The 144,179-nt window shown below is 43.4% G+C and overlaps 2 protein-coding genes and 1 long non-coding RNA gene across 27 annotated transcripts; 2 read left to right on the top strand and 1 right to left on the bottom strand.

The window, feature by feature from the left end:
* Positions 1-65,464: 65,464 nt before the first annotated feature.
* LOC118397537 (serine/threonine-protein kinase ULK2-like) lies at positions 65,465-126,885 on the top strand. 10 transcript variants are annotated; one of them, XM_035792416.2, is made up of 26 exons: positions 65,467-65,833; positions 75,262-75,354; positions 75,563-75,604; positions 87,628-87,660; positions 92,441-92,477; positions 94,006-94,179; positions 94,614-94,687; positions 94,830-94,931; positions 96,327-96,385; positions 96,486-96,568; positions 96,684-96,734; positions 98,132-98,220; positions 98,610-98,778; positions 99,070-99,124; positions 105,363-105,506; positions 107,279-107,427; positions 107,526-107,609; positions 108,428-108,675; positions 108,792-108,973; positions 109,059-109,168; positions 109,500-109,643; positions 110,073-110,287; positions 122,802-122,980; positions 123,207-123,325; positions 123,492-123,785; positions 124,222-126,885. In XM_035792416.2, exons 1-26 carry the CDS (start codon positions 65,828-65,830, stop codon positions 124,284-124,286), a joined length of 3,000 nt encoding a protein of 999 aa, XP_035648309.1. In that variant the 5' UTR covers positions 65,467-65,827; the 3' UTR covers positions 124,287-126,885. The 10 variants fall into 10 exon arrangements, with proteins under 10 accessions (XP_052323739.1, XP_052323738.1, XP_052323736.1 ...); XM_035792414.2 differs by having other exon boundaries at positions 65,467-66,746; XM_035792417.2 differs by lacking the exon at positions 109,500-109,643 and having other exon boundaries at positions 65,466-66,746.
* On the bottom strand, positions 110,256-122,793 carry LOC127908699 (uncharacterized). Of its 14 annotated transcripts, XR_008068099.1 has the most exons (15): positions 122,646-122,793; positions 122,117-122,511; positions 120,659-121,653; positions 119,865-119,931; positions 118,734-119,197; positions 118,070-118,200; positions 117,539-118,002; positions 116,994-117,471; positions 115,134-115,581; positions 114,872-115,002; positions 113,413-113,477; positions 112,882-113,013; positions 112,284-112,348; positions 110,953-111,881; positions 110,256-110,363 (listed from the first exon to the last, which is right to left on the bottom strand). It is a non-coding gene; the product is annotated as an uncharacterized LOC127908699 (long non-coding RNA). The 14 variants fall into 14 exon arrangements; XR_008068096.1 differs by lacking the exons at positions 112,882-113,013; positions 113,413-113,477 and adding an exon at positions 120,332-120,596 and having other exon boundaries at positions 114,406-115,002; positions 121,058-121,653; XR_008068100.1 differs by lacking the exons at positions 112,882-113,013; positions 113,413-113,477 and adding an exon at positions 120,332-120,395 and having other exon boundaries at positions 114,406-115,002; positions 121,058-121,653.
* A 2,223-nt stretch (positions 126,886-129,108) lies between the features above and the next one.
* On the top strand, positions 129,109-139,010 carry LOC118397536 (tsukushi-like). 3 transcript variants are annotated; one of them, XM_035792412.2, is made up of 2 exons: positions 129,109-129,422; positions 136,093-139,010. In XM_035792412.2, exons 1-2 carry the CDS (start codon positions 129,414-129,416, stop codon positions 137,146-137,148), a joined length of 1,065 nt encoding a protein of 354 aa, XP_035648305.1. In that variant the 5' UTR covers positions 129,109-129,413; the 3' UTR covers positions 137,149-139,010. The 3 variants fall into 3 exon arrangements, with proteins under 3 accessions (XP_035648305.1, XP_035648304.1, XP_035648306.1); XM_035792411.2 differs by lacking the exon at positions 129,109-129,422 and adding an exon at positions 129,663-129,816; XM_035792413.2 differs by lacking the exon at positions 129,109-129,422 and adding an exon at positions 134,838-134,996.
* The last annotated feature ends 5,169 nt before the right edge of the window (positions 139,011-144,179 follow it).

The raw sequence follows: 144,179 nt of genomic DNA, 5'->3' as shown, positions 1-144,179 counted from the left end.
TATTATGATTTTGAATGGGCATTTTCTTCACTGAGCTCTCCCCGCCCCGGACCTTTGCCTGTTCTCAGACCGATGCCCACTACATGCCCGCTGTGTCCCTACCCACTGCTGCCTCTCTGCTCTGCAGCCCCCTGCAGCCCCCTGCACAGCCACCACCATCTGCTCCCTGCCACTACACTGGCACTGCCCTCCGCTCTCCTCTCTCATGCAGGGCACTAGCGACTACGCTGACACCCTCTCACCATGCTACCTCTCACTAGACAGGAAGCACACACACACACACACACACACACACACACACACACACACACACACACACACACACACACACACACACACACACACACACACACACACACACACACACACACACACACACTGCACGCTGGGAGCTGTGGGCCATCCGGCCCAAACATGAACCTTCTAATGTCACTGTGGAGATGACACAAAGGAAACAAATAATGCAGTGTGTGTGTGCATGTGCATGTGCAGAAGTGTGAGCATCGCATGAAGGATGGTACCGGGGCCACTGAACTCATTTTCGCTTCTCCCACTACACCCCTGACCTCTGACCCTTATGTCTCATTTACCCCACTTCCCATCATGCCTTTCACCCCAGAAGACGAGGGAGGGAGGAGGAGGGAAAGGGGGCGGTGTCACTGTCTTACCGTCTCACCCTCTTTTGTTTTAACCTCTACACCCATCATTTCTGTTTATTTATGGCCACCATGGATTCTGGCGCCGGCCGTGCACCTAAAGCTGTCAAACCGACCCAGGACCCCAGGCAGGCAGCACGGTAACCTTGGACTGGAGACGCACAGCACTGCACACACGCAGTGGCCCAGGACACAATGCACACCCACAGACACACACACTACTCTCCTTTTGGCTCCCCAGCACCACTCCGCCAGAGGTGGGTTAATATTCCACAGGGGGTCGTATAAAGATTATAGTCTTCTCTTTTTCTTCTCTTCCACTGCACCCCCTCTCCTTTTTTATTTTCTCTTTCTATTTGCTCTGGTAATTAGGTGATAATCAGGTGGTAATCAGGTGGTAATCAGGTGGTAATCCAGTTGTAATCAGGTTGTTATCAGGTGGTAATCAGGTGGTAATCAGGTGGTAATCGGGTGGTATTCAGGTGGTATTCAGGTGGTAATCAGGTTCTAATCAGGTGGCCAGCAGCTCAGATGACTGACCCTGTTGTTAATTAAGTGCATGCTTCCCTGGCTGGGGGAGGTAGGGGTAAGATTGTGGGTGATGCCGTCTTGCTGTGGACACCCCTGTAAACTGTCAGCAAAGCAGGGCAGGGTTGGGATGGCGGGGTACCCCCTTCTCAGTCTGGTCTGGCCCCCTGCTCTGAGGCAGCTGTGAGGGGGTGCGCTCCTACAGGGGTGTAAAGTACTTAAGTAAAAATACTTTAAAGTACTACTCAAGTAATTTTGGGGGTTATTTGTATTCTACTTTACTATTTATATTTTTGACTGTTACTTTTACTTCACTACATTCCTAAAGAAAATTATGTACTTTTTACTCCATACATTTACCCTGACACCCAAAAGTACTATTTTGAATGTTCAGCGGGACAGTAAAATGGTCTGATTCACACACATATCAAGACAACATCCCTGATTGTCCCTACTGCCTCTGATCTAGTGGACTCACTAAGCACATACTTAGTTTGAAAATTATGTCTGACTGTTGGAAGCGTGCTGCGGCTATCCTGGCTATCCACCCCAAAACTTTAAACTAGAAAATGGTTCCGTTTGCTTTGCTTAATATAAGGAATTTGAAATTATTTATACTTTTACTTTTGATACTTAAGTATATTAAAAAGAAAAACGTTTAGAATTTTACTCAAGTAGTATTTTACTGGGTGACCTTCACTTTTACTTGAGTCATTTTCTATTAAGGTGTCTGTCACGGCTGATGAAAGGAGCGGACCAAGGTGCAGCATGTTAAGTTTACATGTTCTTTAATAAAGAAAAAGATGCCGAGCAAAACAATACACACTACAAAACAAAACCGTGAAGCTTAAGGCTAAGTGCCATAAAGAAAGTCAACTTCCCAAAAGGTACCTAAGTATGGTTCCCGATCAGAGACAACGATAGACAACTGTCCCTGATTGAGAACCATACCCAGCCAAAACATAGCAAAACATAGCAAATCATAGAAACACAACACATAGAAATGCCCACCCCAAATCAAATCAAATCAAATCAAATCAAATTGTATTTGTCACATACACATGGTTAGCAGATGTTAATGCGAGTGTAGCGAAATGCTTGTGCTTCTAGTTCTGACAATGCAGTAATAACCAACGAGTAATCTAACCTAACAATTCCACAGCTACTACCTTATACACACAAATGTAAAGGGATAAATAATATGTACATAAAGATATATGGATGAGTGATGGTACAGAATGGCATAGGCAAGATGCAGTAGATTGTATAGAGTACAGTATATAGATATGAGATGAGTAATGTAGGGTATATAAACATAAGTGGCATAGTTTAAAGTGGCTAGTGATACATGTATTACATAAAAGTGGCACGATGCAGTAGATGATATAGAGTACAGTATATACATATGCATATGAGAAGAGTAATGTAGGGTATGTAAAGTGGCATTGTTTAAAGTGGCTAGTGATACATTTTTACATCAATTCCATACATTTACATTATTAAAGTGGTTGGAGTTGAGTCAGTATGTTGGCAGCGGCCACTCAATGTTAGTGGTGGCTGTTTAACAGTCTGATGGTCTTGAGATAGAAGCAGTTTTTCAGTCTCTCGGTCCCTGCTTTGATGCACCTGTACTGACCTCGCCTTCTGGATGACAGCGGGGTGAACAGGCAGTGGCTCGGGTGGTTGTTGTCCTTGATGATCTTTTTGGCATTCCTGTGACATCGGGTGGTGTAGGTGTCCTGGAGGGCAGGTAGTTTGCCCTCCAGGACACCTACACAACGCTTTCTGTGTGGGTGGACCAATTCAATTAGTCCGTGATGTGTATGCCGAGGGACTTAAAACTTACTACCCTCTCCAAAACTGTCCTGTCGATGTGGATAGGGGGGGTGCTCCCTCTGCTGTTTCCTGAAGTCCACAATCATGACCTTTGTTTTGTTGACTCCGAGGGCCCTCACCTCCTCCCTGTCTCATTGTTGTTTGTAATCAAGCCTACAACTGTAGTGTCGTCCGCAAACTTGATGACTCACCATGCTGGGGAGACATACAGGAGGCTTCTTCCTTGTCCGAGGCACCGGATACACTGGGATGTGGGGGAGCACTGGAGATCTGGTTCGTAGCCTCGGCACCACTCTACCAGGCTGAATGCCCACTCTAGCCCTGCACCTCCAGAGCACATGCACAGGTCGAACCGGGCTCTGGGGGAGCATTGGAGCTCTGGTGCTTAGGACTTGCACAGCTCCTATTGGCTGCATGCCCACCTTAGCCCAGAACGTGTGGGGAGCTGGAACAGGCCGCACTGGGTTCTCCTGGCGAACTGGGGAAACCGTGCCTAGAGCCGGCGCAGGACTCACCTTAGCTGTGGAAGCGCACTGGAGGTCTGGAGCGCCAAGCTGGCACAAGACGTGCAGGACTGGGGAGGTGCACAGGAGGCCTGGTGCGTGGGCCTGGCACAGTCTTCACCAGACGGCTAGCATGCACCTCAGGACGAGTATGGAGAGCTGACTCAGGTGACATCAACTCGAGGACACGCTCCGTAGGGCGAATGTCGTGCCTCATGCACAAACACAGCAGCTCTCTGATAGCTCTGTCCTCCAATCTCCCCATCAACTCCTTCACTGTCTCTGCTTCGCTCCCCTCGCTCACCAGCAACTTCACCCCAATTGGCTCTGGTTCCATCCTCGGCTCCGCCGACCGTCCCGTGTGCCCTCCCCCCAAATGTTTTTTCATGGGGCTGCCTCTCCTGGCCACGCTGCTTGGTCCTTTGGTGGTTGGAAGTTCTGTCACGGTTGATGAAAGGAGTGGACCAAGGTGCAGCGTGGTGAGCGTACATGTTCTTTAATAAAGAAAAAGACGCCGAGCAAAACAATACACACTATAAAACAAATCTGTGAAGATTGAGGCTAAGTGCCATAACAAAAGTCAACTTCCCACCAAGACAGGTGGGAAAAAAGGCACCTAAGTATGGTTCCCAATCAGAGACAATGATAGACAGCTGTCCCTGATTGAGAACCCTACACGGCCAAAACATAGAACTAAGAATACCCACCCCAACTCACGCCCGACCAAACCAAAATCAAGACATTAAATGGATCTCTAAGGTCAGGGTGTGACAGTACCCCCCTCCCCCCCAAAGGTGTGGACTCCGACAGAAAAACCTAAACCTATAGGGGAGGGTCTTTTGGGGCATCTATCCGCGGTGGCGGCTCAGATGCGGGACGCAGACCCCACTCCACCACTGGCTCACCCCACTTAGGTGGCACCTCTAGTGCGGGGAACCTCATCGTCGACCCCAGACTGGGGACCCTCGTAGCGGGCCCCGGACTGGGCACCATCGCTGCGGGCCCCGGATTGGGCACCCTCGCTGGGGGCCCCGGACTGGAGGCCGTCGCTGGAGGCTCCGGACTGGATGCTGTCACTGGAGGCTCCGGACTGGAGATAGTCGCTGGAGGCTCCGGACTGCAGAACGTCGCTGGAGGCTCCGGACTGGAGACCGTCGCTGGAGGCTCCGGACTGGAGACCGTCTCTGGAGGCTCCGGACTGGAGACCATCACTGGAAGCTTCCTGCCATGGATCCTCACTGGAGGCTTCTTGCCATGGATCATCACTGGAGGCTTCTTGCCATGGATCATCACTGGAGGCTTCGTGCCATGGATCATCGCTGGAGGCTTCTTGCCATGGATCATCACTGGAGGCTTCAGGCCATGGATCATCACTGGAGGCTTCAGGCCATGGATCATCACTGGAGTGGAGAGACACACAAGAGGCCTGGCTCTGGGAGCAGGCACAGGACTCACCAGGCTGGGGAGACATACAAGCGGCTTAGTTCTAAGCGCAGGCACAGGACTCACCAGGCTGGGGAGACATACAGGAGGCTTCTTCCTTGGCCGAGGCACCAGATACACTGGGCCGTGGAGGCGCGCTAGCGGTCTCGAGCGCCGAGCTAGCACAACCCGTTCTGGCTGGATGCCCGCTTCCACCCGGCAGATGCGGGACGCTTGTACAGAGCACACCGGCCTGTGAATACTGAACCGAGACACCATGCGCATCACAACAATAGCACGGTGCCTGACCAGTTACATGCTCGCCACGGTAAGCACGGGGAGTTGGCTCAGGTCTGAATCCTGACTCTTGCCACACTCCCCGTGTGCCCCCCCACCATTTGTTTTTGGAGTGGCCTCCCGGTCTTTAGTGTCAGCCGTGACCCTGTGTAAACCTGGGCCCGCTTTCTCGCTGCCTCCACCTTCCTCTCTGCTTCCAGCTGCTCCCACCGCAGACAGGCCTTTACCGCCAGGATCTCCTCCCATCTCCAGGATTCCAGGATCCTTTGCCATTTAGGATGTCCTCCCATGTCCAGTCCTCCTGAACACGCTGGTCCTCCTTACCACGCTGCTTGGTCCGTTTGTGGTGGGAAGTTCTGTCACGGCCGTTGAATGAACTGGAACAAGGTGCAGCGTGGTGAGAGTACATATTCTTTCATTTAGAAAAGACGCCGAACAAAACAATAAACACTACAAAACTAACTGTGAAGCTAAAGGCTATGTGCCATAAACAAAGTCAACTTCCCACAACCACAGGTGGGAAAAAGGGCAGCCTAAGTATGGTTCTCAATCAGAGACAATGACAGACAGCTGTCTCTGATTGAGAACCCTACCCGGCCAAAACATAGAACTACACAACATAGAACATAGAATACCCACCCTAACTCACGCCCTGACCAACCAAAATAGAGACATTAAAAGGATCTCTAAGGTCAGGGCGTGACAAAAGGTATCTTTACTTTTACTCAAGTATGACAATTGGGTACTTTTCCACCACCGCTCTCCTATTGTATGAGGAGCTGCAGCCCAATATGGTGCACGGAATATGGGTGAGTGGGTGTATGGAAAGGAGTGGGTGTATGGAAAGGAGTGGGTGTATGGAAAGGAGTGGGTGTATGGAAAGGAGTGAGTGTATGGAAAGGAGTGGGTGTATGGAAAGGAGTGAGTGTATGGAAAGGAGTGGGTGTATGGAAAGGAGTGGGTGTATGGAAAGTGTGTATGGAAAAGGAGTGTATGGAAAGGAGTGAGTGTATGGAAAGGAGTGGGTGTATGGAAAGGAGTGGGTGTATGGAAAGGAGTGGGTGTATGGAAAGGAGTGGGTGTATGGAAAGGAGTGAGTGTATGGAAAGGAGTGGGTGTATGGAAAGGAGTGGGTGTATGGAAAGGACTGGGTGTATGGAAAGGAGTGAGTGTATGGAAAGGAGTGGGTGTATGGAAAAATGGAGTGGGTGTATGGAAAGGAGTGAGTGTATGGAAAGGAGTGGGTGTATGGAAAGGAGTGGGTGTATGGAAAGGAGTGGGTGTATGGAAAGGAGTGGGTGTATGGAAAGGAGTGGGTGTATGGAAAGGAGTGAGTGTATGGAAAGGAGTGGGTGTATGGAAAGGAGTGGGTGTATGGAAAGGAGTGGGTGTATGGAAAGGAGTGGGTGTATGGAAAGGAGTGGGTGTATGGAAAGGAGTGGGTGTATGGAAAGGAGTGGGTGTATGGAAAGGAGTGGGTGTATGGAAAGGAGTGAGTGTATGGAAAGGAGTGGGTGTATGGAAAGGAGTGGGTGTATGGAAAGGACTGGGTGTATGGAAAGGAGTGGGTGTATGGAAAGGAGTGGGTGTATGGAAAGGAGTGGGTGTATGGAAAGGAGTGGGTGTATGGAAAGGACTGGGTGTATGGAAAGGACTGGGTGTATGGAAAGGACTGGGTGTATGGAAAGGACTGGGTGTATGGAAAGGACTGGGTGTATGGAAAGCGAATCAGCTAATTGGGCAGATTTATTGCCGCTCAATGTTTTGGTGGTGTTTTTTTCCTCCCATTATTTTGATTCAACTATGATAGCAGCCTACGCAATAAACTAATATTGATAACCATGTAGATGTGACCTTGATACATACATACACTCAATGGGGACGGCATGATCGGCAACAACACAGGGACACAGTGCCCTTCGCTCCTGCTTGACAAGCACTACTGTCCAGCAACGGCATTGGAAGTAGATACCTAGTAGCCAATATCAAGGTGACAGTCACTATAAGAACACGCATTCAACACTGGAAGCAACAGTACACCCATCATCAGTACAAAATGAACTATCTTCAGTTTTATAACTGAAAATGTATAATTGTTTGTGGAAAACTAAGAGTGAAATACAACTCAGGCTCATCCTCCGGCTTCAAAACACAAGTCCATAATCTCGCGGTATGATAGCTCAATGTATCGATGTTGCGTGGTAAGAAAAGGAAGACAAACGTATAGCAGAGCGCTTTCGACACACCCACTCATTTTTATGGATCACCTTTCCTTTTCTCGTTCCCATTGTGCCGTCAGTGTGTGTGTGTGTGTGTGTGTGTGTGTGTGTGTGTGTGTGTGTGTGTGTGTGTGTGTGTGTGTGTGTGTGTGTGTGTGTGTGTGTGTGTGGTAGCAGGGAGCAGGGCTGGATAGCATCAGTGGGCTCTGTCTGTGCCAGCGGGTCAGAGACGTAGAGCTGACATATTCCCTGGCGCTGCGCCACACGCCCTGTCCAACTACATCAGCAGTGCGGGAACTCAAACACCCAGCACCAACCCAGCACCAGCCCAGTATCAACCAGGTGCCATCCATCCCCTCCCCGCACCACGCCATGCAGTGCCAAGCAGCCCAGTGGTGAAAGTCACACCAACCCGACCAAGGGCAGCCGAATAGGAAGGAAGAGAGGGGGGAGTGGAGGGATAGTGTTAGTGCTGCAGTGTGTTTATTCATATTGTGAATGCAATACATGTGAATATGTGTCAAGTCTGACTGGCCCTGACTGTGGCTGTGTCAGAGACACACTATGAACCGGTATCAGTGCTACAGAAACATCTATTTCCAACAGCACACATCCACACCGGCCTCTATAAAAAAAGTCAATTGAAATGTACATGTTAGTGAGAGGTGGTGGTTCACGCAGCGATTTGAGATGTCATCTAATTTCAAATCGAGCCACACTAATTCACAGAGAGGGAAACGAGAGTATGGGGAGGGGTGGAGACTAGAAGGAGAGATGTGGGTGGAGGAGGAAGGGGAGGAGGGATGAAGGGTTGAGGAGGAGAGGGAGAGAGGGAAAAAATCTCTGTCTCAGCAAAAGTTTCCATTAAAATTTGAGACAAATGATCTCTGTGTCCTTCTCCCATGCTGCCTGGGGCATCATGCTATTTCTATGCAAATAACAACCTCACGCCTTCACTCCTATTATATCTACTAGAGCTAATACAACATGACCCGAGAGGGAGAAAAGGAGAGAGAGAGCAACAGAGAGAGAGAGAGAGGGAGAAAGGGAGAGAGAGAGCAACAGAGAGAGAGAGAGGGAGAAAAAATAACAGAGGGAGAGAGGGAGAAAAGGAGAGAGTGAGCAAGAGAGAGAGAGAGAGAGGGAGAACAAATAACAGAGGGAGAGAGGGAGAGCACCAAGCACGTACCAGTGAGTGAGGAGAGACAGAGGAAGAGAGAGAGTGTGTGGGGTGGATTCACTGAGCTGTGAAAATATATAATGCCAAGAGTGTGAGAGAGAGACAAGAACAACACAAAGACATGGCCATAATTTGTCTCTGGCTGCCTCCCATTTAATATATGACACCCCTCCTCTGACGCTTCGCTGGTTCACGGTGCACTGCTGTTTAACTGTACACTTACAACCACATCAAACCCTCTGCATCGATATCACAGTCACACACCTTCACAATTACACACTGTGCCATGCCAAAGCCTAATACAAATAACACACTTTAAAGCAGTATCATATGCAAATAAATAGTCATGGGAATGATTGCAAATGCATATGAAATTCTGAGCAAATATTTCACTCAACATAATGTATTTGTAGTGGGCTTTTGTGCAATGCAGGACCATGCTTTCTTTATTATCCTATGTAGACAGACATTTAAATATCTGCAAATGTTTATATGCAACTCCAAGCACACATCTCACCCAAATTCAAATATGCCACTATTTACCTAATTTGGGGTCTCATCAAGCAGTGTCATATATTGAATATTAATACATGGCGCAATGGGCTGTATTATAATAATGTAAGCAGGTGGGAATTGTGCCTGTTTGAGAAGACATATCTCAATCTTTTCCAAGCAAACACTATGAATGGACATGGAAATGGAAATGTTTAGAGGTCCTCTACACGTCCAGTCTCAGGTGGCATTTACAAACATAGAGCTATATTGTTCTGAGGAGGCCATGGCATTTTCCTATATATAAATATATATAAATATATATATATATATATATATATATATATATATATATATATATATATATATATATATATATATATCCGGCTGACAAAAAGATACAATGCTGCTGGCTGACTATCCTATCCATAACCCACTCACAATACATAGACAACCTCCCCTCATTTCTAGCTTTTTCTATTTCTCCATTCCCTCTTTCCCTCTCTATTTCTCCATTCCCTCTTTCCCTCTCTATTTCTCCATCCCTCTTTCCCACTCTATTTCTCCATCCCTCTTTCCCTCTCTATTTCTCCATCCCTCTTTCCCTCTCTATTTCTCCATCCCTCTTTCCCTCTCTATTTCTCTATCCCTCTTTCCCTCTCTATTTCTCCATCCCTCTTTCCCTCTCTATTTCTCCATTCCCTCTTTCCCTCTCTATTTCTCCATCCCTCTTTCCCTCTCTATTTCTCCATTCCCTCTTTCCCTCTCTACATCTCCATCCCTCTTTCCCTCTCTATTTCTCCATCCCTCTTTCCCTCTCTTTCTCCATCCCTCTTTCCCTCTCTATTTCTCCATCCCTCTTTCCCTCTCTTTCTCCATCCCTCTTTCCCTCTCTTTCTCCGTCCCTCTTTCCCTCTCTTTCTCCATCCCTCTTTCCCTCTATTTCTCCATCCCTCTTTCCCTCTATTTCTCCATCCCTCTTTCCCTCTCTTTCTCCATCCCTCTTTCCCTCTCTATTTCTCCATCCCTCTTTCCCTCTCTATTTCTCCATCCCTCTTTCCCTCTCTATTTCTCTATCCCTCTTTCCCTCTCTATTTCTCCATCCCTCTTTCCCTCTCTATTTCTCCATTCCCTCTTTCCCTCTCTATTTCTCCATCCCTCTTTCCCTCTCTATTTCTCCATTCCCTCTTTCCCTCTCTACATCTCCATCCCTCTTTCCCTCTATTTCTCCATTTCTCCATCCCTCTATTTTCCATCCCTCTTTCCCTCTCTTTCTCCATCCCTCTTTCCCTCTCTTTTCTCCATCCCTCTTTCCCCTCTCTTTCTCCATCCCTCTTTCCCTATTTCTCCTCTTTCTCCGTCCCTCTTTCCCTCTCTTTCTCCATCCCTCTTTCCCTCTATTTCTCCATCCCTCTTTCCCTCTCCATTTCTCCATCCCTCTTTCCCTCTCTTTCTCCGTCCCTCTTTCCCTCTCTTTCTCCATCCCTCTTTCCCTCTATTTCTCCATCCCTCTTTCCCTCTATTTCTCCATCCCTCTTTCCCTCTTTCTCCATCCCTCTTTCCCTCTCTATTTCTCCATTCCTCTTTCCCACTCTATATCTCCATCTCTCTCTCTCTCTCTCTCTCTCTCTCTCTACACACACACACAGCCAGTGCTCTGAATGACAGGCACATACCCACTCAGTTGGCAGAACCGATCGATTTGCTCCAGTGTCTGTATCGGGCTGGCGAGATGGACAAGAAGAGAGGGTTTATGGGGTAGGAGGAGTGACTTCGCAGCCGCATGTCCACCTGCACAGACGGGCTCTGAGTCCAGACAGAGGCACCCTGTAGGGGGGCAGCTAGCTACCCAACTGGAACTGAACTGTAACACAACTGCAGTCAAAACAACATGCTGGTTAGCGACTAATTGCGCCTGCCTCCATATGGCGCGGGCTGACCCCGATATGTCCTTAAAGTAAGTGTGTGTGTGTCTGTGTGAGAGAGAGCCCACTCAGACTCGTGTGATGGCAAAACAAAAAGCCCGACATCAGCGATGATAAATCTAGCCATTATTACATGTGAGTTGGGAAAACAGAAACAACCTGCGAATGACTTCTCACACAAACCCAATCCCATACCCCTCCATTCCACCCCTGTCCCCCCATAGTATCCCCCACTGTCACCCCAAAGGCTGCACCCCCCTCCCCTTCCTCTCTTTAAGAAGGCACCTCAATCCATCTGCTACACATTCCCATTTGCATTTCATGCCTCCCGGCTTTTTTTTGAAGTGGCAATATTTTGATGCAGTCAGAAGGACACATTATCATTATTTCAATTTCCTTTGCGAGGGAAAGAGAGAGATGAGAGAGGATGGGAGGGAGGGAGGGAGAGAAGGAGGGAAGGAAGGAGAGAGAGAGAGAGAGAGAGAGAGAGAGAGAGAGAGAGAGAGAGAGAGAGAGAGAGAGAGAGAGAGAGAGAGAGAGAGAGAGAGAGAGAGAGAGAGAGAGAGAGAGAGAGAGAGAGAGAGCTCTCAGTTTGTGAGTACAGACGTGCCTGGTAGCAAGGCTGTCCACCTATCCCTGCCATGTTCTGTATGTGCATTTGAAATAGGTGGAAGGAGAAAAAGAAAGCAGAGAGAGAGAGGAAGGGACACACAGAGAGAGAGGAGGGGACACAGAGAGAGAGGAGGGGACACACAGAGAGAGAGAGGAGAGAAAGGCAGAACGAGAAGAGAGAGAGTGGTGAAGAGAGAAAGATGAGAGAAAAGAGTACTGTGAATTTTGTGATGCTGTCTGCAAGCCTCTCCTACAGTAATATGCTTTGTGCTTCGTGATGTGCCTCTCTCTCTCTCTCTCTCTCTCTCCACCCTAGCTCCCTCTATTCCTGAACAATGACACTACCAGGCTAGCTCTGCAGAGAGACACTTATAGCACAACATCCTAAATCTCCCTCGCTACTGGACTTTACGTTTTAGGAAAAACGGCGATATTAGAGCAGCTCTTCTTCAACCCGGGAAAGAATCATGAGCCTACTTAATTCTAGGTGTCTGTCTGCTATTTTGAATGTGATTTGAATGTTGGCTCTATAATGTGGATTTTCATGCAATAGTAACAGACAGCTATCATAGAAAAAGGCATAAAAAGGAGTGATTGAAGGCAATTAGAAAATTGTCGAACTGGAGAGATGTAGAGAGAGAAAGAGAATAGCAGAGGAAGGGGAAGAGAAACAATCTCCAGCTAACATGAGAGAGTATAGGACACATAGTCTGATTCTGCCAAAGCCACACTGGAAGCCATTCTCTGTGGCAGTGTTCCACATAACCCCCCTCCCCTCCCTCCATAAATCCACTGTGGAGAAATGAGAATGCACAACCCTTCACCCTGCAACCAGCCCTCTCTTCTTCCCCTGTCCTGTCTATCCTGGTTCCATGGACCAGGTGGGCATGGTGACTGGGACTGCCTGGTTGGGCCTCCCTCCCTGTCTGTCTGTGAGCATAATTTAAAAACGATCCGGCAGTGGGGAGTAGAGGAGAACAGCCCTATACAGGCTGTAACTCTCTCTTTCTCAGTCCCAGGCAGCTTCCCAATGAGCTGGGTGCCCTTACTCATGTCTCAGTCTATAATACTGCATCAGGGGGGAGTCGCCAGTGAGCTCTTATCATGGAAGGGGTCTGTGGGATGATGGGGAACCCGCATGGCATCCTTTCAGCCAGGCCAATATAATGTACTGTAGTGCACTGCATGTCACGATACTGGAGATGAAGCTGTAATACAGTAGAACAGGAGTGGCCAACCCTCCTCCAGGAGTGGATATGCAGGCTTTTGTTTCAGCCCTGCTCTAACACACCTGATTCAGCTCATCGTGGTCTTAAAGAGTAGTAGATGCAGGTGTATTAGAGAGGGGCTGGAGCAAAAGCCTGCCTACCCTGTCACTCTACAGGAGGAGGGTGGGCCACCACTGAAGTAAATACTTAATGGGACAGAAATAGAGCAGAGTCTAGATTGAACAGTGCTCCCCTATCCAGCACGTACAGTGTCAACATATGACAAAATCATGACAATGACAGTCATTGCCCAGGGGTAGAGTGAGATTGGTTCTGTATTGCTTTCTGCCAGGCTAACAAGCTGACCTATCGTTAACATATTTACAATGCATTATATAGCATACAGCGACAGTGGACTTCACATACGAAACCATACATGCATAACAAAGCTATCTCAATACCCTGGTCTGTGTGCATTGTTTCAGGCAAACCATTTTCACAGCTATATTGTTTTGGATTTGGTATTTCCCAATGGACTGGCCCAAGATAGGCTGTTATTTACTGGGAATGCTGGGATCCATTAAAGAGCATGGGATTAACCCTCCGCCTTCAACTCTCGCTTTCTGGGGTTAATGTTAATGACGGTCATAAAACGGCAGCGCGCTCAATCTCACATTACTTCCCTGTGGGTCAAAGCCATCCGTATGGAATACATTACAATAAATACCACTCTGTGTGGCTGTCTAGAGGTGGCCAGACAGGGGTTGGAGCAATCACCATCAGAGAGAGAATACACACACACTTTCTCACATCAACATACAGCTCAAGTCCCTTCCAAAATCTCCATGTTACACACCAACACTATAATACTCCTGTGCTCTCGGCCTGGCTGGCAATTTCCAAGGAAATGAGAAGCCCTTGCATCAGTGGGTAGATTTAAACAAAAGCACATGAGATTGTCCTAGCACACCAGAAAGTTAGTCATGTGCAGATCAAAATACAACCCCCAAATCATCCCGTTTGAATTGAGGGGCCAGGATATGGAAAGACTGAGGGGACTAGCTTGGAGTTCGGAGTTAGCTACGGACACACACACACACACACACACACACACACACACACACACACACACACACACACACACACACACACACACACACACACACACACACACACACACACACACACACACACACACACACACACACACACACACACACACACACACACACACACACACACACACACACACACACACACACACACACACACACACACACACACACACACACACACACACACACACACACACACACACACACACACACACACACACACACACACACACACAAAACTGTTTTGCTATGGATTTCTGAAGAAAAAGAGGGACACCTGTTGGTCAAAATGAGGAACTGCACACTGTAAATGAGCCACTTCCATCAAGTTGTAATTTTTGCTTCAGTTGAGATGTGCTCACAGTCAAAAGAGGCTAGCTGGATGTGGGCAGGCAAACAATGTAAAGGAAATTAGAAGGAATCACTTTGTTTTGAATGAAATGTGTTTTGAATGTGTTGTCGAAGAAATGAATCTCTCTCTCCATTCAACATTCCCAGTATTCTCTAGCAAGCTACACATATTAAACATGATTGAATGACTGTGTCTTTCAGCCACAGCACAGGGGTTTGTGTTTGCTTCATCACTGTTTCTCTCTCACACACACACACACACACACACACACACACACACACACACACACACACACACACACACACACACACACACACACACACACACACACACACACACACACACACACACACACACACACACACACATGTATTATATATACAGTGCCTTGCGAAAGTATTCGGCCCCCTTGAACTTTGCGACCTTTTGCCACATTTCAGGCTTCAAACATAAAGATATAAAACTGTATTTTTTTGTGAAGAATTAACAACAAGTGGGACACAATCATGAAGTGGAACGACATTTATTGGATATTTCAAACTTTTGTAACAAATCAAAAACTGAAAAATTGGGCGTGCAAAATTATTCAGCCCCCTTAAGTTAATACTTTGTAGCGCCACCTTTTGCTGCGATTACAGCTGTAAGTCGCTTGGGGTATGTCTCTATCAGTTTTGCACATCGAGAGACTGACATTTTTTCCCATTCCTCCTTGCAAAACAGCTCGAGCTCAGTGAGGTTGGACGGAGATCATTTGTGAACAGCAGTTTTCAGTTCTTTCCACAGATTCTCGATTGGATTCAGGTCTGGACTTTGACTTGGCCATTCTAACACCTGGATATGTTTATTTTTGAACCATTCCATTGTAGATTTTGCTTTATGTTTTGGATCATTGTCTTGTTGGAAGACAAATCTCCGTCCCAGTCTCAGGTCTTTTGCAGACTCCATCATGTTTTCTTCCAGAATGGTCCTGTATTTGGCTCCATCCATCTTCCCATCAATTTTAACCATCTTCCCTGTCCCTGCTGAAGAAAAGCAGGCCCAAACCATGATGCTGCCACCACCATGTTTGACAGTGGGGATGGTGTGTTCAGGGTGATGCGCTGTGTTGCTTTTACGCCAAACATAACGTTTTGCATTGTTGCCAAAAAGTTCAATTTTGGTTTCATCTGACCAAAGCACCTTCTTCCACATGTTTGGTGTGTCTCCCAGGTGGCTTGTGGCAAACTTTAAACAACACTTTTCATGGATATCTTTAAGAAATGGCTTTCTTCTTGCCACTCTTCCATAAAGGCCAGATTTGTGCAATATACGACTGATTGTTGTCCTATGGACAGAGTCTCCCACCTCAGCTGTAGATCTCTGCAGTGATCATGGGCCTCTTGGCTGCATCTCTGATCAGTCTTCTCCTTGTATGAGCTGAAAGTTTAGAGGGACGGCCAGGTCTTGGTAGATTTGCAGTGGTCTGATACTCCTTCCATTTCAATATTATCGCTTGCACAGTGCTCCTTGGGATGTTTAAAGCTTGGGAAATCTTTTTGTATCCAAATCCGGCTTTAAACTTCTTCACAACAGTATCTCGGACCTGCCTGGTGTGTTCCTTGTTCTTCATGATGCTCTCTGCGCTTTTAACGGACCTCTGAGACTATCACAGTGCAGGTGCATTTATACGGAGACTTGATTACACACAGGTGGATTGTATTTATCATCATTAGTCATTTAGGTCAACATTGGATCATTCAGAGATCCTCACTGAACTTCTGGAGAGAGTTTGCTGCACTGAAAGTAAAGGGGCTGAATAATTTTGCACGCCCAATTTTTCAGTTTTTGTTTTGTTAAAAACATTTGAAATATCCAATAAATGTCGTTCCACTTCATGATTGTGTCCCACTTGTTGTTGATTCTTCACAAAACAATACAGTTTTATATCTTTATGTTTGAAGCCTGAAATGTGGCAAAAGGTCGCAAAGTTCAAGGGGGCCGAATACTTTCGCAAGGCACTGTATATATATATAAGTATATATATATATTTTTATGTATATATTTATTTTCACACTACTGCAACAATGCAGACAAAACCTCCCCTCCCTCTCATGCTCCCAGCTCTAGGTTTCAGGGGCAAAAACAGCAGCCTTCCAAATATCACCTGTCTTTGAATTAAAAACAGGCATTGTTGTCCACAAACCCAACCACTGAAAATGCTCCCCATTATTCGGAGGCAAGAACGAGCTTGCCTCACATCTACACTGGTATAAGTGTTAATTAAGGAGAGTGAATACAATGTGCTTTCAACTGGATCCCTGTTTAATGCTGTCTGGCAACTCTAAATAGAGAAGGAATGAAATCCTCCCCATATGTCTCTATTCACTACTAAGGCTACTTGCCAGGTTGTGTGAAATAATTATAAAACATGTTTAAAAAAGAAGTAGATGTCATTTTAATTCTCCATCCCTGTGTATGAGTTTATGGTTGTAATCTCAATCGTCTATGGGTTGGGACTACTTCTTGTTCATGGCTACTAATGATTATGGAAATAAGCCAATAAGGCAAGTTATAAAATACTAATTTAGAGTTTGTAAAAGCAATTACAAAAAGTAATTTACAAGCCGTTTCATTTATATGCATTATTACAGAGCAGTGACTATAACTGTGTTTAATAGAGAACAAACAAGCCCTATAATAACTATGTACAATTAAATATGAATATTAAGGTAACAAAACTATATATTAGCAATGTAATGAAACACTTATGCATTAATGGATTCGAAATTACATTGTTAAGTTTTAAATACCAGTGGGTTTATAAAAATAAGGAGCAGATTGAAAATAACTTTTATTAATTTTGATACAAGTTACTTTTATACCATTTGAAATTTGTTTGCGGCAATTACAAATAAATGCAAGTCAGTTACATTTGCAAATAGTCCACGACAATCCAAATAGGCCAGCCAGCGAGTAATATCTCCAGCCTAGAACTTAAAGACGGTCATAGGCCCAATATTCAGTCCAACTCCCTTCGTCGGACAACTACTTTAGCTGTGTGTGAATGTGAAGAAAAAGGGAACGCGATCAACTGCTTGAAAGATACAGAGTTTATTGAGATGGAAAATGGCTGCCGGTTAGTGGCCTGGGCTAAGTAAATGATATAAAAGGCAATTACATCCTCTTAATGGCTGCCGGTTAGTGGCCTGGGCTAAGTAAATGATATAAAAGGAAATTACATCCTCTTAATGGCTGCCGGTTAGTGGCCTGGGCTAAGTAAATGATATAAAAGGCAATTACATCCTCTTAATGGCTGCCGGTTAGTGGCCTGGGCTAAGTAAATGATATAAAAGGCAATTACATCCTCTTAATGGGTGCCGGTAAGTGGCCTGGGCTAAGTAAATGATATAAAAGGCAATTACATCCTCTTAATGGCTGCCGGTTAGTGGCCTGGGCTAAGTAAATGATATAAAAGGCAATTACATCCTCTTAATGGCTGCCGGTTAGTGGCCTGGGCTAAGTAAATGATATAAAAGGCAATTACATCCTCTTAATGGCTGCCGGTTAGTGGCCTGGGCTAAGTAAATCATATAAAAGGCAATTACATCCTCTTAATGGCTGCCGGTTAGTGGCCTGGGCTAAGTAAATGATATAAAAGGCAATTACATCCTCTTAATGGCTGCCGGTTAGTGGCCTGGGCTAAGTAAATCATATAAAAGGCAATTACATCCTCTTAATGGGTGCCGGTTAGTGGCCTGGACTAAGTAAATGATATAAAAGGCAATTACATCCTCTTAATGGCTGCCGGTTAGTGGCCTGGGCTAAGTAAATGATATAAAAGGCAATTACATCCTCTTAATGGCTGCCGGTTAGTGGCCTGGGCTAAGTAAATGATATAAAAGGCAATTACATCCTCTTAATGGGTGCCGGTTAGTGGCCTGGGCTAAGTAAATGATATAAAAGGCAATTACATCCTCTTAATGGCTGCCGGTTAGTGGCCTGGGCTAAGTAAATGATATAAAAGGCAATTACATCCTCTTAATGGCTGCCGGTTAGTGGCCTGGGCTAAGTAAATGATATAAAAGGCAATTACATCCTCTTAATGGGTGCCGGTTAGTGGCCTGGGCTAAGTAAATGATATAAAAGGCAATTACATCCTCTTAATGGCTGCCGGTTAGTGGCCTGGGCTAAGTAAATGATATAAAAGGCAATTACATCCTCTTAATGGCTGCCGGTTAGTGGCCTGGGCTAAGTAAATGATATAAAAGGCAATTACATCCTCTTAATGGCTGCCGGTTAGTGGCCTGGGCTAAGTAAATGATATAAAAGGCAATTACATCCTCTTAATGGGTGCCGGTTAGTGGCCTGGGCTAAGTAAATGATATAAAAGGCAATTACATCCTCTTAATGGGTGCCGGTTAGTGGCCTGGGCTAAGTAAATGATATAAAAGGCAATTACATCCTCTTAATGGCTGCCGGTAAATGATATAAAAGGCAATTACATCCTCTTTAGTGGCCTGGGCTAAGTAAATGATATAAAAGGCAATTACATCCTCTTAATGGCTGCCGGTTAGTGGCCTGGGCTAAGTAAATGATATAAAGGCAATTACATCCTCTTAATGGCTGCCGGTTAGTGGCCTGGGCTAAGTAAATGATATAAAAGGCAATTACATCCTCTTAATGGGTGCCGGTTAGTGGCCTGGGCTAAGTAAATCATATAAAAGGCAATTACATCCTCTTAATGGGTGCCGGTTAGTGGCCTGGGCTAAGTAAATGATATAAAAGGCAATTACATCCTCTTAATGGCTGCCGGTTAGTGGCCTGGGCTAAGTAAATGATATAAAGGCAATTACATCCTCTTAATGGCTGCCGGTTAGTGGCCTGGGCTAAGTAAATGATATTAAAGGCAATTACATCCTCTTAATGGGTGCCGGTTAGTGGCCTGGGCTAAGTAAATGATATAAAAGGCAATTACATCCTCTTAATGGCTGCCGGTTAGTGGCCTGGGCTAAGTAAATGATATAAAAGGCAATTACATCCTCTTAATGGCTGCCGGTTAGTGGCCTGGGCTAAGTAAATGATATAAAAGGCAATTACATCCTCTTAATGGCTGCCGGTTAGTGGCCTGGGCTAAGTAAATGATATAAAAGGCAATTACATCCTCTTAATGGGCTGCCGGTTAGTGGCCTGGGCTAAGTAAATGATATAAAAGGCAATTACATCCTCTTAATGGCTGCCGGTTAGTGGCCTGGGCTAAGTAAATGATATAAAAGGCAATTACATCCTCTTAATGGGTGCCGGTTAGTGGCCTGGGCTAAGTAAATGATATAAAAGGCAATTACATCCTCTTAATGGGTGCCGGTTAGTGGCCTGGGCTAAGTAAATGATATAAAAGGCAATTACATCCTCTTAATGGGTGCCGGTTAGTGGCCTGGGCTAAGTAAATGATATAAAAGGCAATTACATCCTCTTAATGGCTGCCGGTTAGTGGCCTGGGCTAAGTAAATTATATAAAAGGCAATTACATCCTCTTAATGGCTGCCGGTTAGTGGCCTGGGCTAAGTAAATGATATAAAAGGCAATTACATCCTCTTAATGGCTGCCGGTTAGTGGCCTGGGCTAAAGTAAATGATATAAAAGGCAATTACATCCTCTTAATGGGTGCCGGTTAGTGGCCTGGGCTAAGTAAATGATATAAAAGGCAATTACATCCTCTTAATGGGTGCCGGTTAGTGGCCTGGGCTAAGTAAATGATATAAAAGGCAATTACATCCTCTTAATGGGTGCCGGTTAGTGGCCTGGGCTAAGTAAATGATATAAAAGGCAATTACATCCTCTTAATGGGTGCCGGTTAGTGGCCTGGGCTAAGTAAATGATATAAAAGGCAATTACATCCTCTTAATGGCTGCCGGTTAGTGGCCTGGGCTAAGTAAATGATATAAAAGGCAATTACATCCTCTTAATGGGTGCCGGTTAGTGGCCTGGGCTAAGTAAATGATATAAAAGGCAATTACATCCTCTTAATGGGTGCCGGTTAGTGGCCTGGGCTAAGTAAATGATATAAAAGGCAATTACATCCTCTTAATGGCTGCCGTTTTTTCTCAGAGTGGGTGAAAGTAATTAAAAAGTTCATTACGGTAATGAGGCAGGCAGCTTTGGAGGAGCCATGGCTCGGCCTGGCCTGGCTAGAACAGACATGAGAACACTCACAACATGCCGCAGGGACAGACGGGGGACAGACAGGGGACAACATGTGATGATGTCATCTAGAGTGGACGCTGAAGTCTCTCTACACACCTAAGACCTCAACCCACCGCAAATATAACATCTTAAATACCCTGCATGCGTCAATTGACTATGCACAAGATTATATGAGACACTTCAATGCATTTTTGACATTTTACATTTTGACATCTGATTTGCTTTTTGCTGAAGATTATGTTTTAAGAACATATGAAATGGCACATTGGATTCTCCATGCAAGGGATACTGTATAAAACCATGTCATGGCTCTCCAGTGTACTCATCCTCACTGTTTTTTCTGCACAGACCTAAATGATGGTTGTGCATTGAGTTTCTTGAGTACTCTGGACACGTAGAGAGACTGGTCTATACAAACACGCCACACCACTGTTATTTCGGCCAGATGCCTCTCGTGTGTGATGGAGAGAACAGAGAATCGATCCAAAGTTGTTTCAGATGCAAATCAGCACTCTGAAGGAGACAGCAGACATACAGCATGGAGGAGAACGAGAAGGGGGAGAGAAGGAGGGGTGAGAATAGAGAGGCAGCAAGAGGAAGGTAGAGAGGGAGAAATAGAGGGGTGAAATTCAGCATTGATGTCAGTCAGAGACTTTTGTGTCTGTTCTTCAAAAAACAACTTGCAAATATGCTCATTTCAAGTTAACTTTGCTTGTCAAAGTGTAGGGGCGAGGTGGAGGGACAGGTTGGAGGGGGTCTATTTTAGCCCTGTGTGCCTGAGCAAGAGGCTCCCACTGAGCACTAATCTGATCAATGTTGTGAAAACAATCCTGATGATGCCCTGGAATTATCCCGACGAGGCTCCCCGCTAGGCAGGAGATTGGAGAACGATCTGGGAGAGACCTAGCCTAATGACACTGCTAACTATCCAGCAAGCCTGGGAAATTGGGTGCCTGGTACTTGGTGAGCCCTTAATGGTGAATGCATTGTGAGTCAATTAGCAACTGTAAATACTGTACAGTGTGCACCTTAGAGACTATTTGCACTGATTCTCCACACATCCAACCCTTACACACAATCACACATGCACACAATCATCCATAAACAAACACACACAAGCACACATATACACACAAACACACAGTCCACGCTGCTGTTCTATGCTATTTATTTAACTGCGCAACCAATACAGGACTGATATTGAATCCTACTACACCGGCTCTGACGCTCGTGAGATGTGGCAGGACTTGCAAACTATTACAAAGGGAAACCCAGGCTCGAGCTGCCCAGTGACGTAACCTACCAGATGAGCTAAATGACTTCTATGCTCGCTTCGAGGCAAGTAACACTGAACCGTGAATGAGAGCAACAGCTGTTCCGGGCGACTGTGTGATCATGCTCTCCGTAGCCGATGTGAGTAAGACCTATAAGCAAATCAACATTCACAAGGCCGTAGGGCCAGACGGATTACCAGGACACGTACTCAGAGAATGCGTCAACCAACTGGCAAGTGTCTTCACTGACATTTTCAACCTCTCCCTGACCGAGTCTGTAATAACGACATGTTTCAAGCAGACCACCATAGTCTATGTGCCCAAGAAAGTCAAAGTAACCTGACTACTGCCCCGTAGCACTGAGGTCTGTAGCCATGAAGTGCTTTAAAAGGCTGGTCATGGCTCACATCAACACCATCATCCCAGAAACCCTAGACCCACTATAATTTGTATACCACCCCAACAGTTCCACAGATGACGCAATCTCCATTGCACTCTATACTGCCCTTTCCCACCTGGACAAAAGCATTACCTATGTCAGAATGGTGTTTGTTGAGTAGAAGCTCAGAATGGTGTTTGTTGACTACAGCATAACACCATAGTGTCCTCAAAGCGTATCACTAAGCTAAGGACCCTGCGACTAAACACTTCCCTCTGCAACTGGATCCTGGACTTCCTGATGGGCCACCCAAGGTGGTGATGGTAGGCAAAAACACATCTGCCGTGCTGATCCTCATCACAGGGCCCCTCAGGGATACATGCTTAGACCCTCCTGTTCTCCATGTTCACCCACAACTGCAACACCATCATTAAGTCTGCCGACGACACAAACGGTGGTATGCCTGATCCCCGACAATGATGAGACCTGACAGTGTGGTACCAGGACAACAACCTTTCCCTCAATGTGAGCAAGACAAAATAGCTGATTGTGGACTACAGGAAAAGGGGGGGCCGAGCACGCCCCCATTCACAATAACGGGCTGTAGTGGAGCGGGTTGAGAGCTTCAAGTTCCTTGGCGTCCACATCACTAGCAAACTATCATGGTCCAAACACACCAAGACAGTCGTGAAGAGGACACGACAACGCCCGCTCCCCCTCAGGAGACTGAAAAGATTTGGCATGGGTCCTCAGATCCTCAAAAAGTTCTACAGCTGCACTATTGAGAGCATCCTGACTGGTTGCATCACCGCTTGGTATGGCAACTGCTCGGCATCCGACGGCAAGGTGCTACAGAGGATAATGCGTATGGTCCAGTACATCACTGGGGCCAAGCTTCCTGCGCTCCAGGACATTTATAGCAGGCGGTGTCAGAGGAAGGCCCTAAAAATTGTCAAAGACTCCAGCCACCCTAGTCATAGATTGTTCTCTCTGCTACCGCGCGGCCAGTGGTACCAGAGCACCAAGTCTAGCTCCAAAAGGCTCCAAAACAGCTTCTATCCTCAAGCCATTAGACTGCTAAACAGTTAATTGAACGGTTACCGGGACTATTTGTATTGGCACCCTTTTTACGCTGCTGCTACTCGCTGTTTATTATTTATTATCTATGCATAGTCACTTCATCCCTACCTACATGTACATAATACCTCAATTTACCTTGACTAACCTTTACCTCCGCACATTGATTCTGTACCGGTACCCCCTGTAAATAGCCTTGTTTTTTTTAAATGCTTATTTTAGTTTACTATTATTTATTTTTTAATTGGTACTTTTAAAAAAAACTGCATTGTTGGTTAAAGGCTTGTAAAGTAAGCGTTTGGCGGTAATGTCTACTACACCTGTTGTATTCGGTGCATGTGACAAATAATATTTGATTTGATTTGAATATACTACCCACAATGTATTTGTAAATACAGTCATTCTTGACATAGCACATTCATTATCTATGCTGTATATCCTACTGTGTATATACCAGGATACTACTATACTACCTCTTCTACTACTTATTATTATTATTTTTTTAAATCTTAATATTGATTATTGTACTAGAATGTTGCTATCACACAACCATTTCGCTGCACCTTTTATACCTGCTGTAAACTGTGTATGTGACGAATAACATTTGATTTGATTTGCAGACCGGTGGCTTGGAAGTAGTCTCTGAGAAAGGATTAGGATTGATTAGGATTCATCTGCCTCTGGGACTGGCCTCATAGTGTTTAGAGTAAATTACAGTAAATAGAAGCTGGTAATCAGCCACTGACCACCTAGAGGAGAAATCACCTGTTGGATGAATAAAACATGTGTACAAAAGGAGGGAGTATGGCTGCTGTCTGTTAAAGGTCATTGGGGGGCCTAGTCCCTAGACAATGGAACTGTATGTTAGGTACAGAGACATGCTGATTGGGCTAGTTCAATGATTGTGCATCATATCAGTAAAGCTGCAGTTGAGCTCCCATAGACATACAAACCTACACCAGGCCAACCAGGCACTATTGGCAGCATCACTTGTAGCGTTCTGATTTGGTAGAGCCATAGCCAACGGCTACACTGCAATTTTCATTACTGGAGGGCCGGCTGTAGTTTTACGGCATTGCACCCAGCAATTTGTATTTACAATTCGTCCAAGTGTGCCTGTGTGTGTATGTGGGTGTGTGTGTGTGTGTGTGTGTGTGTGTGTGTGTGTGTGTGTGTGTGTGTGTGTGTGTGTGTGTGTGTGTGTGTGTGCGCGTGCGTGACTATTTGTGTGTCTCTATACAAGCATGTGTTTTTTGTGTGTATTTATGTGTGCTTATGCATATGTGCATGCATACATTTGTGATTAGGTTTGTGCGTAGAAATGAACGTGTGTTGGTGGTGCCATGCCATGCATCAGTGCCTCACGCAAACACCCATCCCCACTCTCTCTCCTCCCTCCTACCCCCTACTCCCCCTGTTTGGCAGTGAGTGACTCATAATCCACTTTCCTCTCCTCCTCTCTTCTCCTCAGCACCACACACAGCCAGGGTCTCTTTAAACAGAAAAACAAAGCAACTATGAGAGAGTGAAGGATCATTTAATAGGATTTCATTCAGCAGTGATGGGGGAGGGAGACAGGGAGCCAAGCCAATGGAAGACTGGGCCAAGGCACATTCTCCTGCGTGAGACAGGAACACCTGAAAAATACAGTAGGAGGAGGAGGAGGAGACACATAACGGGCTGATTACCTCCTAGGGCCAGGAAACAAATAGGACTGGGTGCAATCAAGGCCATGCCTTGTCTAATCAAATGATGCTGGAGGCACTAATCCCAGCATTTAAGGAAAACATGAAGCCTTGTTGTCTTCAAGCCACATTCAGGGATGTGAGAGGAGTGGAAAGGTGGGTGAAGGGTTCATACACACATACACCTTGTACATAGACTTATGAATGCCATTTAGAAAGAATATTGGAAGTGCCCTGCAGTACTGTTATGAATAAAGTGGCTCACTGCATATGTATTCACATCAACAGCATTGTGCTTACTGAATATGTATTCTCATCAACAGCATTGTACTTACTGAATATGTATTCACATCAACAGCATTGTGCTTACTGAATAGGTATTCACATCAACAGCATTGTGCTTACTGAATATGTATTCACATCAACAGCATTGTGCTTACTGAATATGTATTCACATCAACAGCATTGTACTTACTGAATATGTATTGTCATCAACAGCATTGTACTTACTGAATATGTATTCACATCAACAGCATTGTGCTTACTGAATATGTATTCACATCAACAGCATTGTGCTTACTGAATATGTATTCACATCAACAGCATTGTGCTTACTGAATAGGTATTCACATCAACAGCATTGTACTTACTGAATATGTATTCACATCAACAGCATTGTACCTACTGAATATGTATTCACATCAACAGCATTCTACTTACTGCATATGTATTCACATCAACAGCATTGTACTTACTGAATATGTATTCACATCAACAGCATTGTACTTACTGAATATGTGTTCACATCAACAGCATTGTACTTACTGAATATGTATTCACATCAACAGCATGGTACTTACTGCATATGTATTCACATCAACAGCATTGTACTTACTGAATATGTATTCACATCAACAGCATTGTGCTTACTGAATATGTATTCACATCAACAGCATTGTACTTACTGAATATGTATTCACATCAACAGCATTGTGCTTACTGAATATGTATTCACATCAACAGCATTGTGCTTACTGAATATGTATTCACATCAACAGCATTGTACTTACTGAATATGTATTCTCATCAACAGCATTGTACTTACTGAATATGTATTCACATCAACAGCATTGTGCTTACTGAATATTTATTCACATCAACAGCATTGTGCTTACTGAATATGTATTCACATCAACAGCATTGTGCTTACTGAATAGGTATTCACATCAACAGCATTGTACTTACTGAATATGTATTCACATCAACAGCATTGTACCTACTGAATATGTATTCACATCAACAGCATTCTACTTACTGCATATGTATTCACATCAACAGCATTGTACTTACTGAATATGTATTCACATCAACAGCATGGTACTTACTGCATATGTATTCACATCAACAGCATTGTACTTACTGAATATGTATTCACATCAACAGCATGGTACTTACTGCATATGTATTCACATCAACAGCATTGTACGTACTGAATATGTATTCACATCAACAGCATGGTACTTACTGCATATGTATTCACATCAACAGCATTGTACTTACTGAATATGTATTCACATCTACAGCATTGTACTTACTGCATATGTATTCACAACAGCATTGTACTTACTGAATATGTATTCACATCAACAGCATTGTACTTACTGAATATGTATTCACATCAACAGCATTGTACTTACTGAATATGTATTCACATCAACAGCATTGTACCTACTGAATATGTATTCACATCAACAGCATTGTACTTACTGCATATGTAGTCACAACAGCATTGTACTTACTGAATATGTATTCACATCAACAGCATTGTGCTTACTGAATATGTATTCACATCAACAGCATTGTGCTTACTGAATATGTCTTCACATCAACAGCATTGTACTTACTGAATATGTATTCACATCAACAGCATTGTGCTTACTGAATATGTATTCACATCAACAGCATTGTGCTTACTGAATATGTATTCACATCAACAGCATTGTGCTTACTGAATATGTATTCACATCAACAGCATTGTGCTTACTGAATATGTATTCACATCAACAGCATTGTGCTTACTGAATATGTATTCACATCAACAGCATTGTACTTACTGAATATGTATTCACATCAACAGCATTGTGCTTACTGAATATGTATTCACATCAACAGCATCGTACTTACTGCATATGTATTCACATCAACAGCATTGTACTTACTGAATATGTAGTCACATCAACAGCATTGTACTGAATATGTATTCACACTGAATATGTATTCACATCAACAGCATTGTACTTACTGAATATGTATTCACATCAACAGCATTGTACTTACTGAATATGTATTCACATCAACAGCATTGTACTGAATATGTATTCACATCAACAGAATATGTATTCACATCAACAGCATTGTACTTACTGAATATGTATTCACATCAACAGCATTGTACTTACTGCATATGTATTCACATCAACAGCATTGTACTTACTGAATATGTATTCACATCAACAGCATTGTACTTACTGAATATGTATTCACATCAACAGCATTGTACTGCATATGTATTCACATACTGAATATGTATTCACATCAACAGCATTGTACTTACTGAATATGTATTCACATCAACAGCACTTACTGAATATGTGTACTTAATATGTATTCACATCAACAGCATTGTACTTACTGAATATGTATTGTACTTACTGAATATGTATTCAACAGCATTGTACTTACTGCATATGTATTCACATCAACAGCATTGTATTCACATCAACAGCATTGTACTTACTGAATATGTATTCACATCAACAGCATTGTACTTACTGAATATGTATTCACATCACACAGCTTACATTGTATTCACATCAACAGCCTTACTGAATATGTATTCACATCAACAGCATTGTACTTACTGAATATGTATTCACATCACATCAACAGCATTGTACTTACTGAATATGTATTCACATCAACAGCATTGTACTTACTGAATATGTATTCACATCAACAGCTTACTGAATATTCAACAGTGCTTACTGAATATGTATTCACATCAACAGCATTGTGCTTACTGAATATGTATTCACATCAACAGCATTGTGCTTACTGAATATATGTATTCACATCAACAGCATTGTGCTTACTGAATATGTATTCACATCAACAGCATTGTACTTACTGAATATGTATTCACATCAACAGCACTTACTGAATATGTATTCACATCAACAGCATTGTACTTACTGAATATGTATTCACATCAACAGCATTGTACTGAATATGTATTACTGCAATATGTATTCACATCAACAGCATTGTACTTACTGAATATGTATTCACATCAACAGCATTGTGCTTACTGAATATGTATTCACATATTTACTTACTGAATATGTATCATTGTACTTACTGCATATGTATTCACATCAACAGCATTGTACTTACTGAATATGTATTCACATCAACAGCATTGTACTTACTGAATATGTATTCACATCAACAGCATTGTCAACAGCACTTACTGAATATGTATTCACATCAACAGCATTGTACTTACTGAATATGTATTCACATCAACAGCATTGTACTTACTGAATATGTATTCACATCAACAGCATTGTACCTACTGAATATGTATTCACATCAACAGCATTGTACTTACTGATATGTATTTCAACAGCATTGTACTTACTGAATATGTATTCACATCAACAGCATTGTACTTACTGAATATGTATTCACATCAACAGCATTGTGCTTACTGAATATGTATTCACATCAACAGCATTGTGCTTACTGAATTGTATTCACATCAACAGCATTTACTGAATATGTATTCACATCAACAGCATTGTACTTACTGAATATGTATTCACATCAACAGCATTGTACTTACTGAATATGTATTCACATCAACAGCATTGTACTTACTGAATATGTATTCACATCAACAGCATTGTACTTACTGAATATGTATTCACATCAACAGTATTACTGAATATGTATTCACATTGTACTTACTGAATATGTAGTACTTAGCATTGTACTTACTGTGTATTCACATCAACAGCTTACTTGTACTTACTGAATATGTATTCACATCAACAGCATTGTACTTACTGAATATGTGTATGTACTTACTGATATGTATTCACATCAACAGCATTGTACTTACTGAATATGTATTCACATCAACAGCATTGTACTTACTGAATATGTATTCACATCAACAGCATTGTACTTACTGAATATGTATTCACATCAACACTGCATTGTATTCACATACAGCATTGTACTTACTGAATATGTATTCACATCAACAGCATTGTGCTTACTGAATATGTATTCACATCAACAGCATTGTACTTACTGAATATGTATTCACATCAACAGCATTGTACTTACTGAATATGTATTCACATCAACAGCATCTTACTGAATATGTGTACTTACTGAATATGTATTCACATCAGCACTTACTGCATTGTATTCACATGCTTACTGATTGTATTCACATCAATCAACAGCATTGTGCTTACATATGTATTCACATCAACAGCATTGTGCTTACTGAATATGTATTCACATCAACAGCATTGTGCTTACTGAATATGTATTCACATCAACAGCATTGTGCTTACTGAATATGTATTCACATCAACAGCATTGTACTTACTGAATATGTATTCACATCAACAGCATTGTACTTACTGAATATGTATTCACATCAACAGCATTGTACTTACTGAATATGTATTCACATCAACAGCATTGTACTTACTGCATATGTATTCACATCAACAGCATTGTACTTACTGAATATGTATTCACATCAACAGCATTGTACTTACTGAATATGTATTCACATCAACAGCATTGTACTTACTGAATATGTATTCACATCAACAGCATTGTACTTACTGAATATGTATTCACATCAACAGCATTGTACTTACTGAATATGTATTCACATCAACAGCATTGTACTTACTGCATATGTATTCACATCACTTACTGAATATGTATTCACATTGTACTTACTGAATATGTATTCACATCAACAGCATTGTACTTACTGAATATGTATTCACATCAACAGCATTGTACCTACTGAATATGTATTCACATCAACAGCATTGTACTTACTGCATATGTATTCACAACAGCATTGTACTTACTGAATATGTATTCACATCAACAGCATTGTGCTTACTGAATATGTATTCACATCAACAGCATTGTGCTTACTGAATATGTATTCACATCAACAGCAGCTTATTGTATTCACATACAGCATTGTACTTACTGAATATGTATTCACATCAACAGCATTGTGCTTACTGAATATGTATTCACATCAACAACTATGTATTCACATCAACAGCATTGTGCTTACTGAATATGTATTCACATCAACAGCATTGTGCTTACTGAATATGTATTCACATCAACAGCATTGTGCTTACTGAATATGTATTTACTACTTACTGAATATGTATTCACATCAACAGCATTGTACTTACTGAATATGTATTCACATCAACAGCATTGTACTTACTGAATATGTATTCACATCAACAGCATTGTACTTACTGCATATGTATTCACATCAACAGCATTGTACTTACTGAATATGTATTCACATCAACAGCATTGTACTTACTGAATATGTATTCACATCAACAGCATTGTACTTACTGAATATGTATTCACATCAACAGCATTGTACCTTACTGAATATGTATTCACATCAACAGCATTGTACTTACTGCATATGTATTCACATCAACAGCATTGTATTACATTAGCATTGTGCTTACTATGTATTCACATCAACAGCATTGTACTTACTGCATATGTATTCACATCAACTGAATATGTATTCACATCAACAGCATTGTACTTACTGAATATGTATTCACATCAACAGCATTGTACTTACTGCATATGTATTCACAACAGCATTGTACTTACTGAATATGTATTCACATCAACAGCATTGTGCTTACTGAATATGTATTCACATCAACAGCATTGTACTTACTGAATATGTATTCACATCAACAGCATTGTACTTACTGAATATGTATTCACATCAACAGCATTGTACTTACTGAATATGTATTCACATCAACAGCATTGTACTTACTGAATATGTATTCACATCAACAGCATTGTACTTACTGAATATGTATTCACATCAACAGCATTGTACTTACTGCATATGTAGTCACAACAGCATTGTACTTACTGAATATGTATTCACATCAACAGCATTGTGCTTACTGAATATGTATTCACATCAACAGCATTGTGCTTACTGAATATGTATTCACATCAACAGCATTGTGCTTACTGAATATGTATTCACATCAACAGCATTGTGCTTACATTGTATTCACATCAACAGCATTGTACTTACTGAATATGTATTCACATCAACAGCATTGTACTTACTGAATATGTATTCACATCAACAGCATTGTACTTACTGAATATGTATTCACATCAACAGCATTGTACTTACTGAATATGTATTCACATCAACAGCATTGTACTTACTGCATATGTATTCACATCAACAGCATTGTACTTACTGAATATGTATTCACATCAACAGCATTGTATATGTATTACTGCATTGTACTTATGTATTCATCAACAGCATTGTACTTACTGAATATGTATTCACATCAACAGCATTGTGCTTACTGAATATGTATTCACATCAACACAGCATTGTATTCACATCAACAGCATTGTACTGGATTTACTGAATATGTATTCACATCAACAGCATTGTACTTACTGAATATGTATTCACATCAACAGCATTGTACTTACTGCATATGTATTCACATATTCACATCAACAGCATTGTACTTACTGAATATGTATTCACATCAACAGCATTGTACTTACTGAATATGTATTCACATCAACAGCATTGTACTTACTGAATATGTATTCACATCAACAGCATTCTACTTACTGCATATGTATTCACATCAACAGCATTGTACTTACTGAATATGTATTCACATCAACAGCATTGTACATTGTTACTGAATATGTGTTCACATCAACAGCATTGTACTTACTGAATATGTATTCACATCAACAGCATATGTACTTACTGAATATGTATTCACATCAACAGCTGAATTGTACTTACTGAATATGTATTCACATCAACAGCATTGTACTTACTGTACTTACTGAATATGTATTCACATTCTTACATCAACAGCATTGTACTTACTGAATATGTATTCACATCAACAGCATTGTGCTTACTGAATATGTATTCACATCAACAGCATTGTACTTACTGAATATGTATTCACATCAACAGCATTGTACTTACTGAATATGTATTCACATCAACAGCATTGTACTTACTGAATATGTATTCACATCAACAGCATTGTACTTACTGAATATGTATTCACATCAACAGCATTGTACTTACTGAATATGTATTCACATCAACAGCATTGTGCTTACTGAATATGTATTCACATCAACAGCATTGTGCTTACTGAATATGTATTCACATCAACAGCATTGTACTTACTGAATATGTATTCACATCAACAGCATTGTACTTACTGAATATGTATTCACATCAACAGCATTGTACTTACTGAATATGTATTCACATCAACAGCATTGTACTTACTGAATATGTATTCACATCAACAGCATTGGCTTACTGAATATGTATTCACATCAACAGCATTGTACTTACTGAATATGTATTCACATATGTATTCACATCAACAGCATTGTACTTACTGAATATGTATTCACATCACAGCATTGTACTTACATATGTACTTACTGCTTATATGTATTCACATCAACAGCATTGTACTTACTGAATATGTATTCACATCAAGCAGCATATGTACACATACTGCATATGTATTCACATCAACAGCATTGTACTTACTGAATATGTATTCACATCAACAGCATTGTACTTACTGCATATGTATTCACATCAACAGCATTGTACTTACTGAATATGTATTCACATCAACAGCATTGTACTTACTGAATATGTATTCACATCAACAGCATTGTACTTACTGAATATGTATTCACATCAACAGCATTGTACTTACTGAATATGTATTCACATCAACAGCATTGTACTTACTGTACTTAATATGTATTCACATCAACAGCATTGTACTTACTGAATATGTATTCACATCAACAGCATTGTACTTACTGAATATGTATTCACATCAACAGCATTGTACTTACTGAATATGTATTCACATCAACAGCATTGTACTTACTGAATATGTATTCACATCAACAGCATTGTGCTTACTGAATATGTATTCACATCAACAGCATTGTACTTACTGAATATGTATTCACATCAACAGCAGCATTGTGCTTACTTACTGAATATGTATTCACATCAACAGCATTGTGCTTACTGAATATGTATTCACATCAACAGCATTGTGCTTACTGAATATGTATTCACATCAACAGCATTGTGCTTACTGAATATGTATTCACATCAACAGCATTGTGCTTACTGAATATGTATTCACATCAACAGCATTGTACTTACTGAATATGTATTCACATCAACAGCATTGTGCTTACTGAATATGTATTCACATCAACAGCATTGTACTTACTGAATATGTATTCACATCAACAGCATTGTACTTACTGAATATGTAGTCACATCAACAGCATTGTACTTACTGAATATGTATTCACATCAACAGCATTGTACTTACTGAATATGTATTACAGCATTGTACTACTGAATATGTATTCACATCAACACATTGAATACTGTATTCACATCAACAGCATTGTACTGAATATGTTACTGAATATGTATTCACATCAACAGCATTGTACTTACTGAATATGTATTCACATCAACAGCATTGTACTGAATATGTATTACATTGTACTTACTGAATATGTATTCACATCAACAGCATTGTACTTACTGAATATGTATTCACATCAACAGCATTTGTACTGAATATGTACTCAACAGAATATGTATTCACATCAACAGCATTGTACTTACTGAATATGTATTCACATCAACAGCATTGTACTTACTGAATATGTATTCACATCAACAGCATTGTACTTACTGAATATGTATTCACATCAACAGCATTGTACTTACTGAATATGTATTCACATCAACAGCATTGTACTTACTGAATATGTATTCAACAGCATTGTACTTACTGCATATGTATTCACATCAACAGCATTGTACTTACTGAATATGTATTCACATCAACAGCACTTACTGAATATGTATTCACATCACAGCAGCTTACTGAATATGTATTCACATCAACAGCACTTACTGAATATGTATTCACATCAACAGCATTGTACTTACTGAATATGTATTCACATCAACAGCATTGTACTTACTGAATATGTATTCACATCAACAGCATTGTACTTACTGAATATGTATTCACATCAACAGCATTGTACTTACTGCATATGTCAACAGCATTGTACTTACTGAATATGTATTCACATATTCACATCAACAGCATTGTGCTTACTGAATATGTATTCACATCAACAGCATTGTGCTTACTGAATATGTATTCACATCAACAGCATTGTGCTTACTGAATATGTATTCACATCAACAGCATTGTACTTACTGAATATGTATTCACATCAACAGCATTGTACTTACTGAATATGTATTCACATCAACAGCATTGTACTTACTGAATATGTATTCACATCAACAGCATTGTACTTACTGAATATGTATTCACATCAACAGCATTGTACTTACTGAATATGTATTCACATCAACAGCATTGTACTTACTGAATATGTATTCACATCAACAGCATTGTACTTACTGAATATGTATTCACATCAACAGCATTGTACTTACTGCATATGTATTCACATCAACAGCATTGTACTTACTGAATATGTATTCACATCAACAGCATTGTACTTACTGAATATGTATTCACATCAACAGCATTGTGCTTACTGAATATGTATTCACATCAACAGCATTGTACTTACTGAATATGTATTCACATCAACAGCATTGTACTTACTGAATATGTATTCACATCAACAGCATTGTACTTACTGCATATGTATTCACATCAACAGCATTGTACTTACTGAATATGTATTCACATCAACTGAATATGTAGCATTGTACTTACTGAATATGTATTCACATCACAGCATTGTACACAGCATTGTACCTACTGCATATGTATTCACATCAACAGCATTGTACTTACTGAATATGTATTCACATCAACAGCATGTACTTACTGAATATGTATTCACATCAACAGCATTGTACTTACTGAATATGTATTCACATCAACAGCATTGTACTTACTGAATATGTATTCACATCAACAGCATTGTGCTTACTGAATATGTATTCACATCAACAGCATTGTGCTTACTGAATATGTATTCACATCAACAGCATCAACAGCATTGTACTTACTGAATATGTATTCACATCAACAGCATTGTGCTTACTGAATATGTATTCACATCAACAGCATTGTGCTTACTGAATATGTATTCACATCAACAGCATTGTACTTACTGAATATGTATTCACATCAACAGCATTGTGCTTACTGAATATGTATTCACATCATCAACAGCATTGTGCTTACTGAATATGTATTCACATGCATTGTACTTACTGAATATGTTCACATCAACAGCATTGTATATGTGAATATGTATTCACATCAACAGCATTGTGCTTACTGAATATGTATTCACATCAACAGCATTGTACTTACTGAATATGTATTCACATCAACAGCATTGTGCTTACTGAATATGTATTCACATCAACAGCATCGTACTTACTGCATATGTATTCACATCAACAGCATTGTACTTACTGAATATGTAGTCACATCAACAGCATTGTACTTACTGAATATGTATTCACATCAACAGCATTGTACTTACTGAATATGTATTCACATCAACAGCATTGTACTTACTGAATATGTATTCACATCAACAGCATTGTACTTACTGAATATGTATTCACATCAACAGCATTGTACTTACTCAACAGCATTGTACTTACTGCATATGTATTCACATCAACAGCATTGTACTTACTGAATATGTATTCACATATGTACTTACTGAATATGTATCAACAGCATTGTACTTACTGAATATGTATTCACATCAACAGCATTGTACTTACTGAATATGTATTCACATCAACAGCATTGTGCTTACTGAATATGTATTCACATCAACAGCATTGTGCTTACTGAATATGTATTCACATCAACAGCTGAATATGTATTCACATCAACAGCATTGCTTACTGAATATGTATTCACATCAACAGCATTGTACTTACTGAATATGTATTCACATCAACAGCATTTACTTACATCAACAGCATTGTACTTACTGAATATGTATTCACATCAACAGCATTGTACTTACTGCATATGTATTCACATCAACAGCATTGTACTTACTGAATATGTATTCACATCAACAGCATTGTGCTTACTGAATATGTATTCACATCAACAGCATTGTGCTTACTGAATATGTATTCACATCAACAGCATTGTACTTACTGAATATGTATTCACATCAACAGCATTGTGCTTACTGAATATGTATTCACATCAACAGCATTGTGCTTACTGAATATGTATTCACATCAACAGCATTGTACTTACTGAATATGTATTCACATCAACAGCATTGTATACTGTATGTATTCACATCAACAGAATATGTATTCAACAGCATTGTACTTACTGAATATGTATTCACATCAACAGCATTGTACTTACTGAATATGTATTCACATCAACAGCATTGTACTTACTGCATATGTATTCACATCAACAGCATTGTACTTACTGAATATGTATTCACATATTCACTGAATATGTATTCACATCAACAGCATTGTGCTGAATATGTATTCACATCAACAGCATTGTGCTTATATGTATTCACATCAACAGCATTGTGCTTACTGAATATGTATTCACATCAACAGCATTGTACTTACTGAATATGTATTCACATCAACAGCATTGTACTTACTGAATATGTATTCACATCAACAGCATTGTACTTACTGAATATGTATTCACATCAACAGCATTGTACTTACTGCTTCAACAGCATTGTACTTATGAATATGTATTCACATCAACAGCATTGTACTTACTGAATATGTATTCACATCAACAGCATTGTACTTACTGAATATGTATTCACATCAACAGCATTGTACTTACTGAATATGTATTCACATCAACAGCATTGTACTTACTGTACTTATATGTATGTCACATCAACAGCATTGTACTTACTGAATATGTATTCACATCAACAGCATTGTGCTTACTGAATATGTATTCACATCAACAGCATTGTGCTTACTGAATATGTATTCACATCAACAGCATTGTACTTACTGAATATGTATTCACATCAACAGCATTGTGCTTACTGAATATGTATTCACATCAACAGCATTGTGCTTACTGAATATGTATTCACATCAACAGCATTGTATTCACATACTTGTACTTACTGAATATGTATTCACATCAACAGCATTGTGCTTACTGAATATGTATTCACATCAACAGCATTGTACTTACTGAATATGTATTCACATCAACAGCTGAATTGTATTCACATACTTACTGAATATGTATTCACATCAACAGCATTGTACTTACTGCATATGTATTCATCAACAGCATTGTGCTTACTGAATTGTATTCACATACTTACTGAATATGTATTCACATCAACAGCATTGTGCTTACTGAATATGTATTCACATCAAACATTGTACTTACATTGTCAACAGCTTACTGAATATGTATTCACATCAACAGCATTGTACTTACTGAATATGTATTCACATCAACAGCATTGTGCTTACTGAATATGTATTCACATCAACAGCATTGTGCTTACTGAATATGTATTCACATCAACAGCATTGTGCTTACTGAATATGTATTCACATCAACAGCATTGTGCTTACTGAATATGTATTCACATCAACAGCATTGTACTTCAACAGCATTGTACTTACTGAATGTATTCACATCAACAGCATTGTACTTACTGAATATGTATTCACATCAACAGCATTGTGCTTACTGAATATGTATTCACATCATCAACAGCATTGTACTTACTGAATATGTATTCACATCAACAGCATTGTACTTACTGCATATGTAGTCATCAACAGCATTGTACTTACTGAATATGTATTCACATCAACAGCATTGTGCTTACTGAATATGTATTCACATCAACACATTGTGCTTACTGAATATGTATTCATCAACAGCATTGTACTTACTGAATATGTATTCACATCAACAGTATTGTGCTTACTGAATATGTATTCACATCAAGCAGCATTGTATTTATTGTACTTACATATGTATTCACATCAACAGCATTGTACTTACTGCATATGTATTCACATCAACAGCATTGTGCTTACTGAATATGTATTCACATCAACAGCATTGTACTTACTGAATATGTATTCACATCAACAGCATTGTACTTACTGAATATGTATTCACATCAACAGCTGAATATGTATTCAACAGCATTGCTTACTGAATATGTATTCACATCAACAGCATTGTACTTACTGAATATGTATTCACATCAACAGCATTGTGCTTTCTGAATATGTATTCTCATCAACAGCATTGTGCTTACTGAATATGTATTCACATCAACAGCATTGTACTTACTGAATATGTATTCACATCAACAGCATTGTGCTTACTGAATATGTATTCTCATCAACAGCATTGTACTTACTGAATATGTATTCACATCAACAGCATTGTACTTACTGAATATGTATTCACATCAACAGCATTGTGCTTACTGAATATGTATTCACATCAACAGCATTGTACTTACTGAATATGTATTCACATCAACAGCATTGTGCTTATTGAATATGTATTCTCATCAACAGCATTGTGCTTACTGAATATGTATTCTCATCAACAGCATTGTACTTACTGAATATGTATTCACATCAACAGCATTGTACTTACTGAATATGTACTCACATCAACAGCATTGTGCTTTTGTTTATGTACACATTGTTTTGTATTTGTTTATATTGCTGGATGACAGAAATAAGTGTTTTTGGTGTGTGTGTGTGTGTGTGTGTGTGTGTGTGTGTGTGTGTGTGTGTGTGTGTGTGTGTGTGTGTGTGTGTGTGTGTGTGTGTGTGTGTGTGTGCGCCTGCGTGAGTGTGTGCATGCGTGCGTGCGTGCGTGCGGTGTATATTTGGAAGTTTGTATGTGTGATGTCTCAGTTGAGTGCAACAGGGTGTTAGAGAAAGAGAGAGAGAGAAAGTGAAAGAGACTGAATGGGATTGAGAGGAAGAGTTAGAGGGTCCCCCTACAAGCCAGCGACCGCTAGTAGTTCAGAGTCTAACAGGGCCAATCAGCCTCAGAGTGTCAGATAATGAGGGTTGCTGGGGCCTCTCCTCCCCTCTCCTCCTCTCCTCCTGTTATCAGCCAGACCATACTTCTGCTGAATCAGGCAGGCGGTGGGTGTGAAGCAGGTTATTAGGGGACAGATTAGGTCATCCTTTACCTGCCTTACCTCCATCTGATCCCACCTCTTTCACCAACGGTCCGGCAGTCACTCATAGCGATATGATCCTAATTTTCACAAAGGAACCCAAAAGGCTGGGCTGTCTCGTGAGGCCTTGGTGTTTCAGCTCTCTCTCTCTCTCCTTCACGCCACTGCTCCTCTCACCACACACCCTGCCGAGCGCAGCCGCCCAGCAACTTAACATTTTCCCATTATCATATTTGACTTCCACCTCTTCCACTCGCCTGAGTGGCCCATTTTATCCGGCGAGCAGTGCACTTAAGGAGGAGTTTACAACCTCTTTGGCTTCCACAGCGCTGGACACAGACATCAAATAGAGCCCGAGATGTCTCACAAGTGCACGCATCGGAGAGTTGACCACCAGACAAAACATGTTGTGGCTCAGAGAGGTCTAAGTCTGCTTTACCCTGCCTAGAAATATACAACAGCGCACTGCCACATAATCATAATCAAAGTGTTCTACAGGCAGCAGAGTTAGTTGCTCATGTAACATAAACCTCCAACATGTCCCAGCTACACTGGGAGGGAATCAGCCTAGGCAGCCCCAGAGATCACAGCATTTGAATAAATCGAGTTGAAGGCACCTTTTTCACCAGCGGAAGAGATTAAAATTGTGAAATGTGTAAACGTCTTTTAAGAAGCTGGGGCCTGGCGATAAAGCATGATGTGCTGCTACTAAGGGAGAAGAGGAGGCGAGGCGAGAGGAGAGGAGGGAAACATGGACTTTGGCAAATGTGGTCTCTTCAGGATGTTCTGGGCTGGGTTACCTTCACTTTGACTGCTCATCTTTTCTGCTGCAGCCTGTAAGCCTTCAATTAAATGACGGCTACCTTTTTCAAGTCACTAATCCTCTTAACTCAGTGTCTGCACCCTTTGCCATACGCAAAGAACCCTGCATGGCAAAGAGAAGAACATTTTGGAGAGTAGAGTCAGTCCTCTCTGCCCCCTCTCTCTCTCAAAGTTGCCATACCTTATGGGGTTCACCAAGTGGGGGCCCCCACAGGCCCCCAGGCTTTATGACAGCAAGATCAAAGGTCAAAGATGAAGGGTCAGGGTCAGCTACACCGCTCCTCCCATCCCCTAAGTCTTAGCTTTACTTTGCCTCCGTTCTTGAACCCAAAAAGCATTTCCAAAGAACATTGGAATACATAACATAATGTAGCTGCATTTATTTTGCTATTATTTCTTATTCAGGAAGCATTATGAATTTCAGATGTCGGAAATTGAACCATACTTCCTCAAATCTACCAAAAGGGAAATGAAACATTTAGCAATGGTAAATTTCCCTTTCCAAATGGGTTAAATTGCAGAGTGTTGGAAATTGTGGGGAAAGCAATTTTAGGGGGAGAACAAAGTGCAAAAGCCTTCATCATTTAGGTTTAGATTCGACCTTCATCTTTTTCCATTTAGTATATGCAGAGAGTTAGGCAGGAGGCAGGCAGATGGGGAGGCAGGGGTGTGGGGGCCGTAATGGAAAGACAGGAGCTTGAGACAGAAATACCGGTCGCAGGTCAAAGAGGACAGAAGAGGATTCACAGAACTCTCAGACCTTCAGATGACCCCCACAGTTCTGTCACAATACTACCATAGTCATCCTACATTTACTACACAATACTACCATAATTATCCTACATGTACTACACAATACTACCATAGTCATCCTACATTTACTACACAATACTACCGTAGTCATCCTACATTTACTACACAATACTACCGTAGTCATCCTACATTTACTACACAATACGACCATAGTCATCCTACATTTACTACACAATACTACCATAGTCATCCTACATTTACTACACAATACTACAAATCTGCCCTACCAAGCAAAAAGGCAGTAAGTGTTCATTGCGCGGAACTGAGAAAAATGGCTTTTCTTTGCCTTGGTTGAACAGTAACTTTATGCAGTTACTGCTAACATGACCCCCCGTTTTCTCCAAACACAATACAATATAGGCAGGATACTTGTCCACATGTATAAGTATGTATTTAACATAGCAAAAATGACATTAACTCATTTTCAACCAAATGAGCAGTTACTGCCTTTTTGCTTGGTAAGGCAGCATACTCATCCTGCATGTACTACACAATACTAACATAGTCATCCTACATTTACTACATAATACTACCGTAGTCATCCTACATTTACTACATAATACTACCGTAGTCACCCTATATTTACTACACACTACTGCCATAGTCATCCTAAATTTACTACACAATACTACCATAGTCATCCTACATTTACTACACAATACTGCCATAGTCATCCTACATTTACTACACAATACTACCATAGTCATCCTACATTTACTACACAGTACTGCCATAGTCATTCTACATTTACTACACAATACTACCGTAGTCATCCTACATTTACTACACAATACTGCCGTAGTCATCCTACATTTACTACACAATACTACCGTAGTAATCCTACATTTACTACACAATACTACCGTAGTCATCCTACATTTACTACACAATACTGTCGTAGTCATCCTACATTTACTACACAATACTGCCATAGTAATCCTACATTTACTACACAATACTGCCGTAGTCATCCTACATTTACTACATAATACTGCCGTAGTCATCCTACATTTACTACACAGTACTGCCATAGTCATCCTACATTTACTACACAATACTACCGTAGTCATCCTACATTTACTACACAGTACTGCCATAGTCATCCTACATTTACTACACAATACTACCATAATCATCCTACATTTACTACATAATACTACCATAGTCATAAATAACATTTTATCTACTGTACTATAGGAAAGATGCAAGCAGAAAATCTATGGTAATTCAAATTAGCTCCACATGTAACCAGACTAAACATTTACGTTACAACATAAAACAGTGATTTATGTTTACGTTAATTGTGGTTTTGTTTGTGTCGCTAGCCGTCACGTAAATACATGTTTTCCCACACTGACTCATAGAGCACCCATGGAGAGCTGCCTTTCAGTGGCCTTATTGATTGATGTTGTGTACAATGCCTCTTTAAGAGAGGGGGTGTTCCCTCTATAATCAGAGTACGTTAACTATTGATTGGCTAGTGGCAGGCAAACAGGGGAGGACACAGTCACAGAGTCATGGACAATTAATGTTCTTTCCATAGGTCTCTCTCACCCTGTCTTGCTCTCTCTCCCCCTCTCTCACTCTGTCTTGCTCTCTCTCCCCTCTCTCTCAGGCAATTAAATTCTATTCAAACTGGTTTATTGACATGGTAAATATGTATCTACACTTCCAAGGTGTGGAGGACCATACATTATTAGCAAAAACACAAGACTCAGGATTGTGATTACACACCAAACAAAACTGCTCTAAACAGTAGTGTCTCCCACTGTTACTAACTAGCTGGTAAAATGAGATGGACACTGACATGTCGTATTGTGATGTAAAACACAAACACACCCACGCACCATGTCCACCCACGCACACAAACAAATCCACGCACCATGTCCACCCACGCACACAAACAAATCCACGCACCATGTCCACCCACGCACACAAACAAATCCACGCACCATGTCCACCCACGCACACAAACAAATCCACGCACCATGTCCACCCACGCACACAAACAAATCCACGCACCATGTCCACCCACGCACACAAACAAATCCACGCACCATGTCCACCCACGCACACAAACAAATCCACGCACCATGTCCACCCACGCACACAAACAAATCCACGCACCATGTCCACCCACGCACACAAACAAATCCACGCACCATGTCCACCCACGCACACAAACAAATCCACACACCATGTCCACCACGCACACAAACAAATCCACACACCATGTCCACCCACGCACACAAACAAATCCACGCACCATGTCCACCCACGCACACAAACAAATCCACGCACCATGTCCACCCACGCACACAAACAAATCCACGCACCATGTCCACCCACGCACACACAAACAAATCCACGCACCATGTCCACCCACGCACACACAAACAAATCCACGCACCATATCCACCCACGCACACAAACATACCGACTCGCACCATGTCCACCCACACACACAAACACACTGACGCACAGTGTCCACCCACCCACGCACACAAACACACCCACTCACCATGTCCACCCACGCACACAAACAAATCCACGCACCATGTCCACCCACGCACACACAAACAAATCCACGCACCATGTCCACCCATGCACACAAACATATCCACTCGCACCATGTCCACCCATGCACACGAACACACCCACGCACCATGTCCACCCATGCACACAAACACACTCACGCACCATGTCCACCCACCCACCCACACGCACAAACACACCCACTCACCATGTCCACCCAAGCACACAAACAAATCCATGCACCATGTCCACCCACGCGCACACACAAACAAATCCACGCACCATGTCCACCCATGCACACAAATATATCCACTCGCACCATGTCCACCCATGCACACGAACACACCCACGCACCATGTCCACCCACGCACACAAACACACCCACGCACCATGTCCACCCACGCACACAAACATACCCACGCACCATGTCCACCCACATGCACACAAACACACCCACGCACCATGTCCACCCACACGCACACAAACACACCCACACACCATGTCCACCAATGCACACAAACACACCCACACGCCATGTCCACCCACACGCACACAAACACACCCACACACCATGTCCACCCATGCACACAAACACACCCACGCACCATGTCCACCCACACGCACACAAACACACCCACACACCATGTCCACCCACACGCACACAAACACACCCACACGCCATGTCCACCCATGCACACAAACACACCCACGCACCATGTCCACCCACACGCACACAAACACACCCACACACCATGTCCACCCATACACACACACACACCCACGCACCATGTCCACCCATGCACACAAACACACCCACGCACCATGTCCACCCACCCACCCACCCACCCACACGCACACAAACACACCCACGCTCCATGTCCACCCATGCACACAAACACACCGACGCACCATGTCCACCCACCCACACACACACACACAAACACCCACACGCACACAAACACACCCATGCACCATGTCCGCCCACACGCACACAAACACCCACACGCTCACACACACCCACGCACCATGTTCACCCACGCACACAAACACACCCACGCACCATGTCCACCCACGCTCACACAAACAAATCCACGCACCATGTCCACCCACGCTCACACAAACAAATCCACGCACCATGTCCTCCCATGCACACAAACATATCCACTCGCACCATGTCCACCCATGCACACGAACACACCCACGCACCATGTCCACCCATGCACACAAACACACCCAAGCACCATGTCCACCCACCCACGCACACAAACACACCCACGCACCATGTCCACCCACCCACATGCACACAAACACACCCACGCACCATGTCCACCCACACGCACACAAACACACCCACACACCATGTCCACCCATGCACACAAACACACCCACACGCCATGTCCACCCATGCACACAAACACACCCACACACCATGTCCACCCACCCACCCACACGCACACAAACACACCCACGCACCATGTCCACCCATACACACAAACACACCCACACACCATGTCCACCCACCCACCCACACGTACACAAACACACCCACGCACCATGTCCACCCACACAAACACACCCACACACCATGTCCACCCATGCACATAAACACACCCACACGCCATGTCCACCCATGCACACAAACACACCCACACACCATGTCCACCCATGCACACAAACACACCCACACACCATGTCCACCCATGCACACAAACACACCCACGCACCATGTCCACCCATGCACACAAACACACCCACGCACCACGTCCACCCACCCACCCACACGCACACAAACACACCCACGCTCCATGTCCACCCATGCACACAAACACACCGACACACCATGCCCACCCACACACACGCAAACACCCACACGCTCACAAACACACCCACGCACCATGTCCGCCCACATGCACACAAACACCCACACGCTCACAAACACACCCACGCACCATGTCCACCCACGCTCACAAACACACCCACGCACCATGTCCACCCACCCACGCACACAAACACACCCACGCACCATGTCCACCCACCCACACACACACAAACACACCCACTCGCACCATGTCCACCCACGCACACAAACACCCACACACTCACAAACATACCCACGCACCATGTCCACCCACGCCAACACACCAACTCGCACTATGTCCACGCACACAAACACACCCACACACACAAACACACCCACGCACACAAACACACCCACTCGCACCATGTCCACGCACACCAACACACCAACTCGCACCAAGTCCACCCACGCACACAAACACACCCACACACCATGTCCACCCACATGCACACAAACACATACGTAGCAAAAATAAGAAAATCCAAGGAAATCAAGTCTCCTCATTCAACACAGAACAATGAAAATGGGCTGGTAATGACAATAAGAGCTCTGTAATTTCCAATCTTTAGCAAAGAGAAAAGCCATTATCTGTCAATATCCTCTGAGCCCGCCCACCCGCCTCAGAATAGCAAGCCTGGCTACAACACAATAATTTACTGGACAATTTTACACTGCTCCTGAATCCTTTTCAATCAAATATCCAATATTAACACCAAGAAATAATTTATTCTGCTTTATTACAAATGCAACCCTCCTTTTTTGACAAATCAGCCACTAAGGCTAGAATAATTCACAGTGGAAATCAAGCATATTTTCTTTGAGGCAGAATTACGATCAAAAATAGTAATTATTTCAAAGTTCTTGTTCTGTGCAACAGAGCCAGAGAGAGAGAGAGAGAGAGAGAGAGAGAGAGAGAGAGAGAGAGAGAGAGAGAGAGAGAGAGAGAGAGAGAGAGAGAGAGAGAGAGAGAGAGAGAGAGAGAGAGAGAGAGAGAGAGAGAGAGAGAGAGAGAGAGAGAGAGAGAGAGAGAGAGAGAGAGAGAGAGAGAGAGAGAGAGAGAGAGAGAAAAAGACAGAGAGAGAGACTAGTATCACTTTGGCTAGCTGCCTATCACTCTGTTCTTGTGTTCTAACTTAGTTGTGGTAGAAACTATTGCCTCTTGTCAAGGTTCCATGGTACACAATACATAACATAAATTCAGTGAGAAGGGAGTTTCAATTATTCAGTTAGATTCTGACAGTTAGATTTTAGATGTTCTGATCATGGAGACAATGCTGATACCCCTGTGAAGTTGTCCATTTCTATGTTTGGTACCAAAACTAGTAACATCTATTGTCACGTACAGTAGTGTACTGTCATGACTTGTCTGCCATGTTGGCATACAGCACCTCCAGACCTCCTTCCTCTCATTAGAATACACACAGAAACCACATATGCCTCAATGCACCGCTACATCAATTAGCAGCAATTAACACTGGCTCGCGGAGCACCTGTGTAGCGTTAGTATCTGGGCCATGTTAACAGGAGTGTGTGGTGTGGTGTAACACAGAAATGCCCCAGGTGGACCCTGTCAGCCCCCAGTTGGCCCATGTCTCAGCCTGTCTCTCTGAGACAGGACCAGCCACCAACTCTGGTGTACGGGACATTCATTGATATTTGTTTTAGGTGGCCTATGCAGTATGATGAAGATTGATTGATTGATGCATTGTGATCATGGACATTCTATTTCCTTCTAGATCTATAGCTGTCACTTTTATTTCTAGATTCTCCATCCAGCCAAGCAGCATTATTTTTCACGACTAGCACAGAACTCTAGAAAGGCCAGAATCTGTGTTTAGTGGCGGGAGACAGGAGGGAAGGGTGTGAGGTGGGGGGCAGGCAGGACTAGATGAAAGAAACAGCTGTATACAAATGACAGCCATGCAGCACACCCCTCCACTGCCTCCTGTGGTGGAGTGCCCTGTGCGGTCATCAAACCGCTTCAAAGAGGAATGCAGGCAAGTGCCACAGGATCCTCAAAGAGCCAGCCTCTGTCACACAGCCACAACCCCCCGCACACACACACACACACACACACACACACACACACACACACACACACACACACACACACACACACACACACACACACACACACACTAGAGAGATAATGAGAATGAGAGAGACAGAGTGTGAGAGAGAGTGTGTGTGTGGGAGGGAGTGTGTGTGTGAGAGAGTGTGTGTGTGAGAGAGAGTGTGTGTGAGAGGGAGTGTGTGTGAGAGAGAGTGTGTGTGAGAGAGAAAGTGTGCGTGAGAGAGAGAGTGTGTGTGAGAGAGAGAGTGTGTGTGAGAAAGAGTGTGTGTGTTGGAGGGAGTCTGTGTGTGAGGGAGAGTGTGTGAGAGAGAGTGTGTGTGGGAGGGAGTGTGTGTGTGAGAGAGAGTGTGTGTGAGAGGGAGTGTGTGTGAGAGAGAGTGTGTGTGAGAGAGAAAGTGTGCGTGAGAGAGAGAGTGTGTGTGAGAGAGAGAGTGTGTGTGAGAAAGAGTGTGTGTGTTGGAGGGAGTCTGTGTGTGAGGGAGAGTGTGTGAGAGAGAGTGAGAGAAAGACAGAGAGGGCTGGCTTCATGATGAATTGCATGTATAGCCAACATTATAGACAAGGGTTGGTTAGATCTATGCAGTCCATGTAGGGAAGTGTATGTGCGTACATATATGTAAGTGTTTGTGTGTGTATGGTGAGTGACTCACGAGCGAGCGTCCTGTATCTTCTCATTTATGGGTCTTGCAGGGAGATCTCAGAAAACACATTTTATGGTGCATTGCATTTGGTTGGAGTTTTACAAAGGAACAGCCATATACATCAAACAAACATAACCTGTCAATATAATAGGTTTGTATCCTATCAACCAGTTTCCTCAAACCATAGCTGCAGTGACCTTTTAGACCCTTCTCCTCTGCACACTGTACCTGTGAGAAGTGTCATACAGCAAGACGACAGTGTGAAAATGCTAAATGGTGCCAACAAAGGACTTGGCGCCAGCATACTGCAGAGTAAACTGTACAAGTGAATACACACCAATACACTGTAACTAGGAAGGGTATGAGTGCATGAACAGAAGACTGTGTGTGTGTGTGTGTGTGTGTGTGTGTGTGTGTGTGTGTGTGTGTGTGTGTGTGTGTGTGTGTGTGTGTGTGTGTGTGTGTGTGTGTGTGTGTGTGTGTGTGTGGAAGAGTGTGTCATGGAGGAGTGTGTCATGGAGGTCTCAGTTGGAGATCATGGGTGCTCAGTGTGTGACTTGGGGGTGGAAGGGGTGCCTGTATGGAGGGTAGAGGGAGGAATGGTGGGGTGTGTGGGGGGGGGTGGTGTTACCAGGACAAGGGATCACACCTCCATGCCAGCCCCCCCATAGTAATTACACACTCCAGTGGCTGGACTGGGAGGGAAATTGAAGGCCTGGGCAAGGGAGGCCCCAGCTGCCTCTCCCTCCCTCCCCATCAGCGGAGTGGTGATTGAACCTGGCTAACAAACACACGGCACACACACGGCACAGACGCACACACAGCACACAGACAACACACACGGCACACTCTGATACACACACACACACATACTGAATCCTCAGAGGAAATGCTGCTTTGTGTCGCGGTAATGAGATTCTCACACACCCTGCCTTATTTACCAGCCCAGATGGGTGAGGACGACGGAGGGAGGGAGGAAGAGAGAGAACGCTGGAGAGAGAGGAAGGGAGGGAAAGAGGAAGAGATGGAGGATGAGGGGAAGAAGAAGGGGCAGGCCATAGCCAGCCTGCTTCACTCCACAATTATATAAATATATAAAAAATATCCACCCCACGGCCTAGAGAGACAGTTCAGCTGGCCTGGGCTGAAGGAGTGAGGGGTGGATAGAATGTTTCCTAAAATAGGCATATTTTGGCTGTGGGTGGCACCTTTTCTCATTAATTTGTTAATAGGACAAGGGAGAAGGTAATATTGATCAAAAGCATAAAACTATACGCAGCCAAGCACGTCTGGGCCGTGGGTCGCCCTTGTCCTCCTTGGCACAGCGGGGGAGGGACAGTCGCCAGCGAGTCATGGGACTTGTACACAATTAAACACATCAGCGTGGGGTAACCCACCACACCTGCAGGGGGTGAGGACAGCAGCACCTCGGACAGACCAGGCACACAAACACACACATACACCAGACAGGGGTGGGGACAGGATAATTAAGAAGATACCTTGAGAAGGGGACCAAAGTCCAGCTAAGACCTCAATTACCACTCCATACACAGTAGCAACAAAATACATATAGATAACACGAACACATGGTGAAAATGTATTACATAATAATAACTTATTAATTACTGTTTCATTTCTTTGGAATTCATCAAAACATGTACTTGTTCTGTACCAGGTAGTTACAATTGTATTTCTTTGAATTAGCCGAATTTAGCCATTGTTACCACATCATCTCCTACCAGGAAATAGAGGAAAGGGCACCGTTAAATGAAGTGCTACTGACAACGTTATACAAATGTTAATGAAAACAGGTGTCATAGTTGTTGGACTAAAGCAGTAGTTTGTCAGACAGTGCTTGCTTTATTTTGCAACCAATCTCACACGCAGTGCTATTCTTGTTTGCGTTAGACGGAATTACCTTGATTATGTACCAAAAAAGTCAATTAAATGAACTGTAAAAGGCTATTTATTTTAACCCCAGAATGTGTTAGCTTTTTCTTTAATAGGCATTATAGGAAAAAACTGAATAGCACAAAATTGGCAGGAGAACAAAGAAAGAAGCATTGACGTTACTGTGAGCAGCTGAGTCACACTGCCATCATGTGGTCAAATAGAAGTACTGCACAACTGCAAACCAACATGGGTACCATTACTGTGTAAACCAGTATTTCTATATTCATTCGTAGGGGACACCATGGAACACACATTTTTTGTGCTAGCCCTGCTATAACACACCTCACTAGCTAATCAACCAGTCACCAAAATGTGCATGTCTGAGGTTTTGGACTTAAATAAAATCAATAAAATCCCTCCTTATTCTTGTGTATAATCCACTCTTACAGAATACACATCTTTATTACTAGAGTGCAACAAATTGATTTCTCCTCCACATGACACTTCATACGCCTGTTGTGTTGAGTAGGGCTACCCACTCTGTTGCCAAGTATACAGTAGGAGCAACTTCAGTCTGAAGAAACCCTCTATTTTAACTACAGTCAGACTGACAGCCACGCACTCAGAGACTCAAACACACAAACACACCCACACGCACACACACACACACACAAAGATAGAGGGAGTGATATGCGAGTGAGAAAAAGACAATGTGATTGCCTTTGATAGACTGTGGGATTCTTTCTGTCTCATTGAGTTTGAATATTTTCCCAGATCAAATTAAGAGTAATTACACAAGACCATCTCATGTAGAATGAGGGAGTGGCCAAGAATGTTTCACTGAATTGTAACCAGCCCACTGAGAAAAGACGTCAATTCGATGTTGTTCAACGTAATTAATTTTAAATGACGTGGAAACAACGTTGATTCAACCAGTGTGTGCCCAGTGGGAGATGTCATATTGGCAATGCAGTCACTTTCTTCACACATAGCTACAGTTGAAGTCGGACGTTTACATACACTTAGGTTGGAGTCGTTAAAACTTGTTTTTCAACCACTCCACAAATTTCTTGTTAACAAACTATAGTTTTGGCAAGTCGGTTAGGACGTCTACTTTGTGCACGACACAAGTAATTTAGTAGCTTATAACTCGTGTGGTCCTTCTGTGGCTCAGTTGGTAGAGCATGGCGCTTGTAACGCCAGGGTAGTGGGTTCGATTCCCGGGACCACCCATACGTAGAATGTATGCACACATGACTGTAAGTCGCTTTGGATAAAAGCGTCAGCTAAATGGCATATATTATATATTATAATTCACTGTGTCACAATTCCAGTGGGTCAGAGGTTTACATACACTAAGTTGACTGTGATTTAAACATCTTGGAAAATTCCAGAAAATGATGTCATGATGTATTTCAAGGCCTACCTGCCAACTCAGTGCCTCTTTGCTTGACAACATGGGAAAATCAAAAGAAATCAGCCAAGACCTCAGAAAACAAATTGTAGAACTCCACAAGTCTGGTTCATCCACAAGTTTGGTTCATCCTCCAAAAGTCTGGTTCATCCATCCAAGTCTGGTTCATCCATCCAAGTCTGGTTCATCCATCCAAGTCTGGTTCATCTTAAGCAAGTTTAAACACCATGGGACCACGCAGATGTCATACCGCTCAGGAAGGAGACACGTTCTGTCTCCTAGAGATGAACATACTTTGGTGCGAAAAGTGCAAATCAATCCCAGAACAAGAGCAAAGGACCTTGTGAAGATGCTGGAGGAAACAGGTACAAAAGTATCTACATGTATCTGCACGAACCCTGGCTAACAAGTTGAATCAGCAATGCAAAATTGGGTTTAATTATTTATTTACTAAATACCTAACTAATCACACAGAATTACACATACACATATTTAAATCATAACTTGATTACAAATTACATCATAAAGGAAAAAGTCCCTAGCGGGTGGAACAGATATGACAGCTGGTTACACAAAAGAAAAGGGTCTGGGTTTGAGTGAAAGAGCGGGAAGACTGAGGACCAAAGGGCAAAGCTGTGCTATCGTAAATACAGTATATTTTGCATTCTAAATTACCCATTTGGAAAAGGAAAATGCAATAAATATTTACTCTGAGCTGCGCTTCGGTAGGTTGGTGATGGAAGGCCGTGTTGTCCAACCGAGTCCTTTGTCCTATGAAGAATATCTCTAGTTTTCAATTGGATACATTGAAGTAACGTCGTTGTGTGATAGATGGGATACTCTGTCTGTTCCTTCCTAACCCTCGTTTGCAGCGGCTGTTGCTAACTCAACGGCTAGGAGGTATCACTTCTGTAGTGAATAAGAGTTCAAAGTTCATACCATTCGCAACCAAAGCTCACGCTGATGTTGGCTTCGTTCTGTAGTTATTATTTGAACCATTCTGACATCTGACGGTCGTCCCCACATCCTCGGAACAGGAGGTTATATTGTCGTCAAGGGCTTATATAGGAAGGGCGTGTTTGAAATGTTTTATAGCCCATGTCCCTTCACAGGGGTGGGCCACTGATTTAGCAGAGCCCTATTTTATGAAAACCCAAATTTAACATAACATAACATTTAAGTCATTTAGCAGAGGCTCTTATCTAGAGCGACTTACAAATTGGTGCATTCACCTTATGACATCCAGTGGAACAGCCACTTTACAATAATGCATCTAAATCTTTTAAGGGGGGTGAGAAGGATTACTTTATCCTATCCTAGGTATTCCTTAAAGAGGTGGGGTTTCAGGTGTCTCCGGAAGGTGGTGATTGACTCCGCTGTCCTGGCGTCGTGGGGGAGTTTGTTCCACCATTGGGGGGCCAGAGCAGCGAACAGTTTTGACTGGGCTGAGCGGGAACTGTACTTCCTCAGTGGTAGGGAGGCGAGCAGGCCAGAGGTGGATGAACGCAGTGCCCTTGTTTGGGTGTAGGGCCTGATCAGAGCCTGGAGGTACTGAGGTGCCGTTCCCCTCACAGCTCCGTAGGCAAGCACCATGGTCTTGTAGCGGATGCGAGCTTCAACTGGAAGCCAGTGGAGAGAGCGGAGGAGCGGGGTGACGTGAGAGAACTTGGGAAGGTTGAACACCAGACGGGCTGCAGCGTTCTGGATGAGTTGTAGGGGTTTAATGGCACAGGCAGGGAGCCCAGCCAACAGCGAGTTGCAGTAATCCAGATGGGAGATGACAAGTGCCTGGATTAGGACCTGCGCCGCTTCCTGTGTGAGGCAGGGTCGTACTCTGCGGATGTTGTAGAGCATGAACCTACAGGAACGGGCCACCGCCTTGATGTTAGTTGAGAACGACAGGGTGTTGTCCAGGATCACGCCAAGGTTCTTAGCGCTCTGGGAGGAGGACACAATGGAGTTGTCAACCGTGATGGCGAGATCATGGAACGGGCAGTCCTTCCCCGGGAGGAAGAGCAGCTCCGTCTTGCCGAGGTTCAGCTTGAGGTGGTGATCCGTCATCCACACTGATATGTCTGCCAGACATGCAGAGATGCGATTCGCCACCTGGTCATCAGAAGGGGGAAAGGAGAAGATTAATTGTGTGTCGTCTGCATAGCAATGATAGGAGAGACCATGTGAGGTTATGACAGAGCCAAGTGACTTGGTGTATAGCGAGAATAGGAGAGGGCCTAGAACAGAGCCCTGGGGGACACCAGTGGTGAGAGCGCGTGGTGAGGAGACAGATTCTCACCACGCCACCTGGTAGGAGCGACCTGTCAGGTAGGACGCAATCCAAGCGTGGACCGCGCCGGAGATGCCCAACTCGGAGAGGGTGGAAAGGAGGATCTGATGGTTCACAGTATCGAAGGCAGCCGATAGGTCTAGAAGGATGAGAGCAGAGGAGAGAGAGTTAGCTTTAGCAGTGCGGAGCCCCTCCGTGATACAGAGAAGAGCAGTCTCAGTTGAATGACTAGTCTTGAAACCTGACTGATTTGGATCAAGAAGGTCATTCTGAGAGAGATAGCGGGAGAGCTGGCCAAGGACGGCACGTTCAAGAGTTTTGGAGAGAAAAGAAAGAAGGGATACTGGTCTGTAGTTGTTGACATCGGAGGGATCGAGTGTAGGTTTTTTCAGAAGGGGTGCAACTCTCGCTCTCTTGAAGACGGAAGGGACGTAGCCAGCGGTCAGGGATGAGTTGATGAGCGAGGTGGGGTAAGGGAGAAGGTCTCCGGAAATGGTCTGGAGAAGAGAGGAGGGGATAGGGTCAAGCGGGCAGGTTGTTGGGCGGCCGGCCGTCACAAGACGCGAGATTTCATCTGGAGAGAGAGGGGAGAAAGAGGTCAGAGCACAGGGTAGGGCAGTGTGAGCAGAACCAGCGGTGTCGTTTGACTTAGCAAACGAGGATCGGATGTCGTCGACCTTCTTTTCAAAATGGTTGACGAAGTCATCTGCAGAGAGGGAGGGGGGGGGAGGGGGAGGAGGATTCAGGAGGGAGGAGAAGGTGGCAAAGAGCTTCCTAGGGTTAGAGGCAGATGCTTGGAATAATCTCACATTTTAGAAGCTAAAATCACATTTCATCCCATCACAAATCATTTCATAGTCAAACATTTAAAATAAACAACAATTTCATGTGAATCTGATAACTGTGATGTGTAGACTTTCCACTGTAGAGTTTGTCATCTTATCATTGATGGGAATGTCTCAGATGACAAACGAACTGACATCATATTCATTAAGTACCACCGCATATGTTCAATTGGTCTGATTACCAGAATATTGTTCATTTCCCCCCACCTTCTGATGTTCCCAGAATCTCTATGTTAACCAAAGGGGTTTGCAAATGTAACATCAGTAGGGTAGAGAGAGGAAAAGGGGGAGAAGAGGTATTTATGACTGTCATAAACCTCCCCCAGGCCAACGTCATGACATGATCCTAATTGACCTAAAACAGGGAATTTTTACTCGGATTAAATGTCAGGAATTGTGAAAAACTGAGTTTAAACTTGGCTAAGGTGTATGTAAACTTCCGACTTCAACTGTATAAGCTTTGGCTCTGTCGTATGGTCTCAAGGCCTCTATTGTAAGGTTGGTCTGTGGTCTGTAGTCTGTATTCTATGGATGGGAGGGAGCTGGCCATGGTACTGAATAAGGACTAAATTTAATGATGTAACTGAGAGTTCAGGTTTGGGGTAGAGCCCAAGATCTAAACATGCTTCTCCACTGTTGCCATCTTGGAAAGGAGTCACCTAGCCATAAGAAAGCACACAGTCATATTGGCACCACCTGCTACACTCGGAAGAAGCAACAGTACTCTGAAATCACTGAATTGAATCTCCACATTACTCAACAAGGTTGACTATACGTGTGATAAATCAACCAAATGCTCATCCTAACCAATACCTACACATCCACACCGGTGAAGGCTGCTGAGGGGAGGACGGCTCATAACAATGGCTGGAATCGAGTCAATGGGATGGTATCAACCACGTGTTTGATGTGTTTGATACCATTCCAGGTGTTATTATGAGCCCTCCTCAACTCAGAAGCCTCCACTGTTCAGCATTATAGGCCTATATGACATAATGTGAGCAGCAGCAGACATTGGCTAACTGCCACCTCTGAAACAGCGGTTGTTGGGTGGCTCTATGGAAATTAGGTTTACTTTACTTCAAGCATGTTAATGTGGCTAATCCCCAGATTACGTGCCCATTTTCAAGGTGCTATTACATCACTGAGTGTGAGGATCACCATAATAACGGCTTCTCGTTTCCACCTAATCCTGCAGCATTTTATTATCAAACCAGGTGGCGGGTGATCGGGAATGATGCGGGCCTTAAGGCTCTTTGTCCTCAACACAAAGGGACGGATGAAAAGTGTAACAGGATGCATCTTGCTTTCTGAGACACTGAGACATAAGAGCAGTACAAGATGGTAACCTATAAGGCAAAGTCCTGACACCTTGGGGAGAACAGTTAAGGTTGTATCCCGGGGGTTGGGTGCATCTGAATGTGATGATCTACTGTATCGTCCATGTTCCAACTCTAATCCACTGCTGGTTTCTAGGCAACAGTTGAGGAGGACAGATGGAAAGATGGGTCACAAAGGTGCATGAACCATGGTGCAGGATTGATAACCCACTGTAGGCCACAGAGATCCTATTACATTTGATTTATAATATGCCATTCTATGCTGTAGGCCAACATCTCTTTAGACACCAGGAATCAGGGGATGGTGTGTGTGCGTGTGTGTTTCATATTAGGAACGGTATAAGTTAACAAACAAGCAAATAGCGCCTATGGAGGCTGGGCGCCAATTGAGGCAATCAGAGATTCAGCACCATGGACAGTATTGATACTCTTGGATGTATAGTGTGTAAGTAATAACGGGATGGGGGCTGGTGAGGTCACGTATGAACTGTTTGTACCACTTACTGTTTTAAGAGACTTCAAAGCAGTGGGCATGTATTTGACATCCATTTGATGGATATCATTCAACGACAGATATCCATTCATCATTAAATACCGTCTGGCCGCTCAGTCTGGCATGCTTGGAATATGCTGTCTCCGCCAACCAAAAATGTGGTAGTTCCAACATGGGCCACAAATATTAAATATTGAACATGTGATGTGTTTTAACTTTGTTGCATTGGATAAATCATGCACTCTGACGACATTATCTCCGTAAATCGTGTACAGTAGAATAACTATCATTAGTATTATTAAATATTACTTCAGTGAGAATACTCCAATTACAGATGTAGAATCTTAATTTAAAATATGTAGTGTTTTTTAGGTTTAAAAAGGTTTCGGAAGTTTGCGGTTTCCACTTCCACATTTCAGATTCGATTGTCCTTTATGAAAAATGCATCAACCCCTACAATAATGTTCATTAATTATAATACACATACTAATTCAAATGTTTCTGCAGGGTTATTTTCCTGCTGTAGAAAACTGGCTCGAATTAAGATCCTACATCTGTATGATAGATGCAGAGTGTGATAGTCGTGAATGTGAATAGAAGACTCAATGCACAGATTCCCAGGGTTTTGTCCAGAATACAGAAACTCTGAAGGGCAATACCTGTATCTGTAAGGTGTTCCCTTGAACCAGTCTAAAAGATCATCATGAAACCAGAGTCAAATTTAAATAGTCTAGTGGACAGACCATATGGTTCAGGAGAAAATTGCCTTTTTCATTAAACAAAAAATATTTTCAACAATGATGGCATTTAAAGCAACTCTGCAACAATTGAAGTATTGATGCAGTCAACTGACATCAGTTCGCCCCCCAAAATAACCACAAAGATATATAAAAGAGAAAGAAAGTTTAACAATATAAAGGTTTTTCCGTGTTGAAATCATCAGCAACTGTATTCACTAGATTGATAGGTTATATTTAGGTTCATATTTGACAGTTTTGAGGTTGTATTTTTAACATAAGGGCGTCAGGTAGCCGACCGGTTAAGAGTGTTGGGCCAGTAACCAAAATTCCAGAGTCTTTATATTTTTATCATTTTTCTTTATCTTACATTTTATTGAGAAATCCCCAGATTCTTGATTACTGGTAAATTTCCAAAGTTACTGGGAATGTTCACTCTCTTTGGACAACCCCAATAAGGAATGACTATCAGCTGACCTGAAAAAGTTCAATTTCAACGATAGTAGAGATGATCAGAGGGGCAGAATTTCCACTATGTTTACCAGGGCAGAATTATGGATAGAGTTTCTCAGTGAAGGTGTAGTCAATGAAAGACCTGGACTCCACATCACAGAAGGAGACCTGACCCTCTTCATAATTCACAAACACTCCCACCTTCTGTGACTTCTCTCTCAGGGAGAAACATGGACGCACCAGTGCTGTACTCATCTCCATTCCTCAGTGACAGAATCCAGAATCAATTCCCAGGGCTCAATGTAATCTTCCCCTTCCTGGTGATGGACTCTGGCATTCATATTACAGTTAAACGAACCCACTGAAAATAAGAATTTGTTCTTAACTGACTTGCCTAGTTAAATAAATGTGAATAAAATAAATATAGATTAGTCAGTTTTCCCCTTAACCTCCCACTCATAGTGGAATCTCCCTGAAGAGAAACCCTCCTTTCCCAGGACATAAAAGGAAGTAGTATCAAACCTTGCTGGTTTGTCAGGAAGATCCTGTTTTATATCACCAAGTCTTACTTGTTTCCCATTCTCACACAGGTAGTTTGCAGTTTGCTGTATCAGGGTCCAGAGTCACATCCACTGCATACTGATGCATCCTCTGTTGCTCAGAATCACACAATGACTTATGTAGTCCTGGTTCTCAGAGCCTCCTCCAGCTGATATAGAGCTCTCCTCAGGTTTCCTACACAGAGCTTAGTGTAAATACTGATCTAGTCCATGGTGGGAGTACTAGTCCGTGGTGGGAGGAATGCTACAGAGGGATGCAAAGCACTGGAGAAGGTGGAAGTGGTTAAGGAGTAACAATAAAATAACCCTACCGATACAGAGTCAATGTGCAGGTAAAATGACTGCATGGATAATAAACAGAGAGTTGCAGCAGCGTAAAAATGGCAGATGGGGTGGGGACAATGAAAATAGTCCAGGTAGCAATTTGATTAGATGTTCAGGAGTCGTATGACTTGGGGTTAGAAGCTGTTAAGAAGCCTTTTGGACCTAGACTTGGCACTCCGGTACCTAGTCCACCTCCATGTAGTAAGTCTGGCTTTTCTAAAAATCTGTGCACTAGTTCAGTGAAGGGTTCCATGGTTTTTGCTTTCTCTCTCTCTGTGTATTACTTTCTGAGATCTACTGTGTTTCATCTCTTGAATCTTCTGCAGTCGCTCCTGGATCAGATTCTGGATCAGATGCTGCTCTTCTGCCTATGTCTTCCCCAGCTGAGCCTTCTTCTCTTCCCATAAAGGAACAGTGTGGTGATCTTTGTGGTCTGTCTCAATGCAGAACTGGCACACACATATTTGGTCAGTCCTACAGAACAGCTCTAGGAATTTGTTGTGTTTCTTACACATCTTGTCTTCTTCCGGGTTGTCCACGGTCAATCAGCGTGTGTCTCTTTAGGGCTGGGGATATCTGATGAGGCTACGGGTGAGTCTCACAGTAAGAGGTCAGACACCAGTCAGAACTTCCAGGATTGAGCTTCCAGGCCTTGAGCCAGTATCCACTGATGCAGGCCATGCAGAAGTGTCCACATGGAGTTGTGGCTGGCTTAGTAAACACATCCAGAGATAGAGCACAAGAACTGCACTTCAGACTGATGGTGGCAGCTATATCTAGACAGACCAAAGGAAACAGGCAGCTAGCAAGATCGCAGGAATAAACAAACCCAGCTTTAGAAAAGTGTCAAGGATGGTTTTGTATGTCCTAATACCAACTAATCTGTGTCGTGTCTTTACTATCATTAACTGAAGACTGATAGTTTTTATCAAAGATTCTCTGAAATTAGTTACTATACGATCAACTGATTAATCACGTAAATAATTAACTATGAAAAATATTCAGATTACAAAGTTATCATTTCCTAAAATAACTTTTCAGATATTTTATCTGATCAATTAGTCTTCGAATTAATTAATTATTTACTTTACCTCACGTTAGTCTCATTCCAAACGTCGTAAATTGTTGGTTATCTGCACAAACCCAGTCTTCACTATGAGTCATCCATACATCAATTGTCTTAAATCATTTATTTATTACTAACTAAGTAATTGACAGAAATGCATAACCAAACAAACAAAGGTAAATGTAATGACAGGAGGATGTGCCCTAGTGGGCTGAACCGGTATGGCGGCTTGTTAGACAAAGGGGAAATGGGAGAGTCGACTAAGAAGTCACTACAGAGTTAATTATAACAATTAAAATGCTAATCCTTTACACATGAACGCTCACTCATTCGGGAACAATTGCAATCAATATATATATTTACGCTCAGTGTGTCGTCATGATCGCTGGTGAAAAGTTTGTGTCTTTCGTAGAATTGTCCGTTTTTCTCCCTCTCTCTCTCTGTCTTGGTTGGAGGGGATAGTTCAAAGTGACATTCGGTATAGAATGGATGTTTCGGCGGTTCTCGTTCTTCACGTTCAATGATACCGAATACTGCAGACTAGTAATTAATATCAAAGACTTGTTCTCATTCTGTCGGTATCGATAGTCTAAGAGTTTAACCACGTGGTATGGTTAAAATATTCTACAACCTTTGTCCCCCTCCTAATGGAGAAAAACATGGTCTAGTGATAATTTCTCAAAGTTGGGTTGTATTCGGAATGGCAGAAGAGGGCTGTCCCAGGATATCTGACCCTAACTGGGCTCATGGGCCATCCTCTGATTTAGTTCAAATCCAAATTCAATTGAGTTTTCCTTCATTAAACAGTCCAAAATCACATTGTAAAATTGTGTAAACAGTATCATACTCACTCATTCATCTTATACAACAATTAGATGTAAACCTCATATCTGAGGCTATTATATAAACAGCGTTATGGTAATGTGGCCACACCGTCTCCCATGAGCTTCCCCAAGTTGTAACAAACGGACCAGTTCGTAGCTGGATTCTTCACCGATCTTTTACACCTTCCCCGGAACATGGAATTTGTTTGTACCTCAAGTTCTGTGAGGTGGAAGGATTTCATTTTTCTCCATGAAAAACTACTCTCTATAACTGTGTGTCCATGAGGTCTTCTCAGGAATTTACAACCTCTGACCACTGCAGCCTAGTTGAAGGAGGCAAGGGGGAGGCAGGGAGAGGGGGATGGGCTTGCTATACCCAAAAAGGCCAATGTCATGACATCAGTATACATATGTGCAAACCACCTTTGAGTAAATATTTGTAATCAAGTGCATATAATTTGCCTTATCATCACAGTTTTTTCTCTATACTTAAAGTGCTCTATCTTCAAAATGTGACTGATGACCTGGAAAACATGCTGGGATCATATTAAATGGACTAGTAAACAAAATACTAAAATATAGTTTTTGAGTAAAATATAAATGTAAGTTATATTTTCATCTTGGCTTTTAAGAGATTACGGTAGGCTCACTATAGGTAAAGAAAGCAGGAAAAATCATCTCTCCATCATTTACTCACTTGTGTGGGTTGTTGTTGACACAAAACCTGTCCTTAGATTTCTTTTAAAGTACACAATGAGACTCGTGCAGTTGTGTCGAGAGATCCACTATTCCAAACATGCAGACTCTGGGACAGTTGTGGAATGATAGATCCCAAATTCATACAACCAGTACATCAACAAAAACTTTAATAAGCAATGAGGGTGATGCAACAGATCTGAACATCTAGCTTAAAATGTTGATAAACTATTATTGTTCACATTTTAAGCGCAGAAATGCACACATGTCAGTATGCTACACAGGAATGTTCTTTCCTTAATGCAATTAGCGGGAAAACACCAATGTCAAAAGTGCACTGCACATGCCAGCAGTTTCGTGTGAAAGAGATATTCTTAGAAATGTAGAAAAATGGGAGATCTAAAGATGCAACAACTAGCATGGGTTGCAAATATGACTAGGATTGTGTCTTTGACTACTGGACAATGAAAGAAAGTTTAATTGAAACTTAATAGAATATTAGAGAAATAGGCTACTTATTTCAGTGGCATATGGAAGTATTTATAAAATAATTACATCCACGTTTACCTATAGAAACTCATTTTGGCTTAAGCTACTTTGAAGAAAGGTAAGACATGCCTCATAATATGAAGTAAACTTTCAGGTTTCGCACAATTAAGTAAATGTTTTCAAAATGCATACTGCACTTTCATCAGCCAAAAGCTGGCTAGTGCTTGCTAATGTAAACCCCTGTGTGTGTGTTGTGTGTGTGTAGCGTGTATGTGCATGTGTGTGTGTGTTTGTGTGTGCCTGCCCCTCCTACTGCTGGTCATAAAGGAGCAGGGTTCATCTTTACACACAAGCTGGGCCTTCAAACAGCTCTCATCTTTTCAATACTTGCAACGCAGAAGCTGGGAGTCAAGAACCAAGTACAGGGGGTGAATTTAATAATACAATAAACATGGAACAATACAAAACAAGAGTAGCATCTGGACATGAAAAACATAACTAATACTGCCTGGGGAAAGAACCAAAGGGATTGCCAGATATAGGGGAAGTAATCATAGAATTGATGGAGTCCAGGTGAGTCTCATGAGGCACAGGTGCGTATAACGATGGTGGAAGAGGTGCGTAATGATAAGTAAACTGGCGACGTCGAGCGCCGTAGAGGGGGAGCGGAAGTAGACGTGACAATACTAGAATGATAGGAGTATTTCAACATTATTATTTGACAATAACTCAGAAAGTATTCAGAGCCCTTCACTTTTTCCACAGTTTGTTATGTTACAGCCTAATTTTAAAATGGAAAAAATATAAATGTACACAAGTATTCAGACCCTTTGCTATGAGACTCAAAATTGAGCTCAGGTGCATCCTGTTTCCATTGATCATCCTTGAGATGTTTCTTATTTGGAGTCCACCTGTGGTAGATTCAATTTATTGGACAGGATTTTAGGCACACAGCTCTCTGTTTCAGGTCTCACAGTTGATAATGCATGTCAGAGCAAAAACCAAGCCACGAATTGTCTATGGAACTCTGAGACAGGATTTTATCAAGGCACAGATCTGGGGAAGGGTACCAAAACATTTCTGTGTCATTGAAGGTCCCCAAGAACACAGTGGCCTCCATCATTCTTAAACGGAAGATGTTTGGAACCATCATGACTCCTCCTAGAGCTGGCCGCCCGGCCAAACTAAGAAATCGGGAGAGAAGGGCCTTGGTCAGGGTGGTGACCAAGAACCCGATGGTCACTTCGACAGAGATCCAGAGTTCCTCTGTGGAGATGGGAGCTAAAGATGAACGGAGCTAAGTAAAGAGAGGTCAAATCAATCAATCAATCATATGTATTTATAAAGTCCTTTTTTACATCAGCAGATGTCACAAAGTGTTATATAGAAACACAGCAACAACAAAAAACAGCAAACAATGCAGATGTAGAAGCACAGCGGCTGGGAAAAACTCCCTAGAAAGGCAGGAACCTAGGAAAAAACCTAGAGAGGAACAAGGCTCTGAGGGGTGACCCGTCCTCTTCTGGCTGTGCCGGGTGGAGATTATAAGAGTACATGGCCATTAAGGCCAGATTGTTCTTCAAGACATGCATGGATGACCAGCAGGGTCAAATAATAATCAGTGGTTGTAGAGAGTACAACAGGTCAACAGCTCAAGAGTTTTTCATAGCTTTCGGAGGTTGAGACAGCAGTATATACAGTATATACAGTGGGGCAAAAAAGTATTTAGTCAGCCACCAATTGTGCACGTTCTCTCACTTAAAAAAGATGAGTGAGGCCTGTAATTTTCCCAATTTTTCAGTTTTTGATTTGTTAAAAAAGTTTGAAATATCCAATAAATGTCGTTCCACTTCATGATTGTGTCCCACTTGTTGTTGATTCTTCACAAAAAAATACAGTTTTATATCTTTATGTTTGAAGCCTGAAATGTGGCAAAAGGTCGCAAAGTTCATTGGGGCCGAATACTTTCGCAAGGCACTGTATATTTTCCACCATCACCAAAGGGCTATCCAAGTAATTACAACGGTCCCCAAAGAGCAAGTAACCCTAATGTATTGGCCAATTGATTGAATATAATTGCATTGATGGCCTTACTGCCTTCGTTTTCCTGTTAAGTTGATGTCCGTTCCTGTGCAGAAATCAAATTAGCATAAACAAATGTAAAATGCTAACGAATCTCCGTGAAGAAACAGCTAGTCACATGAATAAGAAGTGCAATATCTAGAGCAAGTCACACTAATAAACTATAGGTATGTTTTGTTTATACATTAATTAAATAATAAAGGATCCAGGACACTCAGTGACAAGGGAGTCAGCTGTTTTTATTTTTCAAACGCATTCAATGGATATGTCATACCTGAATAAATCCAGTAGGGGGAAACATATTCAATGCAAAGGAATGACGGATCAGTCTTGAGCTACAAATAGAGGCCTGACCGTAATGTCAATCTCTGGTAGCCGATCACTGTCTCTTGTACTCTAACGCTAGATGGGGCTGAACATGCAATGGGGTACCAATACATCATTGGGGTACGTGGGTTTCGGGCTCTGAAATATAATTTCAAAACATAGTGAGATTGGGCTATCATATTACTGTCCACTTTGGGATGACAATCGATAGTCTATATTTGTTAATGATACTGTAGGCCCATTAACTCAACTCTGGACCTGTAAACCAGATCCACTGCTTTTGTGAATGGTTCCTCTCTAATCAGGATCTGATTTAGACCTGTGACACCAGGTGGGTGCAATTCATTTTCAGAAAACCAGCAGGCTCCGGACCTATGTGCGATTTGAATACCTCTGATATAGGTTAATACTTGCATTCATATATCCCAATAATTTGAAGTAGCTAATCACTTGGAAATTATTATGTTGTCGTTATACACGTGCCGCGTTCAACGAATCAGCAAGTCGGACATTTTCGAGTTTCCTAGTTCCAACTAGCACATGAACGCGGCATTTATTTTAAGGGTGTAATTGTCAAACAATTGCAGTTTCCGTTTTTTTTAAATCAAACATACCTTGATACTGGTAGATAAATACCAGTTAAATGAACAACCAAAAATGTGTAGTCTTAATTATAATATTTCGTGGACAGACTACGTACATCGAGCATATGACCAATTACACGAGACTTTAGAAAAAATATATATATATTTGTGTTATTCAAATTACAGTAACAAATAAACAGCACATCACTACAATTAGATGTTATTCTTCTGAAACAAAAGGGGTTACATTTGTATAAACCTATGGTATAGTTGTAAGAATTAATTGTTTAGGTTTTTGTCACTGACTAAATCTAGAGATTTTTGGGAACAGATTTTAATTATTTTATTTTGTGTATGTAAAATTTACCAGAGAAAATAAAGACATGAACTATTAATTAAGTAGGAGTAGGGGAAACTTTTATACACATTGTTTATGAGCGTGACTCTGAAGGTATTTTTGAGCGAGCTAAGTAATTGCATGTTTTACTTCATTAATAACAACGAAATATGTCATATGTTTTTATTCAAATCAAATCAAAGCTACAAAGCTACAACACGAGGTTTTAGTTCTGGGTTATCCCAGATTACCTATATTACGACATCGTGGAACTATCCTTCGTCGCGGAGGGCATATTGCGCATTGATGTGGTCCGCGGAAGGATATGGAATAAAAGATTTGTCACAGTACTCATTCGTCATTTGTTATGTATTGACATAGGTTAAATTTGTCAGTAGACAAGGCTGTACCTGGCCAATGTGATTGGAAGGGGAAAGACGAAGCCAAAATAATTTAGCAGATAACTGTATTAAGGGACATACATTCAATGGTTTTACTTATCGTACGGTAAATGTGAATTTGAATCGGTTGCCATGTCCTTGCTGACCCAAGTATTTTCGCCCTGTGACTGAGTTTTGATGACCAATGATGAAAATCAAGGAATTTGAATAGATGCGATTTGGATAACATTGAAGAGAATCGCACGAACGTCAATGTTTTCCAAGCAGAGAGAGAAGTCTTCTGGATAGAACATCTCACCAGAGGACTAGTATGACAGTAAATTGACTGACACGAATTATATTGAAACTCAGTAGTAGTGTTGCATTTCATAGCTTTTCAGGAAAATATATGGGCCTGTATTTTAGATGTTCTTGCAATAACCTGCGATAATCGGATCATTGCTAGTTGTGATCCGTCAATTCAATTGATATTCTGTTTAGGTAGCATGAAGCTAACGTTAAAGCTAACTAGCTACTGTATATAAGATGCTGTTAGCATGGTTGTTTGCCAGCAACAATGGGCAACATGACGTATGTCACAGCATGTCACTCTCTGGTTATATAGTAGAAGTGTCTGTGGGTGTTTGAAGCGTGCAATCTATTTATCCAGAATACTTGACATCATGTAGAATGTCAAGCAAAGCAGTTTTGAGCTAACTAAATGCACATATTTCTAGATAGCTAGCCAGTGTATAACGTTAGCAATTGGGGTCAGAAAATGACAGCTGGCAGTAGGGACTGACATTGTGTACCTTGGGATTGTGTCCAGCCATGCATAAAGCTGACTGCATTGTCTGATTGTGGAAATAGTTAAACGTTAAACATTACAGAATCTGTTGTAGTTGGCTTCTGACAGGAAATATTTTGACACTAGCTCCAGTTTTGCAGTCTCAGGCAATATCAAAGGTGGACTGGAATGCACGCTTGACTTGTAATTGTGTAAACGCCACAATCACTAGTTTGCTTGACAGCTAAAGCAACGTTTAGGTGGATACATTGTTGCACCAGGGTTCTGATATCAAAAGAGAGCATCCTTCAACGTGCCTCACTAAAGAAATAACCTTAAGACACATGACCTAAATTGGACAGTTACTTTGACAATGGAGACGGTTGGAGACTTTGAATACAGCAGAAAGGACTTGGTGGGACATGGGGCTTTCGCTGTGGTGTTCAAAGGAAGGCACAGAAAGGTAACTATCTGGAACATAGAAGGTCTGCATCTCCATCTTTCCCATTGCTTTGCTTGCACCCTCCCTCCTCTTTTTTTTCTCTATGATGTTATGTGAGAGTAGTGACGTTTATATACATCTAGGTCAGTGGCATTGCACTGCAGTAAATAAAATGGCATAATGGCATAATTTTGTTTAGTTTTCCTTCAACTAACTAGACATAAATATTAGTTACGATAGTGATGCAAAAAATTGCAGTTAAATCCATTCATAGTCTTCACTGTATTCAAATATAACAATGTTATATACATGTTTGATCATGCATGTTATTGTGTTTCATAAGCCTCGATCATGTGATGATGTTGTGCAATCTTGCGTTATGGTCTGGCACTGGGTGCAGAGAGATGCGAGCCGTTCATTCATGAAACGGATGACTCAAACAGCAGTGAATAGCTCACTGATGTAGCCAGCCAGCCTAGATAAGGTGGAAAGGGAGCATGTCTGCTTGTTTTTCCTCCTTAAGGTCTTCTTTCTCCATCTTCAGTCATGATATGAGCAATAGTCTACATCTCAATGTAATCCTTTTTTTTATATCAACAATGGAATGCGATGATAGTCATCCTATTAGCTTGATTGCCCACACACTCACAGTGATGATAAAGCATCTTGACTGACTGACAGGACTGTGGCGACTCTCCATGATGGGGATGTGGACCAAACAGTGTTCTGTTGATCCAGGTGCAGCTGAAGGACGGTCAGAGAGTAGAGACTGTTACATATTTCTGAGCCTGCTCCACATCTATCTCACTGTGTGATGCATCCAGGGATTATGTTACCATGCTACCCTATTGCCACTGTGTAGTGTACAGTATTGTATTAATTTATTCTGAGAGCAGAACATCAGTATGCAAAGATTCATAATACAGTAGGTAGCTACTCCAATGGTGAAGGTATGTCAACATTAAGACAATATGGATACAATAACAGGGGTGTCATACTCAAATTCACACACAAACCATATTGATAAAACACAAGGAATTTGCGGGCCAGACATTTTACATAAAAGGGATGATATCATCATGGTACCCTATTGCCACTGTGCATATCAAACTTTATTTGTCACATGCGCCGAATACAAGTGTGGACTTTACCGTGAAATGCTTAATTACAAGCCCTTAATTAACCAACTGCAGTTCAAGAAGAAGAAAATATTTACCACGTAGACTATAATAAAAAGTAACACAATAAGAATAACAATAACGAGGCTAAATACAGGGGGCACCGGTACTGAGTCAGAGCGCGGGGGTACAGGCTAGTTGAGGTAATCTGTACATGTAGGTGGGGGCGAAGTGACTATGCATAGATAACAAACAAACAGCGAGTAGCAGCAGTGTGCAAAAGGGAGGGGGTTCGATGTAAATTGTCCGGTGGCGATTTTATGAATTGTTCAGCAGTCATGGCTTGGGGGTAGAAGCTGCTGAGGAGCCTTTTCGTCCTAGACTTGGCGCCCCGGATCCGCTTGCCGTGCGGTAGCAGACAAAACAGTATAACTTGGGTGGCTGGAGTCTCTGACAATTTTATGGGCTTTCCTCTGACACCGCCTATTATATAGGTCCTGGATGGCATGGAGCTTGGCCCCAGTGATGCACTGGGCCGTTCGCACTACCGTCTGTCGCTCCATACGGTCAGATGCCGAGCAGTTGCCATACAAGGCGGTGAGGCAACTGGTCAGGATGGTGCTGCTGTAGAACCGTTTGAGGATCTGGGGACCCATGGCAAATCCTTTCAGTCTCCTGAGGGGGAAAAGGTTTTATCGTGCCCTCTTCACGACTGTCTTGGTATGTTTGGACCATGATAGTTCGTTGGTGATGTGGACACCCAGGAACTTGAAACTCTCAACCCGCTCCACTACAGCCCCGTCGATGTTAATGGTGGCCTGTTCGGCCTGCCTTTTCCTGTAGTCCACGATCAGCTCCTTTGTCTTGTTCACATTGAGGGAGAGGTTGTTGTCCTGGCACCACAATATCAGTTCTCTGACCTCCCTATAGGCCGTCTCGTTGTCGGTGATCAGGCCTACCCACCACTGTTGTGTCGTCAGCAAACGTAATGATGGTGTTGGAGTTGTGTTTGGCCACGCGTCGTGGGTGACCAGGGAGTACAGGAGGGGACGAAGGACACACCTCAGAGGGGCCCCAGTGTTAAGGATCAGTGTGGCAGACTTGTTGTTGCCTACTCTTACCACCTGGGGGCAGCCCATCAGGAAGATTTTAAAAATTCCCTGGTTGCACATGTGACATGCTGTAAAAATTTGGTTAAACTGATTTAAGTTTGCCTGCATTAAAGTCCCCAGCCACTAGGAGCGCCGCTTCTGGGTGAGCATTTTCTTCTTTGCTTATGGCCTTATAGAGTTGGTAGAGTGAGCTTTGTGGTGGTAAATAACATTTGTCCAGCCTTTGCTGCTATGCTTACAGATGTGCATAATATGCTGTGACCCTAATCAAAAAGTTTTGAATAACTCCAAATAACAAAAACGTTGCTAGGTTGTTGTAACATTTGAACTTGAAACATGTTTTAATTTTTTTTTGCACTGCATGGATCACCAGTGCTGTTGAATGCAGCATTGATGTATGGTGCACTCAAAATGTATTACTTTGTTGAGTATCCAGCCTAGGCTACTGCTCAAATGTTTTTGTAATAGGCCTTCATGTTTTGCATCTGCATGGCGTTTTGTAGCAGGTTTTGTTTTTTGGTTATTAGTTGTCAAACGTTTAAAAACCAAAGCCAGACTGCAACATTTAACACTGAACAAAAATATTAACGCAACATATAAAGTGTTGGTACCATGTTTCATGAGCTGAAATAAGACCACAGAAATTTTCCAAAAGGCACAAAAATAGTATTTCTCTCATTCTGTACACACGTTTTTTTTACATCCTTGTTAGTGACCACCTGACAGGTGTGGCATATCAAGAAACTAATTAAACAGCGTGATCATTACAAAGGTGCACCTTGTGCTGGGGACAATAAAAGGCTTCTAAAAAATGTGCAGTTTTGTCACACAACACTACCACAGATGTCTCAAGTTGAGGGAGCGTGCAATTGGCATGTTGACTGCAGGAATGTCCACCAGAGCTGTTGCCAGATAATTTAATGTTAATTTCACAACCATAAACCACCTCCAACGTCGTTTTTTGAGAATTTAGCAGTACCTACAACCGGCCTCAACTGCAGACCACGTGTAACCACGCCAGCCCAGGACCTCCACATCATTTTCACCTGCGGAAGTGTCTGAGACCAGTGTGTATGGCATCGTGTGGGCGAGCGGTTTGCTGATGTCATCCTTGTGAACAGAGTTCCCCATGGTGGAGTTATAGTATGGGCAGGCATAAGCTATGGACATTGAACACAATTGGATTTTATTCATGACAATTTGAATGGACAGAGATCCTGAGGCCCATTTTCTGATCCCACACCCCAACCTTTTTTTAAGATCAACAAATGCGTATCTGTATTTCCAGTTATGTGAAATCCATAGATTAGGGCCTAATGAATTTATTTAAATTGACTGATTTACTTATATGAACTAACTCAGTAAAATCTTTGACATTGTTGCATGTTTCGTTTATATTTTTGTTCAGTGTAGTAGCCTAGCTAGGACTGTGGCATGTGTCTGTACACTTTCCCTCCACTGTGGACACACGAACACAGCGCGATTGACTTTCAATTCATTGACGCAAGCGCATCAGGCTGTAATTTCATAAAGTAGATGACTCAACTGTTGACTCATTTATACTCATTGTGTGTCCTATTGTCCTTTAGTAGTAACTTTAGAACCAACACTTGGCATGGACATTTAGCCTACAACAGTTTAAACTTTCAGTCTGGTAGAAGCTTAGGTCAGCGGTAGAAGACTAGCCCTATGCGTTTTCCTATGACCAGAACATAGCAGCTAAATTTAGTGTACATTTGAAGCTGTGTATACTACCAGTGTACTGGTATGTGACCTGATGTCCTTCCAGTGATATTCTTGAGCTGGTTAAAATGCAAGAACCAATAACATCCCGTTCTGTCTGTCCTCCATCTCCTAGCTTAGGTGGAAATAATCCTATAAATATAAGGCATGCCGATGCAGGGTTATAAATATTCCAATCGCATGATGCCAGGTCCACTTTTAACAGGGCTGATGAATTGCCTCATATTTTAAGCATCCTACTGTAGTTTGAACTAGCCCTGCTGTCACTGTTTAGACCAGGGATGGGCAACTTTTATGGGGTCGGGACCACCAAAAAATCTGAACTCATCATGAGGGGCCACAGTTACTCGCTGGTCTGTGTACCCGCATCCGTAACCCCCCCCAAATTGCCAGCAAACAGTTTTGTCCCCCCCTCTTGGTTTGATAGTGGAGAGACAGCAGATAATTCAAACATAATAACAAGCTTAGATTGCTAAATGAGTTTTGCAGTTAGCTATCAAAACTATTTTAGCTGAAATGGGCTAAATGACTGACTGTCAGTGACGTACAGAGCCCTTGACTTTTTCCACATTTTGTTACTTTATGGCCTTATTCTAAAATTGATGAAATTGTTTCCCCCCATAAACTTACACACAATAGCCCATAATGACAAAGCAAAAGTAGGTTTTTAGACATTTTTGCAAATTTTATGACAAATTAAAAAACTGAAATCACATTTATACAAGTATTTAGACCCTTTACTCAGTACTTTGTTGAAGCACCTTTGTCAGCGATTACAGCATTGAGTCTTCTTGGGGGGGTTGATCAGCTTTAATATTGTAGCTTCCATCAATGTAATTGTCTGCATCACTTTCAATCCCCCATTGTTGTCCTGTTTGAAGGTGAACCTTCACGCCAGTCTGAGGCCCTGAGCGCTCTAGAGCAGGTTTTTATCAAGGATCTCTCTTTACTTTGCTCCGTTCATCTTTGCCTCGATCCTGACTAGTCTCAAAGTCCCTGCCGCTGAAAAACATCCCCACACCATAATGCTGCCACCACCATGCTTCACCGTCAGGATGGTGCCAGGTTTCCTCCAGACGTGACACTTGGCATTATTGGTTTCATCAGACCAGAGAATCTTGTTTCTCATCGTCTGAGAGTCTTTAGGTGGGATGTCATGTGCCTTTTACAGAGGAGTGGCTTCCGTCTGGCCCCTCTACCATAAAGGCCTGATTGGTGGAGTGCTTCAGAGATGGGAGAACCTTCCAGAAGGACAACCATCTCCACAGAGGAACTCTAGAGCTCTGTCAGAGTGGCCATCAGGTTCTTGGTAACCTCCCTCACCAAGGCCCCTGATTGCTCAGTTTGGCCAGGTGCCAGCTCTAGAAAGAGTCTTGGTGGTTCCAAACTTCTTCCATTTAAGAATAATGACCACTGTGTTCTTGGGGACCTTTAAATGCTGTAGAACTTTTTTGGTACCCTTCCCCAGATCAGTGCATCGACACAATCCTGCGGACAATTCCTTTGACCTCATGGCTTGGTTTTTGCTCTGACATGCACTGTCAGCTGTGGGCTCTTATACAGACATTTGTGCCTTTCCAAATCATGTCCAATCAATTGAATTTACCACAGGTGGACTCCAATCAAGTTATAGAAACATCTCAAGGATGTTCAATGGAAACAGGATGGACCTGAGCTCAATTTCGAGTGGCAAATGTCAAGGGGTGTGTATACTTTCCGAAGACACTGTACATAACAAGAGAAAATGCTAATGCACATCCAAATTAAGAAATTGCACCTGATGTATTGTAACTTGCAACAGTATAGTTGAGACCCCAAATGAGTTCCTAAATTGATCCGAGGGCCTTCATGTGGCCCACTGGCTGCCATTTGCAAATCCCAGATTTTGACATTGGGACATCATCGTATGCGTTTGCCTATTGTCTTTTCTATTCTGGATTTTGTCTTACAGGGTCTAGTGCATTTTAGAATGTAGAATCTGTAGTGAGATCACTCACTACAGGTGCAGATATGAACATCTTTATTCATTATTGTCTGTCTCTTTGTCTCCTGTGATCTATTCACTAAGTCCTGCAGCCATGCCGTCACTATTGAGATCGCATATGCGTTTGCCTGTTGTCTTTTCTTTGTGGGTTTTGTCTTACACAGTGTAGTCATGGTGGCAGAGCCTAGTGGTTAAGAGCATTGGGACAGTAGCTGAAAAGTTGCAGGTTCAAATCCTGAGCACAAATTATTATCTACAATGACGGCCTACCCCAGGCCAAACTCGGACGATGCTGTGCCAATTGTGCGCCGCCCTATGGGACTCCCAATCACGGCCGATTGTGATACAGCCTGGAATCAGGGTCTGTAGTGACGCCTCTAGCACTGAGATGCAGTACATAGGCCGTTGCGCCACTCGGGAGCCTCATCGGGCTATACCTGCTGAAAGGGGCTAACAATAGATTTATTTGGATTGTTCTGGTTCAACGTCAGCAATAGTTTTGGCAGTTTTGCTTTAAACAATCAGTGTATATGGTCATTTTAAGATAAAGGGTCAAGTTGATAATGCCATAGCTAATTTGTGTAAACAATAAATATTGATGTATTACTAGCTCAAACTTTGAATCTGCAAAAACAACAAGTTAATTAGTAGGTGATGGTGATTTAGTCAGCTCAGACCGATCCAGCTAAGAGAGGCCCAGCTCAGACCGATCCAGCTAAGAGAGGCCCAGCTCAGACCGATCCAGCTAAGAGAGGCCCAGCTCAGACCGATCCAGCTAAGAGAGGCCCAGCTCAGACCGATCCAGCTAAGAGAGGCCCAGCTCAGACCGATCCAGCTAAGAGAGGCCCAGCTCAGACCGATCCAGCTAAGAGAGGCCCAGCTCAGACCGATCCAGCTAAGAGAGGCCCAGCTCAGACCGATCCAGCTAAGAGAGGCCCAGCTCAGACCGATCCAGCTAAGAGAGGCTCAGACCGATCCAGCTAAGAGGCCCAGCTCAGACCGATCCAGCTAAGAGAGGCCCAGCTCAGACCGATCCAGCTAAGAGAGGCCCAGCTCAGACCGATCCAGCTAAGAGAGGCCCAGCTCAGACCGATCCAGCTAAGAGAGGCCCAGCTCAGACCGATCCAGCTAAGAGAGGCCCAGCTCAGACCGATCCAGCTAAGAGAGGCCCAGCTCAGACCGATCCAGCTAAGAGAGGCCCAGCTCAGACCGATCCAGCTAAGAGAGGCCCAGCTCAGACCGATCCAGCTAAGAGAGGCCCAGCCCAGCTTATGAGCTCCATCAGCAGAAGATTTTAATTTAGAATGGAAAATGTATGTTTGTGCATCGTATCGCATCAAACTGAATGACATCAATTAATTCTCTAGTCAAACCGAATCGCACCAAATCATTTCAAACTAAAACATATTGTTCCCGTATCGGAGCCCATGTGTATAGATGTGTATCGAATCGCCTTGAAAGGGAGAGATGCCCATTCCTATGTTGCTGACATTAAAGGCTTCCACATGTTTTTGTTCGGCTGGCACCTAATAGTTGCTCACATACTCCCTTAAAAGACCTTCACTTGAAAAACAAGAAAAAAAAACAGCAATAGTCCATCTTGAGGCACCTTAGCCATTATGCACTTCCTCAAAATAATTGAACTGAAGAAATTGTCAGAGGAGATCTTAGTTGTGCAATTTTACATCTAACTAATAAAAAACGTCCAATGGAAAGTGCTTACTTTTCCCTTCAGTCTCTCTGACTGTCTCTGTGTCATCATAGCAGGAGCCTGGTCATTAACTTGATTTGGTGCAAACAATACCCACCACCCTCTGCTCAGCATTACACCATAGGCCGATGGGGTGATTCTATTGTATGGGGTTTCTGTTTGCTGCACTGCCTCGGTATATGTCACGGTTGGCTGGGGCATGCTGTCACGTGCTGCCTCCCTGTGCTACTACCAGTAGAACCCTGTCTAGTGGCAGATCCAATTGCAACACAGAATTAAAACCTCTCCTATTAACCTAGATTCATTTGGAAAGCAGCAGCCCTTTTTATTCATAGAATTCCTCTCGGAAAGTCTTACAATGCACCATCCATTCCACCTAGCCTAATAATGTAGGCTAGTTGTGGTCATTGTCCAAGCTCAGTGTCTCTGTAGCTCAAGGGCAAATAAATCAAGTATTTTGTGTCATGTGAGCTTGAATAGTGATTATTTTAATAAGCTACTCCGTCACTCTAAGGGCTCATGTGAATGAAGAAAGCATGGTCTCTAAACTTGAGTAGAAAAAAGGTCTCTCGCTCAGGTTTTAGTGGAAGTGGGCTACCTCGCATGATAACTCAGTGTTCTAGTATTCTTTTGACTGTTTTGTCATTCAGTGTCACAGAGGCCTATCTGATTGAAACCCGAGAAACCTGTGTTGATTTTATGTCTAAGTTGTTCTCTCTTCCCCCACATCTCTCTCACAGTGCACACCAAGCAATTAAAGGCCAGCTGGCCTAGGCTTTACACACACGTGTGAGTGATGGGGGAACTGAACACATCTAAAGGGATTTGAACTAATTGTTCTTTATTTCTCTCCTTGCTCCATCTGCAGAAGACTGATTGGGAGGTGGCCGTCAAGAGCATTAACAAGAAGAACCTCTCCAAGTCCCAGATCCTGCTTGGCAAGGAAATCAAAATCCTCAAGGTGAGTAGTATGCTTAACCTAATTGCTTGTCATTTATCTTGGAAACGTATTTAGAGAATTAGTTGACATCGATCCTCCATCAGTCAGCAGGTTTGATTGAAAGGCCTTGACTTCCTTGTTATAAATGTAAATAGAAGCCAGTCGTCACGTCAACAGTACAGTACCTAATGCATCACTAATATGCTTCTTTCTTCATTACTTTTCCCAGGAACTTCAACATGAGAACATTGTGGCACTTTACGATGTCCAGGTAAGTCCTTATCTGGTTTTCCATTGAAGTAAGGTCGAGCTCAGCTGATTGCAGGCAGACTGGGTGTGTCTACTGCATTTGAGTTAGCCTAACTTCACTAAAGCTGCGTGCACTCTGGTGCTTTTTACGATGACCGCTCTTCGATTCAACTAGCCATTCTCTTCAACAGTGCTCAATTAGACCTATATGGCTAGAATCCAATTATTTTATTCATTATAACCAGCCAAATGGGACAGTGCATGGGCAGTGCAGTGCAACTGTACACAAGCAGAACACTCACAATCACTAGATCACCAGTGAGACAGACAGACACATAATGAGTTGCCAAGCTCCTGAGAAGGCCTTTTCTCTGTTTGCCCGGTCCATGCGGAGCTGGCTGCAGATTACCAGAGCAGAAGTATGTGTGTAATGTTAGTGGACATTCATGTGTAAACCATTAACTCCGATAAGACTTCTGACTGGTGGTCCAAGGCTGTGACAACTGATTGACTGGTGGAGCTTCTCAGTCACATGACACCACATGACTGGCCATGGTTACTCCAGCATCACGCCCATCACCTCCGCTGGTGGTCAATCAGCACACACCGCTGACAGTCCTCAGTGATGTAACGGGGCCAGGGGGCAGGGTCGTCCACTTCAAGGTGGGTGACAAAATGGCTGCCACCAAAGGTCAGGTTTTAGTCTAACTCACCATGACCTTACTTCATGGTGACTACTGGACTTGTAGCTTTGGTTCACCATGGAAATCACTGAGAGCTGTCTATAAAAGAGCAGGAAAGCCTTTGAAAATCAGCTTAGCTCAGCCCTCAGTCCGAGAGCTCTCTGTGTGCGTGGGTTTTATTGTTCACTCCAAGGTTAGCAGGTAGTCCTATGAGTCGCTCTGCGTTCTCTATTTATAAAAAGCCTTTCCAGTAGGGTTCCAGCCAATAGGGAGAGATGGAAAGAGCTGTAAAGAGAGAGAGAGTTATTGAAGTCATGATCAAGCAGCGCTGCCCACATGGTGAGGCACTTTCTTTGTTTACTTAAGCCTCCCACCGGGACCCTGCTGCTCTACCCATCCGGCCCTCCTCCCTTCATCCCTCTATCCGCACCCCTGATGTGATCACCACTTATAGTCAGACCTTTCATTATACTAATTTAGCGTGTGATGTATAATGTGTTTGAAAATCCCCTTATCAATACTGAATGGACTGAGTGGATGGAAGTACGGGGTTTCCACTAATACAGGCACTAGGTGCCAATATCTTTTCATACCCCTTATGATTAAGGTTATGATTGGGGGTCAGGGAGTCTGATCATAGATAACTACTTGACCAAGAGTATGTGGACTCGTTCTCGTCGAACATCTCATTCAAAAGTCATGGGCATTAAAATGGAGTTGGTCCCCTCCTTTGCTGCATAACAGCCTCTACTCTTCTGGGAATGCATTCCACTAGATGTTCGAATATTGCTGCGGGGACTTGCTTCCATTCAGCCACAACAGCATTAGTGAGGTCGGGCACCAATGTTGGGCTATTAGGGCTGGCTCGCAGACCAGGTTTCCAATTAATCTCAAAGGTATTTGATGGGGTTGAAGTCAGGGCTCTGTGCAGGCCAGTCAGGTTCTTCCACACTGATCTCGACAATTCATTTCTATATTGTCATGCTGAAACAGGAAAGGGCCTTCCCCAAACTGTTGCCACAAAGTTTGAAGCACATAATCGTCTAGAATGTCATTGTATACTGTTGTGTTAAGATTTCCCTTTTTACTGAAAATAAGGGGCCTAGCCCGACCCATGGAAAACGATCCCAGACCATTATTCCTCCTCCACCAAACTTTCCAGTTGGCACTAATCTACAGGTAGAGTTCTCCAAACCCAAGCATTCTCCAAACCCAGATTCCTTTGTCGGACTGCCAGATGGTGAAGCGTGATTCATCACTCCAGAGAATGTGTTTCCACTGCTCCAGAGTCAAATGGTGGTGAGTTTTTCACCACTCTAGCCACGTTTGGCATTGCGCATGGTGATGTTAGGCTTGTGTGTGGCTGCTCGGCCATGGAAACCCATTTTGTTAAGCTCCCGGTGAACAGTTCTTGTGCTGACGTTTCCAGAGGCAGTTTGAAACTCTGTAGTGAGTGTTGCAACCGAGAACAGATGATTTTTACGCGCTACTTGCTTCAGCACCCGGCAGTCCCGTTCTGTGAGCTTGTGTGGCCTACCACTTATCGGCTGAGTCGTTGTTGCGCCTAGAGGTTTCCACTTAAAAAAATACAGCACTTACAGTTGACCGTGGCAGCACTAGCAGGGCAGAAATTTGACAGACTTTTTGGGAAGGTGGCATCCTATGACAGTGCAATGTTGAGTCGCTGAGCTCTTCAGTAAGGCCATTCTACTGCCAATGTTTGGCTATGGAGATTGCATTTGTTGTATGCTCGTTTGTATACACCTGTCAGCATCGGGTGTAGCTGAAATAACCGAATCCACTCATTTGAAGGGATGTCCACATAATTTTGTGTATAAATACTGGATGTGGTTAGGGGAGCGGGCAAGTTCTACCTGAAAGTGAGTAGGAATGCCATAGAACACTAACCATAAGTGAAGACACTGGTTTGGGCTTTGTGTGTAGTGTCTTAGTCAGTCTCTTTCTTTCTCTCCCCTCTCTTCTCCTCTCCCCCCATTGGCAGTACCCTCCCTGGGCCATCTCTCCCCTCTGCAGCTGTCACTTTTGGCACACAGGCAGTGGGGCTTAGAGATGCCGTCTGAAAGGGAAGAGAGGAGAGACTGCAGCTTTGGCGTTTTTAGAGGGAGACAAAGATAGTGTTGCAGTGTTATTGATGGGTGTTAGGCCTCCAAGCGCTCTCTCTTTCTAGGGTTTCTTTTCACTCTCTCTCTTTCTATTGCACTCTCTCATTTCTCTCCTTTGTTTTGTTCCCCTGGTCATGGTTCCCCCTCTCCAGTCACCAGTTACAATCTTGGCCTTTCTGTATGTCTGTCTGGTGTTATGATGTTTATTCCACTCTCTGACCATCTGAATGTGCAGCCTGACCGTAATGGAGAAGTGTGGGAGAACACTGGCTCCTGGCTTTGTGACTGCTGGGTTTCTCTCTCCCTGTCATTCTTCCCTCTTTCCCTTCCTCCCTTTTTTTTCTCCCTCTCCTACTTCTCCTTCTCTCCCTCCTGTTTCTCTGTCTCTCTCTCTGTGTGGGCCTCTGCCCAGCCTCTTCAGCTGTTCTGGCTTGCACTACATGCACCGGGTCACTCAGTTTACCCAGAGAGCTGTAAATGATAGGGCTTGTGCAACAACCACCAGACAGAGTTACAGCATTGTCCTGGTGGGGGCATTGGGGCACCCTCCCCCCTCCCTTTGACTGACAAGGAAAATAGTTGCCATTGTCGGCAAGGTCGCTGTTGTGAGACAAATACCTAAGACAGCTGCCACCCTATCTTTCCAATAGAAGATAGCAGTTGCTCATGCATCTTTGCCCTCATTCCTGTGGCTGTTTATGGAGCCCCGGTTAAAGGTGCAATATGCATAAATCGCTCCATCATTTCATCTCAAACGCAGTAAAAAATAATAATTCAATAACCAAAAATAATGTATTTTCAACTGTTTGAAGCTGGTGTTCAAAACTAATAGTAAAAGACGTAAAATGTAACTCAACAATAGGAAACATAGAAAAAGAACACACAGAACCGTTTATACAGCTTCCTAGACTTGCTTTTATTGAGTGACAGATCTATAACTCACATTTCTATGTGGATTTGGTATGGTTGCCCAAAACGTTAAATATTGTAGCTTTAACATTTAGCAAGGCCTAGCACGGGGGTAGGCAACTAGATTCAGCCACAGGCTGATTTTTTTGTGTGGAGGGGGCGGAACATAATTACATTAATTTGACACTGCAAATTGATCACAACTAAGCCCAAAAATAGATTGTTATTTTCAAATACAATTTCATACCTTATTTGAATTGAGACACGATCACATATTTATTTGTGGGAATACTTTGGAACAGGTATTTTTTATTTGTGGGAATACTTTGGAACAGGTATTTTTTATTCGTGGGAATACTTTGGAACAGGTATTTTTTATTTGTGGGAATACTTTGGAACAGGTATTTTTTATTCGTGGCAATACTTTGGAACAGGTATTTTTTATTTGTGGGAATACTTTGGAACAGGTATTTTTTATTTGTGGGAATACTTTGGAACAGGTATTTTTTATTTGTGGGAATACTTTGGAACAGGTATTTTTTATTTGTGGGAATACTTTGGAACAGGTATTTTTTATTTGTGGGAATACTTTGGAACAGGTATTTTTTATTTGTGGGAATACTTTGGAACAGGTATTTTTTATTTGTGGGAATAATTGGGATTTCTGCAATTTATATATTTTTTGGCTGAACTCGTGGTATTGCTGAATTTAAGAAAATAATGTTTTTGTCCAAATAGTAAAATAACAAAAACTAGACCTGACATCTGGATTCAGATATAGGCCTAGATATTAGCCTGTCCTTACTCCTCCTACTCTTCAGTCTTAGTTAAGGTGGCGGGCCGCTAGTGGTTATCGATGCCACACCCCTGAAAGGCCAATTAAGGAAGTGTGGTCTGTTTACAGTCGACAGTCATTAGTTGAGGGTAGGAGGACTGTCACTGCGTGTTTGTAAGAGTGTGAGGTGGTGCCTCGTTTAGAGAAGGCTGCTTGAAAGGCCCGCTTCACGGTAAGGTCTCCTTTAGATCTAAATGTTGGCAAAACATATAGCCTATAGACACAAACATCACAGACCTTGTGATAGCAATCATTTATGTGTAGTATACAGTATACCCTATGAGGGCTAAGCAGAGACCTCCTCACTCTTACTTTCTCATTCACACACACACACACACACACACACACACACACACACACACGTACACACACACGCGTGCTCTCACACAATCACACTGTTGCTATTCCTGGTCTTCTGGCCTACACCACTGTGTGCTAATACCTCAGTGACACATTAGTGTGAATGTGGTCTCTAACCATGCACTGACTAGTTTCTCACACATTCTTTGTGAACCCCTGTGTGTGTGAGATTTCCAACTGTTTTTATCTCCTTCTGCACGTATTGGAAGTCTCTGTGGAAAGAAAACCAACGTCTGATAAATTACTCAATATAACTCATTAATTAGAGTGTTTTCAGAAAGGAGTCATGTTTATAAAGCCAGTATAGGAGTAGGGCTGGGTGACGGGAAGGTTTCAGAGCGTATTCTGATCCTGAGGTGTTCTGCTCATTAGGCTTCTGTCATAATAACAGGCCTATGCAACACTAGCTAAGCTACATCTGTCCCTGCTCTTCCTTATGGAGCTATTAGCATTAAGTGGGAGGGAGGCAGCAGTGTGATGCAGAGAACAGTAATCACAGAGTCTCTCTCCAGGCTGACACAGCCCAGACTGTACAGCATGGCTCGGTACATACCTGCTATTTCATCAAAGGTTCACTGCAGAGAGTGTGTGTAAGTGGTAGACCCATAAGGCATTGAAATGGATTCGAGACTATCTTGAATTGGCATCTTTGACACGAGCCTGTACAGCCCACACTGATTCACCAGACATGAAACTGGAGAGGGAGAGGTTGACCAATAAGAGGCACAACGAAAATAGAAAGAAATATTACTACAGGTGAATTTGCATTATTTTTGTTAGTTGTCATACATTTTTATTTATCACACGCGCACAGCATACAGAGCCTAGTTTGAGGAGCGGAATAGCCTACAACCTGTCAGTCAGCAAGGGAGTAGCTCCTCAAAAAGACTGCAGGCTACTGGAGTGAAACCTGCTTTTGTAAGCCCAGTCATTGTGCAACAAATAACAAATGCTAAATGCAATCGCGTGTTAACTTTGGTGCCAAGATTAAAAAGGATCTATTTTTATTTCTTAATCTCAACTGGTAAACCGTGCCTCCCATTCGCCATTCGGAAGGATGCCTGTCGACCGTTGACTATCAGACGTGACCCACCACTTTGCAATGTCAGCTTGAGGCAGTGTAATTGTTTACTTTACTTCAAATAATGAGGCATATTTTACCTTGCTTCAAAGTAGCTTTGCGAAAATCCAGCCACAGAAACGTGATGGCAATTATTTTATAAAGACTTCCTCATGCCATTAATCAGCATTTCTCTCCTCCTGTATTGGTTTTCATATCAACTTTCTTTCGTTGTCCAGAAGCACAATCTTAGTCATATTAGCAACCCATCATACTAGTTGCTATTAGATGTTCATCTCTGTCATATATGGAACTGCTCGCATTAGGTGTGCTGTTTACAACTGTGTCTTCCCCATAATGCATTTTGGTAAATGTTTGAAAATGACACTTTATTAGCTGCTTCATTACAGGAGCTGCATGTTGAATACTAAGCTCCAGTCTTTTGACTGGAAGACGATAGGCTTGATATATATGCTCTATTAAGCTCTTAATGAAAAATGTCCGGTCCTTGTATGCATGCATAGTTTTAGAGAGGAAGAGGTGACGCGAGAGGTTTCACTCTCACCAAAATCTCTTCAAAATAAGTCCATTGGATTTCTATGGGGTTATTTTGGGCCTAAGCTTGTCGTCTGCCTTCTTGCCTTGGGACGATTACCATTGTTAGGGCGGAAACATTAGCATCTCGTCATTATATACAGATCTCTGATAGTATTTTCTGTCGGTCACGTCATTTTACTGTTTGGATTATTATTTATTTTTACTGGTTAATGAGGGTCAGTTAGTGAGCAGTTAAATTGACCAACATGTGCATCCCTAGAAAGAAGAGAGGCAGGGTAGGAGGCGGGTTTGATTATGAAGTTGAAGAGTCATGCGTCTGTGAGGCAGTCCCGACGCTTTCAAAACCTCTTCTGAACTCTGGTAGAACACTGTGTGTGTGTGTGTGTGTGTGTGTGTGTGTGTGTGTGGAAAGAAGGGGAGGTAAAGTGAGGTAAACTGGGTGGGGGGGGCTGACTTGATAAAATAAGGGGTCGGCTCTGGGCAGTAGAACTTGTTCTTGGCGCACATGGGAGATTTCAGGAATCCTGTCGGCCTTCCTAGAAAACTAACTGTCTGATCCCTCTCTATACCATCATCTGGCTTTTCTTTACAGCCCGTTAAATGGCTTAGAACATTCTCCATACTGTAGCAGTTAGCAACTCCCTCCCAGCACACTCAAATCTCCCACACACATACTGCTTTTACATAAGATTTATGGTATTTAGTGTGTAAAACAAAGTGGGCAATGTTTAAGACCACCTTACAAACAAGCCCCTTTTTACCACAGTCTTGCCTGCATAGCCTTTATACCTCCCGTGCGCATGCCAGGGATGAGTGGTAGTAGTGGTGTGGAGATCTTGGTGGGCATCTATTTTCAGAAATCCAATGAGAATATACACCATCAAAAGGAAATCCTTTATTATTTTGTTTAGACAGGTCCTAAGAAACATTATAAGACTAATAAAATATATTTTCTAAGGAATAGAATAGCTAATTTGAGTTTAATTAGGCCAGTGTTAGTGGTCTGTGCAGCCATGGCTGAGCCATCCAAATGAAATCAGTAGTTTGTTATTTTGTTCAGTTAAACTGAAAAGACACACTTACCCGATCAGACTTATATTTTATATTAAGAAAAATATAATATAAATAAATAAAATATTCTTCCCACACAGCTTAGATCATGGGAACATGTGGAACCGCTGCTGTCATATTAAATGTAAAAAAAAAAAAAAAATTGAAACGGAGCTCAAGCACATGCTATTTTTATCCACATTTAATCTCTTTCCTACCCTCACTACACTTTGTTAGGGAACAGGTATAGGGTCTTCATCATACCGCTAAAAAAAAATCAACCCTATTTTCAAAAGCATGCAAGTCTGTTCATATTTCAGAACCTATGCAGGCTTTTGGAGTTGGCTATACGCGATTGAGCAAAATAATAGGCCTACTCTTGATTTAGGCAATATCATTGCATGCTAAATGTTTCTGATCAGTGATGCGTAAACAAATAGATGAGCTAACCACCCCCTTATTTTCCTATCCACAGACCAATTAACCAAATAGCCTATAGTAATGATGATTCAGTGACCCTAAATCACATTGATTGATTATCAGACAAGCCAGTGAAGTCGCAGATTTTTGGTTGGGAGTAGGCCTAGGATACTAAGCGACTAACAAGTGGATTAGTTTTCTCTTCACTCGCAAACTAGATACGATGGCAAAATGTTGTAATAAATGCGGCAACTAGACAAGATGATGATGATGATGATGATGAGCAGCATTCACCTCAACTTAGATGACATTTCCCTAGCCTAATTGTAGCCTAACCAATATCCAAATGAAGGTTCAGTCTGACATAGATGTCTGACATAGATGAATCTATCAAGATGAACCCCCACACTTGTCTCAAATCAGAGCGATGGCGCTGTCCCAATCAAAATGGTGCTGAAATTATCATCTAGTTGATCACACGCATGTAGGCTATTGCTTAAAATATATTTCAAGGATGACTTTGGGAGTTTCAGTAAGCAACCATTTGATACATGCCTTCAGATGCGTTAGCCTACTTCATTCCATTATTTTCATAATTCAGTCATAGTTATTCCCACTGTCATTATTTCTGGATCCATCCCATTGTGGTTAAGAAAACAGTGTGTGCTTAGTGGTGGGCTATGCCAAGAGATGGGCTAGATGCCTTGCAAAGTTTAGAGGAGGATGGTAACAGTGCGCTGCCTAGCAAGAGTTTAAGAGCGTAGTGTGTGCCAATGCCGCCTCAGCATTATGGCTACATTTTATACTAAGCCTTAGGCAGAACCTTACAGAAATGTTTTTTATTTATTTTCTTTAACCCATATTTTACCAGGTAAGTTGACTGAGAACACATTCTCATTTACAGCAACTCGGTCGTTTGGCTTTGATACCGGTAATACCTTTCAGATCTAAAGAGAAGGTGGGGAAAGGTTGACGGGATGGTAAACTATAGTGCTGTAGTTTGTGCTTTGTTCTCCCTAAGTGAGGAGAAATAACACACAAACATGTATGTTTTGGTTCCGTATGCACCAAGCAAGGAGGAGGTGTTGTGCTAGAGGCATCTAATTTCATTAGTCAATATTTTCCTGACATTCTTTATTGTACAGTACTGTCTTTTCTATACTCCTCTGCCTTGTTTTGGCCGAAAGAGAGGGAAGAGGAGCATGATACCTTTTGTTAGTTGGCCTAATTTCTGGATACTCGTGACCTAAAACGGTGATTTCATAGAGAGACATTGCCAGGTTGTGTCCGATGTGATGCCTTTGCAGGACATTAGGTTCTCCCACAGGGACAGTCTGTGCCCTTCCACTGTGACTAGATCACCTGTGTGTGTGTGTCTGTTGTGCACATGTGTGATGAAACCACCAACGGGTCCCGTGCCACCTCTGACAAAGCAGTATGTCCCCTGCTGCCCTAAGGGTTCACCCAGTTTCAAGTTCTAATCATCATAGCATGCGTCATATCACTACAGTGTCTGTCATAGGGTGTGACACACATGTATCTAGCGTGCAGTAATATTAGACTAGGCGAGATACTTGGTTCTCAGAATGCTCTTTGCGTAACAGATGCGTCCCGGTGGATTTCCAGTCCACATATGGAACCCTATTCTCTACAGTCTTCAGCTATTTTAAACTGAGCCAAGCTGGCCCCCTCCCATCTCTTCTCCCTCTGTTACCCCCCCCTTAATTCTTATGTAGCCCAGCACTCATGGAGTCAATCGTGTGACGCAACAAGCTCCTGCACGATTGACTCCACCGACACACTGAGAATACGTTGTTGTTTTGGCCTGGCTCTAGAGTAGCTGGCATTCTAAACATGTCTGAGGTGGAGGGCTGAAGTGGTGGAAAATGCTTGGGGGATGTTTTGAGTTTCTCTCAAGACAGCAACATTTCTTCGAGCTGATGTAGTACACTTCCTTCCAGTGTTTCCTAGAAGAGCATCGATCAAAGCTTGTTTGTGGCATAACTCTGGCTGGATCGCCTGGTGACTCAGTGGTTTTCCATCTAGCAAGTGTATGGGAATAGAAGGATTGTGAAATGCTTTTATAAGTGGAATATGACTGCCTGTGCGTGTGGGGCTGCTGATGTTAGATAGCACGAGGCAGAATGGTTTGTGCTGCTGTTTTTGTTTTGGTGTATTCCTTTTGAGGAAGGAGTGTTATGTAGAATACCCTGTTGGCAGGTTTTGTATGTGTCCAAAGTCCAATTCTTTAACAGATAGTGTTTTGAGTAACATTACATTCTGACTTATTGGGTGTCTCCTCTCTTGTGGTAAAAATGTTGATGATAACAGCTGTAACCAACCACTGCCTTAGAAAATACAGTGTGTCACTTAGTCTAGATTTGCACCATGGAAGAGGTTTTGGACTCTATTGTAAGGATAGATTTTATGGTGGCATAGACGGTTCATTTTCAACCTACTGAGGAGTGGAGATTAAAGGGGGTGAGGCTGTCCTGTATTTGTACCTCTCACATATGTTACCCTCCTCCTCCAGGACAGTGTACAGTGTGGCCAACTCCCTTCTTTCCTTTCCTCCTATTCTTCCTCTCCCAGTCCCCATCCCCCCCCATCAACCAGTATAGTGCAGGGGCTGAAAATGGCTAGTCCCCAGGCCAATACCAGCCACCACACACACATACACACACCATGACCGATCAGAGTAGATAATGGTGGAGTCTCCCCTCCCCCATTGCTACAACCCAACAGCAACATCCTTGAAATCCATTTTCCTAGTATCCACAGCCATGAGCCAATGGGATTGGTCAGGGAGGAAGGGGCCCAGCCAATAAGCCTGGTGCAGGCTGACAGGTCAGCTGACAGGAAAAAGCTGAAGTGGAATTAATGGATGGCTGGTTTTCGGAGCGAAGGCAGTGGTTTTTGCTCTCCAACTGGAGACCTTGGCTGAGAGATGATTAGAACCAGAGTAATGCAGTCCAATAACTGACTAGTATGGCTGTTGGTAGTCAAGGAATTGATTTTCTGAGACCCTTTGATTTGTTAGTATGGCACAGAGAAAATAATTACATTAAATTGTTTTGAACTCATACACTCGTTAGAGATTAAAGAAGCCTTTCATGTGACAGGCTATTTCCTTCACCGAGAATCAATCATGGAAAGGGGTTTGCATGGTCTTGTCACAAGAAACACTTCTGGATCTAATCATAGATAGCCTACTTAGAATGGCGCTGAAGGGATTGGAAAATGTGTGACGACAGTTGTTTTTTTTATGGTTGTTGTTGTTAACTTCATGCACATGGCAAGCTGCTCGATCTGCCACATGATGCAGTACCCTCAACCTGACACCACACACACACACACACACACGCACACTCCTCCAAAAACATGTGAGCTTGCTTGCTTAACCTGGAGGCCTGATTTTGTGTTACTTGGCTCCTGTCCAGCGTCTTCTTAGCTCCTCCATCACCATGTTGGCAAGGTGTCCCCTATATCTGTTACATTGCCCAGTTCCCTTGAACCCAGTAGCCACACACACACACACACACACACACACACACACACACACACACACACACACACACACACACACACACACACCAACAATCTCAGCTTGACCCTGCTGTGTAATGAACTCCATTCCTTTCCCTTCAAGAATGTAGATGGTAGCACGACACAGCTTTGAGGTGAGGGGTTCACTAAGGACGGCACCTTTTCTTTGAGGTGTGCCAATTTGATCTTAAACCCATGTCAGTCGCACAGTGTGAGCTGAAGGATGAGGGTGTCAATGTGTCTGTAGATTGGAGCCAGCTACTCTACTGTACAGATCTAATCCAGATCAGTTATGTGCTATGGGCTTCAGTTCATGCTTGATGGCAAGGGAATCCTATTCTCTGTACTGTACACATGATACACCTGTACAGTATGTAGACTATCTGTATCTGTACATACATGTCAGTCTGTTTGATGAAGCTGGTCCTCTACAGTAGTGGATGTGACAGGTGTTGTGAGAGAGATCACTCTAACCCATGTTGTTTCTCTCCTCTCATTCAGGAAACTCCCAACTCTGTGTTCCTGGTCATGGAGGTAGGTGGTGTCACAATGTCAGAATGCAACCTCTTCTGCTGAGCTGCCTATAAGCTGCCAGGGTCTCTATCTTTGTGTTGATTACCTCTCCCCTCTCTCTAACTGCTCACTCTCTCCATGTGCCCATGGTCATTTCCTCAGTCCTATGAGAGGCTGCAAACCCAGTGTGCTTCTGTCCTCGCTCTGCCTCTCCTCTCTCCTTCCCCTTCTTTCTCTCTCACCCCCCTCCCTCTCATTGCTTAAGGCCACAAAATTCCACAAACTGCCTGAAGGAAAAACAAAACTGTCTGCCGCCCTCAAACATACCTGTACACTCACACCCCGCTTTCGAGGAATACTGTTATCCAAGAATAAACTGTGTTTGTTTGCCTTATATTTAGCCCTGAAATACTTATTCTGCCCTTCTCATATTCAAGCTGTTGTTAAGGTAACTGGCTGTGCAAGGTGTCTTGAGACCCTGGTACCTGTTACCCTGGCCTGCCTGGGGTGTTCTAGCTGGTTGTGGTACACAGTGCTGTTATTCTGAGAGCCACGCTGACATTGAGGCAGGGTCTCCTGGCACAAGAGAAGAAACAGACATAAATCTGGCTTTGTAGCTTCTGAGCACCATTCAACCTTGGTCTTATAGATAAAAGGCTGCTTAATCAATGCTATATCACTCCAAGAGAGATGGGCATAGATGGTATCAATACTAGGCTAGCATGAATACTAATCTGGCTGGTGTTTGCCAGACTGCCTGTTTTGCTTAGTAAGAAAGGCTTGTCTTACGCAATGGTTAGAGGAGGGAGCAGATTACGTATTAAGCAGTCACTTATTAAGCAATCAGCGCGCAGGGCTCACACTCCAGTCTTTTGGCAGCGGTTGGAACACATTCAAAATAATACTGTTTTAAGGGAAACAATGCCCTTTTAGTTGCAAAATTGACTCTCAGTATGAAGCAAAGCAGGCTTTTTATTTGAACAAACATTATTTGTGTGCAGTGTACCTCACAAATGATTGTCCTCACACAGAACTTAATCGGATAGATTCACTAGAATATAATTATGGGCCCTTAACCATTCATGGCATCCCAAACTTTACAGCAATCAATGTGGACACCCCCATAATAGTGAAATATATTGTTACCCTACAATTCTGTGGTTATAGCGGACCCCTAAGAATGTGTTATTTAAACCCTGCTCAATGCCTCTGCTGCTTGCAGTAAAAGGATGGACATACACACAGAGCATCCATCTTCCCGTGTCTCATGTCAATAAGGATCTGAGCTGTAATTGATTTTCCTGTTCAAAGGGTGAACAACATGGTGTGGTAATAAACTGAACTGGAGTCAGATCCTACCAGTCACTGTGATAAGGCAGAAGCTCTTTAAGGCCAGATCAAACCAATACTTTGGTCAGAGGAAGCTTCGGTAACCAACAGGATTTAATTGGTGTTCTCACTGTGGTAGACTACATCCAATTTGCTGAGTAGAGTGTTGGAGGCTATTTTGTAAATTACATCACCGAAGTTGAGGTTCGGTAGGATAGTCCATTTTACGAGGGTATGTTAGCAGCATGAGTAAAGGATGCTTTGTTATGAAATTGGAAGCTGATTCTAGATTTAATTTTGGATTGGAGATGCTTAATGTGAGTCTGGAAGAAGAGTTTACAGTCTAACCAAAACCTAGGTATATGTAGATGTCCAAATTAGAGGTCGACCGATTAATCTGAATGGCCGATTTAATTAGGGCCTATTTCAAGTTTTCATAACAATCGATAACACCGATTTGGCCTATTTTATAAAAAAAATATATATATATTTATTATTCATTCAAACAGTACTTTCGTGCGTTTTGCCAGCAGCTCTTTGCTGTGCTTCAAGTATTGCGCTGTTTATGACTTCAATAATATAATAATAATATATGCCATTTAGCAGACGCTTTTATCCTAAGCGACTTACAGTCATGTGTGCATACATTCTACGTATGGGTGGTCCCGGGAATCGAACCCACTACCCTGGCGTTACAAGCGCCATGCTCTACCAACTGAGCTACTTCAAGCCCATTAACTCCCGAGATTAGGCTGGTGTAACCGATGTGAAACGACTAGCTAGTTAGCGGGGTGCGCGCTAATAGCTTTTCAAACGTCACTCGCTCTGAGACTTGGAGTAGTTTTTCCCCTTGCTCTGCATGGTTAACGCTGCTTCGAGGGTGGCTGTTGTCGATGTGTTCCTGGTTCGAGCCCAGGTAGGGGCGAGGAGAGGGACTGAAGCTATACTGTTACACTGGCAATACTAAAGCGCCTTTTAGGAATATCCAATAGTCAAAGGTATATGAAATACAAATGGTATAAAGAAAAATAGTCCTATAATTCCTATAATAACTACAACCTAGAACTTCTTACCTGGGAATATTGACGACTCATGTTAAAAGGAACCACCAGCTTTCATATGTTCTCATGTTTTGAGCAAGGAACTTAAACGTTAGCTTTCTTACCTGGCACATATTGCACTTTTACTTTCTTTTCCAATACTTTGTTTTTGCATTATTTAAACCAAATTGAACATGTTTCATTATTTATTTGAGGCTTAATTGATTTTATTGATTAAAGTTAAATAAGTGTTCATTCAGTATTGTTGTAATTGTCATTATTACAAATACATTTAAAAAATTGTCCGATTAATCGTTATCTGCTTTTTTTGGTCCTCCAATAATCCTTATCGGAATCGGCGTTGAAAAATCGGTCGACCTCTAGTACACATTCTAAGTCAGAACCGTCCAGAGTACTGATGCTAGACGAGGGTGCGGGCAGCGATCGGTTGAAGAGCATGCATTTAGTTTTACTTGCATTTAAGAGCAGTTGGAGGCCACGGAAGGAGAGTTGCATGGCATTGAAGCTCGTCTTGAGGTTTGTTAACACAGTGTCCAAAGAAGGGCCAGGAGTATACAGAATGGTGTCGTCTGCGAAGAGGTGGATCAGAGAATCTCTAGCAGCAAGAGCGACATCATTGATGTATTCAGAGAAAAGAGTCGGCCTGAGAATTGAACCGTGTGGCACCTCCATAGACTTCCAGAGGTACGGACAACAGGCCCTCCGATTTGACACAATGAACTCTATCTGAGAAGTAGTTGGTGAACCAGGTGAGGCAGTCATTTGAGAAACCCAGGCTGTTGAGTCTGCCAATAAGAATGTGGTGATTGACAGAGTCAAAAGCCGTGGTCAGGTCGATGAATACGGCTGCACAGTATTGTCTTTTTATCGATGGCGGTTATGATATCGTTTAGAAACTTGAACGTGGCTGAGGTGCACCCATGATCAGCTCGGAAACCAGAATGCATAGCGGAGAAGGTACGGTGGGATTCGAAATGGTCGGTGATCTGTTTGTTAACTTGGCTTCCAAAGACTGTAGAAAGTAAGGGCAGGATGGATATAGGTCTGTAACAGTTTGGGTCTAAAGTGTCTCCCCCTTTTGAAGAGGGGGATGACCGCGGCAACTTTCCAGTCTTTAGGGATCTCGGACGATACGAAAGAGAGGTTGTAACAGGCTAGTAATAAGGGTTGCAACAATTGCGGTGGATAATTTTAAAAAGAGAGGGTCCAGATTGTCTAGCCCGGCTGATTTGTAGGGGCCCAGATTTTGAAGCTCTTTCAGAAGAACATCAGCTATCTGGATTTGGTTAAAGGAGAAATGGGGAGGCTTGGGCACGTTGCAGTGGGGGGTGCAGAGCTGTTGACGGGTAGGGGTAGCCAGGTGGGAAGCATGGCCAGCCGTAGAAAAATACTTATTGAAATTATCAATTATCGTAGATTTATCGGTGGTGTCTGTTTCCTAGCCTCAGTGCAGTGGGCAGCTGGGAGGAGGTGCTCTTATTCTCCATGGACTTTACAGTGTCCCAGAACATTTTGTAGTTTGTGCTATTTCTGTTTGTGTATATTGGTTCCTAACTTCCCTAAAAAGTTGCAAATCGCGGGGGCTGTTCGATGCTAATGCAGTACGCCACAGGATGTTTTTGTGCTGTTCAAGGGCAGTCAGTTCTGGAGTGAACCAAGGGCTATAGTTGTTCTACATTCTTTGAAAAGGGCATGCTTGTTTAAGATGGTTAGGAAAGCACTTTTAAAGAATGACCAGTCATCCTCTACTGACGGAGTGAGGTTAATAGCCTTCCAGGATACTCTGCAGGCTATCTCTGCAGTAGATTGCAACTCCACCCCCTTTGGCAGTTCTATCTTGGTGGAAAATATTGTAGTTGGGGATGGAAATGTCTGAATTTTAGGTGGCTTTCTTAAGCCAGGATTCAGACATGGCTAGGACATCAGGGTTGGCGGAGTGTGCTAAAGCAGTGAATAAAACAAACTTAGGGAGGAGGCTTCTAATGTTAACATGCATGAAACCAAGGCTTTTACTGTTACGGTTAAACTAACTAAACTGGAAAATGGCGGACAGACGGGTTAAATGCTAGCATAAATTAGCCTACCCTTAGCTCCCCTCTGTTTCTCTACTTTTCTCTTCCCTGCTCCCTTGCACATTTTCTCTAACTCTCTCATTCTTTTTCTTGGACTACTCTCCCTCACACTCTGTCCTTCCTGCTCTCTGTGTTGACTAATGCCAGGATTAACAGAGATTGTTAGTACTGATAACAGCACAGCCATTCATCAGATTTTAATTGATGAGACCCTTCATTATCTGGGCTTTGTGGTCACACACATACACATACACACACACAGCTTGATACTGCTAATCTGTGTTGTTCTTACACAGCCTGCTAATAGAATGGTTTTGTTTGTCTTGTTCCTCCCCACAGTACTGCAACGGTGGCGATCTGGCTGACTATCTGCAAGGTAAGCATCACACTAATCTCAACAGACACTGAGTATTATTCATCAAAAAATAATAACTAGCGGCGGAGAGGAGTGTGGGTACTTTTGTGTACGTCTCTATCTGCCGTCTGTCTGTGTGTGTGTTGTGTTCCCAATGCGAGGGAATGTTGTGTGTAGGAGCCAACACAGAAATATGACACAATAGGTTCCTTCTTTAGCACCAAGGTCAGCATAGCTGAGTCTCAAAGGACACTCCTCTCTCATAATGCTTCCCAAGAAAGCACCAAGCACTGAACGTCTTAATAGGATGCTGCTTGTGGAGGTCTGCATGGTATATCGTTGATTTTATTGGCTCTCACATCACCTCAAGGCACGGTACAGTGTCTGTACCTCTCTTCTAGCGTGCACAGTCACACTCTCCCCCTTTCTGTTGCGGTCTCTATTTCTCTCTCTCTCTCTCGCTCTCTATAAACCCTCATTGTATAATATTGTCACACAACCATGTTATTTGATTAATTACACAACTTTGCTGCGTTTAGAAGAAGTTGTCACTGTTGTACTTTAGAGAGTGTTGTTATATCCCTGATTTAATGTGTGTAAGCATGGTTAGATTGACACAAGATCCATTGTGATCATAATGGTTTGGTTTACTCTTTAGAGACCCAGGAATCCTCTAAGCTAGCAGCTCACTGGATTAGCTAATATTATTGTTTCACTGCAACCAGTACATGCAGGACCAGACACACTCCACTTGCCCGACCTCTTATGCTAACTACAGTAATCGTCACTGTTAATACTTTTATTACTGAGGCTGCTAATGTTCAAACAATTACTACCCTAATCGGTTGTGCTTTTGCATAGAAGATGTCGACTACTTGCAGAATAAGCCATTTGTACAGGTTGCTTTCCCTTGGATTCTGTGTGCAGTTGTGGTGACGGAGCTCTCCCAATGCATCCTGATGTAGAAGTTTTAATGCATTTCTCTCATTGATATAGGTGCATCTAAATCACTTAAATGTAAGCTGAGGCAATCCGTAATTAATGCAATACATTAGGGAGATGGAGGTATTGAGTGTGTATAACTGCTGGCAAATGTTTGGTATGGGTCCCATGTGGCTCAGTTGGTTGAGCATGGTGCTTGCAATGCCAGAGTTGTGGGTTTCGTTTCCCACAGGGGGAACGTATGAAAATGGATGCACTCACTACTGTAAATTGCTCTGGATAGGAATGTCTGCTAAATTACTAAAATCTCAATCTGAAAGTGTAATGATTGGTGTGAGTGAAACATTAGTCTGTGAAATAGTTGTTAGAAGTTGTCTCTATGGCCTCAAGACTAGTGCATAGTGGGTGGATAATGTCCTTTATAGAGTTTCTGTGCATTATGGCTATTGTAGTTTTGTATGAATAAAATATGCTGATAGCCAGTGTGGCTGTAGAAAGTATTTTACCACTACATCCCTGGTCATCATACATTATGTGCCAATACATTTCTACTGTGTAATGAAGGATAGTGGGTAAGTGGTTTTTCCCTCCTCTCTGCTCTCCCTAGCCAAGGGGACACTGAGAGAAGACACTCTGAGGGTGTTCCTCCAGCAGATATCAGCAGCAATGAGGATCCTCAACAGTAAAGGCATAATCCACCGAGACCTGAAACCACAGAACATCCTGCTGTCATACACCAGCCGCAAGAGATCCAGCATCAACGGCATCCGCATCAAAATAGGTGACTGACCAACCCAGCCCCTCAAACACAACACACACTCAGTTAAAACTGAGCTAAAACTTCAAAAAGACAACTATCCCTTTAATTCTTCATAATGTTTCTATGATATAAATACTGTGTGTATATATAGAGATGGCCTATCCATGAACTGTTAGCCATCATATGATTTGTCTTATTGTCTCACAAGTGTCATATATCAAATGTCATATATCACGATGCACCACAATGACAGCTAGCTAAGGTCATGATTAGTTGTTTTGAACCCTACAGCTATATTTAGTTTTCACAGTGCTATTCCCTCAAGGTGTGGTGACTCTCATGTTGTGTGTTGTGTTCCCAATTTCCTAGTGTCTGAGAGGCCTGGTAATGGGAGTCGTGACACTCCGACAATAGTAGCTATTAATAACACAGACTGACGGCCTTCTCTCTTTCAGCTGACTTTGGCTTCGCACGATACCTCCAGAGCAACATGATGGCCGCCACGCTGTGTGGCTCCCCCATGTACATGGTGGGTGCAGGTGTGCGTGTGTGTTTAGTGTTTGTGTGTGTAAGGGTGTCATGTCTGCAGTCTCTTGTTCTCCGGCAACCTGCAGCTGGAACGGTCCTTTCAGTGCAAGACCTCTAACCTCTAACCTCTGTCCTCTAACCAGGCCCCAGAAGTGATCATGTCTCAGAACTATGACGCCAAGGCAGACCTGTGGAGCATTGGAACTGTCGTCTACCAGTGTCTCGTAGGGAAGCCCCCTTTCCAGGTAGGATGGAGAGCTGCATTAAACTGTGTGAAATATCAAATAAAATTGTATTTGTCACTTGTGCGGAATACAACAGGTATTTCTTTACAGAGAAATCCTTACTTGCAAGCCCTTAACCAACAATGCAGTTTTAAGAAAATATCCCCTCCCTCAAAAATAAAAGTAAGAGATAAGAATAACAAATAATTAAAGAGCAGCAGTAAATAACAATAGCAGTGCTATATACAGGGGGTACCACTACAGAGTCAATATGCGGGGGCACCGGTGTCGAGGTAATTGAGGTAATATGTACATGTAGGTAGAGTTATTAAAGTGACTATGCATAGATAATAAGAGTAGCAGCAGTGTAGAAGGGATGGGTAGCCATTTGATTAGCTGTTCAGGAGTCTTATGGCTTGGGGGTAGAAGCTGTTTAGAATCTTCTTGGACCTAGACTTGGCGCTCCGGTACCGCTTGCCGTGCAGTAGCAGAGAGAACAGTCTATGACTAGGGTTGCTGGAGTCTTTGACAAATTTTAGGGCCTTCCTCTGACACCGCCTGGTATAGAGATCGTGGATAGCAGGAAGCTTGGCCCTGGTGATGTACTGGGCCGTACGCACTACCCTCTGTAGTGCCTTGAGGCCGAGCATTTGCCATACCAGGCAATGATGCAACCCTTCAGGATGCTCTCGATGGTGCCGCTGTAAAACCTTTTGAGGATCTTATGACCCATGCCAAATCTTTTCAGTCTGCTGAGGGGGAATAGGTTTTGTTGTACTCTTTTCACGACTGTCTTGGTGTGCTTGGACCATGTTAATTTGTTGGTGATGTGGACTTGAAACTCTCGACCCGCTCCGCTACAGCCCCGTTGAAGTTAATGGGGGTGTGCTCAGTCCTCCTTTTCCTGTAGTCCACAATCATCTCCTTTGTCTTGGTCACTTTGAGGGAGAGGTTGTTGTCCTTGCACCACACGGTGAGGTCTCTGACCTTCTCCCCATAGGCTGTCTCATCGTTGTTGGTGATCACGTCTACCACTGATGTTAGAGTTGTGCCTGGCCGTGTAGTCGTGAGTGAACAGGGTGTACAGGAGGAGACTGAGCACGCACCCCAGAGTGGGGGCTGTGTTGTTACTTACCCTTACCACCTGGGGGCAGCCCATCAGGAAGTCCAGAATCCAGTTGCCAAGGGATGCGTTTAGTCCCAGGTTCTTTAGCTTAGTGATAAGCTTTGAGGGCATTCTCACATAGGTGTACCTTTTGTCCAGGTGTGAAAGGGCAGTGTGGAGTGCAATAGAGATTGCATCATCTGTGGATCTGTGTCCACAGATTAAATATGAAATATGTCACCCATGATGTGTGTTTATAGAAGTAGTATACAAACCCCATGTCACTCTGTTCTCTCTCTGTCTGTCTTTAGGCCAACAGTCCTCAGGACCTGAGGATGTTCTATGAGAAGAACAAGTCGCTGCTACCCATGTAAGTCAACAGATGATAGTTAAATCCTATCTGATCGAGGCCTTTTGGGCTGAAAATCATGTTTTTACCTAGAATGTGTGTCTGTTCCTCTATTACTTAGCATCCCGGGGGAGACGTCTCCTTCCCTTTGCAACCTGTTGCTAGGCCTGCTGCAGAGGAACCAGAAGGACAGGATGGACTTCGGTCAGTTCTGACATCACGTCACTTCTAGAAAATAAATTATTTAATACTTAATGTTTGTTATCTATAAATTGTACATTACTTCTCTAACATTCACACTTCTGTCTTGTTGTTTCAGATGCGTTTTTCAGTCATCCTTTCTTAGATCCAGCTTCTGCCATCAAAAAATGTGAGCAGATGGATGAGAACTTCCTTCGTCAATAACGAGGAAATACCTGTTGTGGTGTCAGAGCTGTATTGTGAGGTGGCATTGATGTTGAGAGCAATTAGGTCTTGTGTGAAAACGTGTATTACATTTACATTTAAGTCATTTAGCAGACGCTCTTATCCAGAGCGACTTACAAATTGGTGCATTCACCTTATGACATCCAGTGGAACAGCCACTTTACAATAGTGCATCTAAATCTTTTAAGGGGGGGTGAGAAGGATTACTTTATCCTATCCTAGGTATTCCTTAAAGAGGTGGGGTTTCAGGTGTCTCCGGAAGGTGGTGATTGACTCCGCTGTCCTGGCGTCGTGAGGGAGTTTGTTCCACCATTGGGGGGCCAGAGCAGCGAACAGTTTTGACTGGGCTGAGCGGGAACTGTACTTCCTCAGTGGTAGGGAGGTGAGCAGGCCAGAGGTGGATGAGACACCGTGGAGAACGTGCTGCTGCCTGCAACATCCTCCAGCATGACCGGTTTGGCGGTGGGTCAGTCATGGTGTGGGGTGGCATTTCTTTGGGGGGCTGCACAGCCCTCCATGTGCTCGCCAGAGGTAGCCTGACTGCCATTAGGTTCCGAGATGAGATCCTCAGATCCCTTGAGACCATATGCTGGTGCGGTTGGCCCTGGGTCCCTCCTAATGCAAGCCAATGCTAGACCTCATGTGGCTAGAGTGTGTCAGCAGTTTCTGCAAGAGGAAGGCATTGATGCTATGGACTGGCCCGCCCGTTTCCCAGACCTTAATCCAATTGAGCACATCTGGGACATCATGTCTCGCTCCATCCACCAACGCCACCAGACTGTCCAGGAGTTGGCGGATGCTTTAGTCCAGGTATGGGAGGAGATGCCTCAGGAGACCATCCGCCACCTCATCAGAAGCATGCCCAGGCGTTATAGGGAGGTCATACAGGCACGTGGAGGCCACACACACTACTGAGCCTCATTTTGACTTGTTTTAAGGACATTACATCAAAGTTGGATCAGCCTGTAGTGTGGATTTCCACTTTGGAGTGTCACTCCAAATCCAGACCTCCATGGGTTGATAAATTTGATTTCCATTGATACTTTTTGTGTGATGTTGTTGTTAGCACATTCAACTATGTAAAGAAAAAGTATTTAATAAGAGTATTATATTCATTCAGATCTAGGATGTGTTATTTTAGTGTTCCCTTTATTTTTTGAGCAGTGTATATATTTTTGCTAACATACAGTAGGGCAAAAAAGTATTTAGTCAGCCACAAATTGTGCAAGCTCTCCCATTTAAAAAGATGAGAGAGGCCTGTAACTTTCATCAAAGGCACACCTCAACCACGACAGACAAAATCCAGAAAATCACATTGTATTTGTATGTTATTTTCTCCAGCATGTCCTGTTCCAGTACCCAACTGCCCTAGCGCTGTGACCGACATCACATGTGGTATCTCACCCTCTGTTCGCTACAACTCCCCTGCCGTAAGTTAATCATGACTGCCTAGACACCTCATAGTTGCATTCCACACCCAGTGGGTTTATCCGTACCTCAAGGCATAGCACCACACCTCAGTACTCAGCGCCTAACAATCTAGACTTTGTACAGTAGCTCAGTGGGAAAATGGACAGACTGAGTTTCCCAGGGATGTACTCTTTCTCTGTCCACTGTGATTGCATTATTCTGGCAGTCTACATAGCCCAGTCTGACACTAATTGTATTGTACAGCCCAAGCCCTCTTTCTCAATTTCTTTCTCTTGCCCTATCCTCCTAACACACACACACACACACACACACACACCACCTACCCCCACCAACATAAACACACCTTTTGCTCATTACAACACACACACATACCCCTTCCCTTCTTCAGTCTCTCCCAGACATGCAGACCTTACCTGAGGACTGTCTGTCGTCGCCCCCCCTGGGCCCTCCAAACTACCTGCAGCTGTCTAAGGAGTCTGGGGGAAGCACCAGCAGCAAGAACTCCTCAAGCGACACGGATGACTTTGTCCTGGTGCCACACCTCTCCACAGAGTCTTGTGAGTCTGCAGGAACACACACATGCAGACATGCACACACACACTGGACACTTGCTACTCCTTATTACACCAATTAGGCCTACTGACAACACTACATGTACATTGTGCACCTACGTACACTCTTAGACTAAGCACCTGCTATAAAACGCACACTGAGCACCTACTTACACTTGACACACGCAGTTGACCAAATAGAAACACATTTTGAGTGGCAGTATGGGTAGTAGGTTCATTCACTTATGTGCCATGGTTTATACTCTTGTCTGGTTGGCTCACTTCCCTCTTCCTCAGATGACCAGCCAATGGGAGCAGTGGGGCATCGGCCGTCTGGAGAGTGGTGTGGAGGGTGAGTGTAACGTCATCAACTTCAGCTCTTAGCATAGATTCAGACAGTGTGTGTGTGCGTATTTATGTACAGTACCAGTCAAAAGTTGACACCTTTTCATTCAAGGTCTTTTCTTTATTTTTACTATTTTCTACATTGTCGAATTATAGTGAAGACATCAAAACTATGATATAACACATATGGAATCATGTAGTAACCAAAAGTATTAAACTAATCAAAATATATTTTATATTTGAGAATCTTCAATGTAACCACCCTTTGCCTTGATGACAGCTTTGCACACTCTTGGCATTCTCTTAACCAGCTTCGCCTGGAATGCTTTTCCAACAGTCTTGAAGGAGTTCCCACATATGCTGAGCACTTGTTGGCTGCTTTTCCTTCACTCGGCGGTCCAACTCATCCCAATTCATCTCAATTGGGTTGATGTCGGGTGATTGTGGAGTCCAGGTCATCTGATGCAGCACTCCATCGCTCTCCTTCTTGGTCAAATAGCCCTTACACAGTCTGGAGGTGTGTTGGGTCATTGTCCTGCTGAAAAATAAATGATAGTCCCGTTAAGCGGAAACCGGATGGGATGTTGTATCGCTGCAGAATGCTGTGGTAGCCATGCTGGTTAAGTGTGCCATGAATTGTAAATAAATCACTGACAGTGTCACCAGCAAAGCACCACCACACCATCACACCTCCTCCATGCTTCACGGTGGGAACCACACATGCGGGAATCATCTGTTCACCTACAGTACTCTGCATCTCACAAAGACACAGCGGTTGGAACCAAATTTGGACTCATCAGACCAAAGGACAGATTTCCACCAGTTTAATGTCCTTTGCTCGTGTTTGTTTGGCCAAGCAAGTCTCTTCTTCTTATTGGTGTCCTTTAGTAGTGGTTTCTTTGCAGCAATTCGACCTTGAAGTCCTGTTTCGCCCAGTCTCCTCTGAACAGATGTTGAGATGTGTCTGTTAGTGAACTCTGCAGTTTCTGAGGCCGGTAACTCTAATGAACATATCCACTGCAGAAGAGGTAACTCTGGGTCTTCCTTTCCTGTGGCGGTCCTCATAAGAGCCAGTTTCATCAGAGCGCTTGATGGTTTTTGCGTCTGCACTTGAAGAAATATTCAAAGTTCTTGAAATGTTCTGTATTGACTCACCTTCATGTCTTAAAGTAATGATGAACTGTCGTTTCTCTTTGCTTATTTGAGCTGTCCTTGCCATAATATGGACTCGGTCTTTTACCAAATAGGGCTGTCTTCTGTATACCACCCCTACCTTGTCACAACACAATTGATTGGCCCTAATGCATTATGAAGGAAAGAAATTCCACAAATGTCTTTTAAGACATCTCTGTTAATTGAAATGCATTCCAGGTGACTACCTCATTAAGCTGGATGAGAGAATGCCAAGTGTTTGCAAAGGTGTAATCAAGGCAAAATCAAATCAAATCAAATGTATTTATATAGCCCTTCGTACATCAGCTGATATCTCAAAGTGCTATACAGAAACCCAGCCTAAAACCCCAAACAGCAAGCAATGAAGGTGTAGAAGCACGGTGGCTAGGAAAAACTCCCTAGAAAGGCCAAAACCTAGGAAGAAACCTAGAGAGGAACCAGGCTATGTGGGGTGGCCAGTTCTCTTCTGGCTGTGCCGGGTGGAGATTATAACAGAACATGGCCAAGATGTTCAAATGTTCATAAATGACCAGCATGGTCGAATAATAGTAAGGCAGAACAGTTGAAACTGGAGCAGCAGCATGGCCAGGTGGACTGGGGACAGCAAGGAGTCATCATGTCAGGTAGTCCTGGGGCATGGTCCTAGGGCTCAGGTCAGTTGAAACTGGAGCAGCAGCATGGCCAGGTGGACTGGGGACAGCAAGGAGTCATCATGTCAGGTAGTCCTGGGGCATGGTCCTAGGGCTCAGGTCAGTTGAAACTGGAGCAGCAGCATGGCCAGGTGGACTGGGGACAGCAAGGAGTCATCATGTCAGGTAGTCCTGGGTCATGATCCTAGGGCTCAGGTCAGTTGAAACTGGAGCAGCAGCATGGCCAGGTGGACTGGGGACAGCAAGGAGTCATCATGTCAGGTAGTCCTGGGGCATGGTCCTAGGGCCTACTTTGAAAAATATAAAATATATTTTGATTTGTTGAGCACTTGTTTGGTTACTACATGATGCCGTATGTGTTATTTCATAGTTTTGATGTCTTCACTATTACTCTACAATGGAGAAAATAGTAAAAATAAAGATCAACCCTTGAATGAGTAGGTGTGTCCAAACTTTTGACTGGTACTGTATGTATGTATGAGAAAGAAGTGTTCTAAAGCTGTCCAACTCTTTGTTGTCTGATTTGGGCCGGCCACCATTTCAGAAAGGAACATACAGCATGTCCCTGCACCTCCTCCTCTGGTTATCCTTGGAGCACAATATCTAGATGACCTGACCTAGTTTCTCTGTTGACTCCCCTGGGCTTGACTGTGTTGCACCATGCTCATTGGAAATCTATCATGTTTTCACTGTTGACTTGTTGCGTCATGGAAATGTAACTTAAGCTCAGAAAGGATTCATAAACAGTCTGTTTGACCTGTGTCCCTAAACAGGGATATTTCAGGAAATGGGCAAGTTTTTTTTATGTATTTGAGCAATTAGATTTATAGCATGTTAGACAGATCTAACAATGATTGTCACGAAACATAATAAATATGTGTGGTGGATGTTGACAAGGACCAAGATTAGAAAAAAACTGAGTAGCTGATGGAGATATGAGCCAGTCTGCATGCTGGTATTTCAGGCCCAGATATCAGGTTTGTGTGTGTGCAGTGACATGTGTCCGTCAGCTGTGAACGGGCTCTGCATGAGTAAGTGCATTCTGTCTACTCCACATGGACATTTCAATGTATAACTCTACTGGTGTCATCTCTGTCAGTCTGCAGAGCAGCTGTGTTTTGTTAGTTTTATACCCCTTAGTCATAAACTACATGATATTGGTGTCTGAAAGCAATATATTCATGTCAAAATCTATTTGATTTGTGCTTATATTGTGTAGATGTCTCAGATAAATGGCTACTGTGTATCCTAAACACCACAGACCTGCCTAGTCTGGGTTAGAAGAATTAGATCTCTTACACACAGGAAATCGCTGTGGGCAAACGTCACGGCACCTCAAATGACTGTCTCATACACACAGAGCAGAGACACAAACACCACTTCTCCCCAAAGTCACTTCCTCCTCTCCTGTGACCCCACACTATCTCTCTCTGTTTGTAAATAACCTGCAGCATGAGAAGGCTCTCCACCCTCATCTATCACTCTTTTTATTTTCGCTCCCCCTGTTCCTCTCCTTGTTTCTCTCTCTGTAAATAGCCTCCAGTAATACTGTTTTCTAATGCTCTGTTTCTCTCCTTTCTCTCTCTGTAAATAGCCTCCAGTAAATACTGTTTTCTAATGCTCTGTTTCTCTCCTTGTTTCTCTCTCTGTAAATAGCCTCCAGTAATACTGTTTTCTAATGCTCTGTTTCTCTCTCTGTAAATAGCCTCCAGTAATACTGTTTTCTAATGCTCTGTTTCTCTCCTTGTTTCTCTCTCTGTAAATAGCCTCCAGTAATACTGTTTTCTAATGCTCTGTTCCTCTCCTTGTTTCTCTCTCTGTAAATAGCCTCCAGTAATACTGTTTTCTAATGCTCTGTTTCTCTCTCTGTAAATAGCCTCCGGTAATACTGTTTTCTAATGCTCTGTTCCTCTCCTTGTTTCTCTCTCTGTAAATAGCCTCCAGTAATACTGTTTTCTAATGCTCTGTTCCTCTCCTTGTTTCTCTCTCTGTAAATAGCCTCCAGTAATACTGTTTTCTAATGCTCTGTTCCTCTCCTTGTTTCTCTCTCTGTAAATAGCCTCCAGTAATACTGTTTTCTAATGCTATGTTCCTCTCCTTGTTTCTCTCTCTGTAAATAGCCTCCAGTAATACTGTTTTCTAATGCTCTGTTCCTCTCCTTGTTTCTCTCTCTGTAAATAGCCTCCAGTAATACTGTTTTCTAATGCTCTGTTTCTCTCTCTGTAAATAGCCTCCAGTAATACTGTTTTCTAATGCTCTGTTTCACTCTCTGGAAATAGCCTCCAGTAATACTGTTTTCTAATGCTCTGTTTCTCTCTCTGGAAATAGCCTCCAGTAATACTGTTTTCTAATGCTCTGTTTCTCTCTCTGGAAATAGCCTCCAGTAATACTGTTTTCTAATGCTCTGTTCCTCTCTCTGTAAATAGCCTCCAGTAATACTGTTTTCTAATGCTCTGTTTCTCTCTCTGTAAATAGCCTCCAGTAATACTGTTGCTCTGTTCCTCTCCCTGTCTGGTATCCACACTTATTTGGTCTTTTCCTTGCTTGTTTCCCCCTGTCACTCTCTCCTCAATCATATAGCTGCTTTCCTCATTTCTCACCATCTATCTATATTCATCTTTGGGGTGATAGTTTCTCTCTTCCCCCTCTTTTCCCTATCACCCTGACGCTTAAAGAGATCCTCCAAAGTTAAGAATAGAAATTTTTACAATATGTTACGAATTTGTACTTAAGATCCTGGACTGCGTCTTTAATTCTCTCTCTTCCTGTCCCTTTCTCCCAACCCTCCCCTCTCTTCATTCTCTTTCCCTTGTTCCCTGGTTGTGCTGCCGGGTGGTTAACACTCAGCCTGTCCTTCTGTGACCTGTCTTTCTGCTGTGAGGTGAGGAGCTAGTCTGTATGAGTGCCAATAGAGTCATTCTCTATTCCTGGAGGATCCCACCCCTCAGTCGGCTCACATCACCTCAGCTCCCCTTACCTCCCACAGTCACTTGTTTTTCCCCTGTGCTCTGTCTGTCCTTAATCGATCCCTGGGCCAGGGAATGCAAGGGGGGGAGGGAAAGTGCAGAGAGACAGAGCCACTACTAAGGATGAATATGGAGAAAAGAAGGGAGATAAGGAGAAAGAAAGAGAGCAGCTGCCCAAAATGAATGAGGAGAGGGCAATGAGCAGAGACAAAGAAAATAGAAAGAGTATTTAGAGAGAGACGGAGGGAGTGCACACAGAGGATAGTGAAAAGACAGTGCTGTGTTTCCATTCCCCTCTGGGTAGATGCAGTAAAGACAAAACCGATTCCCTCTCTCCTCTCAAAGAAGATGGTCATGACTGACCTACAAACTGCCTATTGTTAGGGAGAGCATCGTGTGTAGCTCCAGTGTCCCCATTAGCTTCGTTTGTTAGAACACATCAGCTTTTAACAACCTGTTCTGGGGAGAAATGAATGTGTTAAACTGAATGACTGCATGGGGGAATGCAGTGCACTGAGGTTAGAGAATAAACCACGGATATGCCACTTTCTTAAATGCCACTTTGATGAACCTTTATGGCCCTTTTTACTTTTGGTTGGAACTAGAAATGTCTTACCAAAAGCTTTGTCAATGTGTGTTGTGTTAAAATGTGTTTCTTTGCTTCTCGGAGTGGAAAGCAGACAAAGAAAACCCTCTGTCTTTGTCTGTGTGTTGCTGCTGTACAGAACAGATGGATGGTCGTGTGCCTCACGTGTATCCCTCGGTCTATTCCCTTTCTCTGGTCTACACCCTCCCCCGCTAGCCATCTTATTACATAATGCTGCTACTGTTAAATCTGCCTTGTTCTATAACCTTTATATTCCTCCTCCCCTTCCTCTCTTTTTCCCTTTTTCATTCTAAACCCAAGTCGACCCCCTATGGTTGACCCGTGTATGACTTTAGCTCAGGGAATATTTTGGACCAATGGAATAACAAAGGCATGTAAATGAGGCCAGCTTTCTTTCCTCCTGTCCCTCTGTCTGATAGAAAGGAGGTGGGCTTAGCACGTGCTATTGGCTGAGCTCTCATAACTCCTCCTCTTAGCACTGACTGCTCCCCACTGATTGGGCAGACACGTGTGTGTGTGTGTGTGTGTGCGTGCGCGCATGTGTGCAATGGCCCTGCCCCCTCTGGGTTGGGCCAGCCCCCTTCTTGCAGGACTGAAGTTTAGGTCCTCCCCCAGCCTCAGTTGAAAATGCCATATGTGTAAAAAATAAAATAAAAAGAACTCCAAGACATAGCCTAGCTAGAAACTTCTAGTCAGTCTTCATGTTCTATTTATACAAATGCTGTCTCAGAAGGACTGAAGTATTTTTTTAAACATTAATTTCTATGGGTGCCATCATTCCTGAACAGAGGTGCAGAACTAGCAGACAGACTGGCTAATGTTCCTACTCTTCCCCCTTCACCACTCCAGGCAGCCGCAGACCACCGGACAGACCCCCATGGTGTCCCCCCGGGCAGAGACTACACCCATCCCTGTGCCCACCCAGGTGCGGAACTACCAGCGCATCAAACAGAACCTCTCCAACAGCCCCACCACGCTATATGGCTCACACAGGTAAGAGACTGGGGAGGTGCCACTTTCCTGGGGGGTTCCCTGAAGTACACCTGAGACTAGTCTATCTTGTTGTTTGATCTCTGATGACTAACCTTTGGGTTTGGAAAATTCCTCTTCAACTCTGTCAGTTATTGCATCAGGCAATTAAGTTTCATCAGTTCAGTCAGTGGATATTGCTTGTGTGTTGTGCTTTTTAATTTTTTGTGTGTGTGTGTGTGTGTGTGTGTGTGTGTGTGTGTGTGCCTTTTATTTAACTAGGCAAGTTAGTTAAGGACAAATTCTTATTTTCAGTGACGGCCTAGGAACAGTGGGTTAACTGCCTGTTCAAGGGCAGGATGACAGATTTGTACCTTGTCAGCTCGGGATTTGAACTTGCAACCTTTCGGTTACTAGTCCAACGCTCTTAACCACTCGGCTACCCTTCCGCCCCTAGGCATATATAGAAAGGGAGGGAATACGAAAAGGTTTCGAATCTCCTTTCGAGGCAAATTAGTTTTATTGTTGTGCTTCTATTGACTGTTGTGAGAGGAGATAAGAACATTGCCACAGGGATTACTATAAAGTTCATGTGGTGTTTTTCCCAATGAGACTTACCCCCACACCAGTGGGCAGCCAGGGTTTTATGTTAATGTGAGCTCGAGTGTTATTGTGTTTCCATCAGGAGTGTGACACTAGAGGTGGTGAGAAGAATCAAGACTGTTGCTTTGAAAGAATGTGTTAATGTTCAGTGTTATGTAAATGCATGCTGAAAAGTACCCAGGGTCTTACCTTGGCTCCAAGTTAGAGCAGGCCCGCTGGGAGCCATGTCCCATGAGAAATGGGTACCGGCCCACATAGATGGAAACAGAAAAGTCTGAGCCTTTTGGGTAAGCTACTGGGGTAAATCCTCAATGGACATGCGGCACTGGAGTAGCCTAGCTCCACAGTGAACCCTCAACTCTACACCCCCTACTTACCCTCACCACAGGGCCCCAAAGCCTGGGCAGCAGGTACTGAGTAGCCAGCGTCTCCAACTGCTGACCCTTGGCCCTGGGTCTGACTCGGAGTCCACCAAGGAGGATTAAGCTCTCTGTCACAGACCGACTACCCTGTCCCTTGACCCTGTCTGGGCTAGTTAACAAGTTAGCGCTAACAAGAAGAGATGAATGCAGAGAGCTAGGATAGCAGACTAGCAGAAAGACAGTATGCAGACATCTCAGGGGAAGACTGGCTTCTATATGTGCCCGGCTGCTGCCTACGCTTTCTCTGTTCGCCATCTTTTTTTAAAACATACAACTCAAGAGAGGAAGTGCAGGAGAAAGAGTGGAAGAGTACTCGCTATCAGTACAACAGTTTTGGCGAGGATAGGCTAACAGCTGTGTTTTGAAGTCCTGTGCTTGCAGCGTGACAGGGTTGTCTTGGCAGCAAACTGCCGGTCGCTGAATAACTCAGGAAGTTTACATTAGAACCAAGTGAAAAAGGCAACCGTTAGACACTGAGCTGAGGGAATGGAATCTAGCTAAGCTCATTGCCAAAAGGTTTATTAAATGTTAATGTTTTCAGGTGTTTCAGAAAGGTTATTCAAGTGTTATTTCATGATAAACATGAAGGATAGTGGTTGGAAACTAGAGCTTCGCTGAAAATAAGGGTGTTCATGAACTGTTAGACAAGTAATGAAGCTTGGTGGTGTTGGTTCTGGTGGACTAACAATGAATGTGTAAAAATGTTGGTATGTATGTTCTGTATATTTGTGATATCTAAACCTCCATTGTGTGTGCTTGTGGTCTATGCAGGTCTGGTACAGTGAGGCGGTCCAACACCAGTCCCATGGGTTTCCCTAAGGTTGGCTCTGGGTCCCCCAGCTCTGCAGACTGCAGCCCTCAGATGACAGGCAGACGTCTCTCTATAGGCAGCTCCCGCCCATACTCCCCCTCACCTCTGGGTAAGAACATGACCCAACATGTCCCCGTCTCTTATCATTCAACACTCATTTCACATTGAAACTTTCCCTGCATTAATACGTCTGTGTTTCTCTTTAAGTGGGCACCATCCCAGAGCAGCTGGGTCACTGTTGCTGTGGACACCCTCAGGGCCACGAGTCCCGCAGCCGCAGCTCCTCAGGAGGTGAGTTCAGTAGACCGGCAGACACAGAACAAGGCTGGGTTTACCAAAAGCATCATGGCACTAAAATCATCTTAATTCCACTGAAACTAAATATGATCTTAGTGATATTATGCTCTGGGGAAACACAGCCCAGGATGACTTTTTAAGGAGACAAAGCCAGCTCCAGAAGTGTTTACATGGTTACATGTTCTTCGCTCTCTCCCCTCCTCCCGAGGCGGATGTTTATGCCATGAGTCAGGTTATTGTTTTGAGTAACAGGTGTTCCATTAACGATCTGGAAGGGAGGTTGTGTGTATGGGAGTTCCACCCATCCACACAGTTTTCACAAGTGTGTCACTATCTGAGTCAAGAGGCCAGTATCCATGGCAACCCCCGTGACATAGGCGGGACTTACCCTGAGCAAACCAGTGCAGATACAGTTAGTACTTAGTCTCCTTTTAGAAAACTTGATGACCTACTAAAGAAAAAAACAGAAGTTTCAGGGGTCTTTTTGAACTTCTCAGCAGCAATTCTGTGAACGAACAAGACTCTCATAAAACCAGGAACCTAGTGGCCCTTTACTGCTGCTATTTTTGACTTTGTTTACAGTGGAAAAATACACATTTCAAGATTGTAGCGCCATCTAGTGGTGAATTTTAAATATTCTCTAGATCAGTATGTGCTCACGCCACTGACACTATACTAACACTAATGTAACTAATACTAACACTAATGTAACTAATGATCGCCACTAAACCAATTATTAATGTGAAACTTAAACTTTTACATAAAGTGATAAAAAAATGACTTGTATGAATGACTCTGTGTGTCTCTTTTAGGTTCTCCAGTGCCGTCGTCCCAGTTACTGGGTGGTCGCCTGCAGAGTGCCCCCACCCTGACTGAGGTCTACCACACCAGACAGAAACTCCACAAGCAGCTGTCAGACCCCATCCAGCCCTCCACCTGCAACTACCCCCCCAGCCACTCCCCCCACCTGGGTCGCCCTGGCAACCTGGGCACCTCCCCCCGCTCCTCTGATTGGCTGACGAAGTCACCTCTGCCCACAATAATTGGCTCCCCCACCAAGGTCGGTTGAGTTGATAACCATTTTAGCATATTTTAATCATTAAACTAATTATGTTTCGCTACGGTGTGTCCTACTTACTACAACCAGTAACTGTTAACCTCTATGTCCCTATTCAGCCCATCTCAGCCCCATTTAAGATACCTAAGACGCAGGCATCCTGTAACCTGATGGCCCTGGCAGACAGTCCCACACCCACTAAGACCCTGGCGGACGCACGGGACATCTGTGCCCACCACTGTACCCCCTATCCCAGTGGACGCCAGTCTGCCCCTGAGGCCAGCAGGACCACATTTGGCAGGTAAACGGTGCACTGTTGTCTTTTTCTCTGTCTCATTCTCTCTGTGTGGGTAATATATCTCTTATCAATGTGTTTCTCTCCCCAGGTCTGTCAGTACTGGCCGTCTGTCTGAACAGCCAGTCAGAATCACTCTTGGGGGACAGCCATACCAGGGAAGCACAGACAGCCTCAACACAGAGCGGCCCATGGATACAGGTAAATACACACACACTTACACTGTCTTTAGTTTCATCCTCCCAGGTATAAATAATGGAACAGATGTTTTTACCATTAATTAGAAAAGAGCTGGAGACTGAAAATTAGTTGTGAAATAACCTAGCTGGTAAACTGACATCAATGGTTTAGTAGATAATACTTACCCGTTGTCCCAAAGAACAACACAAATACAAACACGCACCAGTCTCTCTGCTTTATGGATTCTCGCCCTGCATGAACTGCTTGGATTGGCTGCTCTGACAGGACCTTCCTGTGTAACAGAGAGCTTGATTGGCTTAGTGTGAATGACCGCCCCTCCCTCCCTCCCTAGCACCAGCAGGACCGTTTGGGCTGGCTCAGCCTCGGGGCGGGGCGGCGAGTCCCCGGACCGTTCTCTTCACCGTGGGCTCGCCCCCCAACAGCAGCACCCCCCCTACCTGCAGCCACTTGGGCACCCGGCCGCGCACCACCTCAGGTGAGACCGCTCACTGCATCAGCGGCTAACTGCTACGCTAACCGCTTGCTGAACCCCACTTCCCAAAGCTACACCCTCCAAGCTAACCTGCTAAAGCTAATTACTACGACTCCACTCAATGTTTCCTACCTGGAGTGAAGTGACTCCGTGGTGGTGGTTCCAATGCCCTGAGATACATAACTGCAATTTAGTGGGCAGTCTCTCTCCCTCTCCTTGTGCTGTTCATCTTAGTGGGTACTATCAATAATACTCTGTGTCTCAGTGGACTGAACTTTGTTCTGGAAAATGTTGTAATTTTGTTAATCTGAAATTCTCTATTCAAATTCAGCCAATGAAAGGAGCAATCAAATTATGTCAAAGTGATAGGCCTACATATTGACACACATCAACAACAAAGTTATCCTTGCGCTCTCTCTCCCTCTCTCTCAGTGGGCTCCAACAGTTCGGCAGGCTCCCTGTGCTCCACCAGTGGGCGAGTGTACGTGGGCTCTCCTCCGGGCATGGCCATCGGGGCCTCTCCCCCAGGGGGTGCAGAGGCAGGTCCCAGCAGCCTACGCTATATCCCCTACGGTACCTCTCCCCCCAGCCTGGACGGATTCATCACCTTTGAGGCCCCAGAGCTGCCTGAGGAGACACTCATGGAGGTGGGAGAGAGGGCCCTGTGTGTGTCTGTGTGTGTGTGGCATTTCTATTTGCACATGTCTTTCTGTAATATCTTACCTGTATCATGTGTTTGTGACTACAGCGAGAGCACACAGATACTCTGATGCTCCTACGGATATCTGACCTGTATCATGTGTTTGTGACTACAGCGAGAGCACACAGACACTCTGCACCTACGGATATCTGACCTGTATCATGTGTTTGTGACTACAGCGAGAGCACACAGATACTCTGATGCTCCTACGGATATCTGACCTGTATCATGTGTTTGTGACTACAGCGAGAGCACACAGACACTCTGCACCTACGGATATCTGACCTGTATCATGTGTTTGTGACTACAGCGAGAGCACACAGACACTCTGCACCTACGGATATCTGACCTGTATCATGTGTTTGTGACTACAGCGAGAGCACACAGACACTGATGCCCCTACGGATATCTGACCTGTATCATGTGTTTGTGACTACAGCGAGAGCACACAGACACTCTGATGCACCTACGGATATCTGACCTGTATCATGTGTTTGTGACTACAGCGAGAGCACACAGACACTCTGATGCCCCTACGGATATCTGACCTGTATCATGTGTTTGTGACTACAGCGAGAGCACACAGACACTCTGCACCTACGGATATCTGACCTGTATCATGTGTTTGTGACTACAGCGAGAGCACACAGACACTCTGATGCACCTACGGATATCTGACCTGTATCATGTGTTTGTGACTACAGCGAGAGCACACAGACACTCTGCACCTACGGATATCTGACCTGTATCATGTGTTTGTGACTACAGCGAGAGCACACAGACACTCTGATGCACCTACGGATATCTGACCTGTATCATGTGTTTGTGACTACAGCGAGAGCACACAGACACTCTGCACCTACGGATATCTGACCTGTATCATGTGTTTGTGACTACAGCGAGAGCACACAGACACTCTGAACCTACGGATATCTGACCTGTATCATGTGTTTGTGACTACAGCGAGAGCACACAGACACTCTGATGCTCCTACGGATATCTGACCTGTATCATGTGTTTGTGACTACAGCGAGAGCACACAGACACTCTGATGCACCTACGGATATCTGACCTGTATCATGTGTTTGTGACTACAGCGAGAGCACACAGACACTCTGATGCCCCTACGGATATCTGACCTGTATCATGTGTTTGTGACTACAGCGAGAGCACACAGACACTCTGATGCTCCTACGGATATCTGACCTGTATCATGTGTTTGTGACTACAGCGAGAGCACACAGACACTCTGATGCCCCTACGGATATCTGACCTGTATCATGTGTTTGTGACTACAGCGAGAGCACACAGACACTCTGATGCACCTACGGATATCTGACCTGTATCATGTGTTTGTGACTACAGCGAGAGCACACAGACACTCTGATGCACCTACGGATATCTGACCTGTATCATGTGTTTGTGACTACAGCGAGAGCACACAGACACTCTGATGCCCCTACGGATATCTGACCTGTATCATGTGTTTGTGACTACAGCGAGAGCACACAGACACTCTGATGCTCCTACGGATATCTGACCTGTATCATGTGTTTGTGACTACAGCGAGAGCACACAGTCACTCTGATGCTCCTACGGATATCTGACCTGTATCATGTGTTTGTGACTACAGCGAGAGCACACAGACACTCTGATGCTCCTACGGATATCTGACCTGTATCATGTGTTTGTGACTACAGCGAGAGCACACAGATACTCTGATGCCCCTACGGATATCTGACCTGTATCATGTGTTTGTGACTACAGCGAGAGCACACAGACACTCTGATGCTCCTACGGATATCTGACCTGTATCATGTGTTTGTGACTACAGCGAGAGCACACAGACACTCTGATGCTCCTACGGATATCTGACCTGTATCATGTGTTTGTGACTACAGCGAGAGCACACAGACACTCTGATGCACCTACGGATATCTGACCTGTATCATGTGTTTGACTACAGCGAGAGCACACAGACACTCTGATGCACCTACGGATATCTGACCTGTATCATGTGTTTGTGACTACAGCGAGAGCACACAGACACTCTGATGCACCTACGGATATCTGACCTGTATCATGTGTTTGTGACTACAGCGAGAGCACACAGTCACTCTGATGCACCTACGGATATCTGACCTGTATCATGTGTTTGTGACTTCAGCGAGAGCACACAGTCACTCTGATGCACCTACGGATATCTGACCTGTATCATGTGTTTGTGACTACAGCGAGAGCACACAGACACTCTGATGCTCCTACGGATATCTGACCTGTATCATGTGTTTGTGACTACAGCGAGAGCACACAGTCACTCTGATGCTCCTACGGATATCTGACCTGTATCATGTGTTTGTGACTACAGCGAGAGCACACAGACACTCTGATGCTCCTACGGATATCTGACCTGTATCATGTGTTTGTGACTACAGCGAGAGCACACAGATACTCTGATGCCCCTACGGATATCTGACCTGTATCATGTGTTTGTGACTACAGCGAGAGCACACAGACACTCTGCACCTACGGATATCTGACCTGTATCATGTGTTTGTGACTACAGCGAGAGCACACAGACACTCTGATGCTCCTACGGATATCTGACCTGTATCATGTGTTTGTGACTACAGCGAGAGCACACAGACACTGATGCACCTACGGATATCTGACCTGTATCATGTGTTTGTGACTACAGCGAGAGCACACAGACACTCTGATGCACCTACGGATATCTGACCTGTATCATGTGTTTGTGACTACAGCGAGAGCACACAGACACTCTGATGCCCCTACGGATATCTGACCTGTATCATGTGTTTGTGACTACAGCGAGAGCACACAGACACTCTGCACCTACGGATATCTGACCTGTATCATGTGTTTGTGACTACAGCGAGAGCACACAGACACTCTGATGCACCTACGGATATCTGACCTGTATCATGTGTTTGTGACTACAGCGAGAGCACACAGACACTCTGATGCTCCTACGGATATCTGACCTGTATCATGTGTTTGTGACTACAGCGAGAGCACACAGACACTCTGATGCTCCTACGGATATCTGACCTGTATCATGTGTTTGTGACTACAGCGAGAGCACACAGACACTGATGCACCTACGGATATCTGACCTGTATCATGTGTTTGTGACTACAGCGAGAGCACACAGATACTCTGATGCTCCTACGGATATCTGACCTGTATCATGTGTTTGTGACTACAGCGAGAGCACACAGTCACTCTGATGCACCTACGGATATCTGACCTGTATCATGTGTTTGTGACTACAGCGAGAGCACACAGTCACTCTGATGCACCTACGGATATCTGACCTGTATCATGTGTTTGTGACTACAGCGAGAGCACACAGATACTCTGATGCTCCTACGGATATCTGACCTGTATCATGTGTTTGTGACTACAGCGAGAGCACACAGACACTCTGCACCTACGGATATCTGACCTGTATCATGTGTTTGTGACTACAGCGAGAGCACACAGACACTCTGATGCACCTACGGATATCTGACCTGTATCATGTGTTTGTGACTACAGCGAGAGCACACAGACACTCTGATGCACCTACGGATATCTGACCTGTATCATGTGTTTGTGACTACAGCGAGAGCACACAGACACTCTGATGCACCTACGGATATCTGACCTGTATCATGTGTTTGTGACTACAGCGAGAGCACACAGACACTCTGCACCTACGGATATCTGACCTGTATCATGTGTTTGTGACTACAGCGAGAGCACACAGACACTGATGCCCCTACGGATATCTGACCTGTATCATGTGTTTGTGACTACAGCGAGAGCACACAGACACTCTGATGCTCCTACGGATATCTGACCTGTATCATGTGTTTGTGACTACAGCGAGAGCACACAGACACTCTGATGCTCCTACGGATATCTGACCTGTATCATGTGTTTGTGACTACAGCGAGAGCACACAGACACTGATGCCCCTACGGATATCTGACCTGTATCATGTGTTTGTGACTACAGCGAGAGCACACAGACACTCTGATGCTCCTACGGATATCTGACCTGTATCATGTGTTTGTGACTACAGCGAGAGCACACAGACACTCTGATGCTCCTACGGATATCTGACCTGTATCATGTGTTTGTGACTACAGCGAGAGCACACAGACACTCTGATGCACCTACGGATATCTGACCTGTATCATGTGTTTGTGACTACAGCGAGAGCACACAGACACTCTGATGCTCCTACGGATATCTGACCTGTATCATGTGTTTGTGACTACAGCGAGAGCACACAGACACTCTGCACCTACGGATATCTGACCTGTATCATGTGTTTGTGACTACAGCGAGAGCACACAGACACTCTGATGCACCTACGGATATCTGACCTGTATCATGTGTTTGTGACTACAGCGAGAGCACACAGACACTCTGATGCACCTACGGATATCTGACCTGTATCATGTGTTTGTGACTACAGCGAGAGCACACAGACACTCTGATGCACCTACGGATATCTGACCTGTATCATGTGTTTGTGACTACAGCGAGAGCACACAGACACTCTGATGCGCCTACGGATATCTGACCTGTATCATGTGTTTGTGACTACAGCGAGAGCACACAGACACTCTGAACCTACGGATATCTGACCTGTATCATGTGTTTGTGACTACAGCGAGAGCACACAGATACTCTGATGCCCCTACGGATATCTGACCTGTATCATGTGTTTGTGACTACAGCGAGAGCACACAGACACTCTGCACCTACGGATATCTGACCTGTATCATGTGTTTGTGACTACAGCGAGAGCACACAGACACTCTGATGCTCCTACGGATATCTGACCTGTATCATGTGTTTGTGACTACAGCGAGAGCACACAGACACTCTGCACCTACGGATATCTGACCTGTATCATGTGTTTGTGACTACAGCGAGAGCACACAGACACTCTGATGCACCTACGGATATCTGACCTGTATCATGTGTTTGTGACTACAGCGAGAGCACACAGACACTCTGATGCTCCTACGGATATCTGACCTGTATCATGTGTTTGTGACTACAGCGAGAGCACACAGACACTCTGCACCTACGGATATCTGACCTGTATCATGTGTTTGTGACTACAGCGAGAGCACACAGACACTCTGATGCACCTACGGATATCTGACCTGTATCATGTGTTTGTGACTACAGCGAGAGCACACAGACACTCTGATGCACCTATGGATATCTGACCTGTATCATGTGTTTGTGACTACAGCGAGAGCACACAGACACTCTGATGCTCCTACGGATATCTGACCTGTATCATGTGTTTGTGACTACAGCGAGAGCACACAGACACTGATGCACCTACGGATATCTGACCTGTATCATGTGTTTGTGACTACAGCGAGAGCACACAGACACTCTGATGCTCCTACGGATATCTGACCTGTATCATGTGTTTGTGACTACAGCGAGAGCACACAGTCACTCTGATGCACCTACGGATATCTGACCTGTATCATGTGTTTGTGACTACAGCGAGAGCACACAGTCACTCTGATGCACCTACGGATATCTGACCTGTATCATGTGTTTGTGACTACAGCGAGAGCACACAGACACTCTGATGCTCCTACGGATATCTGACCTGTATCATGTGTTTGTGACTACAGCGAGAGCACACAGTCACTCTGATGCACCTACGGATATCTGACCTGTATCATGTGTTTGTGACTACAGCGAGAGCACACAGTCACTCTGATGCACCTACGGATATCTGACCTGTATCATGTGTTTGTGACTACAGCGAGAGCACACAGATACTCTGATGCTCCTACGGATATCTGACCTGTATCATGTGTTTGTGACTACAGCGAGAGCACACAGACACTCTGCACCTACGGATATCTGACCTGTATCATGTGTTTGTGACTACAGCGAGAGCACACAGACACTCTGATGCACCTACGGATATCTGACCTGTATCATGTGTTTGTGACTACAGCGAGAGCACACAGACACTCTGATGCACCTACGGATATCTGACCTGTATCATGTGTTTGTGACTACAGCGAGAGCACACAGACACTCTGATGCACCTACGGATATCTGACCTGTATCATGTGTTTGTGACTACAGCGAGAGCACACAGACACTCTGATGCACCTACGGATATCTGACCTGTATCATGTGTTTGTGACTACAGCGAGAGCACACAGACACTCTGAACCTACGGATATCTAATATGGATATCTGACCTGTATCATGTGTTTGTGACTACAGCGAGAGCACACAGACACTCTGATGCCCCTACGGATATCTGACCTGTATCATGTGTTTGTGACTACAGCGAGAGCACACAGACACTCTGATGCACCTACGGATATCTGACCTGTATCATGTGTTTGTGACTACAGCGAGAGCACACAGTCACTCTGATGCACCTACGGATATCTGACCTGTATCATGTGTTTGTGACTACAGCGAGAGCACACAGACACTCTGATGCACCTACGGATATCTGACCTGTATCATGTGTTTGTGACTACAGCGAGAGCACACAGACACTCTGATGCTCCTACGGATATCTGACCTGTATCATGTGTTTGTGACTACAGCGAGAGCACACAGACACTCTGATGCACCTACGGATATCTGACCTGTATCATGTGTTTGTGACTACAGCGAGAGCACACAGACACTCTGATGCTCCTACGGATATCTGACCTGTATCATGTGTTTGTGACTACAGCGAGAGCACACAGACACTCTGCACCTACGGATATCTGACCTGTATCATGTGTTTGTGACTACAGCGAGAGCACACAGACACTCTGATGCACCTACGGATATCTGACCTGTATCATGTGTTTGTGACTACAGCGAGAGCACACAGACACTCTGATGCTCCTACGGATATCTGACCTGTATCATGTGTTTGTGACTACAGCGAGAGCACACAGACACTCTGATGCCCCTACGGATATCTGACCTGTATCATGTGTTTGTGACTACAGCGAGAGCACACAGACACTCTGCACCTACGGATATCTGACCTGTATCATGTGTTTGTGACTACAGCGAGAGCACACAGACACTCTGATGCACCTACGGATATCTGACCTGTATCATGTGTTTGTGACTACAGCGAGAGCACACAGACACTCTGATGCTCCTATGGATATCTGACCTGTATCATGTGTTTGTGACTACAGCGAGAGCACACAGACACTCTGATGCTCCTACGGATATCTGACCTGTATCATGTGTTTGTGACTACAGCGAGAGCACACAGACACTGATGCACCTACGGATATCTGACCTGTATCATGTGTTTGTGACTACAGCGAGAGCACACAGACACTCTGATGCTCCTACGGATATCTGACCTGTATCATGTGTTTGTGACTACAGCGAGAGCACACAGTCACTCTGATGCACCTACGGATATCTGACCTGTATCATGTGTTTGTGACTACAGCGAGAGCACACAGTCACTCTGATGCACCTACGGATATCTGACCTGTATCATGTGTTTGTGACTACAGCGAGAGCACACAGATACTCTGATGCTCCTACGGATATCTGACCTGTATCATGTGTTTGTGACTACAGCGAGAGCACACAGACACTCTGCACCTACGGATATCTGACCTGTATCATGTGTTTGTGACTACAGCGAGAGCACACAGACACTCTGATGCGCCTACGGATATCTGACCTGTATCATGTGTTTGTGACTACAGCGAGAGCACACAGACACTCTGAACCTACGGATATCTGACCTGTATCATGTGTTTGTGACTACAGCGAGAGCACACAGACACTCTGATGCACCTACGGATATCTGACCTGTATCATGTGTTTGTGACTACAGCGAGAGCACACAGACACTCTGATGCACCTACGGATATCTGACCTGTATCATGTGTTTGTGACTACAGCGAGAGCACACAGTCACTCTGATGCGCCTACGGATATCTGACCTGTATCATGTGTTTGTGACTACAGCGAGAGCACACAGACACTCTGATGCGCCTACGGATATCTGACCTGTATCATGTGTTTGTGACTACAGCGAGAGCACACAGACACTCTGATGCACCTACGGATATCTGACCTGTATCATGTGTTTGTGACTACAGCGAGAGCACACAGACACTCTGATGCTCCTACGGATATCTGACCTGTATCATGTGTTTGTGACTACAGCGAGAGCACACAGACACTCTGCACCTACGGATATCTGACCTGTATCATGTGTTTGTGACTACAGCGAGAGCACACAGACACTCTGATGCTCCTACGGATATCTGACCTGTATCATGTGTTTGTGACTACAGCGAGAGCACACAGGCACTCTGATGCACCTACGGATATCTGACCTGTATCATGTGTTTGTGACTACAGCGAGAGCACACAGACACTCTGATGCTCCTACGGATATCTGACCTGTATCATGTGTTTGTGACTACAGCGAGAGCACACAGACACTCTGATGCCCCTACGGATATCTGACCTGTATCATGTGTTTGTGACTACAGCGAGAGCACACAGACACTCTGCACCTACGGATATCTGACCTGTATCATGTGTTTGTGACTACAGCGAGAGCACACAGACACTCTGATGCACCTACGGATATCTGACCTGTATCATGTGTTTGTGACTACAGCGAGAGCACACAGACACTCTGATGCTCCTACGGATATCTGACCTGTATCATGTGTTTGTGACTACAGCGAGAGCACACAGACACTCTGATGCTCCTACGGATATCTGACCTGTATCATGTGTTTGTGACTACAGCGAGAGCACACAGACACTGATGCACCTACGGATATCTGACCTGTATCATGTGTTTGTGACTACAGCGAGAGCACACAGACACTCTGATGCACCTACGGATATCTGACCTGTATCATGTGTTTGTGACTACAGCGAGAGCACACAGACACTCTGATGCACCTACGGATATCTGACCTGTATCATGTGTTTGTGACTACAGCGAGAGCACACAGACACTCTGATGCACCTACGGATATCTGACCTGTATCATGTGTTTGTGACTACAGCGAGAGCACACAGACACTCTGATGCTCCTACGGATATCTGACCTGTATCATGTGTTTGTGACTACAGCGAGAGCACACAGACACTCTGCACCTACGGATATCTGACCTGTATCATGTGTTTGTGACTACAGCGAGAGCACACAGACACTCTGATGCACCTACGGATATCTGACCTGTATCATGTGTTTGTGACTACAGCGAGAGCACACAGACACTCTGATGTGATGCACCTACGGATATCTGACCTGTATCATGTGTTTGTGACTACAGCGAGAGCACACAGACACTCTGATGCACCTACGGATATCTGACCTGTATCATGTGTTTGTGACTACAGCGAGAGCACACAGACACTCTGCACCTACGGATATCTGACCTGTATCATGTGTTTGTGACTACAGCGAGAGCACACAGACACTGATGCCCCTACGGATATCTGACCTGTATCATGTGTTTGTGACTACAGCGAGAGCACACAGACACTCTGATGAACCTACGGATATCTGACCTGTATCATGTGTTTGTGACTACAGCGAGAGCACACAGACACTCTGATGCTCCTACGGATATCTGACCTGTATCATGTGTTTGTGACTACAGCGAGAGCACACAGACACTGATGCACCTACGGATATCTGACCTGTATCATGTGTTTGTGACTACAGCGAGAGCACACAGATACTCTGATGCTCCTACGGATATCTGACCTGTATCATGTGTTTGTGACTACAGCGAGAGCACACAGTCACTCTGATGCACCTACGGATATCTGACCTGTATTATGTGTTTGTGACTACAGCGAGAGCACACAGTCACTCTGATGCACCTACGGATATCTGACCTGTATCATGTGTTTGTGACTACAGCGAGAGCACACAGATACTCTGATGCTCCTACGGATATCTGACCTGTATCATGTGTTTGTGACTACAGCGAGAGCACACAGACACTCTGCACCTACGGATATCTGACCTGTATCATGTGTTTGTGACTACAGCGAGAGCACACAGACACTCTGATGCACCTACGGATATCTGACCTGTATCATGTGTTTGTGACTACAGCGAGAGCACACAGACACTCTGATGCACCTACGGATATCTGACCTGTATCATGTGTTTGTGACTACAGCGAGAGCACACAGACACTCTGATGCGCCTACGGATATCTGACCTGTATCATGTGTTTGTGACTACAGCGAGCACACAGACACTCTGAACCTACGGATATCTGACCTGTATCATGTGTTTGTGACTACAGCGAGAGCACACAGACACTCTGATGCCCCTACGGATATCTGACCTGTATCATGTGTTTGTGACTACAGCGAGAGCACACAGACACTCTGCACCTACGGATATCTGACCTGTATCATGTGTTTGTGACTACAGCGAGAGCACACAGACACTCTGATGCTCCTACGGATATCTGACCTGTATCATGTGTTTGTGACTACAGCGAGAGCACACAGACACTCTGATGCTCCTACGGATATCTGACCTGTATCATGTGTTTGTGACTACAGCGAGAGCACACAGTCACTCTGATGAACCTACGGATATCTGACCTGTATCATGTGTTTGTGACTACAGCGAGAGCACACAGACACTCTGATGAACCTACGGATATCTGACCTGTATCATGTGTTTGTGACTACAGCGAGAGCACACAGACACTCTGAACCTACGGATATCTGACCTGTATCATGTGTTTGTGACTACAGCGAGAGCACACAGACACTCTGATGCACCTACGGATATCTGACCTGTATCATGTGTTTGTGACTACAGCGAGAGCACACAGACACTCTGATGCTCCTACGGATATCTGACCTGTATCATGTGTTTGTGACTACAGCGAGAGCACACAGACACTCTGATGCACCTACGGATATCTGACCTGTATCATGTGTTTGTGACTACAGCGAGAGCACACAGACACTGATGCACCTACGGATATCTGACCTGTATCATGTGTTTGTGACTACAGCGAGAGCACACAGACACTCTGATGCACCTACGGATATCTGACCTGTATCATGTGTTTGTGACTACAGCGAGAGCACACAGACACTCTGATGCTCCTACGGATATCTGACCTGTATCATGTGTTTGTGACTACAGCGAGAGCACACAGACACTGATGCTCCTACGGATATCTGACCTGTATCATGTGTTTGTGACTACAGCGAGAGCACACAGACACTCTGATGCACCTACGGATATCTGACCTGTATCATGTGTTTGTGACTACAGCGAGAGCACACAGACACTCTGATGCTCCTACGGATATCTGACCTGTATCATGTGTTTGTGACTACAGCGAGAGCACACAGACACTCTGATGCACCTACGGATATCTGACCTGTATCATGTGTTTGTGACTACAGCGAGAGCACACAGACACTCTGATGCACCTACGGATATCTGACCTGTATCATGTGTTTGTGACTACAGCGAGAGCACACAGACACTCTGAACCTACGGATATCTGACCTGTATCATGTGTTTTTGACTACAGCGAGAGCACACAGACACTCTGATGCACCTACGGATATCTGACCTGTATCATGTGTTTGTGACTACAGCGAGAGCACACAGACACTCTGCACCTACGGATATCTGACCTGTATCATGTGTTTGTGACTACAGCGAGAGCACACAGACACTCTGATGCACCTACGGATATCTGACCTGTATCATGTGTTTGTGACTACAGCGAGAGCACACAGACACTCTGATGCACCTACGGATATCTGACCTGTATCATGTGTTTGTGACTACAGCGAGAGCACACAGACACTGATGCACCTACGGATATCTGACCTGTATCATGTGTTTGTGACTACAGCGAGAGCACACAGACACTCTGATGCACCTACGGATATCTGACCTGTATCATGTGTTTGTGACTACAGCGAGAGCACACAGACACTCTGATGCTCCTACGGATATCTGACCTGTATCATGTGTTTGTGACTACAGCGAGAGCACACAGACACTGATGCACCTACGGATATCTGACCTGTATCATGTGTTTGTGACTACAGCGAGAGCACACAGACACTCTGCACCTACGGATATCTGACCTGTATCATGTGTTTGTGACTACAGCGAGAGCACACAGACACTCTGATGCTCCTACGGATATCTGACCTGTATCATGTGTTTGTGACTACAGCGAGAGCACACAGACACTCTGATGCACCTACGGATATCTGACCTGTATCATGTGTTTGTGACTACAGCGAGAGCACACAGACACTCTGAACCTACGGATATCTGACCTGTATCATGTGTTTGTGACTACAGCGAGAGCACACAGACACTCTGATGCGCCTACGGATATCTGACCTGTATCATGTGTTTGTGACTACAGCGAGAGCACACAGATACTCTGATGCACCTAAGGATGATGCTGTCCTTCACTGACTGTGTTCTGGAGATCGCAGCGGTGCGAGCAGGAGGGGCAGACCTGGGAGTATCGGCTGCCTCCCTCTACCCCCCTCAGGAGAGTGTGGTAGTGGACCAGATCAGCCAGCTCAGCAAGGAGTGGGGGTAAGGGAGAGACTAAAAATGGGGGGATGGGGTTCACAGTTTAACTGAAAGTATTCTGGTTTTAGTTTGGACCCAGACCTGTAGTATTTCATCATAGTGAGGCACAAAAACATGAGTTTCATCACAATTTAAATGATTGTTGTAAAAGACAATTATGACGTTTTTAAGAAAGAAAAGCCATGGAAGCCGTATAGGTTAGTAATGTGTGCTGTGCTACCCTCTACAGGCAGGTAGAGCAGCTGGTGCTGTACATGAAGGCTGCCCAGCTCCTAGCCTCCTCCCTCCACCTGGCCAAGGCCCAGATCAAATCAGCCAAGCTCAACCCTTCCAGCGCCGTCAAGCAGGGTAAGAAAAATGTCCCCAGACCGGTACAGTGGCATTACACTATAGTATTTATAAACTGCATACGAACTTAAAACACTTAAAATATACATGTATAATACTTAGATATAATTCATTTTTATTTGAGCATAACTAACTTTCTCTCCCCCTCCCTCACCCCCTTCTTCAGTGGTGAAGAGTCTGAACGAGCGTTACAAGAGCTGCATCTCCCTGTGTCGGCGGCTCACAGACAAGCTGAACCACTTCTTCTCAGACAAGCAGCGCTTCGTAGACGAGATCAACAGCGTGACCGCAGAGAAACTCATCTATAACCACGCTGTGGAAACGGTGCAGTCTGCAGCTCTGGATGAGATGTTTCAGCAGACGGAGGACATAGCCTACCGTTACAACAAGGCTGCCATGCTGCTAGATGGCCTGTCCAAGATCCTCCAGGACCCTGCAGACATCCAAAATGTGGCCAAGTGTAAGTATCCACGTGCCGTCCTGAACTGTAGACTGAAGACCAGTCTGTTTCTGCTACGCCATTGTTATGTCATGTATGGCCAAAGCACAAATCCATCTGACAACCAGGCTCCCCCAACAGGCTCTGTCAGAGACCAGACAAGCTCATCACATTGTAGCAGAGACTCTGGTGTAGTGGATATGAATATGGACAGTCAAGTGTGTTAACTAGAGTCTCTTGTGAAAAATCCCTTTGACCTCTTATCTTTAATCAGCACTCACATGCTTACTTGAACCACTTGGTCCAGCTCTGAGCTTATTTCAGATGAGGCTTCAATCAGATGAGGTTTAGAGTGCACTGTGCTTCTCTGTGTGTGGCATGGTAGCCAGGTCATTGTGACATAGAACAGCAGCTACAGTCACTGTGATCTGACTGTGCGTTTGTGTCTCCTCAACAGACAAGGCCAGTGTGGACCGGAGAATCTCTGCCCTCTGCTACTGCACCGTCACACTGTACGAGTAGCAGACCACACACACATATCGGGGCAGATGTGACCTCTCTGTCCCCCTTCTCTGCCCAGAGGGACCACTCTCTACCCTGACAATAGAACATTGAGGACAAGCACGGAACCCCAATGTTCCCTCACGTAGCAGTCCAAGCACCTTTCCGTTTGGATCTTTTTCTGAGTTTAAGGAAACAACACGGCAGATAGTGTAACACCTCCTTTGGCATCGCAGACTGAACGATGAAGTGCGTGAGAGATGATGCACACATTCACTACCAAAGATGATCAAATGATCCTGGAACTGAGACATTCACAGGACATGAACAAGACGCAGGCATCTTCTTGCGTGCTGTCTGTCAACCGAATACAGTGGGACGGGGGGGCACAAACTCTACCCAGCTTTTTGTATCCGACTTGCAGGATTTTTACATTTTGTACTAGAAGAAATAGATGGATATAAGGACAATCTATCATGGGCCCAGAGACTTATACACCCATGAAAAATACATATTTTTAATGCAAATCACAGAGGTTATTATAATGTAAAGGTTTTTACTCTGTATTAGTATTGCTGTTGGGATTATTTATTGTTTTGGAATAGGAGGCTGTTGTGATGCCTGTCTGACATTGTCTTTAGTATTGAAGTAGAAGGAAGGAGTATATGAGATTAGTCCATTTAAAGGCGTATATGAGATTAGTCAATTTAAGGGCAGTCAGTCTAGCCAATCCTGTAACAAATACACACAAACGCCAAAACACACACTTTACAATACATGTACAAACAAGAACACACAGTTATATACACAGGGAAGGAAGCCTGAAGAGCAAACAACCATGTAGATTTGTAATTAGATTTGTTTTTGTTTTCATTTGTTAGCTGAAGCACTTTATTGTGAAAAGTGGGGGGGACACTTTGTCCTGACAGGTTAGGAAAGAGAAATGTGAAGGCTGTTAGTTGTAGCTCAGGTTGGTTAAAGGGATGGGGGTGGGTTCTCTCACCCTCTTCAGCCCACAACACCACTTGCCCTGCCACAGCTCTCCCTCTCATTGCTGCGCAACCTGCTCGCACACTCTGACTGTTAAATGTTGCCGTGGAAATGGGGTGAGGGGTCGTAAGAAACGTCCAGTCTCTACACATCCCACACCACTGGTGGGCTTTTAGAATAGTATGGCAAGAAGAAGCCTGTGGTTGACAGAGAATCGGACTAAAATGTATGTTTTCTTTGCCCATGGAACTTTTAGTGTTGACCAGCACATGCCCCTAGGCATTTGGGGAGGAGGGGTTCCTGATCAGTTAACCAAGGGGGAACGCCCCTCTCCTGGGTGAATCAAGAGAAAACAGTCAAATTACTTGAGTAGTTTTCGACTAAATAATACAGAAACAAGTTTTTTTTTTTTATGTTCATACATGAATAACTGTAACTAATTTCCAAGTAAATTGATGTTTGCAAAAGTGTAAATATTTGTATGTTGTGCATGGGATTTTGTTTTCCTGAGTGAATGTGTGTGAGAGAGCACAGTGAGAGAGTTAGGGGGTCAGTGAGCAAGACGACTCCATTGGATGCCCTGCCTCTCGATCAAAGAGCACAAACATTTGTATGTACTTTTAACCACGCCTGCCACAGGTTCAAGTCAATCTATCCCCACTAGAGGTCCCTGGCACAGAGGAATGTGCCAATCACAAGGCAGCTGTTCCAAACATCTCCACACAACCTCTTCTTTCTACTAGGACTGTTCATATACTATACTGGATGGGGATTCTGTGTGGAGAGATCAAATCTACTGTGTTGGAAGTAAAGAAAGGCACTGCCTAGCATCCATTCAAGTCTGCTCCGCTCTCTCCCCACGCAGCCGCTGTGCTTGCAATGCAGTAATGTTAGTGAGTCTGCACACGTCAGGTATACAAAAGGCCAGTGATCAGAAAGTCCATTACAGAAGAAGAGCTGCCTCATAAGCCTAATTGAAAAGTGGACAGACTCTTTTGATTTCCTATTGTACAAGTGTGAATAGTGTGTAAATGCGTAAACTTGCAACTGTTGGCCACTAGCTCTGTCTATGATGTACTGTTCCTTTTTTAGACATATCCAAGTTTCTGCGGTTTATTTAGTTTTTGCTCTTGTGCCCTCTCCCTTTGCTCGTGAGCACTCCGCACCACAAAAAGCCTTTTCTGCACACTGAGTGGAGGGAGAAGTACATTAAAACAATAGTCAGAAACTGTCTGAACTTACCAAATCCATGCATCTATTTATAGCGCTGTAGATTTAGGCCACACTCCCTCAATAGCAGTAGTTTATGAAGAATGGAGTACTAACGATGGACTGTTTCAGAGACGAACCATTGGTACTGGGCACATGTTATATCCCGTAGAGTGAATGTATTCACCCTCCCAGTCATTTGCACCTCAGACTCTAGCTGAATGCATACAAAGTTACCAACCCTTGTGATGGTTAAGCCACCCTCCCCTGAACCAACCATGACAATGAAACTGAATTTCCACACACCTATTTTTCAATGACAAATGTTGATGTGTTACTTGATGTGAGTTAAAGGGCATCTTTCTTTATGGAACTCTACAAATGCAGCCTTTGTTAATTAAAAAGAAAAGTTGGAACTACATGCATGGTCTGTATTTCATGGAAAATACTAATATAACATTTGTGGGTCCCTTATTAACACTAGTAAAGCCGAGCTTCGTGGGACCCCCATTTGAGCCAATGAGCAGTCATTTTCACTCTAACATTCACTAGATGGAGCCAAATTCCTGCTTCAAAATACTGTATGTTTCAAACCATATCAATCTCATGGACCATCAGTCCATAGTTAGGGTGGTTATTTACAGTGTGGTTACATTTCTCCAGCCCCATACCTTAGCTGGAGAAACATTTTGATCATCTGTCTAACAATCATGCAATCCCCATCCCTACAGATTCTGATAGCAAAACGTTCACCACAGATAGCATAATTAGCTACACAAGGGGTCATTCACTGAACATTGCCCAATAAATGAACAGGATTCCAAAATCACACGGTTCTCTATGGAACTATTCTAACTCTTCCAGCCACTTCACTATTCACTGCCAAATAGAAAGTGACAGATAGGGAGGGATATTGTTTTGGGACTGTGTTACTGCCAATGTTTTCTGAGGACACAGTCAGCAAACTGTTTGTGGCAACCTTCTAATCTCACCTTCAGCTGTTTATTTTTACTGACCTGAACAAGTACAGTTAGAGGATAGATGTGGCCAGGTTCCCAAATTCTGCTGACAAGACCACTTCTGCGAAAAAAAGTTAAGCCCACAGTTGAATAAACATATTGTTTTCTCTCTCAACTTCAATGTTTTTCATACCTGCCTCTTCATCTGTCTGTAGGTATGTGTGTGTGTGTGTGTGTGTGTGTGTGTGTGTGTGTGTGTGTGTGTGTTGGGGCCCACTCTCTGTCATCATACTGTGAAAACAATGAATGTAGCCCAGAACCCACAGGTGGACAGCGGGGAGCCCAGTATTATGCTGCAGCAGATGTTGGTCATAATTTCTCCCACTTGGCCTTCCCATCCCTCTTGCTTCATCTTAAAGCGTTTTTACCACCCAGAGCAGAGCCTCTGTTGTTTATGTCTACATCAACCATTTGTCAGTTGATATGGATGGCCTTCATCACCACATTGAGGCTGCATTAAATATAAAAAACTAAAAGCATGGAATCCATTAGTCTGCATTATTGGGGATGTTTGCCATTGCCCAAACTAAACATTTAGCTTTTAGGAAATCTAAGTAATAAAAGGCTATCTTATGATTTAGGCTAAAGGCTACATAACATTGTGAAATTCTGTTGACCATTCCCTTAATAATAGAGGGTTTCTAGAATCTAGATAGCTTACAGTATCTATTATCTATTTGGGGTTTCCTATTTCCTATTTTCATCACCAGCCACATTTTCCGTAAGGTGCGCAAGTACCAAAAAATATTCTCAATTTATTTTAGCCAAAGGGGCTATATTTCCTAAAGTAGAACCCCATCATTGTCCGAGTAAAAACAGGCATCCTATAGAGTACCACAGTATGAGTCATAATACCCATAAAACCTAGCGGTCAATCGGGGAAATGGTTCCAATCGTTTTCCCACAATTTTTTACTACGGGATTTAAAGCACTTCAAATAAGGGCTGTGTTTCATGTAGGCTTACCCTGCATGATGTTTTGATAACCGTGTAAATCTCTCTCTAGGACAAGGTGACATTTCTCAATATACACACACACACACTAATTAGCTGCTAATGTGGCTATTATAGAGAACTACATTTGACAAGATGATCTGGACGAGACTGTCTATTCGAGCCATAGATGATCATCTCTAGATTAACTCTCTAATGTTAGCTAAATGGAGTAATAAATAAGTTGGCTACATTTCTTTAAATGGACAATTCTGTGAACTGTCTTGTGAAAGTTTTTAATTTAAGTAATACCTGTTAGAAAATGTGTCAGCGAGAGATGATGTGCAGGAGCTTGCAGGGATTTGTTGTTTTGCATGCCATCTACTTTTCGAATCTTAGAGTAAATGGAGCCAAAAATATTGAGAAAATTCACATTGCCTGGGAGAGATTTGCATGGTTATCTCAACGTCACACCGGGGTAAGCATACACGAAACCCAGCCGTTATTGTAAGCGTTTCTAAAATCCACTTTTGGAAACATTAATGGTGGAAAAACATTTGGAACAATTCCCCTTTTTGACCCCTAGATATTATGGGTATTATGACACCTCCACTGTGGGGCTCTATTGCATAACATTATTCATAGAGTATCTGTAAGTAACAATAGAATCATTTCATGTCGGTCGCCGAAGCAACAGTCTCGCCGCCAGAGTGCGCCTCTTTCGTGTCCGACTTCAAAGTGATGCTGGCGGAAACCTATCTGGACTTCAGTGCTCTACGAAGAAGTCTGGGGAGTTTCGTCTCGACCTCAACTCAGGATAGATAGTTGCAGCACTGACAGTTAATATAAAACCGCAAGAAATCTCTAATTTGCCTGAACCGCACAATGATATGGGATTTACAAAAATGGGAGCGGAGGTTGAGTCTCTTGCAAGATTCCTTGGCGTGGTGAAGTAAACTGGATTGTCCAGGAGAGCTAACGGTCTAAATTCCTATTTGATGGTAAAGGTATGTCAGAAATGTGTGAGCAAGTTAGAATAGTCCTTGTTATCAACGGTATTTTAAACTTTTATTTTGATTTCAAGGTTTTCAAGCCTTGGAACGACGGAGGTCAGCTCATATTTCTGATTTCTCAGAAAAACTGCGTTCCCCTGATAGGTACAATTTGCACATAATAGCCTAGTTAATTCCACTTGTAATCATGTACTTAACCATGAAGAATACTTATTCACAGGCCAAACTTGGTTGAGTGATGTGCTTCATGGAAATGTGACAAGTCGAGTGATAATTGACAGAAGAGGGTGGCGGGACTTGGGAGTAGTCTGGTACATGAGATATGATTCATTTCTCAGGTACCACACGGATGAGTTTGACGGTCTCAGAAAAGTCGTCAGGCTGCAAGGTAAGGCGAGGTTTGCCACGGCTACAGAAAATGTGATCTTCAGCGGCAAACGAAGTCAATTTGCTAGCCTTGTTTTACTCACCGAGGCCAGTTCATATTGCGCTTAAATACCGTTTTTTTAGGCAGCCTATATGGAAATGCATGCACAGGGCTTTGAGTCAGACTTTATTTAAAGAATGCAAGCAAGACATTGCCATGGCTTAACGATTATTACTTTTTGAAGTCAAGTTTTCTTGACTCAAAATAGGTTTAATATTGAGATAATCGTATGCCATATCTATATAATATGTTTTAAACTAAATCACAGTCCAATGACGCCAGGACGCGATATTCCGGCGTCCCATTGTTGCATAGCTATAGAGGGCTCAGAGACCACCATCCACGGGGGACTCACCCAATGCCACCCATGCACCCTACTGTGTATTCCTCAATACCTAATTAATGGAAAAAATAGGCCCATCGAAAATTATGAAATGAGTGTCTGAGATTATCAAATTTGTTCCCATCGTTTCCATTTATTTGGGATTGAGTCATTTAGCTGGATCTTCACAACAGATGGTATGGAACTCATCTTGAGATAAGATCACTTTAAGTCTTGAAATGCTTTGTAAACTTTAACTCTACAGTGACAACACTGAAATATAGCCAGTGCAATAGTTAAATCCTATTCATTATGGAAACTGAGGACTTACTTGTTGTCCTGATGAGACTAGCCTATACTGTTACTTCAAGCTCACATTAAACCTGTTTCTTAATGTCATGCATTAATTTGGCTTAAATGGATTAGCGTGCCCACACAATCTCTCCTAATTAAATTGTTTGTAGGCTTTGACTTTGGGATTTAACTGGTAAAATGCACTCTTAGGGAAATAAAGGTGCTATCTGAACCAAAAAGGGTTCTCCTATGAGGACATCCAAATGACCCTTTTGGAACCCTTTTTTTCTGGGAGTGTACTCTCCATCACATGGATAATGCTTCTGAACTGTGATAGACCTGCTGTCTGAGCTGCAGAGATCAGGTATAAGCAACATTGCAAAGGCCTACTTGGACCTATTCTAATGAGGCTCAAACCATCCTCAGATGCCAGGACATCAAATGACACTGGAAAATAGCCGTTAATGCAATAAAACATCATTCCCAGTTCCCACATAGCTCAGCATTACCTCACATGCTGAGCGGTAAAGAATACAGGAAGTCAGATTAAATGTATATGGTGTCTTTTGAGGATATAAGCATGTTGAAAGACAAGATCCTAAAAGTGAGATGTGTTTGTGGCCTACAATTTCCCCTGAGGAGAGTTGAGGTGCGGACAGCCGTAGTTGTCAAGTAATTATAGTGTGCTGATTGTAAGTCTGGGCTAACAGCCATTTACTGTTTGCTGTAATTTATTGGTGAAAGGATGAGAGGAACACCTGGTGTGGAGAAGTTCAATATCCCCAGTAAAAGAGCAGCAGATGTATTCATGGACAACATACTTGGACAATGAAGAGAGAGGGAAAATACACTAGCTAGCAGCAATGTAGTAGACTAGACTTGTGAACTAAAGGAGCACTTAGTTTTAGCCACAGATTCCCACTGCATGGCTTTAGACTGACCCCTCATCTGTGTTATAATGAAGTCAAATAACATTTTATTGGTCACACACATTTTAGCACATGTTATTGCGGGTGTAGCGAAATGCTTGTGCTTCTAGCTCCGACAGTGCAGTAATATCTAACAATTTCACAACATATACCCAATACACACACATCTAAGTAAGGAATGACATTAAGAATATATACATATATGGACAAGCCATGTCATAGCGGCAGGGTGTAGTCCGTGTCTGGGGAGTATGCAGGCTTGTAAACGCGGGATGGGAGGATGATTCCCTGTTGAAGTAATTGTTTTTATTAAAATGGAAACAAATTAGTAGTAAAAGTTCATCTAGAATTGTGAAAACAAAACCTTATGAAAGATACGTACCTTATCTTGGATTTGTGGCAAGCAGAAGCACAATAAATCTATTGATCTTGTTTAATGGGGAAATACTCACTCACTGTCATTTGATATCTTCTGCCCTATCTTGTATGGTAGGGGGGACTCTGGCTTTGAGTCAACAAATCCAAAGAAAACACATTCTCTCTCTTTCACACACTGAGGACAGAGTGGCTCAACTCAAGACGGGGAAGCTGAGCTATTTATACTGAACATAAATGTAAGCGCAACATGTAAAGTGTTGGTCTCATGTTTCATGAGCTGAAACAAAATATCCAAGAAATGTTCCATATGCACAAAACATTTATTTCTCTCAAATGTTGTGCACACATGTGTTTACATCCCTGTTAGTGAGCATTTCTCATTTGCCAAAATAATCCATCCACCTGACATGTGTGGCATATCAAGAAGCTGCTTAGAGTGTTGGGCCAGTAACCGAAAGGTTGCTGGATCGAATCCTCAAACTGAATCCCCCCCTGAACAAGGCAGTTAACCCACTGTTCCCCTGAACAAGGCAGTTAACCCACTGTTCCCCTGAACAAGGCAGTTAACCCACTGTTCCCCTGAACAAGGCAGTTAACCCACTGTTCCCCTGAACAAGGCAGTTAACCCACTGTTCCCCAGTAGACCGTCATTGTAAAGAATAATTTGTTCTTAACTGACTTGCCTAGTTAAATAAAGACTCAATTAAACAGCATGATCATTACACAGATGCACATTGTGCTGGGGACAACAAAAGGCAACTCTAAAATGTGCTGTTTTGTCACAACACAATGCCACAGATGTCTCAAGTTTTGAGGGATCGTGCAATTGGCATGCTGACTGCAGGAATTTCCACCAGAGCTGTTAACAGAGATTTGAATGTTAATTTCCTTACCATAAGCCGCCCCCAACGTCATTTTAGAGAATTTGGCAGTACGTCCAACCGGCCTCACAACCGCAGACCACGTGTAACCACGCCAGCCCAGGACCTCCACATCCGGCTTCTTCATCTGCGGGATGGTCTGAGACCAGCCACCCAGACAGCTGATGAAACAGGAGTATTTCTGTCTGTAATAAAGCCCTTTTGTGGGGAAAAACTAATTCTGATTGGCTGCTCCCCTGCCAAGTCATGTGAAATCCATAGATTAGGGCCTAATTAATTTATTTCAATTGACTGATTTCCTTATAAGAACTGTAAAATTGTTTAAATTATTGAATGTTGCGTTAATATTTTGGTTTAGTATATATGGGAATCCAAGATGGATCTTTGCGGGATGATATTTTGCTACATTACTGAAATTCTGTACAAATTTGCATGATCTTTTTTATTTTTTAGAATAAGAATAAGAATAAACTGACACAACCGCCACACAACATGAACAGCTCCAGTTGAGTATATCAGAGTTTCTGGGCAGTTTACCACATTAGTCTTCATGTTGATTCTAAACTATTCCAGATTTCCTTTTTGATTATCCAACATCCCCTGTTACATAATAACCTTCTGTAGCCTTTGCAGGCCATCTAGGATTAACATACCAGATAACTCTTAAAACATTTTTACTGCTGTGGGCTAAATCAGGGTCACACATTGTTTCTTGGTAGTCTTAAACATCTAATTTGAAACAAAAGTATACACCTCTCACACATGGTTATAGCCTTTTAAAAAAGAAGACACCTGTACCATGTCAAATATAGTATGTATTGTATTCAATTTTGAGTTTGCATCCCAATATTACACTATATATACTGAACAAAAATATAAATGCAACATTTTCAAAGATTTGACTTAGTTACAGTTCATATAAAAAAAAATCAGTTAATTGAAATATGTTCTTTAGGCCCTAATCTATGGATTTCACATGAATGGGAATACAGATATCATCTGTTGGTCACAGATACCTTATTAAAAAAGGGTAGGAGCATGGATCAGAAAACCAGTCAGTATCTGGTGTGACCACCATTTGCCTCATGCAGCACGACACATCTCCTTCACATAGTTGATCATGCTGTTGATTGTGGCATGTGGAATGTTGTCCCACTCCTCTTCAATGGCTGTATTGGAAATTGGCATGAACTGGAACACGATGTCGTACACGACGCTCCAGAGCATCCCAAACATGCAGGCCATGGAATAACTGGGAAATGTTGTGAGGCTGGTTGGACGTATTGCCAAATTATCTAAAACCACATTGGAGTGTGCTTATGGTCGAGAAATTAACATTCAATTATCTGTCAACAGTTCTGGTGGAAATCCCTGCGGTCAGCATGACTATTGCACACTCCCTCAACTTGAGACATCTGTGGCATTGTTGTATGACAAAACTGCACATTTTAGTGGCCTTTTGTCCCCCGCACAAGGTGCACCTATGTAATGATCATGCTGTTTAATCAGATTCTTGATATACCACACCTGTCAGGTGGATGCATTATCTTGGCTAAGTAATAACCTTCCACCCATGAGGCCACTAGCGGGTCATTTGTCTGCACGAAAGCTTGATGTGATAACCTTCCACAGACTATACAGTACCTAACTTTGGCCCACTGCACAAATTAATGATCAATCCTTCAATGGCTTTTCTGCTGGGTCATGCTTGGGTATACACCTCCTGACCAATGAACACTTATTCAGCTGTTTTACAACTACAATCGTTAAAGCAGCAATGAGCCGTTTAAACCATATCAAAGCCATCTCCCCACCACTGTTATGGTAAAAAGCAGTTGGGATGGGGCTAGAAAATTTTTACCACTCTCAAATTCAAAGACTAAGCTATAGATGTTAGGACAGACCATCCATGATATCAAAATGATAGTTTTACCCATGTTTTTAGGCAATGCAGTGTTTGTTTACATTTACTTTGTTTACAAACATTGGATTAAAACAAGCTTATATTTTGGGTTCTGATGGGGTACAACAGTTGAACTAAGATCATGAGGCATTTCCAAGTTATGTTCTTTTAAATACTCAATGGGTACATATCATTAATTTCTAAGTAAAACTGCTGATTGCCCCTTTAACCTTTGCCCAATTTCCATTTGTTGCGTGTGGGTACTCTATGCCAGTGTTGCTGCCAAGTGCACTAATAGGTTTAAAAGCAGATAATTTACCTCCACAACGGACGTGGGTTAGGGAACAAAAGTCCTGTGAACCACCAGCCTTCTTCTCAGTCAGATATCTAGCGCTGTGGAGTGAACAGGAAACTAGCGACAACAGAAAATAGAGGTATGAAGTGCATGTTCTGTTTTAGTTATTGCTTGGTTATTAAACTTATTTAAATGTTTTCAAGGTTAACTGTTTTGTCTGACATTCCATTGTTATTTTTGATACTGCGTGCCATTTGACACACAGTACTTAAGATGTAAATGTGAACTTTCTAATGAGTAGCTACTGGTGTCTCAGACATCTTAATACAGAACTGTCTGCTTGGAGGAGACTGATGACATTTCCTTCTTCCTAGTGTAAGCACCTTTAGAGATGAGACACAGATATTATAAGGACCTTGAGCGATGATGTCTCCTTTTGCATCCTCACAACCATGAATCGTTTGTGTTGTAAACTAAGAAAAATAAGTGGGAATGAGCTCTTTGATCAAGAAAATGAGGTCAAATCCATTGGGAGCCCAAAGAAAAGAGAAATTAGGGCTGTTGGTGTGTGTTGCAAGGAAAGCTTGAAGTGTTTCTGGTAACAGGTGGCATTTTGAAAGGGAAAATCTCTAAATTTGAGTTTTCTAACACTACATTTACTGTTTGTTCCGAGAGTAATCTCTGTTACGTTGTTCATAGAAGCGGCTTGAGGGAAGGAATACTGCTAACGTGTGTCTACTAAATAAAAAATAAATGAGTCGCTTATGGCCATTACCACATTTGTCATATTTATTTAGTATTTAATGTGTATGTAGAGATTATATTTAAGCATGATGTGTTTAACGCTAGCTGTGTGTATTTATATCCTTAATGTACCCCTGTAATGGAGTGCATATCATTGTGACTCACAGAGATGTTCTACTCCCTGTAGTGTCTACGGAGCCCCAATCTCCTCTAGTTTATCAGGATGTTGCTCTGTTCACTGGATGATGCAGAGTGCTGTTAATGACCCATATACTGTATTTGTTTATTTTGAGTCACTGAGAATAATATCCAATTAGTTGTTCCTTTTCATTTGAAAGAATGGAAGACATTAGACTACTAGTCACGTAGTCCATGTATCTCTCCGTTGACCTTTTCTCAGATATCTGCTAGTCACTACAATGTATCATTTGTTTTTAGCCCAAATATACATTAGAAGTAACATCTTTGTTTTGTATTTGTGTCCCCTACAGCGCACGATGGCGTTCCCCCTGTGTGTTAGTCTGTGGATGCTCCTGGCTGTTCACTGCCAGGGTAGAGCTGTGAAGAACTGCCACCCAAGCTGCCACTGTGAGGTGGAGAGCTTTGGCTTGTTCGACAGCTTCAGCCTGACCAGGGTGGATTGCAGGGGAGTGGGCACCAGTCCCATCCCCATCCCCCTGGACACTGCCCACCTGGACTTGTCCGCCAACTCCATGTCCCTGCTGACCGACACTATGCTCTCTGGACCTGGCTATACCACCTTGGTCAGCCTGGACCTCAGCAACAATCGCATATCCATGGTCAGCCCCAAGGCCCTGTCCAGGCTGCGCTACCTGGAGTCTCTGGACCTCAGCCACAACTCCCTGGAGGGCCTGGATGAGGGCTGCTTCTCTGGCCTCCCTCTGGCTGAGGTTGACCTCAGCCACAACCACTTCCGGGAGTTTGACCTCGACATGTTCATCACTAAAGGTCACGGAGAGCCAATCAACGTGGATCTGTCCCACAACCAGCTGACGGTGGTCTCCAGGAGTTCCTCTAGGAGCCCCTTGCTACATGTCCAGAGCCTGACTCTAGCAGCCAATCAGCTGAGGGCCGTGCCTAAGCTCAAAGGCATCCCGTTGAGGGACCTAAGCCTGGATGGGAACAGTATCTCCCACATTGAGGAGGGGGCCTTTGAGGACCTCAAGGACCTGGTTCACCTATCCCTCAGTGCGCTTCCTGAGCTCTTTGACATCCAGCCTAACAGTTTCAGAGGCCTTCAGAACCTTCAGGTCTTGGACCTGTCCAACAACGCCAAGCTAAAGGCACTGAGCCCAGCTGTGTTCAGTGGACTTGTGTCTCTACAGGAGCTCAATCTGTCCAACTCTGGAGTAACGTCATTGCCAAATAACATGCTAAGTCACTTGCCAAGCATCAAGAGTATCACCCTGGGCCAGAATATCCATTGTTGGAGGGCTCAAAAGCAGGGCCAGTTTCACAGGCAGCTTGGACAGGAACAGAAACATGACGAGGTGCTGACCTGTGACGTTAAAGGCATTGTGTCGTGATTGTGTTGGGATTATTGCCTTCAGTATGGACATCTAACTAGCACATTAGTGCTAAAACTGTGCCTTATATCACTATATGCAAAGAACACTTTTTGTTATTGCCGCCAAACGTGATAATTACTATTTGAACAGTTTTGTTTCAATTGAAATTAAATGTGTGTTTTTCTTTTATTCCAAAGGCCTGAGGCATTTATTTCAATCCACTGTTGATACACTATCATGTCATGCTTGCTATGCATAAATCATGTATTTCAAGATATTACTAGCTTGTTATCTTCAAACCATTTAGCTTTTCCTCTTCCAAATTTTAAGGAGATTTTAGGATCTGGAACTAAAAAAAGATACACATTACTGTGCAAGGACCACTCTTATGTCAGACCAAAAGGTAAACATCTTATGTAGAGTATGTAGTTATGTATGTCTAGCATAGGAGGCTGGTGGGAGGAGCTATAGGAGGACAGGCTCATTGTAATGTCTGGCGTTGAAAATATGGAATGTTATCAAACATATGGAAGGCACATGTTTGACCATATTCCATTTATTCCATTCCAGTCATTACAATGATCCTGTCCTCCTATAGCTCCTCCCACCACCCTCCTCGGATGTCTAGTTATCATTTCAATCAGATATTATTGTGGACAAATTCTCCTGCTATCTTCCTCAGTCATGTTTACATGGCCTAAGACCTGGAAGCCAACATCGCCTGTTCTGTTTCAAAGAGCTGTTACACAACGGGTTGAAATGTGATCTGAACAAATCAATGCAGAAACAAATTCTTGAACGTCACCTAGGGGATTTTCGCTGCTCTGTTATTGAATCAGTTTCCCATGACCGTGACCATTTATTTCGAAACATAAAATTGGCTTCAGGCAGTTTATTAGACACAGACATGTTTCATCCTGTATTTTCTTATCTCTTCTGACAGAAGTGTGTTTTAACTGAAACACTATATGTGATGTATTTGATGCATTGTATTATTCACCCTACTTTGAAATGTTATAAATGTCACAGCTATTCTACAGCATCAACTTTGGATCTACATTGGCCAAAATCCTTCAGATATTCTGTGCAACAACAACTGCATGTTTGAACACCTGCCTTGGTTGCTATTCCTGTGGTATAATATGGACTGAAAGAGACATAACTTCACTTGAACTGTTTTGAATGTTAAACATCTGCTTAAAGATGTTTTATATTTCTTTATCAATAGTGTATACACTTAGTGTACCAAACATTAAGAACACCTTCCTAATATTGAATTTCACCCCTGAGAACAGCCTCAATTCGTCAGGTCATGGACACTACAAGGTGTCCAAAGAGTTCCCCAGGGATGCTGGCCTATGTTGACTCCATTGCCTCCCACAGATGTCAAGTTGGCTCAATGTCCTTTGGGTGGTGGACCATTCTGATACACACGGGAAACTGTTGACTGTGAAAAACCCAGAAGCAGTGCAGCTCTTGACACTGAAATGTCTTGTTCTGCCCACTCACCCTCTAAATGGCACATGTACACAATCCATGTCTCAGGGCTTAAAATCCTTCTTTAACCTGTCTCCTCCCCTTCATCTACACTGATTAGAAGTGGATTTGACAAGTCACATCAGTAAGGGATCATAGCTTTCACCTGGATTCACCTGGTCGGTCTGTCATGGAAAGAGCAGGTGTTCTTAATGTTTTGTACCTTCGGTGTATAACTTTGTGTAGATGTAAAATAGATGGAATATTCTACACATCTGTGTACTTTACATGAATGTATTAACTTGTAATTATTTTTGAACTTTGTCCCCAACAGCCTGTTGCATTCCACAATTGCTAGGTGTGTCTGTATTTGAAAATAATTAAATTGTCTGGGTTTCAACGCACACCACGCTGTTGTCACTCCAAGAGGGTTTCACAATTTCACAGAATTCCCTGTATTTCATAGAGCTGGATTCATGTGATTTCACTTTGTCTGCTGTACTGACTCACAGGGTGTGTCCTGTAACAATAGCACTTATGTCTTCCTCAGTGCCTAGCGCAGCACTATATTTACTTTCACATGCTGCCTAACATCCTTCCTTTATTTACTTGAAACTCCCCCTGTAAACGCACCCACACTAGTGAGTGGTCTCGAGAGGTCCTTAAACAGAAGCAGTCAGAGACACTAGTTCCAGGCAGGGAACCATGATCCTGTGGACTGATGTATGAAGTCTGTGAGAGGGAAAGAGAAAGGGAGAGGGAAAGGAGGAGAACGGCCTGACTTTGTGTAATGGCGGCTGGCTGTAACTCCACAGATCTCTGTGCTCTGAGAGTGTTCCATTGTGTGCTCCTCCTTAAAGACACAGAGAGCATTCAGATATCCCCTCAGCTCCTTGCAGTGGTTGCCAAAGCACAGTCCTTTGAAATTCTAAGAGACCCGTGTGCCAATGACAGTGCCAAAAGAAGTTTGACTCCACAAAAGAAGGTTTACTCCAGATTACATCTCCTGTATTACAACACCCTGCTCTGGAAAAGTATGGCTTTGCTATGATTTTGCTTCAGTTTATACTCTTTTAGATATATTTTTGCCAACCAAGGAGGGAGAGAGAGAGAAGAAGAGCAAATGTGATTTTCTGAGAGTTTGGCCCTCTGCGGATGCCCCATTTAGTAAACCTGTTCCAGATGTCTGGGCCGTTAGTCCATCTCCTGGAGAGCAGGAATTTGGAGGCGGGGTGGTTGGAGGGCTGTCAATCACAGCTACCTCCCTCAGGTCAGCCTGCCAGGATCAACCTGAACGGTGTTAAATTACAACAAAAAAACATTTGCAATCCAAATACAACTAATCAGCTTAGAATAAATGAGTCATAAAAGAGTCACAAAGGAGTCTTGAACTTTTCTTTACCATTTATTTACATGTTTGTAATCCAGTGACTCAATTTTCTGAGTACCTTGGTTGTTACTTTATCTTTGGTTTTGAAATATAAAGATACCGACATGTCTCTCCAGGGCAATATAAAAGGTTCAGGTATATGAGGGGTCATGACACTCAGAGCTACTGTATCAGGGTAGCCCAATAGAGCACAGATCAGTGAGCCAAAGGCTCAACTCTGCTGGGGTGTTTTAATGCAGCAGTGATTTGCTTACTGAACCCTCTGGAGACATGTTCAACATCCCCAGGCCACTTCATAATGGATTCTAAAATATAAGATACACACAAACACACACACACAGCTGGCCATTTGCTCCATGCATTATGGATTCACTGGCTGAGAAAAATCAATGATTCCCAGTAAATGTGAAGATTTTCATTACACTTTCTATGACAATGTGTCTTCATCTGACAAATAGAGTAACATAATGTGGAATTCACAGAAAATGGTCATACTGTAACCTGGATGTCTAAGAGTAGTAGCTACTGTAGCAGATAGCTACTTGGCAATCTGCATACATACAATATATCTTATTAGCATTTGTATTGCACTGAACTAATGTCATGTTTTGGCAAAATATATTTTAAAGACCACAGCAGCACCCTTACCAATAGCCCAGTTTTCTACAGAATCTCTTTGCCTCTGGATATGGCCTGATTATAACACATGGTTTTTATTTCATCTTTATTTAGCTGGGCAAGTCAGTTAAAAACAAGTTCTTATTTACAATGACGGCCTAACCCGAACGACGCTGGGCCAATTGTCCGCCGCCCTTTGGGACTTCCAATCACAGCCGGATGTGATACAGCCTGGATGAGGATTTTGATTGGCCGGTTATACCGTGGAGCAAAAAAGTATTTAGTCTGCCACCAATTGTGCAAGATCTCCCACTTAAAAAGATGAGAGAGGCCTGTAATTTTCATCATAGGTACACTTCAACTATGACAGACAAAATGAGAAAAAAAAATCCAGAAAATCACATTGTAGGATTTTTCATGAATTTATTTGCAAATTATGGTGGAAAATAAGTATTTGGTCAATAACAAAAGTTTATATACTTTGTTATATACCCTTTGTTGGCAATGACAGGTTGAACGTTTTCTGTAAGTCTTCACAAGGTTTTCACACACTGTTGCTGGAATTTTGGCCCATTCCTCCATGCAGATCTCCTCTAGAGCAGTGATGTTTTGGGGCTGTTGCTGGGCAACACGGACTTTCAACTCCCTCCAAAGATTTTCTATGGGGTTGAGATCTGGAGACTGGCTAGGCCACTCCAGGACCTTGAAATGCTTCTTACGAAGCCACTCCTTCGTTGCCCGGGCGGTGTGTGTTTGGGATCACTGTCATGCTGAAAGACCCAGCCACGTTTCATCTTCAATGCCCTTGCTGATGGAAGGAGGTTTTCACTCAAAATCTCACGATACATGGCCCCATTCATTCTTTCCTTTACACGGATCAGTCGTCCTGGTCCCTTTGCAGAAAAACAGCCCCAAAGCATGATGTTTCCACCCCCATGCTTCACAGTAGGTATGGTGTTCTTTGGATGCAACTCAGCATTCTTTGTCCTCCAAACACGACGAGTTGAGTTTTTACAAAAAAGTTATATTTTGGTTTCATCTGACCATACGACATTCTCCCAATCTTCTTCTGTATCATCCAAATGCTCTCTAGCAAACTTCAGACGGGCCTGGACATGTTCTGGCTTAAGCAGGGGAACACGTCTGGCATTGCAGGATTTGAGTCCCTGGAGGCATAGTGTGTTACTGATGGTAGGCTTTGTTACTTTGGTCCCAGCTCTCTGCAAGTTATTCACTAGGTCCCCCCGTGTGGTTCTGGGAGTTTTGCTCACCGTTCTTGTGATCATTTTGACCCCACGGGGTGAGATCTTGCGTGGAGCCCCAGATCGAGGGAGATTATCAGTGGTCTTGTATGTATTCCATTTCCTAATAATTGCTCCCACAGTTTATTTCTTCAAACCAAGCTGCTTACCTATTGCAGATTCATTCTTCCCAGCCTGGTGCAGGTCTACAATTGTGTTTCTGGTGTCCTTTGACACCTCTTTGGTCTTGGCCATAGTGGAGATTGGAGTGTGACTGTTTGAGGTTGTGGACAGGTGTCTTTTATACTGATAACAAGTTCAAACAGGTGCCATTAATACAGGTAACGAGTGGAGGACAGAGGAGCCTCTTAAAGAAGAAGTTACAGGTCTGTGAGAGCCAGAAATATTGCTTGTTTGTAGGTGACCAAATACTTATTTTCCACCATAATTTGCAAATAAATTCATTACAAATCCTACAATGTGATTTTCTGGATTTATTTTTCTCATTTTGTCTGTCATAGTTGAAGTGTACCTATGTACCTATCATCTTTTTAAGTGGGATAACTTGCACAATTGGTGACTGACTAACTACTTTTTGCCCTACTGTACATCTATTGCCAACAAGTGAGGGGACTCCTCAAAAACTTGCCACTTCGATACAGCTACAACTGGAAGTGACTTTTCCTCGCAGATTAGTAGAGCATTTTCGCCAACCCTTTCATAACCTTAACCTAATTCTCCTAACCTGCTGCGAAAAAGTGACTTCTGGTGGTAGCTGTATCGAAGTGGCAGGTTTTTAGGGAATCTCAGCAAGAGAGACAGAGAAGCATTCCACAAAGATGGTGGATAACTCAGGCCGTTTACGATTGAAAGAAAATTGTCACAATTCCCGTCTGCTTAAGGGATGGCTCTCCCATAGGCACCAATGCATTAGCAGCTGGGTCTGGTCTGCTTAGTTCATTGACTGTATACGAACCAGAAAAAAAGGAGTGATTGAGATCTTGCTTCCTCTTCCGTCTCTAATGTCATGTGAATAGGAAATGTGATGATGTTAAACCCACGGGTAGATCAGATCCAAGGAGCTGGCCTATTAATAATCACACATGAAGTGCCTTCTTTGTTTCGCTTTAGCCCATGTGTTGATGGATGACCCACTTTTTGAATCTCTTAGCCCTACTACAATGACACATACAGTATAGTAGAAGAAGAAACTACAAGAATACATTTGCCCTTTTATGATTACCTCTGCTGGAGTTGAGAATTGGGGCATGTAAGGCATGAAGGGTTGTTTTCTGTTTCCAGTGAGAGAGCTAAAGCGATACGATCAGAAACACAATCAGCCAGCTCAAGGCTTCAGACATGGCCCTAAACAGTCAGTAAATGACCCACTGTAGCAGGTCCTGTGGGGAAATTGGTTACACTGCCCTATTTCATGTATGATTGTTTATCACCTTTTGTACAATAATCCAGCTATAACAAGGGAGGGGAGGTAAAATAGAGGGGAGGAGGATTGGCAAACAAGCTGCAAAAACCTTATTCTCACGGACTGTGGGAATGATACAGCACTCGAGCAGGGGTGTGCACATCTCCATCTACATCTGACTTGCTCATAAGACTTTTATAAGGTTAGGGTTCTTATTATCCTTATTGGTTATTTGGGTTGATTGAAATAGGCCAGAGAGGTAATAATTGTGTCGTCCACGGGCTCCTGTGCCACAGTGGTTTGGCTCTGAGATGTAATTACTACAAAGGGAAGGAGCTTTTGGGGTGTAATTAGTTCAGGCATGCAAGACCAGGGTGTCTTTATTAACTTCTCCACGCTCGCTTGAACCGCTATCAGACAGATGCAATCTGACCTTAAAACGGACAGATCCTCTAGAGCAGAGAGTTATTGAAGCAGCTAATTCATTTAGCTCACATAGCTTATTGCTTCATGGTTCTCTGTAAACTGCAGGATTTGTCTGGCCTTAGAGGATTGCCGCAGTTCAAGGGAAAAGGATATTTCTTTCCTCATAAAGCTGGGGTTTGTTTAGACAGCACAGGCCAACCTGATATTGTTTGCTGCCTGGCGTGGAAACAGTGGGTGAATGAACACAATGTTTAGGGCTTCTATGCAGGGCAACAAAGGGAGCTGACACACTATGTTACGGGTTGTGAGGACGTGCCATTGTCGTGTCAGACAACTACAACAGACTTACTGGGCTTGTGTGTTTTGCTTTCTGGTGTTAATTTCTGTGACATTAGATATAATGTAGGCTATGGTATCCAGTCATCAGCTTACAGTTTACCAGACACACTTATCCAGAGCAACTTACAGGAACAAT

This window comes from Oncorhynchus keta, chromosome 18 (assembly GCF_023373465.1).
Source record: "Oncorhynchus keta strain PuntledgeMale-10-30-2019 chromosome 18, Oket_V2, whole genome shotgun sequence".
NCBI lineage: Eukaryota > Metazoa > Chordata > Actinopteri > Salmoniformes > Salmonidae > Oncorhynchus > Oncorhynchus keta.
Note: the sequence above shows the minus strand (reverse complement) of the source record. Positions and strands in the feature narration are given on the sequence as shown.

Coding starts and splice junctions, on each gene's coding strand:
- LOC118397537 (XM_035792414.2), top strand. CDS start 66,657: ATGGAGACGGTTGGAGACTTTGAATACAGCAGAAAGGACTTGGTGGGA. Junction 75,605..87,627: donor TGGCACTTTACGATGTCCAG/GTAAGTCCTTAT, acceptor CCTCTCATTCAG/GAAACTCCCAACTCTGTGTT. Junction 96,569..96,683: donor GAAGGACAGGATGGACTTCG/GTCAGTTCTGAC, acceptor TTGTTGTTTCAG/ATGCGTTTTTCAGTCATCCT.
- LOC118397536 (XM_035792411.2), top strand. CDS start 129,751: ATGATTCATTTCTCAGGTACCACACGGATGAGTTTGACGGTCTCAGAA. Junction 129,817..136,092: donor AAAAGTCGTCAGGCTGCAAG/GTAAGGCGAGGT, acceptor TGTCCCCTACAG/CGCACGATGGCGTTCCCCCT.